We start from the raw sequence: 144,179 nt of genomic DNA, 5'->3' as shown, positions 1-144,179 counted from the left end.
TCACTGTAACATCTCTTTAACAACAAGAGACATAAAATTTAATAAAGTAGAAGCATTTTAATAAATGGAGGCATAATTTAAATAGAAGCTTTGGGGTTTTTTTGGAGGCCTGGGGCTTTTTTACATGTTACAGTAGAATCATAGTTCTTTCCTTTTAAGGGGATGGAGGAAAGCAAACACATTTTATACAATTCCTTTATGAACATTGAGGAAATATTTCCATGAAAATCCATACATTTGTATGCACAAAGATCCCTCGCTAACATTTAGTTCAACTTATTCTCCCAGAAAAGCAAGTACAGGCTTTGAATTCTCTATTACCATACACCTATCTTCATGACTGTCACCCTTCTCCATGTTCCCAACCTAACATTCCTCCAAATCTGGTCAGAGGGGAAGTCCAAAGGTGGGGCAAGGATCGTAGCTCCAACAGGACTCTTCTATCAGAGTTCTGAGCAAGCTTGCCACAATCATATCAAGTAACATCATTTTTCCAATTTTTCTATTTGAGTTATTGAGACTCAGAGTATTTGAGTTGCAGTGTTGTGAGATATATAAGTGACAGAGACAGGATTCACACACCTACACGAAAGTGCTTTGACCATACGGAGTTGGCCACAGCCTTGGGGTTGTACTCTCAGTACCACATAAGCATCATAAATTTTGTATTTTGATAAATCACTCTGGTTCTCAGTTTGTATCCCCCTGGAAAGCAGATTATGTTTAGAGACAAAGACTGTGATTATTTACAGAGAAAAAAATTACATACAGAAATGAAGACTATATACAAGTGCTGATCCTAGATCTGGGGCAGTAGATCCTAGACAGCAGGAGTAAGCAAGCATAGAGGCTAGGCAGGAAAAAAGAAAAATCACCATAAGGTGTGCTATCAAGGTCACTCATAGATTCTTCTAGAATGGATCCTGCATTCTGCCAAGCACTCGGAGAAGTCTATGGAATGCCTTCTAGAATTATCCAACAGACAATGAGAGGCCGGAGCATCCATGCACTAGTCTCACCCTACCCCATTTGGCTAAGTGTTATGCCTGGCCTTAACTCACTCACACTTCTCACTGCTTTTGTGCACTGCATGAGGAATTCCCCATGTTACTGAATCAGGTACTTTTTGCCCACTGCACAATATGCCAATCACCAAAGTGATGAGTTTTGCAAAAAAATAAAATTTATTCATGAAGTGGCCAAGCATGTGGAGTCAGGAGAGCAAGTCTCAAATCTGTTTCCCTGGGATAGAGTTTTTGGGTAATCCCAGTGGCTTGGGAGACTGAGGCAGGAGGATCACAAGTATAAAGCCAGCCTCAGCAAAAGTGAGGTGCTAAACAACTCCATGAGACCCTGTCTCTAAATAAAATACAAAATAGGGCTGGGGATGTGGGTCAGTGGTTGGATGCCCCTGAGTTCAATCCTTGGTACCCACCCACCCACCCCCCCCAAAAAAACAAGGTATTTTAAGGCATGGGGAAAAAAAAGAAATTGAAAGTAAAGAATAATGAAGCAATTGGTGGTCTTCACAAACATAATCATATGTAATGGCTCCTCATAGGATGCATGTTCAGAAAATTGCAACCTTAGCATGACCTGCGGGTATTTGGTCTTCTGATATTAAAAGGTCAACCCATCAGTCACCCACACAGGCTCAACTGAAAGGGTCAGTAGTTTCAACCATTTGAGCTAGACAAGACTACCTCCAAATTCCTGAAAAACAATCTAAATAACAATATCCACTGTGACCATACATCAGAGATGTTATCTACAGCAAAGCTGGTGGGGGGTCTAATACTTTATTGTTTAGGTAAGCAACTTCAAAATCAGTGATAACACCAGTAACTAGAAGAAACTGAAGCTAGAGTTTGTTCACACCCACATCTGACATGAATAGGACCTTGATTACAGCGATAGAGCATTACTGTCATGGCGCACACAATTGATGTGGCAATAGCTTCTCTGGAGCAGCAATCGCAGTCCTAGTATGGGCACTGAGGCTAACTTGCCGGGTTCTGCTCTTGCTTTTATCACTGGTAAATTTAAGTGCACAAGTCACAATATCTTTTAGTTTCTTCTTCTACAAAAGGGACCATAATAGGATCTACTTCATAGTTTGATGTTGAGTTAAGTGAGATAATGGTTGTAAAGCACTTAGTAGAGAGCCTAGACATAGTTAGTGTCCCAAGGGGTCAGTAGAACTTTATAAAATATTTTATAATTACCACATATCAATTTCCTTCTCTCATAGCAGGAGGTAAGTGCATCAAAAGCACTCCATGCCTTCCCCCTCATGGTTATAAGATGCTAAGTAAGGGAAGCAAAATAACTGCAAGTTCAGAAACCAAGCATCATGGTGACAGGCAATTTCAGCACCCAAATCCCAACGTTTTCTTGGCACTGTTTCATAATGATGAAAACTGTGTAGGGGCTTACCTCTCTCACACAAATGAGAAAGATTTTAAAAGGCTCATGTTTCCACTTGGTAAAAATCCTTTACTCTGACAGAATAACAGCTGGTTGGAGAGTGGGGAAAAACAACCAGCACAAGAGCTAAGTAGCTTTAGGTCTCCATGGTAACAGAGTGCCCTATTCTGACCTCTTTAATCACCTGATTCTCATAGGATACAAAAAGGAGCAAGGAAACAGAAACCCTCAGACAAAAAAATGTAGCCATTTGTGGAGCAAGTGATGACAAGACAGCAAATGTGGCCCAGAGGTGATTCTAATTACCTTTGGCTACCTGATAGTCCCTTAGAATTATCTTTTTCACCGTGATAGATTAATATTCATCAAGCAGAGCTTAGTTGAAATTACTCATTCCCCCCCACCCCACAAGCCACAGTACAAATGCAAGATGGCACCCTGGGGATGGTGGACAATTTGTAGCCAAGCCACAACCGGTAGCAAGACAATGGTGTGGAGTAGATAGTCTCTACAGGAATGAAATTTATGATATTTTTCTCCTTACCATGAGCCTTTGCTTGATTTATAGGAAAGATACTGAACATCTTTTGAAAGATCAGAGTAGTAGATCACAAAGCAAGGTCCTCAGAGCATCTGCACCAGAATCCATGGGGGTATTGTTAAAACACACTTTCCCAGGGTTGAACTTCAGAGATTCTAGCAGAACAAGCCTGGAGTGGAGCCAAGGAAGCTGTATATGCCAGGCAGCTCCAGGGGGTTCTTTTGTACCCTACAGTTCCAAACCACTTATTTAGAGCTTGGGTGTTACTTAAAAATCTAATTTTAACTAACTTTTCTCCACTTTAATTGTGCTGGCATTCAAAAGATCACTTGTCAATGTAAATGTGACAGATTCTACTCGTCCACAGATAACTAACAGGGATAATCCATTTTTTGAGACATAAAAATATAGGGAAGAATTCAAAACCACTAAAGTAGAAGAAAACAAAACTAGTTTGGAAAAATACATCTAAGCTAACAATGAAAAGGTAAACTTTGGCTTGAGTAACTTTATTTAATTCCTCATGTTGCCTCACCAGTTATAATAATATCTAATATTATAATAAGTGTCATTTACTTTTTATACAATTGAATTCTTCTGTTAAAAGAAAAATACCGAATGCTATGAATCACTATTTTATTTCATACCCCCCCAAAAGTTGTACAAGTTATATTTAGATGCTATTCAAGTTTTTCATACATTTATATATTCAAATGTTTACAAAGTACCTACTACATGAAAGTCAGTGCTCCAGTTTCTAGAAAAAGGGGAAAAGTGGCTTTATCTTGGAAAAAAAGGGAACAACATATGTTGAGATAGAAATCAGAGTTTATAGAGTTTATATTCTAGGAGGGAAGAAAGACAATAAACAACCAAGTGCAAGATATACCAAGTCTGGTGATTAAAAGTACTATAGAAAAATACAAAGCAAGTGCGTTGATTGCTGTTTTAAATAACGGAGGGCGGGAAGAGACCCCAAAAAAGAAGGTGATATTTGTAAAATCCTAAACATGATGAAGTAGCAACTCTTACAAATACCTTTTGCAAAAATGTTCAAGACAGAGGAAACATCAGGTGCAAAAGTTCAGAGGCAGAACATCTCAGAGGACAATGTGACATGAAGGCAATGAACAAGAGGAAGAGAAGTAGATAAGGTGAGACATAATTTTGGGAGAGATGAAACGTAACATGACCTTTGACATTTATTGCAGTGAGACCAGAAGAAACCAGGAGAGGGTTTCAAACAGAAAGTACAGGAACTGACTTACACTGAAAAGCATCACTTTGGCATCCTGAACTGAGAATAGACTGTAGACGAAACAAGGCATAGTAAGAGGGAGACCAGATGGAAGACATTCTAATACTTTGGGTATGGAACCATAGCAGTAGTGAGAAATGGGAAAATTCTGGAACTATGCCATAATATGGAAGACTGGGCAGTTAACAGTTTTGGGAAATTTGGTATTGTTGCCAGTAGTGTAAGGGTCATCTTGATAAATCCAAGGTGAGATTTCTCAGCAATTGTGACCTTACACGTTTAGGGAAAAATACAGTCAGATCAAAAAATCATATTTAGCCATTGTAAGAAGTTTTCTCCTTCACTGAATAAATTTTCACTTAGTTTTGTCAAAGACCAGTTTGAGTATTTCTCATCCTCCCTGGGAAGTGCAGTATCATGACTATTATCTCTGCCTGCTAGAGAATTTTGGAGGGTCGGTTGCTGAATCTACAGGTCTTTCACTTTATAAGAAAGTGAGGCATATTTTTCAAATACCTCACTCTTTCCAAACCCCATCCTCAATGGCTTAAAGATGTCTGTGGCATAATTTTGGCTGACACACTTTCTAAGTTTATTCCTACCAATAGTGTGCTAAATGCTAGTCACCAGAAATCATTCTCAATCATGAGTTTTTGAAGACTTGTTTATAACAAAGGCGGATATAAAAATTCTCAAAGCAGAAATAATTTTAGTGCAAAACCATACGGCATATTACACATATCATTTATTAATGATAAGAGAGATAATACTCAAATTAACCAAGAAAGGTTTTTAGAGCGCAAAAGGGATATATTATATGAATCCCAGGAACATTTACAGTCGGTCCTGCTTCTGAGTTCCTCACTTATCATGAGCTTTCATTCGCTGTTAACTACCATCCTGCTTCACATCTTTCTGCAGTTTCCATTCATCCATTGATCTCTGGGTAGTGATTTAACTGAGGTACAACCAGCATTTCGGAGGAAAACGAAGCTCATTGTGACTTCATAGACATCATCCATCTGCCATCACCAGAAATGACTTCTGTCTCGTGTTTTCCAGTTACACATCACAAGCCTATTTTCACCTTTTTTGAAAATTTAGAGTACCTTAAAGTTGGTAAGAGAGGGGAAGAACATTTTATCATGCCCACGTATGAGACTTAACTTATTTTTATTTTAAAATACCTTACAAGTTTATATTCAATGTATTTGCCTCTGTCTTATGGCATATATTGTCACATTTGTGATTGACTTGATAATGGATACTTGACACCAGAGCCCTGATTCTAACATGTCCCTATAAAAAACAAAATAGGATTTTCCTTATCACTTTGTTAATATGGTGTTAAGGGGACAAATAGATGAGGATAGTGGGAACATGAGGCTGAGAGAATAACTCTATAAAATGAGTCCACTATACTGACTCTCCAGACACTTTCATTGCCAAAAAGCAATCAATCTGCAGCTAGGTCACGCCTATGGGGACAGAAAATGTCACATTCCTCAATAAACTGAGGCAGGGGGCAGAAGGCCTAGCAGTAAGTGTAGGTAATAAATGATAGAGTTGAGAAGATGAGGACTAATTATCAACAAAGACAATGAGCTCTAACAAGTAATTTCCAGATTACACTTTCCCCCTCAACCCCTGGACCACTCAACCAGTGGCTAAAATCTCCAGGGGGATCAGGGATCCCACTTCTCAGCACAAGTGATTATCCCCTGTGCTGCTCCTGTCTCCCCTTAGGCACAAACATAGAGAAGAAAGAAAAGGTGGAGGAGGAGGGGATTCTGGGAGTCTATAAAAGATCAAGACATGCCCCTTTCCCATGGGCAACGAGGTCCTGATCCCACTTCCCTCCAGAGAAGTCTATCTCTCTACCTCTCTTAATAGAACTGGCTTTCCACGATTGCCTCAGTTTTTTGGATGTTGAATCTTCAACAAGGACCCATTTCTGATCTCTAAGACAGATATCAGTGTCATTTTAGGGACTGCCTGTGTCTCCTTTATTGATCCTTTTATTGATTAACTTGTTTGTCTACATGCTGTAACAATTAAAAAATATTCCAAGCATATACTAGTTTCAGGAGAAGTATTATTTCACATTTGCCTTTTAAGAATGCCTTCAAGTCATTCTTAATCAGTCACTGATTAATATAGCACTAAATTGTGTTTTTGCTATACTATGGATGTTCTGCATCATGATTTTGGGCTTGAGCTTTACATCATAAGTCTTTTCTATTGATGATCTATTTAGTTAGGAAGTGACTCAGATGATGGATAATGGACTATTCTCTAGAGTCAGATTATCCAGGTTTCTGTTGTGAGCTCATCCCTTGCTTCCTAGGTGATTTGGGGGAATTGACTTAAAACCTGTAAGTCTTTTCTGTAATGTGGACAATAAGAATAGTCCCTCTATCAGAATGACATTGTGAGCATAAAACACACTAACTCATGCAAGGAGATTAGCACACAATGCCTGGCAAACAAGAACATTTTCACTAAGGTTTGCTTTTACTACATTTTTATTAAATATTTTTTAAAACACCTTATTCTTTCCAAACCCCATCCTCAATGGCATAAAGATGTCTGTGGCATAATTTTGGCTGACTGCACAGTAGATGGGAAATATTTATTGATTCCCAATCCTTCCACTTACAAGTTATTTAGCCCTCTCTGACTCAGTTTTTCAGATTTTTTAAAAAAGAAATCATTCCATCTCAAGTGAGGGTTCACAAAGGCCTCTTAACAATTTTGTAGGTATTCATTAAAAGGTGGAATTAATTACCCTTTGTGAACATGCCAAAAACAAAATACCACAGACTGGGTGACTTGAAAGAACTAATTTTCTCTCAGTTCTGAAGACTAGAAGTCCAAGCCAACATGTCAGCAGGTCTGGTTTCTTCTGAGGCTTCTCTCCTTGACTTGATGACGGCTTCCTTCCCACTGTCCTCACAATGTCTTGTCCTAGTGCATATCCCTGGTGTCTCTCTGTTGTCCTAATCTCTCCTTAAGAGAGCATCAGTTAGATTGGACTCAAGTTCACCCTTACAGACTCATCCTCACTAATTATCTGTTAAATGCCCTATCTCCAAGCATAGTAACATTCTGAGATATTGGGAGTGTTTCAACATATGAATCTCGGGGTAGGACACACTTTGGCCAATATTGGGAGAGTTTCAACATATGAATGGAGGGGGAGACACACTTTGGCCAATAACACTATCTTCAGTTTTCCCAATCTTTCTCATCTCACATAACCCACCTACCTTGAAAGACACACCTAAAGAAACAGGGATTGAAAAGCTACAGACACCACAACTTGAAGAAATGGAGAAATCTGTCGATAATAACTTTCTTTTCCTTCAATCATTCCTTTATCCTGCTTCATGTGTAGTTACTGAAATTTTAGGTAGTGGTGGTTCTAAAAGTACAAACACTCTGATAAAATGTCATCGCTATAAATTGAATTCTAGAGCAAGTTATTTAAAAATATTTTACAGTGCAGATGAACAATGAGTTCTCGCAGCAATACAGTGAAGAAAATCAGAATATTCTGAACTGAGAGGAATTTTTAACATATGTAAGAAGAAAAAAAATCCTTTTACCAAAATTTATAACATTAACTTGCCAAAAACGACTTCAGAAAATATCATAGCTTGTCTATCCAACAGTCATTTGCTCTCCTTTTGTGTCAGTCCACTAAATTGTGTCTGTTTTTTTACAAGAAGTCATTAACCTCAGGGAGGCTCTCCAAGTTCTGTGGATAAATCAGGAATGGCCAATAAGTCAATCACAATAGTTCCATTTCCCCTTTGCCCTTTGACTTAAGTATAGGCCAATGACTCACAAGGAGAGTCCGCAAAGAACTTTAGAAAAAGAACATAGGAAAGATAACACTTTCTTTCAAATACTGTGAACATGAGGATATGATTCTTAGGGCTTCTGCAGCCATCTAGCCCCTAAAATACATCCCTGCCCCCTGCCCCCTGCCCCAAGATTAAGCACAAAATCATAGAATGAAGCATGGCAGAATATGCCCCTTCAAAATATGCTACTTGGGCATAAGGATTATCATGAGTTGTAGGTTCTTGGAAAACAGTAGATACAAAAGGACACTCTCTCCTTTTTTCTCTGTCCCAGCAGAAATGAAACATTCTTGTCACCAGACATGGGGAATTGAGGCAGAGAAAAGTCTGTGCTGATAGATCTTGATAAGACAATCCTTGTCTTCTTTAACCTCCTACACGTGATAGTTACTTTTCTCCAGTTGCCACCTTTTGTTCGACCTATGACTGTTGGTCAGCATTTGAGTTTTGTCACTTTTGGGGGTCATTTTCCGGTGGAGTCCTATGTACATGCAAAACCTGTTTTTCTGCTGTCAATCATCTTATGCCAGTTTGATCCTCAGGCCAGCAGAGATCCTAAGAGGGTAGAAATAAAGTTGTGCCTTCCCTGCACAAACAAACTCTCTAAAATCAGAGTCTAATTTTTACCAATATAGATATTAATTTAACAGAACTCTTAAAAGAGAAGGCAGCCTGAATCACTTTGACACTCAACTAGATGAAGATCCAGAAGAAAGTTCTGAGGGAAACTTCTAATTCCACACCAGGATGTTGAAGAATGGTAAAGAAAATGTTCAGGTCAGTGGGAAAGGCAACAAATTGCATTTAATTCTTCTAAACAGCATTAACTTTGAAAATTCTTTTTTAATGATTTTTTTATATTTAACAAATATACTGAATTGGACAAAAACCATTGCTTAAATAAAACATACTCAAGGAATGAGCTTTCTTCTATGATATCAGGCAAAATCTACGGAAGGAACAGAAAGCGCTCATTGTTGGCATTTGGCCTCACCTTTTGAGAATTAAGACTCCAGTTTTAAAATATTATGAAAAGATAGCAGTTATCAGAATGATAATCCCCTTTGGTCTGAATGAGTGATGCTGAAGTATTTTCAACATGTGAATCAATCTAAATTTTGTATAACCAAGAAAATCAACTTTTTTGTTTTTTGTACTGGAGATTGAACCCAGGGGTACTTACCCACTGAGCCACATCCCAGACCTTTAGTTTTTTATTTTTCATTTTGAGACAGGGTCTCACAAAATTTCCTAGGGCCTCACTAAGTTGTTCAAAGAGGCTTTGAACTTGGAATCCTCCTGCCTCAGCCTCCCAAACTACTAGAATTACAGGCGTGTACCACCACTCTGGTAAAAAAAACTCTTCACACTGCCTTCTCCCTTTCATTTTCAAGGTAACCATGATCATTTTTATACATAAATGAGGGGTGGAAGAGTTACACATTCTTATGGTTTAGGAGAGATTCCAAGTCACATGACACTACAAGGTACTTACCAACCATCCAGGACACTACGTTCAATAAGAATAGAGAGTGGTCAGGTCTGTTCGGCTCTGTCTTCACTGCCTAAGAACTCAGGAAATATTATTTTTATTACAATAATAATATTAATGATGCAAGGTAAAAGGTAGCCTCATACATTGCTGGTGGGACTACAAGTTGGGGTAACCACTCAGGAAAGCAGTATGGAGATATCTCAGAAAACTTGAAATGAAACTACCATTTGACCCAGTTATCCCACTCCTCGGCATATACCAAAAAGACTTAAAATCAGCATACTATATTGACATAGTCACATCAATATTTATAGCAGCTCAATTCACATCAGGTAAGCTATGGAACCAACCTAGGCGCCCTTCAACAGATGAATGGTTTAAAAAATATATGGTACATATACACAATGGAATATTACTCAGCTATAAAGAAGAATGAAATCATGGCATTGGCCAGTAAATGGATGGAACTTGAGACTATCATGCTAAGTGAAATAAGTCAATTTCCCAAAACCAAAGGCTGAATGTTTTCTCTGATATGTGGAGGCTAACACACAATAAGGCAGTAGGGTGGGAGAGAATAGAAGTTCATTGGAATAAGACAAAAAGGAATGAAGGGAAAGGAGGCAGGATTGGAGTAGGAAAGACGGTAGAATGAATCAGACATAACTTTCCTATGTTCATATATGAATATGCCATCAGTGTAACTCCACATCATGTACAACCACCAGAATGGGAAGTTATACTTCATATATATATATATATATATATATATATATATATATATATATATATATATATAATGTCAAATGCACTCTACTGTTATGTATCGCTAAAAAGAACAAATTTTAAAACTCCTTAAATATAAAAATAAAATATAATAATAAATAAATGGATGAATGAATGGGTACTAAAAAGAAATAAAAGCCATGACATGCATATCCTTTCCCTCACCCCACCACAATTACTACTTTTAACTATTTATTATCCTTCACTGAATAATGTGACTCTTGTCTAATCCAAAATATTCCCTCAGTAGTGATCATTAAATTCCCAATTCAAAATCTAGATTGGCCTTTGTGATCATTTTTTAACTTACCATTGTTTCAAGATTTTTCCTGTAACAGCCTTTGGTGACCTTACCTGTCTCTCTATGATCTGGCATCACTTCAAAACAGACCATTTTAACTGCATTCACTAAATAAAACTATTCTTCACAACTCCTAAGAAAGATGAACTTATCCACATTCTGTTTTCAACAAGCTAGGAACCAAAAATGTGACAAAGCAGGTCAGAAAAAAAATGATCACGTTGGCTGTGCACTGTAACCCAGTAATCACACAAACCAAAGTGGCAAGATGATCACAGACCTTTGGTGACAGGACTCATTATCCTAAAGAGCAATTTAGCAGGAGAGAACAGTTCATCTTGTTCACTAAATAGAAAATGTCGGAGTTTAATAGCCATCATTTTTATAGCATCTGTAGCTCAGCATCCAGGAAAAAAATATATCATGAAGTTTAAATTCAGGTGACAATTTATTTGTGGTAGACACATTATTATGTGAGTAAGCACTTAAGAGTTTAAACTGAATAAGTTAGTATTCTCCTCCAGGACCCTACCATCCCCCTTCACTTTTCAGGGAATGTGGTAAGAAGCAGCAAGGGAAGGGGCAGTTCCGTGATCACCAATTAACAACCATATTTACTTCCTACACTGATTCTTAAAAGCTCTTTTAAGAAGAGTCAGATTGTCTCTTGAAGCAAAGGAATTTGCCTTAAGAATATATACAATTATTCTTCATCTTGGCAAAAACAATTTTAGGGAGAGTAGGCTCTAAAGCAAAAGAAATACCCACTCTTTGCAGCAGCCTAGAATAATGATGCCTACCCTTCCAAATGTTCATTGAAACCCTCTTTGTTCAGTGAAAGGACAGGCAGGTGGAAATCCCTAGAAACAGCAGTAGAAAATCGGGAACTGTTAGATCTACATAGCAATTCAGTGTTGTTAATGTACTAACGTTCAATGTTCTCATTTTCAACTAAAAAAAAAAAAAGCCACTAATACTTTAGAGCAAGAATAAATAAATTATCATGATGAAATCAAGGTAATCCATATAGCATGAAAGAAAGCAGTACAAAATCTGGAATCAGACACATTTGAGTTCAAACCCACACCCCCTGTTTCTAACTGTGTCAACTGGGGAAGTGACTTAACTTCTCCAAGCCATTTTTTCGGGTGCTATGCATATCTCCTTCAGAGCATAGACTTAAAGGTTACATGAGATTATTTATGTAAAGTACTTCCCAGACTGCCTGCAATTACTAAGTGCTTGAGAAATATTATTTATTATTATGCTAGTAAAAATAATGATCTATATTCCCATCTCACAAATAAGCACTGTTAATGTTTTAGCATGCAGTCTATCACTCTGTTTTCTATATGTATGCTTGCACATATTTGAATGCAATAATGGTATCATACTATGCATAATGTCTGCGGCTTACTTTCTCAAAAAAAAAAAAACAATAGTATATTGTGACCATCTTTCCATGCCATTCACTAAATCTCTGTATTATAATTCACCATGGTGACATAATAGTCTCTTTCATATCTCCACAATAGTTTATTTTACTGATTACCCTATTACTGAACTTTTTAAATGGGCCCAAATTTTCTCTATAATAAACATAAGAAAATAACCTTGCACAGAAATACTTTGGTATAATCCTCATGGTGTTAAATTCCTAGACGAGAAATCATTGGGTCAAAGTATATATGCACTTTTCCAGTTTTCTTGACATACTTTGACAAATTCCCTTCCAGAAAACATAGAAATTTTAAGATTCTCTTTTACTTTATCCACACTGAGAACTGCAAATTCACCTTTTAAGAGACAAAGATATTACCAATATAATAGCAGTGAGAAGGTGTTTCACTGCTTTCTCTATAAAACAAAAGCACCTAAAAGCAAACTGAAATCTCCTAATTGCTATTTCCTCGCTAAAGTTTATTCTACAGCAAGAATCCACAAATCATGATCTGTTAAATTAAATTTGTAGAAGGCCATTTATTTGGACTAGGCTCCTACCCTGGGCCCATCACACCAAACAAATATGAAGTCATTCATGCCAAATAAAACTAAAAAATTTAGAAGTATATTCATCCAACAAATGGCTGAGCTTCCCTTATTTACAGCAGCTGAGCTTTAGTCACCCATAGGCAGACAGTAGATTCAAATGAGGTGAACGAATTAAGCACTTTTCCTCACCTTCTGTTTCTTTACCTCACTCTCACTTTCTGTCCATAACTATTGGCTGATCATGTTACACTCCCAAGGTTCTTTAAAGTTATTCTGATTCTGAGGCCTGCCTGATTCTGGATCTTTAAACTAAATTTTTTGTTAGATTAAAAGAAAAACTGAGAGTAGTTGAATATATCAAGGTTTACTTGAGAAAAAAGAAAAGGTTCTAGAACAGGACATCATTTTAGATTAAAGATGGTTCAGAATGCCCCCATCACCACCACATGTGGAGGTTCTAGGTATAGCCAGAGAAGAGGGAGTGACATGCAGAAGCAACCTATTGGCTGCATCAGCATTTGCCTTTATATAAGTATGGATGGCATCAAGAGGTTTTATCTTACTTGGATGTGATCACTTGGCAGCCTGTGATTAGCTGAAGCTTGACTGCTGTGATTGACTGAGACTCAGTTGCTTGGTTACTTTTAGGGTAAAAAATAGGTTAGATTTGCTGATCCATCAAACTCCATGTTTGGAGGCTTCTATAGGCCAAACTTTATCATCTAAGAACAGACAGGTTTGGGCTATCTTATTTTGGTTAAGTAGTAATTTTGTCTTTTGACAGGCCCATGAATCAAATCCCACCCACCATGTGTTTTTGTACATTTCACAAGAATTGTTTGTACAGATGAACATCTGCAATCAATTTGGTGATGGGGAATACTAAGTTGAACCCCAATTAAGCAAAATGTTATTTTTCAAAAATAGAATTTGGTTCTTCTCGTTAGCCAAGATGTAAAACTTTTACACAAGGATGATTATTATTATCATACTTTGCATTTTGCCAAAAGATGTTATGAGGATTTGGTTTCTCTCTTATTATAGAATATCTACATCTTATTCTGAGTTTCATATCTTGGCTCACAAAACCTAAAACATTTCCTACCTAAACTATTTACAGAAAAGTTGACCAACCCCTCTTCAAAGGTATCCATTACAAATTTGAAAATTTAAATATCTTTTTAAGTGCTTCAACTATTAAAGTGACAAATTTAACAAAGATAGCCCTGGATTCTGTTCATTAGTGATTCTTAAACCTGGAGTTCTCGAACTTTCCCTTGTGAGAAAAGTTAGAACAAGGAAAAGCCTAGGGATATCCACACTTCAACCACTTTTATAGTCTCTTTCTTCAAGTTTGGGTTTCAAAAAATGTTTATTTAGATAATTAATCTTACTGTTAGAGAGAGAGAGAGAAAGAGAGAGACTGTACAGGGTATCTCTTCAGCCAGAGGTCTCTTTTACATATCTTTATCCAGTTTATCCAGTGACTACTGACAATAGAGAGTTCACAACAGCCCCAAAGCCTGCCTGTTTTCAAATAAAACTGGTCCACTTTTTTTTGAATTTTATTTTTTATTCTAACTTGTTATGTGTGACAGCAGAATGCATTACAATTCCTATTACACATATAGAGCACAATTTTTCATATCTCTGGTTGTATACAAAGTACATTCACACCATTCATGTCTTCATACATGTACTTGGGGTAATGATGTCCATCTCATTCCACCACCTTTTTTATCCCCATGCCCCCTCCCTTCCCCTAACACCCCTCTGCCCTATCTAGAGTTTGTCCAATACTCCCCTTTTCCCCCTCCCTACCCCACTATAAATCAGCCTCCTTATATCAGAGAAAACATTCGGCATTTGGTTTGGGGGGACTAGCTAACTTTACTTAGCATTATATTTCCAACTCCATCCATTTTCCTGCAAATGCCATGATTTTATTCTCTTTTATTGCTGAGTAATATTCCATTGTGTATATATACCACATTTTCCTTATCCATTCATCTACTAAAGGGCATCTAGGTTGGTTCCACAGTTTAACTATTGTGAATTGTGCTGCTATAAACATTGATGTGACTATGCCCCTGTAGTATGCTGAGAGATTATAATTCCAATTGAAAAAACACAACTAATGACCAGTCCAAATAAATCTAAGTTGGTATCTGTAATTTTTCTCCTTTTGGGAGGAAACTAACCTTGATTTATACAAACTATTTCACATTTAAAACTATTGAGCAAGTATCCCTGCAGTAAGGGCAGAACAATTAAGAACAAATAAACATAGAACAGAAAATGTAGGCTAAACTTTCCTTGTTTTCTCAGAGCCTTTTGTTTAGGTTATGACAGCAAACTACACTGAAGCTAACCTTTCACTCACAGCAAAATGGAATGAAATGGTTCGGGGCAAAAATATAAAATAATTCACAGGAATAAGGACTGGGTTGTTTTGCCATTAACTGTGGCTTCCTTAATGAGTGTGCATTTCCAGAAGGTTTAACATAATTGCCTCTTCTCCCTTCCTGAAGCTCATTTAGTTACATCCTGACATATTCCCACACGCACAGCTCTTCTACCCTCAGGTTCAGTTTGGCACCGAAATTCAAACAAGCAACAGAGAAAATAGTCTGTTCTTTACTGCATATAGGCTATTAAAAATCAACCAAAAATGTATCAATTTCATGACAGAAACTTTAGACACTACAATTAAAATTTTTGTGAAAGGTTTATATCCAAGTAATCCTCTGGTGACATGTAAGTCAAGACAATTAGAATATAACCAATAAAACTATCAGAGTAACAATGATGCTAACAATAGATAATGTTTGGATGCTTAGTATGTAACAGGGCCAGTAAGTTCAGCTGACTTGTAATAGTAATAACAAACACTCACTTATGAGCCAGGCCCTGCTCTAAATCCATGGTGGATATGCATCGTTCCAAGTCAGTGGCACCTAGGAGGCAGGCAACATTTATATTAACATTTTACAGATGCCGTTTGGTAAATTGCCTTGCTCACAGAGTTAGTTCACTGTGGATCTGGGATTTGAGCCTAAGTCACTTGGCCTGAGAAACAACAAGCTTATCCACAGCTTTTTTTGTCTTCTCAAACATGCCTGATAAAGGAAAGTGGGGTAATAAGTGTTAGTCTCAACCATTACTGAAAGAGAGAACAAAAAAAGTTTTAAAAAGCAAACAATACAAATAAGCCAGGCACGGTGGCACACACCTGTAATCCCAGTGACTCAGGAAGCTGAGACAGGAGGATCACAAGTTCAAAGCCCATCTCAGCAAAAGCGGGGCACTAAACAATTCAGTGAGACCCTGTCTCTAAATAAAATACAAAATAGGGTTGAGGGTGGTTCAGTGGTCAAGTGGTCCCGAGTACCCAAAAATTAATTAATTAATTAATTAAAAATAAAAGTAAAAAATAAGAATAGAAACTGCTTAGAGGGAAAAGGGCAGTAATGGCTACAACAGGTGCATTTGATCTCTTCCTATTGTCTTCAAAAGCTATTAGAATAATAAGCAGAAAAATGAGCTCCATATCAATCCCAGTGCATGGACCAGAAGACGGAACAAGGGAACAGTCCTCAAATCTGGCCAACATAGAAGTGATAACCACTAAAGACCTAGCAGAGTTCCCAAATGGTGGCACAACCACTCAGCATCAGGAGGTACCAAGATAAAAGGGGGTAATGTTAAGAACTGCAAAAATTTAGTTAAAATAGTCCCCATTGTTCTAGATGATGCTAACAAGAAATTTTCATATAGGTGGAAGGAAAAAATCTATGTAATTTGATAATCTGGGGAGAAGATGGAGCAAAAAGAGTTATGTAGGTTGCTTTCTTACAGGACTTCTAGAGTTTTTGACATGCTTCAGTGGATCTTCATGAGAATAATGTAACATTAATATCTACCATTTCCTAAATGTATCTGAACACAGTATTCTTTTTTCTTAGAAAAAGATGTTAACATTTTGTAGATTATGCATTTTCCATGCAATGCCATTTAAATGAATTACTTAATCTTTACTGGTCCTCTGTGGTGAGAGTACATTGCTGGGAGAAGAATTTATACTATGTGTATGGGTGTTCACATCTATGTACACTTACATGCAAAATATCATAAACCAGAAAAAAACCCCTACTAAGTGGACTTCAAAGTGATCCATAAGAAGGATTACTAAAGTTTACTGGATTAGGTGCATTGGTGAAAGCAGAATTATAGACAAATGGATATAGATTTTTTTCTTGCTGTGATATGATGAGAGACAGTATTGTGTTCGTTAGATTCAAAGAATTCCAGGACCCAAAAAAGCTTAAGAACTAATTGAATTTATGCAGTAAAAATAACCTTGCAAAGGTGATATTAACACTGAATTTCAGAAAAAATCCAAGTCTCTCTGAAGCTTAGTTTCCTCATCTAAATTGTGAAAATAATAGTTGCATGTGCCATACAGAGTTAAAATGAATATAAAATTGTATAATAGATAAAGTTTTGATAAGCATAAAGTTCTTTGCAAATATTAGAATTATTATTATGGTAACATTAGATTATATTACTTCCAACAGAGGAAACATAAGAAAGAAAATAATATATAACATTTTGATTTTAGAAATGTGTATCTGAAAACCACTACAAAAAAATTGGAAGTAATCAACAAAGAACTAAAGCCAAGGCAAATCTCTCTGTCAGGCAAGCTCAAGATAAGTCACTTAAGGAATCTATCTGAATCTAGGCAGAAATCCTACAGCTTGTACATACCTGTGGTTTAGCACCACCATTTTAAGTGAAAATGTCATTCAGGTATATTAGTAATATTCTTGCTATACACATATATGTGCATTAAAAGGAAGTAAATCTAGAGCAATAAAAATAGCATCATTGTAAACTGTAGTTGAAAAGAACTCTGTAGTCTTATAAACCACAATGAATAAACTACTAATGGTTCCTAAGTGTCAGTCAAAGAATAGCAGGGGGGGTGGATATAAAACAATACAAACCAAGTGCCTACCACTTAACAGGTATGCTCCACGAAGAGTCACATTTAGCTGTATAAGGTGGGAAAATTTTTTTTTAACTTTTTAAATAGCTGTAGATAGACACAATACCTTTATTTTATTTATTTTTATGTGATGCAGAGGATTGAACCTAGTGCCTCACACATCCCAGGCAAACACTCTACCACTGAGCCACAATCCCAACTGGGAATTATTATCCTTATTTTACTGATAAGGAAACTAAGGTCCAAAGAGATGTAATCTAGTTCACACAGCAAGTAGTCACCAGAGGTAGAATTAAAAGTCTGGTCTCTGATTTCAAAACATTTTCTCCTTGAACACATCTATGGTTGTTTTAGTTTAAAGTAAACAAAGCTAAAAATAAATGTAGAAAAAATGTTTTGGGTGATCTAAAATCAAATCTATAACTTTAAATATCTGAAATGAAACTCATGGTAAAATTTTAATAAGAAAATATTTCTATAATTATCCAAGAGATTTATTTTCATAATTACATAGGTAAAAGAAATTTCAAAAGGAAAATTACTTTTAACAGATGTAATGCTAACTTAGTGTTATTTATAAGTGATAAATGAAAGGAATATTATAATTTAAAATTCCAGAAGCACTTCATGTTTAATCCTTATTGCCTGATTGTCCATATACCAGCACTAAAAAAATATAAAAGTGTTACATTTAATAAAATGTTCTCTGCTCAATATTACCTATTTTTATACTGATCTTGAAATAGCAATAGCAAGTTCTGTATTTTAAAACCAGGTTGAAGGATGATCTAGTTTCTTTGCCCCCTTTGAGTCCTTTTAAGAAAGTTTTTACCACCATAAGTTCTGTAAGGATGTGTCACAAATTATTAATTTCAGCTCTGATAAAGCTGAAGACACTTCCCATTCATAATTCATCAGCAGAAAAACACCATCTTCAAAAAATACATTTGCCTGATTATCAATCCACCATTTCTTCACTAAACAAATAAATAAAATGAGAGCCCAGACCAGAATCCCTGGGTAAAACTTCAAAAATTTTTCCAGGAAATCCTTTACACCAGTGACCCACACAACACAAATAGAAGCAGGATAGACCGTTAGGAAGTCTGTCTAGAAATCAGAGCTAGATGGCTTATGTGAGTATAAAGAACAATTATCTTCCTCCAAATCCATATCCAATTCCTCTGTGGAAGTGTGAGCTGGTTTAGCAGGTTCAAAGACACAGGGAAGCACACGAAGAAGAGAAAGTCACAGGAATCTGAACTGTTGTGTCAGCAAAAGGAAAAGTTTCTTTAGTGTCCTCGCCTAAGCAAGTTCCAGGGCAACCAGCATCAGCAACTGGATGTACAACAACAGGGAGCTGCACAGGGTCAGGTTCAGAGGCAGGGCCTGGGAAATCAAAGTAGATTTGATGGTGGCCTAAGCATCTCCTTTTCTCTCTCTCTATCCCTCTCCCCACCCTACCCCACCCCAATCCCTTGCCACTCACCTCTCACTTTTCCTTTTCTCTAGTAGAAGAGGTAAAACTCACACCACTTTCATTCTCTTAGGGTCCTGGCTAGCTTTGAGAATTAAATTGACATGAGAGAAAAACAGGAGAAATGCGTACACATTCACTCCATACTGAGTGAAAGAAAAGTGACCACAACACTCGGAGCGACCAAGAGATCTTTATTGCAGCAGTGCAACAGAGGAGAAAAGAGAGAGGGGGGGGGGGGGGAAGCATGTGCAAGAGAGAGACAGAGAAAGCAAGAGAGAGAGAGAGAGAGAGAGAGAGCAAGAGAGAGAGGGGCCCTGCAGGAGGGAGTTTTTATAGCCCCAAATCTAATAAGGTCTTTGGGTCTGCAAGCTGCCTTGTTGGCACAAGGGGGGTTAAGTGTTCGGGCTTGAACAGGGGGTTGAGTGTTCAGCCTTGAGCGGGGGTTTGGGCGTTTGGGCTTGAAGCAAATAGTTGATAAAGAACCAGACAGAGGGTTTGAGTGGCCAGGTCATCCTGCAGCTAACTTTGTTTGGCATGCCCTGCAGACAGCTTACTCAGCCTGTCCTGCACCTAACACTGAGTTTTATATGGCACAGGAAACTTATATAAGAAAAATGAAAACCCAAGCAGCTAAAGTGAGTCACTTATATACTGAACTGGATAAAGAGTAGCAAGTTGTGAAAAAAGGAACTAAATTATCTGGAGAGACTTAAAAGATAAGAGTTATTTTAAAAAGGTCTGTGCAGAGCTCTCTTGATTTTAACTTCTCATCCTTGATGACAAGAACGTGTTTCCTTCTGTTATAGGGCGGACATCTTTCACAAGGGAATTCAACTCCTGCTATTATGGAGCAGAACGAAGGTCTGATTGATCTTGTATCTGCTGTTGTTTTAAGTGCCTTCAATTCAAAATAGCCAACATGCCAGACCCATGAGTTTTGAGGGGGCCTGTTCTAAAACCCCTTTATTCTCTTCCTCTTGGGGATTGTAGTCAAGCTCCAATCTCACTGCCCTTCTCTCCACCACAGTCTGAATACGAAATGGCTCTCTTTCCTCACTTTGAGGCACCTCAAGCCCCAAAACTAACTCCAAAACTGAGTAGCACAGGCCTGAAATTGCTTCTTTCCCATTTTCCCTGAAATAATCAGATTCTCTCTTAACTGCCATTAAGGGAAGGATGCATAGCAATGAAGGAACTGTTGGACAGACTGTCTGTCTGGGCTTCCTCATAAAGTGTGGCATCTCAATGCCAATCAGGAGTAGTAACTGGGCATGATTCCCACTGGTGAAGAATGAGATAACATTCTTTCTTCTGATTTTCACAAAAGTAGGGAAAGCTCTTGGGGAAAAAGAAGTTTTAGCCTTCTTTTCCTTTGGGTTGAGATAGAGAGATTTCTAGGGACCAAGGAGGAGGAAAGCGTTCAGGGGCCAGAGTTGGTCATCAGAATTTGGATTGCAAAAGGGAACTCTGGGGACAGCTGAATTGGTTAGCTTGTTTTAATTGCTAGTATTTGAAAAGCCATCCAAGATGGTTTTCCCAACCAGGAGAAGTGATTGTTTCACGTACCAAGAAGTCCCAAGGAAAAGGGACTCCACGGAGGAGGCTTTTTAATTCACCTGCCAAGACAGTTATCATGGACCATCTTTCCTCTTTCTTCTCTTGCGTCCTCAGCACATCACTTTGTCCTCATGTCATGTCTTCTTAAGGTAGCTGCATTAGTTTGGTAGGCTGCCAAAACAAAGTACCATGACCTGGTGGCTTAAACAACAAAACTGATTGTCTTAGTTCTGGAGGCTAGACTTCCAAAATCAAGATATGCAGAGGATGGGTTCCTTCTTAAGGCTAAGAAGAAGAGACTCTGTCCCAAGCCTCTCTCCTAGCTTTTGTCTCATGCCTCTCTCCTAGCTTCTGATGGTATGCTGAGAACTGTGGTTGACATTTATTGACTTATAGACACCTCATCATGATATCTACACTCTTCTTACATAAGATTCTCCCTGTACCCAAATTTTTATTATAAATCCACCCTACTTCAGCATGACCTCATGTTATCTAATTATAACTGCAATGACTCAATTTCCAAATCAAGTTTGGGGCTGAATTTTCTCCCCCAAAAAAGATAGGTTGGAGTCCTAACATCTTCTAAATTGTAGTCCTAACACATTATTATTATTATTATTATTATTATTATTATTATTATTATTATTATTTTATTGCTGAGGGACAGGGAGAATCAATTTCAAACAGTAGCAAAACAGCTATTCCCCAAATCACATCTACACACAACGTTCAGAGGAAGGAGAGGATATATCATCCTTACTCCTTTCAGGTAACTCCCCAGTACATACCGGTCATGTCTCACACTGTCTCACATATTTGTGGTCACAGCTATGTCACATGCTTCCCTAAAACTAATCACTGGGGAGGGGTTGGGATTGCAGACATTTGGAGATAGAATGTTGTAGAGAATGAAGACGCTAACTTGACAGATAAAGGAAAGATTACACTAAGATTTTAAGAATGTCAGTTACCATGTTCCCCTAAATCTTTCAGACCTCTAAATTGTTGAGGTCTCCTTTCCCCATCCCTAATCACGTCTGTAATTCTTCTTTAGAATTCATGCTCATTGGAAAATTGAAAATTATTAAAACAAACAAATTTGGAATAATGACTGATTCGATATTCCATCAAGTAAGATTTCTATTTTCTTTCTTTGTTAAGGGTGAGGGCAGTAACCAGGGATTGAAATAAGGGGCACTCAACCACTGAGCCACATCCCCAGCCCTACTGTATATTATTTAGAGACAGGGTCTCACTAAGACTGGCTTTGAACTTGTGATCCTCCTGCCTCAGCCTCCCCAACTGCTGGGATTACAGGCATGCACCAATGCACCTGGCCTGAGATTTCACCTAATGCATTGATAAGCATATGTTTATTTAAAATTATTGAGAAAACACTAAAATTTTTTAAATAATCAACTTAAAATGATTTATAATCCCACAGAGATATGCCCTGGTAATGTATTAGATAATGTATTAAGTTCTTTTTCATCTGTATATTTTATACATTCATACATGTATAACAAAAGATGGTACTCTAGTATGTATGCTGCTGAGTAGCCTGCTTTCTTCAGCTCGTTAATTTTTAATTTATTTTTTATTGGTACATTATAATTTTCCCATATTGGTACAAGCACGTAACAATTAATATTAATTTAATTGTTTTTACTTTCATTCTCTTTGTAGTTGCACTAGTCATCATACTATTGCCAACAGCCTATTCCCAGTACGTATTTATACTCTACAGTTCTCTCTTGGCATCATTAATTGCAAGAGTTCCACCTTGAGTTAAGTCCAGCGTAAGTTTCTTTGTTCCACTGGAGAAAAGGAAAGGTGTGGCCAGAGAAGAATTAGCCATTATTCACTAAAACCAAGGTCAGAAGTGCTTGACCTCCTCTGGGAGATATTTCTGACTAACTCCCACTCCAACCGAAGGAGAATTACCCTGCATGCTCAATTATGATTTTTCTGTCTGTCTCCGTTCTCTATTCTCTATCATAACACCTATGAGCACAGTAGAGTTAGTATTTCACATGACATGGTATCCCTGAAAACAGAGATGAGCTCTGAGTCATCTTTGTACCCTCCAGGTTTAGCATCAGATCTTATATGTACATTTTATTGCACAAATGAATTTATTCATTCATTCACAGGTAAACAAGCTCAAAATTCTTTTTATCACTTCCTGTAGTTTTTTTCCTGCAATGATTCATCTTATTTTTAAAGGAAGTTTGAATGATTAATTTTTAAAGTATTATTTGCAAGAAAGTGAGTGCAATTATTCCAACACTAAACTAGATATTACACTTAAATATCAGTGAGGCAGGGGCCTAAAAAAAAAAAAACAAGTGTCTATAAAAATCAAGTAATAATTTAACAATCAGGTGATTGTTGCTAAGAAACTACATTTTTCTGTGAATACAGGTGTATAAAATATGGCCTAGATTCATATCCTACATTACGCATCTTCCTTGGAGTTATCTAAAAAGTCTGATTTTGCATGGCCTGTCAAAGCATATAAGTGAGTCCCTTAGTTATTCTGCTCCTGCTATTAAAAACCATATGGTTCTATACATAGAATATTATTTCAACACCATTATCTGTTTCTGAACCCCAGGTTGTTTAGATGACAGACTGAAGCTTCCTTTAGCTCCAAAACATTTCATGGCATCGAGTGTGACTCCCTCCTATAGGAACCACATAGAAAAAAAAAAACAAAACATCACTTCTACTTTTTTGGAGGGCGGGGGAGGGATGGGAATTGAACCCAAGGGCACTTAACCACTGAACCACATCCCCAAACATTTTTCATTTTTATTTTGGAACAGAGTCTCACCAAGTTGCTTAGGGCCTCATTAAGCTGCTGAGGCTGGCCTCAAACTTGCAATTCTTCATCACCCTCCAACGTCTCTTGAATTAAAAGCATATGCCACTGTGCCCACCTAAACCATCCTAGTACTGATGTATCAACTATGCTAAATCCAAAAATATCTGCAATGTTTCTATGTAATCCAAAGTGAAATAAAAATGAATTGGAAATTCTCTGGCGATTTTGAAAGACTTTTGCTCACCATTTCTGGAACATAATGACGATTTTGCTATACTCTGTCTGAAATAGAAGTTACCTCCAGAGCTTGACTGTGGAGATCTAAAACATGGTGAGGGACTGTGTTAAATTCAGGAGCTGGGAATTATTTTTGAAATAAATACTTTCAATATTTAACTGTTGCATTGGTTAGAAAATTCTTTAACTGCAAGCAAGACACTCAAATAGAATTAGCTAAAGTAAAAAGAAAAAAGACTTATGAGACATTACAATAACTTGGATAACTCACAATATTGAAGGAACTGCTGGAAAAAAAATGAAAGCAGTGGGGATGTCAGGAACTAAAACCATGGACAACTCAATGACTCCTTCTCTCCATGCCAGTCCCCACCCACATCATCTCCTTTTCTGTGAGCAACTGTCTCAATTCCTCAGGTTTCTTCTTGTGCCAGGGATGCAACCACCAGCACTCTGCAGTCATGCATGAAAGACAAGAACTTTGGCTCTCTATCTGCCTGAGGGACTCACCTAGCTTGTGGCCTAGAAGAGGATTAGGTGCAGAGGTTGATAATCCCTCCTGAGCCAACAAGGGTGGGCCCAGTCAGTTACCAAGGAGGAAGAGCAAAACTGTTACAAGAAGTAAAGATGAGCAAGGAAAATCAACAGAGATACTCCATGATGTACAATGATTTAATATGACTTTTACTAGTTTTGTCACCACAAATTCATAGGCCTGTTCAACTCCAACCTTATACAACTTCACTCCTAATACTCACTATTCTAAAATACTTTGAATATTTTTTTTTTTGCCTTAAACCTGTAAGGGATCACTAAGACAGAGTGGTTGGTCATTAGATCTCACATGCTTCCTTTTATAGAATGTTCATCCAATGAAATTCTATGGCTTAGTTTTCTTAAATTAAAAGAAATTTTATTTTTTTAAATCAAAACACACAAAAAAATAAAGATGGAGAAAAGAGAAAGATGCATATGAACTACCTTCCCCCATGGTTCCTTAGATTTCAAAAATTAATGTTTCCCAATTCATTAATAAACTCTTACCTAATTATAAGAGTAACAACATTAGGATTAACAAATATAATGGCTCCCAAGGGGAGAATTTCTTCTGTTTACAAGTGTTGGCTGTGAAAAATTGGAGCCTCTCAGCTCTATGACATAAGCTGCAGTCTCTTGTTTTCTCATTCTCTGTGCCTCTTATCAATTTGTAGTACATTTGGAGTGAGGAAATGTGACCCATAGACACACCTATGTGGGAAAATATGCATAAGCCTCTGTTTATTCAGTAAGCATTTGTAGAAATCAATTCACTCTTTGTCTCCTAGAAATCAGTTTTTATTTTAAAATAAGTGATGCTGATGCTTATGGATGTTGCCAGACAAATAGTTGGAATTGTTTGTTTTCAAAAGATTTTTACCTGCTAGAAGTATAAGCTCAATTTTGCTAGTCTCTCAAAAGATTGTGGATATTCTTCTCTGTTTGAAGTTTACTCACACAAAAATTTTTAACCTAATTCCATCCCATTTATCTAAGAAGATCTAATGCAAGATTTCTAATCATATTTCAGTTTTCACTTTTTGGTCATATGGTACCAACTCCATGCCCATATACCCACCCACTCTTGTATCTTACTTTATTCCCACCAAATTCATAGGCACCTCCTCTTTCAGGATAAGAAGATATTTACTGCTGATCAATCATAGTCACCTCAGGAAACAAAGGGCAACCTCAACTTAGGTAAAGCCAGTTTATTTATTTCCCAAAACAGCATATTATAAATATCTAAGTGGGATGTAGGGAAAACTCAAGTGTTGCTGCATGAACACTGAGTCAAAGACAACAGAGCTGTGACTATACCTAGGCCAAGGGACAAAAGAGCCTGATCACCAGAATCAAAGGACAGTCATCCACGATCTGGAGCTGGTCAGTAACTGTTGGGTGTGCTAGGTGCAGACACTGTGAGCTAGGTATGGAAATTTAAAGTAACCACTTATAAATGTCTATAATGATTTAATAGAAATTATGTCTAGTGTATCTAACAATGGAAATGGAGTTCAAATGTCCTATGTCTTCATTTTTAATTTTATTTCATTTTCTCTAGAAATTCCTGTGAATTCTATTCTCAAAGATACCAACCTGTGACAAACTAGAAATAAGAAACCCAAGCTGGGCCTTCACCACAGGAATATAAACTCTATTCTGGAAAAAAAAAACTTATTTTTTAATTCATGACATATGCATATATTTATGGGGTGACATTTCAATACACCTATAAAGTGCATAATGATCAGATCAGGTGATTGCTATGTACATCACCTCAAATATTAACATTTCTTTGTGTTGGGAACATTCAGAATTCTAATGGCTATGTTGAAATATTCAATTAATTATTATCAACCATAGTTACCCTTTTCTGCTACAGAATATTAGAGGTTATTCCTTATATCCAACTATGTCCCAATGGACCATCCTGTCTCCCTCCTCCCCGGTCTCCATCCTTCCCATGCTATGTTGATTTTTATTTTTTAATCAGGTTTTTAGATTCAACATATGAATGAGAATGTGTGGTATTTCTCTTTCCATGCCTAACTTATTTCACTTAGCATATTATCCTCTGATTCCATCTATATTGCAATAAATGACACGATTTCATTCTTTTTTATGGTGGAATAATATTCCTTTGTGTATATATGCTACATTTTCTTCATCCATTCATGCACCAACAGACATCTTGATTGATTCCATATCTTGGCTATTGTTCATAGTGCTGCAATATACATGCAAATGCAGATTTTTTTTCTCAACATAAAGATTTCATTTCCTTAGTGAGAGTGTTGGATCCTATGGAGGAGAAGCATTCTTCTTTTTTCTTCACATTTTCTTATTGGTGCATTACTGTTGTACGTAATGACGGGATTTGTCGTTACATTTCATACATGCACACAATATAACAATAAAATTTGGCCAATGTCACTCCCAGCACTTCCCTGCTCTCTCCTCACCTCTCACCCCTTGGTCCCTTTTCTCTACTGATCCCCCTTTGATTTTCATGAGATCTGCCCTACCTTTCTTTTCCTCTTTTCTTTTTTTTATTTTATTATATTTTTTTATTGTTGGTTGTTCAAAGCATTACATAGTTCTTGACATATCATATTTCACATTTTAATTCAAGTGGGTTATGAACTCCCATTTTTACCCCGTATACAGATTGCAGAATCACATCAGTTACACTTCCATTGATTTACATATTGCCATACTAGTGTCTGTTGTATTCTGCTGCCTTTCCTATCCTCTACTATCCCCCTCCCCTCTCCTCCCCTCCCCTCTTCTCTCTCTACCCCCTCTACTGTAATTCATTTCTCCCAATTGTATTATTTTTCCCTTTCCCCTCACTTCCTCTTGTATGTAATTTTGTATAACCATGAGGGTCTCCTTCCATTTCCATGCAATTTCCCTTCCCACTCACTTTCCCTCCCACCTCTTATCCCTGTTTAATATTAATCTTCTTCTCATGCTCTTCGTCCCTACTCTGTTCTTAGGTACTCTCCTTATATCAAAGAGGACATTTGGCATTTGTTTTTTAGGGATTGGCTGGCTTCACTTAGCATAATCTGCTCTAATGCCATCCATTTCCCTCCAAATTCTATGATTTTGTCACTTTTTGATGCAGAGTAATACTACATTGTGTATAGATGCCACATTTTTTTTTATCCATTCATCTATTGAAGGGCATCTAGGTTGGTTCCACAGTCTTGCTATTGTGAATTGAGCTGCTATGAACATCGATGTAGCAGTGTCCCTGTAGCATGCTCTTTTTAGGTCTTTAGGGAATAGACTGAGAAGGGGAATAGCTGGGTCAAATGGTGGTTCCATTCCCAGCTTTCCAAGAAATCTCCATACTGCTTTCCAAATTGGCTGCACCAATTTGCAGTCCCACCAACAATGAGCAAGTGTACCCTTTTCCCCACATCCTCGCCAGCACTTGTTGTTGTTTGACTTCCTAATGGCTGCCAATCTTACTGGAGTGAGATGGTATCTTAGGGTGGTTTTGATTTGCATTTCTCTGACTGCTAGCCATGCTGAGCATTTTTTCATGTGCTTGTTGATTGATAGTATGTCCTCCTCTGAGAATTGTCTGTTCAGGTCCTTGGCCCATCTGTTGATTGGGTTATTTGTTATCTTATTGTCTAATTTTTTGAGTTCTTTGTATACTCTGGATATTAGGGCTCTATCTGAAGTGTGAGGAGTAAAGATTTGTTCCCAGGACATAGGCTCCCTATTTACCTCTCTTATTGTTTCTTTTGCTGAGAAAAAACTTTTTAGTTTGAGTAAGTCCCATTTGTTGGTTCTAGTTATTAACTCTTGTGCTATGGGTGTCCTATTGAGGAATTTGGGGCCTGACCCCATAGTATGTAGGTCGTAGCCAAATTTTTCTTCTATCAGATGCTGTGTCTCTGATTTGATATCAAGCTCCTTGATCCATTTTGAGTTAACTTTTGTGCATGGCGAGAGAAAGGGATTCAGTTTCATTTTGATGCATATGGATTTCCAGTTTTCCCAGCACCATTTGTTGAAGATGCTATCCTTCCTCCATTGCACGCTTTTAGCCCCTTTATCAAATATAAGATAGTTGTAGTTTTGTGGATTGGTTTCTGTGTCCTCTATTCTGTACCATTGGTCCACCCGCCTGTTTTGGTACCAGTACCATGCTGTTTTTGTTACTATTGCTCTGTAGTATAGTTTGAAGTCTGGTATTGCTATACCGCCTGATTCACACTTCCTGCTTAGCATTGTTTTTGCTATTCTGGGTCTTTTGTTTTTCCATATGAATTTCATGATAGCTTTATCTATTTCTACAAGAAATGCCTTTGGAACTTTGATTGGCATTGCATTAAACCTATGGAGAACTTTTGGTACTATCGCCATTTTGATGATGTTAGTTCTGCCTATCCATGAACAGGGTATATTTTTCCATCTTCTAAGATCTTCTTCTATTTCTCTCTTTAGGGTTCTGTAGTTTTCATTGTATAAGTCTTTCACCTCTTTTGTTAGGTTGATTCCCAAGTACTTTATTGTTTTTGAGGATATTGTGAATGGAGTGGTTGTCCTCATTTCCATTTCAGAGGGTTTGTCACTGATATACAGGAATGCCTTTGATTTATGTGTGTTGATTTTATATCCTGCCACTTTGCTAAATTCATTTATTAGCTCTAATAGTTTCTTCATAGACCCTTTTGGGTCTGCTAGGTATAGAATTATGTCATCCGCAAATAGTGATAATTTAAGTTCTTCTTTTCCTATTTTTATGCCTTTAATTTCTTTCGTCTGTCTAATTGCTCTGGCCAGTGTTTCGAGAACTATGTTGAACAGAAGTGGTGAGAGAGGGCATCCCTGTCTTGTTCCAGATTTTAGAGGGAATGCCTTCAATTTTTCTCCATTCAGAATGATGCTAGCCTGAGGCTTAGCATAGATTGCTTTTACAATGTTGAGGTATGTTCCTGTTATCCCTATTTTTTCTAGAGTTTTGAACATAAAGGGATGCTGTACTTTGTCGAATGCTTTTTCCGGATCTATTGAGATGATCATATGGTTCTTAATTTTAAGTCTATTGATGTGGTGATTTATTGATTTATTGATTTCCGTATATTGAACCAGCCTTGCATCCCAGGGATGAATCCTACTTGATCATGATGCACAATTTTGTTGATATGTTTTTCAATCCGATTCGCCAGAATTTTATTGAGGATTTTTGCATCTAGGTTCATTAGAGATATTGGTCTGTAGTTTTCTTTCTTTGAAGTGTCTTTGTCTGGTTTAGGAATCAGGGTGATGTTGGCCTCGTAGAATGAATTTGGAAGTTCTCCCTCTTTTTCTATTTCCTGAAATAGCTTGAAAAGTATTGGTATTAGTTCCTTTTTAAAGGTTTTGTAAAACTCTGCTGTATACCCATCCGGTCCTGGGCTTTTCTTAGTTGGTAGTCTTTTGATGGTTTCTTCTATTTCTTCAATTGATATTGGTCTGTTTAGGTTGTCTATATCCTCCTGACTCAATCTGGGCAGATCATATGACTTAAGAAATTTATCGATGCCTTCACTATCTTCTATTTTATTGGAGTATAAGGATTCAAAATAATTTCTGATTATCTTCTGTATTTCTGAAGTGTCTGTTGTATATTGCCTTTTTCATCCTGTATGCTAGTAATTTGAGTTCTTTCTCTTCTTCTCTTTGTTAGCATGGCTAAGGGTCTGTCGATTTTATTTATTTTTTCAAAGAACCAACTTTTAGTTTTGTCAATTTTTTCAATTGTTTCTTTTGTTTCGATTTCATTAATTTCAGCTCTGATTTTAATTATTTCTTGCCTTCTACTTCTTTTGCTGTTATTTTGCTCTTCTTTTTCTAGGATTTTGAGATGAAGTATGAGATCATTTATTTGTTGTTTTTTTCTTTTTTTAAGGAATGAACTCCAAGCAATGAATTTTCCTCTTAGAACTGCTTTCAATGTGTCCCATAGATTCTGATATGTTGTGTCTGTGTTTTCATTTATCTCTAAGAATTTTTTAATTTCCTCCTTGATGTCCTCTATAACCCATTGATCATTCAGTAACCTATTGTTCATTCTCCAAGTGATGCATGATTTTTCCTTCCTTCTTTTATCGTTGATTTTCAGTTTCATTCCATTATGATCAGATAAGATGCATGGTATTATTTCTACTCCTTTATATTGTCTAAGAGTTGCCCTGTGACATAATATATGATCTACTTTTGAGAAGGATCCATGTGCTGCTGAGAAAAAAGTGTAACTTCTTGATGTTGGGTGGTATATTCTATATATGTCAATTAAGTCTAGGTTGTTAATTATGTTATTGAGTTCTATAGTTTCCTTATTCAACTTTTGTTTGGAAGATCTGTCCAGTGGTGAGAGAGGTGTGTTGAAGTCTCCCATGATTATTGTATGGTGGTCTATTAGACTCTTGAACTTGAGAAGAGTTTGCTTGATGAACATAGCTGCACCATTGTTTGGGGCATATATATTTATGATTGTTATGTCTTGTTGGTGTATGGTTCCCTTGAGCAGTATGTAGTGTCCCTCTTTATCCCTTTTGATTAACTTTGGCTTGAAATCTATTTTATTTGATATGAGTATGGACACTCCTGCTTGTTTCCAAAGTCCATATGAGTGATATGATTTTTCCCAACCTTTCACCTTCAGTCTATGTATATCTTTTCCTATCATATGCGTCTCCTGTAGGCAGCATATTGTTGGGTCTTGTTTTGTGATCCATTCTACTAGCCTGTGTCTCTTAATTGGTGAGTTTAAGCCATTAACATTTAGGGTTATTATTGAGATATGGTTTGTTCTTCCAGACATATTTGTTTATTTATGTTACTAAACATGGTTTGTTTTCCTCTTTGATTATTTCCCCCCCTTTACTGTCCTACCTCCCACTGTTGGTTTTCATTGTTGTTTTCCATTTCCTCTTCCTGTAATGTTTTGCCAAGGATGTTTTGAAGAGATGGTTTTCTAGCTGCAAATTCTTTTAATTTTTGTTTATCGTGGAAGGTTTTAAATTCATCTTCCATCCTGAAGCTTAATTTCGCTGGATACATGATTCTTGGTTGGAACCCATTTTCTTTCAGAGTTTGAAATATGTTATTCCAGGATCTTCTAGCTTTCAGAGTCTGTGTTGAAAGATCAGCTGTTATCCTGATTGGTTTACCCCTAAATGTAATCTGCTTCCTTTCTCTTGTAACTTTTAAAATTCTCTCCTTATTCTGTATGCTGGGCATCTTCATTATAATGTGTCTAGGTGTGGATCTCTTATGATTTTGCACATTCGGCGTCCTGTAGGCTTCTAGGATTTGGGATTCTGTCTCATTCTTCAAGTCTGGGAAGTTTTCTCATAATATTTCATTGAATAGATTGCTCATTCCTTTGGTTTGGACCTCTATACCTTCCTGTATCCCAATGACTCTTAAGTTTGGTCTCTTTATGTTGTCCCATATTTCTTGAATGTTCTGTTCATGGTTCCTTAACAGTCTTGCTGAGCTGTCTATGTTCTTTTCAAGTTGAAATACTTTGTCTTCATTGTCTGATGTTCTATCTTCTAAGTGTTCTACTCTGCTGGTAGTATTCTCAATTGAGTTTTTAAGTTGGTTTATTGCTTCCTGCCTTTCTAGGATTTCTGTTTGTTTGTTTTTTATTACCTCTATCTCCCTGTATAGTTGATCTTTTGCTTCTTGGATTTGTTTATGTAATTCATTGTCAAAGTGATCTTTCATTGACTGATTTTTCTGTCTAATGTCTTCCCTGAGACTCCAGATCATCTGAAGGGTGTATATCCTGAATTCTTTATCTGACATTCCATCTGCTGCAGATATTACCTCTTCTAAAGTTGAGTTGACCTGCATTGCTTGTGGTCCTTTCTTTCCTTGTCGTTTCATACTGCTCGCATTTCTTTCTGCTTGGTGAAACTGTTGTGTTTTTGAAATTTTCCCCCTGTATATTTATATTACTCTTGTATAGTTGAAAAGTCTCCCTTGCAGGGCGGGCAGCAGCTGTGCTCCTCCTCCAGTTGGTGTGATGTGTCTACCACGCCCGCGGACCCCTGGGGCTGTTCTACTGGTCGGTCGCAGGTCTGCCTACCTTGCAGGCGCGGGCGGCAGCTCTGCTCTGCCCTTACACCAATTGGTGTCACGTGTCTACCACGCCGGGGGGTCGCTGGGCTTGTTCCAGGCGCGGGCGGCGGCTCTGCTCTGCCCCTACTCCAATTGGTGTGACGGAACTACCATGCCGGCGGGCCACTGGGCCTGTTCAGGGTGCGGACAGCGGCTCTGCTCTGCCCCTACTCCAATTGGAGTGACGTGACTACCACGCCGGCGGGCCTCTGGGCCTGTCCCGGGCGCGGGCGTCGGCTCTCCTTTGCCCCTCCACCAATTGGTGTGACGTGTCTACCACGCCTGCGGACCACTGGGCCTGTTGTGCCGGTCGGTCGCAGGTCTGCCTACCTTGCGGGCGCGGGTGGCGGCTCTGCTCTGCCCCTTCTCCAATTGGGGTGACGTGATTACCACACCCGCGGGTCGTTGGGTCTGTTCCAGATGCAGGCAGCGGTTCTGCTCGGCCCCTACTGCAGTTGGGGTGAAGTGATACCACGACGGCGGGTCGCTAGGCCTGTTCCGGGCGCGGGCGGCGGCTCTGCTCTGCCCCTACTCCAATTGGTGTGACGTATCTACCACACCGGCAGGCCGCTGGGCCTGTTCCGCCGGTCGGTCGCAGGTCTGCCTATCTTGCGGGCTCGGGCAGCGGCTCTGCTCAGCCCCTACTGCAGTTGGGATGAAGTGATACCACGCCGGCGGGTCGCTAGGCCTGTTCCAGGTGCGGGCGGCAGCTCTGCTCTGCCCCTACTCCAATTGGTATGACGTGTCTACCACGCCAGCAGGCCGCTGGGCCTGTCCCGCTGGTTGGTCGCAGGTCTGCCTACCTTGCGGGCTCGGGCGGCAGCTCTGCTCGGCCCCCACTGCAGTTGGGGTGAAGCGATACCACGCCGGCAGGTCACTAGGCCCACTCCGGGCACGTGCAGCGGCCCTGCTCTGCCCCTACTCCCGTTGGTGTGACGTGTCTACCACGCCGGCAGGCCGCTGGGCCTGTTCCGCCAATCAGCCGGTGGTCTGCCTACCTTGCGGGCTCGGGCGGCAGCTCTGCTCGGCCCCCACTGCAGTTGGGGTGAAGTGATACCACGCCGGCGTGTCGCTGGGGCTGTTCCGGACGTGGGCTGCAGCTCTGCTCTGCCCCTCTGGCCCCCACAGCACTCAACAGGATCCGGACCGAGAAGCAGTCTCCACGGGTTCCTCAGCCCTGGGTCAGAGCAGCTCCGGGAGCCAGAACTCGGCCGCTCTGGGCTCCGTGCATGCGCTGATAGGAGCAGGCTCCAAGAAGCAGCCTCCGCGGGCTCCTTAGCCCTGGGCCAGAGCAGTTCCGGGAGCCAGAATTCGGCCGCCCCGGGCTCCGTGTATGTTCTGATAGGAGCAGGCCCCAAGAAGCAGTTTCCGCGGGTCCTTTAGCACTGCACCTGAGTAATTTGTCTGCGAGACGCAGGCGAATGGCAGCTTGAAATTACCTACTCTATGGTTGAATGAGCTGCGATCAGTCGAAAACAGGGATGATGACATCAACTCTCCAAGATGGTGGCCGCTGGCTTCCTCTGTGGTCTGACCGGTGGAGAACCGAACTGGACCGCTTCCTTCCCCCGTCTCAAACCCAGAATTCAGCACTGTGTACCGTGATTGCACAGCTGGCAGGAGCCCACAGAATCCGCAACGCTGTATCTTTGTGTTGCTATCTCTTGCTTCCCAGTGCGTGCCGCAGATTCTAGCCATAGGGCGATTTGCTGAATAAGTGGCGTGACCCTCCGTGAGGACAAATCGCTCGCGTTTGAGCCCCTGTAGCTGATCCTCGTGCGATGAAAATCCTTCCACTAGGTTTTGGAGCACCCCAGTTTTGCTAGAAATTCCTAACAAGATAGTTTTTAGCTGTTCTAACTCATCATTGTTCCGAACAGTGACGCGGTACATGGGAGTGATGCACTCCCTTCGCCACCATCTTAGGAAAAATGGAGTTCATTCCTTTACAGACCGTTCTGGATGGATTTCCCTTCTTTGCTGAGTTTCAAAGCTTCCAAGGTCTTGGCAGCTGGGAATGAAAGAGGGAAGGAGCGCGGGGCTGGAGCGCTGCCCGAGCGTGTGCCCACTGGGATGGCCTCCAGAGCTTCCTCTTTTCTTTCAAACTTTCTCATATGAGAGAAAACACATGTCCTTTAACCTTCTGAGTTTGACTTATTTCACTTAACATAATGGTCTCTAGTTCCATCCATTGACCTGCAAATGACATGATTTTATTTTCCTTCATAGCTGAATAAAGCAAGGCGAAGGTATTCTTAAGAAACCCAGGCAGCCCAAAGAGACCAGTAGGAAGACAGTCAAGGAAACTGACAGTCTGTCTTCATGCTCCATTCTTCCTGCAATCTCCTGTTGAAGTTCCCCATTGACTATGAGGTACATCAGTCTTGTCAGCCAAAAACAAGATACAGAAAGATAGAGAATGGAACTCTATTTAATACAGTTGAAAAGTTTGTGCCCTCATTGTGGGAAATGCACAGTCCCATCCCCATAAAGTAGTATTGTTTTGGTCACACTTCCTATACCGTTATTAAGTTACTGTCAATCAGCTTCATCTCAACTGCTCCACACAAGCTTTACCATAACAGACAGAATTCCTTTCAGCACCCGTCCTTCACAGTGAGCAAGCAGCACATGGGGCTTTTTCAGCCCAGGCATTTGAGGCATATTGCTGGAGGAAGGGACCCTCCTGCTATGTGCAGCTTCTGCGAGGGGCCAGCAGCTTAGGTGGGAAGACTCTGAACATGGTCTTCCCCAGCCATACACACAGAGCATATGGTCTCTCTGTCACTTCTCAGCTCCAGCGTGGCCTAGCATTAAAAATAGAACCCCCTTTCATAGGGTTATTATGAGTACTAATTTTTAAAGTGCATGTGTAATCAGTATGTTAACATGAAGCTCTCATGGTGTGAATAAACACTTTGATTTTACTCCTTGCTGTTCTTTTAAAACTGCTTGGGGGATAGGGACTGACTAGGCCTTCTCCTATATTTGGATGAAACTTGAAATGCCATCGGGACTGTTCCGACACAGGATTCTGGGGGGAACATAAAATCCTACGATCACTTTAAGTCATAAAAACAGCCTCAAGTCAATTATTGAAAGTGTCCATTACATCCATCTGTTTTGCAATCTTTATTCAAAAGTAAGACTTCTGTACCCCCTGTTTGCTAACTGTGGCTTCTGGCCCCTCCATTCTTAGATGGAGGAGAGAAAATTGGGGGTAGAAAATTTCTTATTTAGCAGGCTCAAAATATGGCTCCATAGCTAGAACTATGCTTTAAAATAGCCTTTCTCTTATTGGCACTTCCAGGATTCTTCAGAGGGACTCCTCTCCACTGATGTATTCTGGTTCTCCAATTCCCCTATTTGACATAGTCCTTGATTTTCTAGAAGTTCACTCCATGACCTCTGACATCAAGATGGTACCCCTCTTACACATGATTGTATATTGTTCCAAGCCAAATCTCTCACCTCCTGCTTGACTCATCCTAGACCAAGGGAATACTCATTTATCCTTGGTCCCAACAAACTGCAGGACAAGGTCCAGCCAAATGCAGCAGAAACTGTCCTCACTTCACCTCCAGAGCCCTGCCCTGGGCCTTTATTTCCTGAAACTGCAGGAGGTCCCCATGAAGTGTTCTGTGGGGCCCACTGATAGAACTTGCCTCAAAATAGAGAATGAGACATAGTTGGTTTGCCTTCTCAGCTTTTTAAGAGAAGGAAACATTTCCGATTTGAATTCTTAACTAAGAGATTTTAGTCTGTAATTCAATTTTCATCTTTATTCACATACTTTTCATTTTTGTCACAATTTTATCCATCTTTTTCTTACCTATGAGACATGATGAAACCATCCCTTTGGAATCATAATCATGGTCATAAATCCTGTATGTGGCCTTCCTCAGGTTTTACCACATATTGGACTATAAAGTGGTAAGGTGACACACACAATCACAACAGGCTCTATAGATCAAAATATGTAAGCGCTACCTGTTTACGTTTCTCCTTGGTATTCTTACTACATATACCCAAAGTAAATGAACTTGAGGTTTGTGAATAGCCCATTTAATTATCTATTATTTTTGCTTATTCTAAAAAAAATGAACTATCTAAAAAACTTGTCGTCTACAAAAAAACAGATAACAAAGAACATTTCAGACCTCACCTTTCTTATACTAAATATCGGTAATGCCCCATCTAGAGAAAAGGGAGAGAAAAAAATAAATAATTTCTAATATTGTCTGCTGATAGTAGTTAACTTCATAGTTCTGGATAAGAATCCAGTAATCTGAAGAGTTTTAAACACAAAGACCAAAGTCCACAGAAAAAGAGTTTTGTTTCAGTTCTCTTCAAATTTAGAGCATCCTGGGGGCGGGGGGAGGACAGAATTTCCTCAAGGCAAATAAATAACAGGCTGAGACCAAGAAACTATAAAGACAAGGGTATAAAAATGAAACTGATTGTCAGGTAAGACTGGTCAGATTGGCCAGCATTATTAAAATAGTCAAGAGTGACAAGGGATTGCTATGGAAAAAAAACCCAAAGTCAACAACTCCCTGGACGGGCTATAACCAAACCATCTTGAGTAAAGAGCTTCCCAAGCGAAACATGCAAACATGTCCAGAACTGAGAGATGGCCAACCACCCAAAATTCATTTTTTGCTTCTTCTTAGTAACAGAATCCTGATTTTCCTGGGGAAGAGTATACAGCCCAAAGCAACATTTTCTAACTTCTCTTGCAAGTTGGTACCTCTATGCGACCAATTCTGGTCAGAGGATGTATGTGGAGGTCGTTGGATCTAACTTATGAAAAAGTTCCTCACACGGGGACAAAGAGATGGGTGTGAACTTTTTTAGCCTTTCTGTCTATTCCTCGTTCCTGCTCTGCTGAACTTAGCTTTGAAGGCTGGACTCCTAGCAACCAGGTTAGAATACAAAGCAAGCTTGAAAGTGGGAGTCACAAGCTAAAGGCGACACAGCTGATGAATGGAAGGAAAGCTTGAGTTCCCGAGACCACAGTCATGCCAGCCCTACACGGTGCTTCCACATTTCTTTTATAGGAAAGAAAGAAAGGCTTATATGTTGAGGCACCTGTTTTTATACACCATCAAGTCCTAAACAGTGATGCTAACACTTTCCTCACCTTACCAGATTTCAATAAATAATTCTCACTTTCACAGTGCCACCTATCTGTCAGTGATTACAGCATGCCATTTGGAAATGTTAAAATATGGGGGAGGAGGGAAATGTGTGTCTTAGAAATAATGGAGCTGTATTTGGAGTTTTCCATTTGTCCAGTTGCTTTAGCTTACCTGAAATTCTGCCAGTAAAGTTACTGATTCTGGAGTCATATGGAAGTTAGAGATTTCCATACAGGGATCCAAATGGCCTTGACCAATGATGTGTGGTACATACCCAGCAAAGAGAAAAGCAACCTAACGCAGGTATTATGACCCACAGCTGTGTGGAATTCAAAGAAAAAGTGAGAAAACAGCTGTAGTAACATTGAGGTTAGAGTAACGACAAGGGTTAAGAATCTCTTGTTATATAATGGAGCTTATATAAACTCAAAAGGAGCCTAGAAATAATGGCAGGCTTCTGATTAAAAAATAAATAAGTAAAGGGGGACTAAAAGGAAGAGGATGCCAAACAGAGCAAGGAGGACATGCCCCAGGCATTGGCCATCAGTAATGAGCTATGTGGATGCCCTCATGCTAATTATCTCATAAACCCATGGTATTGTTTGGGCTTATTTCCACTGGTTCACTTTTTATAAATTTAAGTTCCTAGCTGAAGAAACTTTTATAAATGTGGTAAATCAGAAATACTCCATTCAGTCATACTAAGTGAAATAAGCCAGTCCCCCCCCCCCAAAAGCCAAAGGTCGAATGTTTTCGCTGATATGTGAAAGCTAGCCCATAATAAGGGGGGTAGGGGAAGCACAGATATTCAGTAGATTAGACAAAAGGGAATGAAGAGAAGTGAGAGTGGATAGGAAAAGGAAAGAGAGTGGAATGAATCAGAAATAATGCTCCTATGTACTTACATGAATACACCATAGCGAGTCCCACCATCACGTACATCCATAAGAATGGGGTACTAATTAGAATAAGATATATTCCATGCTTGTATAATTATATCAAAATGAATTCTACCATCATGTATAATTAAAAAGAATGAATAAAGATTGTTTCTTAAAAAATGCTCCATTCAACACCTAGAGTTCATTATAATCATACTATTCAAGGGCTAACCTAATACTAATCCTCAGTCAGAGTGAACCATATCATATATCAGCTTTCACATATCAGTAAAAACATTCAACCTTTGGCTTTTGGGGACTGGCTTATTTCACTTAGCATAACTGAATGGAGTCTTTCTGATTTACCACATTTATAACAACCATTATAATCTGTATGGGTAAATGAACAAAAATACTAAGTCCATAAAAAGAAATTAGAGGTAAGTAATGGAAGAGGGAAATGTGCTAGAGGCATTTGCTATATTATTATTCTTGGATACTTTCTGCTACATGAGAAAAAAATAGCAGATAGTTCATGAAGGCTAAGATTGAACCAGTTTGGACTTCTCCACTCTCTGGAATTATGTAACTCTGACCTTTGCCCAATGACTTTGCAGCACCCGCCACAACAGTGACGGAACAGGGTCACACCACAGCCTGAGGTCAAGGAGGGCAGAGGCCCCAGAATAGATCAGCTGACCCTCTATCAGCAGACCTGTAGCTTGAGTAGAGTAGCCTGCTGTGTTAGCCAGGGATTCTTCAGGTGGTTTGCCACATTATCGTGGTAACACAAGGTCTGATGCAGTACTCAATAAGTGCCCACTATTGGGTATTTCTAAAAGTTTAATGATGAAAATCAAAGTATATAACCCAATATATGACACACTGAAATATTTTTGGTTAGTCCTGGTAGCATCTTTAAAGTCTAAAAATTATAGGATATTCAACTGGTACATGTAAGGAATGTCTCAGTATAAGATATGTGGACTGACAGGGTTATGCCTTATTAAAATAAAGGTATCCAAGATAATATAAATGTAACCATGGCTTTCCATATCCTATCTTCTACATTCAACCACAGCTTCGGATAAGTTGCAATTTTCTTTTTGTCTTTTGATTCTTCACTGTCCTGTTTCCTCTGTTCTCATGGTTGAGGAAAATGGTCAAGACATGGAGAGAATAGAATACCCCAACCCGGGCATGGTGGCATATGCCTGTAATCCCAGTCTCTCAAGAGGCTGAGGCAGGAGGATCACAAGTTTAAAGCCAGTCTCAGCAACTTAGCGAGGCCCTGTGCAATTTAGTGAGATCCTATCTCAAAATTTTAAAAAGGATGATAGTCTGGGGACATGGCTCAATGGTAAGCACTTTTGGGTTCAATCCCCAGTACCAAAAGAAAAAATCCCAGACGATCCACCTACACAATCAAAGGTCATTAAACTACCCTATTTTAATATAATTTTGTATATGGAATGTTAAATAATATACAACCTATGTTTTAAAATGCCAAAGACCACTTATTAAGATAGAGAATAAAAAGCTGATAAAAATAGATTCTGTTTATTGAAATGAACAATGATAAATCTTTGTAGTGTTTATTTGCTAAATGCTTTTTTTTTAAATCACCATTTTCCTAGCTCTCTCCCCCCATAATATCAGATACATGGTAGTCACTCAAAAAAGATATGTATTAAATGAATAATGTAAGACACAGTATTTGGTTTCAAAGATGTTTACTATTTGGTCAAACAATAAATTTTTAAGTTGTCAATCATACAGTAAAATATACAATGGCATACATATTCACCAAATTTGCATTATTGCTATGTAAAAACAGGTTATGATCTGTAGAAAAATGCAATTCCTGAGATTATTATTGGCTTTTATCAATCATTTTCCTGACAACTTGTCTTTCCTTAAGTGACTTGGGAGTGTGAATTGTGGTTAGGAATGTTCAATTTTAGACTAAATTTTTATTATCTGTTAAATGAGCAAACAGACTCTCTTTTTCATAAAAGACAGAGCAAAGACCCATGGTGTGCTACCTTTTTCCCCAATGTATACCATATGGAAAAACACAGGCTGAACATAAAAGAAGTCTTTTCTAAATGACTCTCAATCACCCATGAGGAATGTATGTTTTCTAGTTAATCAGTCCTTGATGTACAGCAGTCCAGCTGTTGTTGTGCATTTATTAAAATATTCTCTGCTAAATAATTATGTTCATCTTTTAAAGTAAATGGCTTAAAATTCCATTCAATTTCTTTCTGCAAAAGAGCACATCCTCACCGTCACAACACAAAGGCATGATACACTGACACAGTTGTCACGAGCTTTATATACTCTTCTGTCATTTCTAAGAGGGGCAACCACAACATAAGTCATTAAAAAAAAAAAAAAGCTCTTCTGGCCTATGATGGAGTTCATTAGAGTTTATACTTAAAGATAAACCTCTAAGACCAAACATGATAGGGCTAGCAAGCCACTGTTGAGTTCCTGGTTTCTGTTTTGAAATGGTTTTCAAAACAATCCTACAAGTTTCTAACTGAAGCATAAAACAGCACAAATGCTCCAAGCAATCTTTCTTTCTTGGGTTCATTAAGGCCTTGGAATCATGTGTTTTATGTGTTTTGATTCTCTTACACATTTCAAGGTACCTTGCTCTTGAAAGCACTAGAACAAACTAATTGAAAGGAAACCACTCTGCAACTTTGATCCTACCAAATTTTAAAGCCTTACATGACCCATCTTGTAAGTCTGTCTCAGGGCTTAATGTGTCTACGTGATTATAGAATGCATGAGTCTTGCCTCATGATGATTTTCTAATATGCATAAAATATTGAAAAATAGGTATTTACCAAAATCCCCATAGACCAAACCTTTCAGACTGGAACCCCAAAACTCTTGAAGTCTTTTAACAACAAACAGTGGCCTATTTCACATACTTAGAACCAATAATTAGTATTCTTGACCTACAATTGAAAACAAAATGATCTTTATAACTAAACAGGATAAACATAAAAATCCCTTTGGAGATGTTTTTTTTATTTATGCAATGCCTTCATTAATGACACATCATCTTCCATTTCTTATTACTCCAATTCGATTTCTCCTGCAAACAAGGTAATCAGCAGAATAGCTGTGAATCCAGTTAACATTCCAGCATTCTGAATCATGAAAAAGGTGAAATCGGTTTTTCTTCCAGTTACCTTTTCTCTCAGCATATCATTCATCTCTGGAAACTAGAAAGAAGAAATATTGTTAGACAACGTTTGCCATCTAGTGGTCAAACATAAAATAATCACTTCCAGATTTCTGTGGGGAGGAAGATCATTTATTTCCTGATGATTAAACATTTTAGTACAGAGTGTATAATTGGAACATCTAGCACTTTCAGGCATTAAAAGTGTTCAGTGGTGTTGTTCCTCAAGTGAGTCAATCAGCAGGATGTGACCTACCTCGTTTTGTGCATTCTCTCTTTCTTAGGATCTCAAAGGCATTCTCCTTCAAAATCCATGTACTTGCTATAACCCTGACCTGAACGTTTCCAATTTTTCAAAGGACTATACACTTCAGATTTTACCTTAATTCCTACCTTCCTGAAACACTTCCCTCAGCCTTTCCTGATTTATACTAGATTCCCTTTTATCTTCTCCTGTCATATATACTGCTTTTCCTTTTATTTCATAGCATTTTAAAATTATTTGTAATTATTCATGATTTGTTTGTTCAATTTCTAGTTTCTCTCCTTCTAGATAAAAAGTCCCACAGATGCAGCAACTGTCCCTATTTTGCTCACTCCAGGGTCCCTAATGCCTCACAGACTTCCAGGCTTGGCCCAAGAACATAGCAATAGTAGCTGACTGAATAATTTAAAAAAAAAAACCTATAAATTTAACTCCTTATTTCTTCAATTTGTTTACTTTTGCTTGCTATAACCTCACAAAATTATAAGGGTTTTAAAGAAAGTATGCATTATTCTAGGATTAAAGACTACAACAATCTCATTGCAGTATAAAAACAATTAAAATCCCAAGTATTTTACTTAAAAATCTACTCTTTCTCAGCAATAACATCTACAGAAAAGTCTACATAAGGAGACTTGTAAATGTCAACTTTTCAAAACACATTCCAAAATGATTTGCTATATATGCTGTGGTGCATTGTACCAAAGCATCCGAGAGGTCTCCAGAGTCTACAGTTAATCTGTGGGCTTGACTTAAAAAGTTCTTTCTGGGAACGTGTACCATGGTACACAACTGAAATTCTAACAGTTCGGGAGGCTGAGGCAGGAGGATCACAAGTTCAAAGATAGCCTCAGCAAAATACAAAATAGGAGTGAGGATTTGGCTCAGTGATCGAGCGCCCCAGAGTTCAATCCCTGGTACCCCATCCCCCAAAGAAAAAATTCTTGCTAGAAAAAAATAATGGTAAGATGTGAGACCACTGGCCAAAAGGCAAAAATGATGAAAGTACATATGGCATCATTTACCAGTACACTTTTTTTTTTAAGAGAGAGAAAGAGAAGTTTTTAATATTTATTTTTTAGTTTTTGGTGGACACAACATCTTTATTTTATTTTTATGTGGTGCTGAGGATCGAACCCAGCGCCCTGTCCATGCCAGGTGAGTGCGTTACCGCTTGAGCCACATCCCCAGCCCAACTAGTACACTTTTTAAGCAACTCTAATAGATTCTGTTCTTATACCAGAGAAAGATGTGACCACCTAGAATAAAATAGTATGAAACATTAATTTTGCAAAGAAAAATGCAAATGCAGTGGGTTGATCTAAGAGATAAAAATCCTTGCTCTTAACAGGGTCTGCAGAGAACAATGAACAAGAGCTAGATGGTTTTAATTATGGAGCTAAGAATATAGATGAAGAAATGAAAATATTAAATTATATGTAATATATTCAGTTCCAAACACAAAAGAAATATACCTTGATTTTTATATCCTAGCACATTTTTATTTTCTAGAAAGCTGTCCATGACTCACTCAAAAATGTACAGGTTATTTTCTCTCTTAAACATACACAAATGGGCTAGAGTTGTGGTTCAGCGGTAGAGCACTCACCTAGTACATGTGAGGCCCTGAGTTCGATCCTCAGCACCACATAAAAATAAATAAATAAAATAAAGGTATTGTGTCCAACTACAACTAAAAAATAAATATTTTAAAAAACATACACACATAAAGACACACTCAAGTTGGCATACACACACACACACACACACACACACACACACACAGATAAAGCAAGACACAAACACCCATAGACATAAATATAGATAAAAATACACATTGACACAAATAAATACTATCAAATTTAATTTTACCAACTTCCATGTAGTAATTTTAGTTCAACCCAAAAAAACTTTCACTGTTTAGTGTCATTTCTTTTATCAAGTTATTCTTCTTCCAGATGTGACATCCTCATAAAAGAGGAGGAAAATGTTTCATGCATTAGAAGACAGTTTTTAATATACCACAAGGCAAAGAAGACTTGCAAAAATAATCCTACTTCAGCAAAAACAAATCATTTCACCCTCTATCAATAAGATCACAGATAAAAGAATCAATGAGAACCAGTTTCAAGTTACTATTAGTGCAAGCTACTCAAGAAGTGAGATGTGTTCAAACAGGAATGTTTAAAGGTACAACAGGCCTTGCACACTGAGAAAAGCAGAAAGTTGCTCTTAGTCAGCTCATCTGTGAATTTTAAATTACAACAAAATAAAATGTTAAATTTCTTACCATATCTGCCAGAGAAATGTAGAGAAACATGCCTCCAGCAAGTGCAAATATAATATTTGGAGCAAAGTTGTTGCCAACCAAAATGCCAAAAGCCAGCCCAAGGTAGCAGGAACAGGCAGAAAGGAAGTTGAACAGCAAGGCCTGTCGAGTGCTCATCCCTGCATTGAGCAGGATCACAAAGTCCCCTGGAAGAAGAAAAAACAAGTGAATTGGTGAATTGCTTTTTTTTCTTTTCTTTTTTCTTTTTGTATCAGGGATTGAACCCAGGGTCACTTAACCACTGAACCACACCCCCAGCCTATTTTATTTTTTTTATTTAGAGACAGGGTCTCACTGAGTTGCTTGGAGTCTCACTGAGTTGCTGAGGCTGGCTTTGAACATGAGATCCTCCTGCCTCAGCCTCCTCAACCTCTTGGATTACAGGCATACCCCTTAGAACCTACCTAAATTACTTTTTTCTACTTGGGGATGAGATCAAAGATAATCATCAATTGTATATCATCTCCTGAGAAGCGTCTGTTCAGTTCTTTAGCCCATTTATTGATTGGGTTATTTGGTTTTATTGATGTTAAGTTTTTTGAGTTATTTATATATCCTAGAAATTAGTGCTCTGATGTGTGTGTGGTAAAAATTTGCTCCCATTCTGTAGGCTCTCGCTTCACCTCACTAATTATTTCCTTTTGCTAAGAAGCTTTTCAGTTTGAATCCATCCCATTCATTGATTCCTGATTTTATTTTTTGCGCTATAGGAGTCTTGTTAAGGAAGTTGGGGCCTAACAATCAATCCACAAATATATGAAAAAGTGTTCAACATCTCTAGCAATTGGAGAAATGCAAATCAAAACTACTCTAAGATTTCATCTCACCCCAGTCCGAATGGCAGCTATTAAGAATACAAACAACAATAAGTGTCAGCAAGGATGTGGGGGAAAAGGCACACTCATACACTGCTGGTGGGAGTGCAAATTGGTGCAACCAACCTGGAAAGCAGTATGGAGATTCCTTGGAAAACTTGGAATGGAACCACCATTTGACCCAGATATCTCTCCTTGGTTTATACCCAAAGGAATTAAAAAACAGCATACTACAGGGACACAGCCACGTAAATGTTTATAGCAGCACAATTTACAATAGATAAATTGTGGAATGCCCTTCAATAGATGAATGGATAAAGAAACTGTGGTATATATACACAATGGAATATTACTTAGCAATAAAAGAAAATAAAAATCATGGCATTTTCAGGTAAATAGATGGAGTTGGAGAATATCATGCTAAGTGAAATAAGCCAATCCCCAAAAATCCAAAGGCCAAATGTTTTCTCTGACATGTGGATGCTGATCCATAATGAGTGTGGGGAGGGAGCATGGGAGAAATGGAGGAACTTTGCCCCTTTGGATAGGGCAAAGGGGAAGGGAGTGGGTATGGGGGTCAGAAAGATGGTGGAATGAGATGGACATCATTACCCTAAGTACATGTATGAAGACACAAATGGTGTGATTCTACTTTGTGAACAACCAAAGACATGAAAAATTGTGCTCTATGTGTGTACTATGAATTGAAATCTATTCTGCTGTCCTATATAACAAATTAGGACAAATAAATAAATTATTTTTTTTAAAGATCATCATTAATGTCTGACAAGGGCTCCTTCATTTTGGTACATCAGCAGGATTTAAAGAATGTATTATCTGAAATGTGTCACTGCATAAACCACCCTTTACTTTAAGAGTCAGACCCTCACCTAACTCATGAGGAAACTCCTCGCACAGGATGGCGATAGAAGTGCTGATGCCCTGAAGAAGAGACAAGGTGCAGGAAGCCCCGATCGCCAGGCCATCGATGAAATTGTGGAGGGCATCGCTGAGCGTTATCATCCAGGCAATCGTCCCTATTTCTGACAGTTTGGGCCCCTTCAAACAGGTACACGAACTGGACTCCCTTTTTCCATCCTGTAAAATAGTAGAAAAAAAATCGATCAACCTGATAACCGACATTTCTTAAACTTCTAAGCGGTACAAAGAAATAGAAGATGAGTTAGGTTATGTCTTGGGAGAGACAAATTGTTCAACTGAAAGCCCTGCACAGGGATGGGAAACCTTAATAATATCTAACAGAGAAAAAATAAAACTTACAGTAGGGAGGAAGAAAATAAATCAATTGATACATCTTGAGCAAGCCACTTACAGACATTTTACATTAGTTTCCCCCTAGATCAATCCCTCTGGCTTACATGAGCAAACTTACACCTTACTTCCTGCCATGTAGCAGATATTAACCTAAATATTTGATTTATGCATGTTTTAAATTAAGAAATTTGCTCAAAGACCACATTTAAAAACTTCTCCGTGTTACGACTTGAATGTGAAATCCTTAATTAAACATGATGACATCAAGGAACGTTTATTACAGTTCCTTCTGTAATTATCAGAGTCAGTTTCTTCCACTGTGAAATTACATGAATGTACAAAATGATACACTTATTTTTCAACAACTTTTTGAGTTTCCACTCCATTCCAGGTACTATGCCTCCTGTTTAGGCTATAAAAGTGTGGTCCCTACCAGCTCTAAATTTAGATTATTCTCTTAACAAATTTCATGAATTGTTATTAGAGCAGGATTGCCTTTGCTCTAACATGTCTTTCCATTTTGAAATAATAATAAAAATAGAAAATCCCATGACAAACCCTTGGTGGGAATTTAGAGTTCATAAAATTTGCAAAATGGTACAAAATCAAATGATAAATGCCAACTAAAGCATTGTACAGAAGTTGCAGGAAAATGCAAATTCATTTTCAAGCAGGAAAGCAATTTGTAATTAACTGGAGAACATTTTATTTCTAACTCTACTCCCCCCACCTCAACATAAGCAGTTAATCACCACATTTATTATTGAGCATCTGCAATTTGTAAAACACTGTGCTGAATGCTATGGGAAAAATATGGAAGTAAAAAACAGCTTCTGTCTTCATGAAGCATATCTACATTGAATAACCAAGACGTAGAGTATATGGCTGACCTTTTTCCTAATGCGCGACATGTATTCAACAGAGAGAGGCTTCTTTCAGAGCAATCATCTAAGAGGTTCTGCATTTACTCCAACATCACTTCATTGCTCAGTACACTTTGGGGACCAACACTTTCAAAAGTGACTTTAGATCTTACATCTTTTCACTGTTCACTGGAGGCAAATCTGCATCTTTGTGGGATGTGGTTTGTTTTCAGACACCACCAAAAGTCACTTGGAGCAAATAAAGTCTTAGATGAATATAGAAGGACTGGGAAAACAGCTGTCGTCCTCATTGTCATCATGGTCAGTGTTGTAGTGGAATTTGGAACAGCAAAGGCAGATAGCATCCATTATGTGCTAGGTGCCATTTTAAGCACCTCCATTCATTTAGACCAATTCTTTCAGGTAAGTACCATTGTTATTATCATTTTAGAGTGAAAAAATTAAAACACAGAAAGATTAGTGAATTTACCCACTGATAGAAAGGAAGTAAGTGGATTTTTTTTTTTTTGTAATAGTGTATTACCACTCCAAACTTATAAAGGGACAGAGGGTTCTTGTTTGTAATAGGATCTGAAGACAGTTCATGGGGAAAACTGCTCTTCCTGTCAAAAAGCTCTTCTAAACATTTGAAGCAACACTGAAATACAGTTTATAATCTCCTTGACTTTAAAAAGCCAAACTCTTGTGTATGAAAAGAATTTCTTTTTGTCTTTCCATGTGTTTTTTTTTTCCACTCTATAGCTTATCTTCGATGTACAACATAATGAACAATCATGATTCAGTCCACGTCCAGTGGGCAGCTTGGGTTAAAAAAAAAAAAAGTCCTGGAGCAGGAAGCAATGACCACAGAAGAAGTTGTGAAAAGCCTTAGGGAAAGTGACCCGGGCTTTGTAAAAACTTCCTAGCCAGATACACTTAATAAGACTGCTGTGAATTAAAACTATTATTTTCACCTTCCAACTTGGCTTACCTAATCATACATTTATAATTTCCTTATTTACTGGTGATGATTTAGGGAAAAGTCTAGCAGACCAAGTCATAGCTACCCGATATTACTCACACAGTGGGATACAAACACCTTTAATACAAAAAAGAAATTAAATTAATACATCAGGCATGATTTTCTTACCTCTAAATACAGATTGGATTGACTTTATTTATTTGCCTCATATTAGCTGTATGAGTTTAGGTCCCAAATGATACCACTGAGGTTATAAGTCTTACATTTTTCATAAGTTTGGAACATACCAAAATAGGCAAACATTTACAAAAAATTCATTTGTAACTCACCTGGAGCTAAATCACTGAGCAGAAAGAACACTAAATTCAGGTTTCTCTAATTAAATGAGTGTGGGCTCATTTCTTTCCTTTCTTTATTTTTGCTAGCTGCTGTGGCTGTTGTTTGCTTCCTTATTTGATTTTACTCTAAATATGAGGCTATTTCTATCCCTAGCCATGATGAGGCAGTTCAATCTAGTGAAAAGACGGTTAAGTCTAACATCCAAAATTGAGTTTCTAGGGCGGTTCTGACAAGAATTACTGCACCATCTCCAGCAGGGCTCTCAACACATCTCACTCACCTTAGTTATTAATGGAAACAAAAATCAAAGCACAGTGCAGTAGAATTGGAATAGGGAGAGGAAGCATATTGTGACCAAGGGTTTTTTTAAAAAAAGGAGGCACTAAGTAGAATCCAACACCAACTGGAGAGGAGGAAGCAAATTTAAAAAAAAAAAAAAAGTACTAAGAATTTAAAATGGAGAAAGCAAGTGGGTTCATTGTGGAAGAGTTTAAGCAAGGTGGAGGAAGTCGAGAGGGGAGGAGTAAAGGAGAGGGAGGAGTGGCCTGAGGAGAGGAGGAGGAACAGAGGGAAATGAGGAGGAGGAGGAGGAGGAGGAAAGGATGTAGAGGAGGAAGAAGGGAAGACAAGAACAAGGAGGAGGAGATGAGCAAGGATGAGTAAGAGCAGAAGCAGGAAGAGAAAGAGAAGGGACAGGAAGACAGAGAAGGACAAAGACAGGGAGCACAAAACAGAGGTGATGAAAAAGAAAGGAAGGAGAGTAATAGGAGGAGGAAGATGAGAAAAGAAAAAGAAACTCTTTGCTAGGTAAGTCAGACACTGATCATAGAAATACAGCAAACTCCTGTCAGGAAATACTCTGAAGATGGGGAATAGCTATTTTTTCCACATGTCCAAAATAAAATATTCAGATTTTTTAAAAGTATAATAAAACCACATACCTGCTGGACACCTATTTATAAAAATAATGTAATTTTTATTTAAAAAATAATGTAATAATGCAATGATATTCTAAGTGCAAATATGTTTGGCCACAATTCTTTTTTTCTTATTTCAGTGCTGGGAATCAAACCCAGGATCTCAGTCATGCCAGTCCAGTGCTTTACCATTGAGCTATATCCCCAGCACGGGTGGAAATATATTTGGAAAAATATATACAAAAATTTTTGTCCTGGTTCTACTTGAGAGAGAACATCGTGAATGATCTTAGTGATTTTATCCTTTTATTTCTTTATGGGTGTTCTGGCCACTTTTTCATACTCACGAATTTTAGTACTCAGAAAATAAAGGGAACCTAGGCTGGGGGTGGGGTATGGGGTGAGAAACACTAGGCGGGAACTGTGAATCTGCAGACTCTGACATTACCATCAACTAACCATGGGGAGCTGGTGAGCAGGCTGCCTGCAAGGTATGGCACAGACTGGAGAGAGGGTAGAGTGTTCCACTGAGGTGAATCATTTTTTGTCTGTTTAATGGCTCAAGAGATTATCATGGGCACAGTCAGACCTCATTCTGCACTGAGGGAGGCAACAGAGCCAAGAGGAATGGGCAAGTTTAAATTGCTTATTGTCTCCATGCTTTATTGGTAAGGAAGCAAAAGCAAACAACCATCAAGATGAATAGTTAAACTCCATATTCCACTTCCCATGGTGAAATTCTTTTTTCAGAGGAAGAGTTCTGATAAAAAGAAAATCAAGCCAAAAAGGAAAAGTAGCAACCCACCAAAAAAATACAGTGATGGCAAAATGAAATATAGATGACAACCAACAAAAGATGCAAGCTGTGTGTAAAGAAACACACAAAATCCATGCCTAGGAAGGAGAAAACATGGTAGTACAAGTGGGAATAATAAAATGCAGCTTTAAAAGACTTCAAGTAAAGTCGGGTGAGATTTAAGAAAAGCAACCTAGAATGCAAGCCAGTTTATTGATTAGCAGGCATGAATCTTGCCATTAAGCCAACCTGCATTTGAGGCCTAGCTCTGCACCCTTGGGAAAGAGACTTTCTTCTCTGAAACTCAGATTCCTTATCTACAGAATAGTGAGAATAATACTTCCAACTTAATGGTCCGACTTAATGGGACTGTTGTGATTAAGTGAGATGGTGTTTATCAACTAGTGAGTGCTCCCGAATGATTATTATTAGGTTCCAGAGCTGCATAGATGAACGTGGCTGGATGACAAGGCAGGAAAACTAAAACTGCCCAAGAATGTATAAAATAAAAGATTTATTGCTTAAAGATACTCAGGAGCTTATTAACCAAAATTATTGAGAAAAAAGAAAAGAAAGAAAAAATAGATATACAAAGAAAGTTTTACAAAAGTGAGTGGGTGAGAGACTCGTTGAAAGGAAAAGAGAAAAAAGTTTAACAAGGATGCATGAGCTTGGACATAATTATGCTCTTGAAGGAACCTCACTACTAAAGGTATATGAAAGAGTCAGGAGATTAATTAGGCAGAAAGTCAAACTCCCTGTGAAAAGTACAAAGTCTGAGTTAATAAGTTTATATGAATTGACAGCTGACTGTTACGGGAGGTATGAACTCAGAAACGTGTAAAGTGATAATATCTTACAGATACACAGCACTTCACAGCTTACAAAGCACTTCCAACTGCTCACTTCTTCATCTTCTCTTGACCTTTACATTTGTCCTCACAAGTGAAACAGGACAGATACTGGTATCATAATTTTAGAGATACAGAATAAGATAACCTATGTCTATAAATACTTGCTCAAAGTCACACAGGAGATATTGGAATAGACCACTTAATTATTCACTGAGCATCTATTTTATAGCAAGCAGAAACTGTGCTTAGAACTGAGGACAGAAATATAAATAAAAGAATCTTCACCTTGTTGAAATTCATAGCCCAGAAAGAAACATCCAGGATTCACACTTTAGGCCTGTGATAAATGGTTCCCATTTCCCCTTCCAGAATGGCTCCCCACCCTCTTTCTGCTCTCTCCAGAGGCTGTGCTGAGTCAACCAACTGGACATGCTCCTTTTTTTCCCCTAATTTCCATTTGAGATTGACCCATAGGAGGAGTTCAAGGGGGAGGACAGAGGAGAGGTCTGGGTATTCATTCCTCAGAGCCCCTTTATGGGCTCACCTCAGGGCATGACCCTCAAATGAAGGCCACAGCTCCTCCCAAGAAAACTCTTTCTAGGTTCTAAAACTGCTTCCTTCCCTCCATCTTTGGGCCTGGGGGTAGTAACACCTTTGCCATTATTGGTCCCTAGTTTACACTCTAGCCCTTGCAGATCTCTTAAGACATGCTCTCACCCCACTTCACACTTTCCTCAAATTATCCTAATTTGAGAATGCAATCTACTTCCTATTCAAACCCTAATTGATAATATCATTGGTGCTGGAAAGGGGCATAGGAAGCAAAATTCAAAACTAAGAAATTTTAATTGGGTTTTTCATAATTCAAAGCACAGAGCAAAGGAACATAAATTATGCACAAGGTGACAAATTACACCCAGGGCATGCATGGTCTCTGAAAAGTGTGTATTCCAAATTTCCCCACCACTTGGTTCTTATGACCCCCTGCAGAACCAATGGAATTGGAACAATCTGTGGCATTCAGAGATGCTATAAGGAACCCTAGACCCCTAGGATTTTAGTGTAAAATCATGTCCCCTCTTGCATTAACTAGTTTTTTCAGCAGTTCCTTATTTGTTCATGGGTACTGATCTCTGCCCATGGAACACTAAATAATGAACAACATGAATTGGATTTTATCTGATTCAGTAGACCATTAAATTGGATGTTCACATCACCATTCCACTATTAAATTGTACTTGGAAGAATAGGCTCACACTGTTCTTGAAGGCACAAGTGAATTGCCTCCAAACCATTTTTCATAGAATTCATAGATCCTATCACTCCTTCCCTCATAGAAACATCCAGATAGGTCTGTGGAATGCCCTGATTATGAATGCATACCTTATACCAGCAGCCAAATATATGGTTTCATTTCTGATACAGAGAACACACAATTCCAGGAATAGCTACAATTGTGCTGTAGAGAGTACACACCTTTGGCTCCAGGTATAGGGAAAGTAGCCCATCTTATTTTTACACCCAATAACTCATTTGGAGAATTATTGCTTCCTGTCCTCCAAACCTTAAACTTGGTGGGTTTGAAGAACCTAATGTTCAAGAGGGTGATGCTTCTAATTGGAAACATGGTTGTTTTCTCTGATCCTTTGGAAGCGATCTAATCCATGGCAATTTGAGGTTCTTTATGTCCTGAAGCCAACAGATAGATGAGGAGGCTTTAATTACTGACTAGGAAAATGGTGCCCAGCTGTCAGGAGCAACTGATTTTCTGCTATAGAATGAGGACAAGAATAGTGTTTAGAACTCCCTCCCTGATAGTCTTGGTCAAGGAATAACAGCAACAACCCAATAAAAAAATAAAATAAAATTTAAAAAGCCATCAGTTCTTACAGGACTCATTTCTTGCAGCAATGAAGGTTTGGGACACCAAAACTGGAAAAGGATGCAACCAGTCAAGATGAAGCCAGTCAGTGAGGTAAACACAGGGTGGATGTTGGAAGGACAGGTGTAATAACTAGCCTAGGCCTCATATCCAACAACAACAAAAAAGTAAGTAGCAGCTTTAATTTATTCCTCAACTACATCTTTTATCCCTCTCCTCTTCTCCCAGTACTTTATTGAAGAACACTGATTGTGGCCAATATTTTAAATTAGATTACAGTGTAAATAAAATGATCTCCCATACAAGGATGATATGGAAGTTGATGGTATTTTGTAAACCTCCCATGTTAGGTACCTGAATTTTTTACCTGCATGAAGGATAAAAGTAAAGGTTCAAAGGGGTTTAAAAAAAAAAGAGTGGAATGTTACCAATGTCATTCATTTACCCATCCAGATTCACTGTCTGTCTTTCTTTCCCCTAGTTGTCTCTCCCATGAGACTTGTATGTACTCCACCAAAAGGATCCTAAGCCTCTAGCTTTCAGTTGGTTTCATACAAAGGCCTTCAACATAAAATTAGAGGTAAAGGAAGAATTAGAGATGAGGATGTTTATTCTCCTGACTCACTCCTTGAGGAGTAATGTAGGCTGACTACCCTCAATTAAAGATCATGGTTCCATTTACAGTAGATTGCTGTGCAAGACCAGCTTGTTCCAGGTTCTAGTAACTTCTTCCTTCCCCTTGGCATGGGGCATATGTTGCTAACAGTTCTACTATTACTAGCCTCAGGTTACTGCATCTATGTATTTTTTTTATCCTTATTAGGATGTGCCATCTCTTTCTGGAAAGGACATGACTGATTTAAAGTCAAATGCTCATTCCACAAGACAACAGTCACACATTCTACATATAGTGTTACATATATTTTAATGGAACAAGTAATAAATAAGACTAAAGGAACATGAATGTATATGAAGAGTGAAAGACACTCTAACAAATGTAAAATTTTGATGGGCTTTGCTTTTATGACTAGATTTTCTAATGATTTCTGTGTTTGTGTTTTGTAAACTGGGGGTTCCTTGGTCCTTCCTTTAGCTTTGAAAAGGCAATCTCAGTTTGCTAAAACCATATGAAACAAGAAAGGAGAAATAAATTTTATCTTTATTGCATATAACCAAATATAATTCAAATGCACCAAATCTCCAGCCATTTGGTTTCAGGAAAATCTCAAAACTATAACCCAAACTCTCTTTGCTATAGAAAATAACCATTCACTAAAAAACAACAGTTTCCAAAAACCTTGAAAATTGTTTCCTTTCTTTCCAATCCTTCTGTGAAATTCAAGTAAAGTTGTTTGGTCCTTTGGAGTTGAAATAATTGTCTTTCATTTTCAGCTTGGGAGCATAGCATTTTACTGCCTTAAAAAAAAAAAAAATATATATATATATATATATATATATATATATATATATATATATATATATATTTATTTATTTCAGAGGAAACCTGAGGGATTTTCAAGAACTCTGCTACTATTTTGCCAATGGAACTTAAAGTATGTACTAATTACATATTTACAATTATCCTAATGGAGTATTTATCCACTCTAAAAGGTTGTCTACTGTTGCTACAGAGAATGGCATTAATGTTCTGGTACATTCGGGAAACCAGATCTCATTTCTTATAAAGAAAGATTGTATAATGTACTCCCCAGCCCACACAACTCTCATTGTTCCTGAGAATTCTTAACGGAACATTCAAGAAACACCAGAAATTGGTTAAGTTTTAATATGAGTTACAGAAATCAGTTGCTAGGATCCTGAAAAGTAGTGTTCCCAAAATGCAGGAAGATCTACACTGCCCCGCATCAAGGCTTCCAGAATAATGCAGATGAGGAAACAGGTGTAGGTGGGTACCATAGAGATACCACCCCAACCAGTAGCTGCCTCATGTACTTACTACTTGACGTGAATTATGTCAAGAAGGGAAATACAGAAAATCTCGCCCAATGTAATACAAATGATTGGTTGTCTGGCTCTGCAAAAAAAAAAAAAACGGGGGGAAGCACTTTCTGTTGACAGAGAAGATTAGAAACACAAGCCTCTTAAGGCAAGAAGCTTAGAAGATAAGAGGCAAGGAATGACAGATGAGAAAACGGAGCAGAGCCAGTGGTAACTGCAGACCCTGCGATGGGACAAGCAATTAGACCCTAGAGGAGTGTTGGAAAGAGGCAAGCTGCCAGCCAAGGAGACGTGAGCAATGTGGAGGCAGAAATAAAAATTAAAAAATTTTAAAAATCCCTTCTCTGTGACTGGGAACCAGCAACTGGCCAGTATTTAAAAATCAGAAAAACAGAGGCCATTTCTACTCTGTATGTGGAGAGTAAGGGGTGGGAGCCACAAAAGATAAGAGTACCAGGACTTGACAGGCTCTTCAATATGTCATTGCTTGCATGTGAAGATTTGCTGATCAGTTTAAGAATAGATATTTTCTAGTGATTGATAGATACAGGATATACCTCTAGAGCACTCAACAGTAACAATGCAATATTAATAATAACACAATCTCATAGAGCAATTTCACTTCTTATGTTCCTAGTATTGTTCTATGCATTTTACGTATATCAAGTCACTCCTCATACCAACACTTCATGGTTATCATTTTCATTTTACAAATGAGGAAACCAAAGCATAGTGAGGATGAATTAACTGACAAAATCATACATCTAGACAGGAAATGGGACAAGATCTGAACCCATACATCAAACAAGCTAAGCCTGAGATCTCTAGGAAATGTGGGTTTCTATTTTCTGTCTTATTTACCTGTTCTCCCAGTATCCAGTACTGTAGGTACTCAGTAGAACATTTATTGACTGAATAAAGGTGTAGTCATAGTAAAAGTACATCTTCTCTCATATGTTCATAAAACATTGTCCCATGAAGCATCTATTCAAATCTTTTCAAAGAGCAAACATGTGGACATTTACCCATTATATGCAAAGAACGTGCAATAAAAAAAAAGTTCATTAATCAATTTCATTTTGATTCATCTATATAATACAAGACTCATAAAGTACATAGGTTTTTTGCTGTTTGTTTGCCAATTCTTTATCTCCAAAAGTTGAGGAGCAAGATTTAAAAACTCTTGAAGGGTAAGAATTTTTTTTTTTTCTTATTTCAAGCCAGGAGTTTTTAACATTCAGTAGGTTCAATAAATGTACCTTTGAATTAAATAGGAAGAGGACTATTTTGCTAAGCTGAATGAAGTAGAACAGCAAAATCACAATACAGTTAACTATTTCAGAGGGCATCCCCCCACCCCCACCCCCACTCACTCCAGTGACCCAGCAGAAGACTGGTTGGCAGCCATCTTGCATCTAACTCTCTAGAACTTACAAATTTTCCGATACCTTGGGGGCAGGGATCAAAACAAGAATAGTAGTAACAAAGACAACTAACCTGTTAACCTGTTAAATATTTGTTTGCTAAATACTTTCCCAACTGCCTGAGAGTTGTTACTAGCTTCCTGACTCCAGATGAAGTCAATTAAAAATAATTACCAGTGAGGTCTTAACCAGAACCACACAGTTAGAAAACAGGAAAGTTAGGACTTGAACCCAGACTATTTGACTCATAAGCCAATGCAATAAAAAGCCAACAGACTACTCAAGAGAAATAAGTTTTTTCAGATAAGACATTTCTGAGTTCAGTAATTTATTACTGTGATAATGAATTGCTTTATTGCTCTTTGCTAGCCTCCATCCTGGAAGGCACTCGTGATTTAAGTGCCTCTGGTCTTGAGGAAGGAACACTCAGCTGATCCTCAGAGGTGTTCTGAGGTTTGCTAGCACTTTAAACATACTTAGAATGATACTCCAAATCATCCAGGAGAAACAAACATCATCCTTGAGCTGTCAGAGCTACTCTGTATAATCTGTTGTTTACAGAATGCAAGCATGGATAGAAAACTACAATTGTCTTTGTAGCTGGTCCTTCCTGAGTTTATCACATTTAATAAAAGGCAGTTTGGGAACCAAAGTCTTATTTTTAGATCAGCAACACTATTTAAGCATTCGAACACAGTAATGCTTGATTTCAAGAAGAATTTCTATCTAGAATTTTCTCCAATGTCATTTTACAGCATCCACTGTGCCACACCTACTCTGGCCATCTTTCTCTTCCTATAACCCACCAAAGGTGGGTTCCTGCCCCTGAGACTCTTTGTTGTTTCCTCGGCCATCACAAAGACAGCTCTTTCCTGTGATTCAGTTTTGAGTTTCAATGTATTGTCCTTACAGAAATCATCCCTGACCACCCAAACCATTGCAGTCACCCAGACATCATCACATCCCCACATTTTAATTCTCTGCACAGCATTTGTTACCCTATGATGTCCCAGTAGGAAAAAATCAGAATGCCAGCAAGTAGGAACATCTCCTGTCTCCTTTGCCACAGAATCTCCAGAGTATGGAACAGAACCTGGCATGAAGCAGGTGACCACTGGATACATAATTGAGTGAATGAGGGAATGAGTTTCTGAATACCGTGTTTCTCCCCATTCAGATGACCACTGATTTATCATGTCTGAACCAGGATGTCATGCAGAACATGAACTGTTACCAGAAAAGTAGCCTACTATATCTTAGAGGCTCAATTTAAGATGGCTTTTATTGTTTAATATAAAAATTTCATGACTCTGGAATTTTGGCCAAAGTCAAGAACACTATAAAAAATAGAGAGAAAATATGAACCATTTCTGCAAAAATGATGTCTACCCAATAAAGAGTTTTTATGATTCTACTTTCTAAATGCAAAACAAGCTCTAGATTTGTGGATTTGTTTTGCAGCCTAGAAAACTATTAATGATGACTGATCCCTCACTTCAGTTTTTCCAAAGTGTTTTATAACCTAGCAGTAAAGGAGGTAAACTAGAAAGCATCAAACCAGAGACTTAAACGGTTTACTAAACCTTCAAAGGTAATCTTTCTTGTTGCTTTCTTCAGTACTAAATGTTTCTGACTTTATCTGCCTTCACTGAAGGTTTAAAAAAGTCATGTTCATCAAGCTCTTTGATATTCCTAAGAAGATTGGTAAAATAAAATAAAGTCTGGGTTTTTTGTTTTGCTTGTTCTTTTTTGGATTTTGAGGGTGTTTTTTTTGTTGTTGTTGTTGTTATTTGTTTGTTTTACTTTTAATCTTCAGATACCTGCCAACCAAAATAAAAAGTAGTAGTACTTCAAAAAGAATTGGGCTCACACACAGGTCTCTCCTTCTACTAATTAGAACTCAAAACTAGTCATACTTCTGAATAAACTGAGGCATTGCTAAGAATGGTGAACAAACTTGAAGGCCAGAGAAAATCACCACTTAGTTAAAATAAATGAGAAGCTATTAACTTAATTGAATTGAGATCCTCAGAAAGGAACTGAAATTCTCTATCTAAAAGCAGCCATAGAATAAGATTAAATTTTACCACCCAATCAATTGTCTAATTCCAGCCTGAAGGTACATTTATTAAGAGTGAGCACTTAAATTGGTCTTCAAGCACCTTCGATTCTTGATTCTTTTTTATTCACCAAGGTTAACAATAAAGTATTAATAATTATAAAAGTATGATTCATTATCTGAACATTTGCCTCAGACATAGAACTGAATAGATATTACAAAGACAGACAAACATCTTTGTGTCAGTGGGGGTGGGGAGGGTGGGGGAGGTGGGGGGGTGGGGAAGGTAGGGGGTGGGGGGGGGTGGGGGTGTCTGCTAAGATTCTACTATGTAACAGTGATGTCAGACCCAAAATGCATTTTGGCTTCTCTTTCAGATGGTTTCATTTGTGATCCTTCTAATTTAGAATCTTTACTTTAAATATATAGAAAAATACAATGTAAAATAAATTCTGCCTCCTCAAGAACTTCTTCAAGGAATAAGAATTATATTCATGACAACCATAAAACCCTCTTGCTTTAGCAAACTTTCCCTCAAGTAATCCACTGAATAAAAGTTACTCACCAGGTCTTGGTTCAGTATTCCCAAACTGCAGAATGTAGCATGTAAAGAATAGAGCACAAAATAAATATTTTTGAAAGTGCAAACAGAATAATGCAAAGAAAAGAAAGTGGCCTATTTAACAAATCCAATAATTATGAAATAAACATTCTCAATAATGCAACCTTTAATAAATAAAAGACCTTGAAACACTGACATTAAAGACCCACCCATAATATAATGTGTATTTAAATATTCCTTTGCTTTGCTGATTTTCATCTGGGCTTTCTATAGAGTGGAATTAAGCAACTCTTTCTGATACCCAGAATAATTTGCTTGAACCTTTTACATTTTTTCCCTCATTATTTAAAGGGAAAATATGCTGGCTCTCATTCTCAATTTTTTAATCAATCAGCATGCATGACAGAGTAATACAGCAATTCTTCATTATACTAATGGGGAAAAAATTAACTTGACATCAAGCCTAATTGAGTAAAACCTCACTAATTCTTCTAAATAGGAATAAGTCCTGCTTGATTAGTGAAAGCAATTTAGTATAGAACATGTTTAGATAAATGCACTTATATTGCCTTCCATAAATGACACTAACAAACTGGGCTCCAATAGAAAACATACATGTGGTAAGACCCCTAAGAAAACCTGCCACAATGTATGGATAAGATTAATGCAACACACATAATAACAATTTTGTATTTCTTTAGATAGCTTGAAAATTTTAGGTATAATCTTGCAAAAAAAAAATATGTTTCAAAGGCAATTTTTAAAGACCTTGCCAAGAGAGTCCATAGTGCAGCCTATAAGCAAAAAGGAACAAACCATAATTTATCCACGATTGTGGAAAGGTGGTCAAAATTAATGAGGTTTCACTATGTAGGCATTAACTCTTGGAACTCAGAACTGATTAAAGCAATGTTCCCATTAGGAAGTTAGTAGTATGGATATGGAACAAACACAGGCTTGGGATGCAAAACCTCACGAGAGGGTCTCATTATAATGTTTCTATTTATTATCTGTGTAAACTTGAGTGAAATGCAGACTTAACTGAATCTTAATTTACTCATCTCTAGTAGGTTTAAATACCTGTATCTCAGGACTCCTATAGAAATTAAGCATAATAATTTTTTAATTTTCCTAAATTTTTTAAAATTAGAAAAAGACCACCAAATGTTTCAAAATAATAATTGGAAGTACCCTCTGCATCTAGGTTAGGGTTCTAGTCAATCTAATTAATCCAGGAACCTCTTACCTTCAAGGTTGGTACATGACTCATCATCTCAGGAAAAAATCCATGACCAACCACTTCACTTCCAACATTTCCCACCCAATGTGTGCCCCATCTTCCTCTGCACAGTGACTTGTGAATCTCTCTACTACAGTACCTACCACCCTACACAACAATTACGTGTTTACACGTTTATAACCACCTTTAAGGAGCACCAAGTACCTGATAGATGCTCAAAAAGTTCTTGTCACATAAGTAAGAATATTTTTCTTACAAAAAGGAATTTATACTTGTCTTTTATTTAAAACAGTCATTTTTCCAGGTGTGAGAGTGCACACCTGTACTCAGGAGGCTGAGATGGAAAAAAAATACCTTGATCTTAGGAGTTTAAGACCTGCCTAGGCAACACAGCAAGACCTTATCCAAAAAGGAATAAGTAAGATTCTTCAGACTCATGTCCAGGCTCCCTCTCCTGGGCTCAGGAAGACCAGGTTGCTTGGCTGTGCAGTTACTAGTAGATCTACAGGGAGAAGACTTGGCACCCTGAAAGCCAGGAAATGTCTATCAAATGAAAAAAAAAAAATCAGATTTGGATACCAGATAAATTTATTCTAAAGAAGTATTGCAGAAAGGAAGATAGCTGAGCAGATCTAGGCAGCAACCATCGACTCCCCCACAGCCAGAAACAAATCACTGAAAGAGCAGCTGGTCAGGGAGGCCATGACGGAGTACACACTCTAAAACCCAATGCTGGATCGCTTGAGACTTGGAGAAACAAATAATTTGGTTACAAGAACAGAAAATAAGGGCAGAATTCCTTGACCCTGAACCCTGACCAGGGTGAGGTCAAAGGGGAGGGGTCACAAAGAAAGAGGGAGGGGAAAAAGCCCATCAAGCCCACTTCCTTAACAAGAGTTGTGAAGAAAAACAGACCAGGTTAAACAGGACAGAAGCAGCAAAGACAGTGAAGGAGATGACATAGTTTGGCCCAAATTGTGGGCTGAAAACTGAGACTGGCAGCAGAGACATTTAATAGAGTTCATAGTCAGCCACCCTAGAAAAAAATTAAATCAATATAGCTTCTCCCTATGTTTTAAGAGTAACAAATAAAATCAGAAGGAATATCTCTGAAATGGGTTGTCCCAGTAGTCCCGCTAGAAAGAACTTTTTATAGAGGGATCACTGCTAGCTGAAAGTTACTGAAACCCCTTCCCCTCACTTTGGGCAAGGGGAGTTGTGTGGAGCTGACCCAAGAGTGCTGAACCTAACCCAGCACTCTCCGTAGCCTCTGCAGGAGCTCAGGTAAAAAAAAAAAAACAGGCCAACTGACATGCTACCTCAGTTATAGACAGTCTCTAGTGATCTACATCAGCCAGGGGGGAGGTTTCTAAGCCAAAGACCACTCACAGAGAGCCTGCATTCACAAGCTCTACTGTTGCAGATAGCCTGCAAACTGTATGTCTCTGGGGAGCAGGTATACGGTGTCCCACAGTAATCAGTGACAGCCCTGAGCCCTGCACCCTGCCCTCCTGTGCCTGAAAGAAACAACCAGCAAATACAGCACCCTCCAAGCTCACAGACTCAGGCCTCTGGGCTGGATTAATAAGCACTGATTGGGGAGAAAGCCATAATAACCAGGGAACTAGCTTCTGTGCACAAGCATCTCTAGGAAAGTCTACAACTGCAAGTTCCAAAGTTGCTGAATTGAGTTAATCACTCAATTCTCATTTAGACTCATGGACCCTAAAAAGTCAATTTCTGAAGATGATGCCAAGTCGCCAGCAAAGAACTTCACATATACACAACGGCTGTATACCCCACAAAGGGGTTTACAGAGAAGCAACCCAGAAACCCCAGCCAACACTCAGTGTACCCACACAAAACTCCAAAACCCTGCAACTTTTGCATTCCAGATGAGACAGCTATAATATTCCCTCTCCCCAGGCCACCCAGTGCCACATCAAACAGACTGCAATACCTCTACCTTAGAATACCACACTCTGCATACTCTGAAATATACATGGGGATTCCCACACTGGATCTGACAGTACTGGATACATGAAATTTTTTCTTCAGGAGGACACACAACACTGCATTCCCTAATAGGGAAAACTTGGCTTCTAAGTCACAAACAATTGGGGACCATTGCCTCTTATTCAATAGAAAGCTGGTAGATACCTGGATACACCAAAGATTTGTAAGGGCTTCCTAGAATTGTATCCAAAGTGAGCTGGTATAATCACCATCTCTACGCCAGGAAATTAGAGGCAAAGCAGAGGAGTAATGGGCATCTTCTAAAGGTCCAAAATCCAGATGAAATCCAAATCAGGAAGACAATTTAAAAATCTTCCCACCTTGGCATGGTTTAGAAGACATATTCTCAGGCCTCATAGATAAAGTATATAATCTTTAAAATAAAGTCCACAATAAACAAAAGATGTTATAAGACCACAACCAGAATATTCAAAATAATCTGAGAGAACATTAAGACCAAATATAAGAAGTATGGGCATAAAGGAAGGCACCAAAATACACACTAAAGGAATGGAAAACCTTTTCAATAAAATAGTATCAAAATTTTTTAAAGCCTTAGGAATGAGATAGAAATACAAGAGATATTTAGAAGCCCAAATAGGCAAGATCAAAAAAGATCCTCTCCAAAATACATTCCAATTAAAATGCCTAATATACACAATAAGGATAGAATTTTTTTAAAGTGACAAGAAAAATCAAAGGTCACATTTAGAGGTAAGCCAATTATAATTTCTACTTGTTTCTTAGGCTGGACCCTCCCTAGGAGTAGCTACTCTCATATCTAACAAAGTAGACTTTAAGCCAAAGTTATTCAGAAGAGACAAAGAAGGTCACTTCATACTAGTTAAGGAAATCATCAAACAAAAAGATATAATGATTATAAATACTTATGCCCCAAATGTCAGTGCACCTATATATGTAAAACAAACCCTACTCAAAATAAAGAATCAAATAGACACCAATATAATAATATGAGGTGATTTCAACATACCTCTCTCACCATTATATCATTCAGACATAAGTAATGTAAACACCCTTCAGAACTGAAAAATACTATTAAACAAATAGACCTAAATGTACCTATAAAATATTTTATCCTTAAGCAACCAAAGTTACTTTCCTTTCAGTGGCTCATGGAATCTTCTAGTACTTTAGGACAAAAAAAAAAAAAAAAGGTCTTATCAAATAAAATAAATAAAAAATTCTTTGCATCCTATCAGATCATATTGAAATGAAATTAGAAACCAATAACAAGATAAAAAACAGAAAACATCTTAACCTGGAAATTAAATAATACATTTCAATGAGGAATGGATCATAGAAGAAATCATGGGAGAAATACAAAAATTCTTAGAAACAAATAAGAACAGATATAAAACATATCCAAATCTCTGGGACAATATGAAGGCAGTTCTAAAAGGAAAATTTATAGCATTGAATGCCCACATTAAAAAAGAAAAAAAGATTCCAAATAATGTTACCACTTCAAGGCCCTGGAAAAGAAAGAACAAATTAATTCCAAAATAATAGAATACATGAAATAATTAAAATCAGAGCCTAAATTAATGAAATTGAGGATAAAAAAGCAAAACAAAAGATCAATGCAATAAAGAATTAGTTCTTTAAAAAGATAAACAAGACTGATAAACCCTTTGTCAAACTAACCAAAAGAAAGAAAGACCCAAATAAACAAAATGGAGATGAAAAAGGAGAAATTGCCACAGATACTTCTAAAGTCCAAAGTATCATTAGAAACTATTTTTAAAATTTATAATCCAATAAACTTGAAAATATACAATATATTGGCAAATTTCTCAACACATATGATCTACCCAAATTGAACCAAGAGAATGTAGAAAACATAAACAGACTAATATCAAGCTTTGACACTGAAGCAGCAATTAAAGTCTTCCAGAAGAGAAAAGCTCAGGACCAGAAGAATTCTCAGCCTAGTTCTACCACATCTTTTAAGAAAAACTAACATTAATCATCCTTAAATTTTATTCCATGAAATAGAAAGGATATAAAACACCAAATTCATTCTGTGGAGCCAGTTTCACCCTGATACAAAACCAGACAAAGGCACTTCAAGGAATGAAAACTTCAGACCAAAATCCTAATGTACACAGATGCAAAAATCCTTAATAAAATATTGGCAAATCACATTCAAAGACACATTAAGAAGATAATATACCACAACCAAGAAGGTTTCATCCCAAGGATGCAAGGTTGATTCAATATACACAAATCAATAAATGTAATTTACCACATAAGAAGAATTAAGTACAAGAATCACATGATCATCTCAATAGAGATAGTCTTTTCCTCTGTTTACTAGATTGAGCCTTTTTGTTTCTTATCATCCAACGCAGCATAAAAATTCCATCAAAACTAATAGAACCTGGGTTCAAAAATACCGAAAATTTATATATTTGTTGCCAAAGCCTTTGGAAAAACACCAGGGAAGGAGTTGTATAGGATGTGTAGACATGTGCACACACAGATACACACACCACAAAATTTCCTAAATACCCTCTATACCTCTCACTAGCCCACAGTTTCAGTCATCAAATACTGCATGATCTCACCTATGCCCAGAATCTAAAGAAGTTAACCTTATAAAAACAGAGAATAGAATAGAATGGAATGGAATGGAATGGAATAGAATAGTGTTTCCAGAGTCTGGGGTGGTATCAGAACCACTGTTCCACAGAGATGTGAGACACAAAGAACAGAAGTACATGTGGTTACAGTCCCATACTGTTGGGGAAAGGAAAGATTTTGGTCAAAAGGTACAAAGTTCCTGTTAGACAGGAGGTATAAATTTTGGAGTTCTGTTGCTCAGCATCACAATCAGAGTTAATAATAATGTATTTGCAATTCTTTGAATGTTCCTAGCACAATTCCTGTTGAAATTTAATCCCCATTGTGAGGTATTAGGAGAGGAAACCAAGTGGGCCTTTAAGAGATGATTGGGTAGAGGTGAATGAGGGGAGGGAAGGGGATGTGGGGATAGAAAAGATAGTAGGATGAAACAGACATTCTTACTTTACATATATATAACTACATGACCGATGTGCTTCTACGACATATCCAATCAGAAAAATGAGAAATTGTACCCCATCTATGCATAATAAAGTGCATAAACACATTCTACTGTCATATAACCAATTAAAACAAATATAAATAAATAAATAAAAGAATCAAATAAAAGAGATGATTGGGTCACGAGAACAGCCCTTGTGAATTGATTAATCCACTTATCAATTGATAAGTTAATGAATTCTCTCCAGAGGGCATCTGTCATAAAAGCCAGTTTGGTTCTGTCCTTGGTATGCATGTTCCTTTGCCAAATATGATGCCCTGTGCCACCTCAGGACTCTGCAATCCCCAGAAGAAATAAAGATCTCACCTAATATGACCCCTCAACCCTGGGCCTCCCAGCCTTCAGAACCATGTACCAAAATAAGACTCTTTCCTTTATAAATTACCTAGTTTTAGGTATTCTATTATAGAAACAAAAAACAAACTATGACACTACTAAATTGCTGAAAGACTATGACAGTTCAAAATTGCTAAAGAAGACTTAAAATGTTCTCACCACAAAAAAAAAAAAAAACTGAAACATAGATAAGGGGATAGATCAGTATTTTATATATATGTATTTATACACATACACATATGTATACATATATGAAACATTACACTATACCTCATAAGTGTATATAATTAGTACTTGTTCATTTAATTAGTTTTAAAAATTCAACTCAACCACCTTTATATCCTGTGTTTGAATGTGCTGTTTAGTGTTGTTCTCTGAGAAACTATCATAGAAGTCTTGTTCTACTTGTCTATTTTGGAAGAATAGAAGAGTCATATTCATCAATATAACTCTTGGCTATAAACTGTACCTGAACTCAAGTAAGTCGTCTATTTTTGAATTCTCAAAATGTACCCTATCTTGCCTTCACAGAAAACACGCTCATAGGTTGATAAGTGCTTATAAACCTGACATATGATCACACAACTTTGCACCAGATCATCTACTCTTTCAAGAGCTACTGGATATTCCACTACTGATAGAGAGTTTTGTGGTTGCAACCATGTATGAGTTATGGGTTTGTTTGAGCTATCACAAGGCAGGGGGGTTGCTTTCCTGAGAACTCCTGGTGTAAATCCACCAGTTGCAGATTGCTCAAATCAAAGCTGATGCCCTACCTTAGCTCCCAGCCCTAGGTTCAAATGCAGCACCCAGAGGTGGGTGTAGCCTCCCCAGCCCCAAACATCTTGTTTTTCATGTTTATGCTGTTTTCCTACACTACAAAAATATTTTATAAAATGTTTCATAAATAAGTGAAAACTAGTAAAAGGAGAAACTACACTAGAAGAATAGTCAATCAAAAGAAAAACTAATTCAGGGTAAAAACCAGAAATATATCAAAATGAAATGGAATAAAAATCATTTCTTAATAACAACATTGACTGTAAATGGCCTAAACCCATCAACCAAAAGACATAGACTAGCAAATTGGATTAGAAAGCAAGACCCAACAATATACTGTCTTCAAGAGACACACCTCATAGGCAAAGACATTCAAAGAATTAAGGTGAAAGGATGCGTAAAAACTATTTCACATGGATCTCATAAGCAAGCAGTGGTTTCTATCCTTATATCAGATAAAGTGGACTTCAAACAGATGTTAATCAGAAGGGACAGAAGGACATTTCATACTGCTTAAGAGAACTATGCATCAATAAGACATAACAATCATAAATATTTATGCCCAAAACAAAGGTGCATCTATGTGTATCAAACAAACCATTCTCAGTATCAAGAATCAAGTAGACCACAACACATAATACTGGGTAATTTTAACATGCCTCTGTCACCGCTGGATAAATCCTCCAAAGTAAAGAAACCATAGAATTAAAAAATACAATTGCTGATTTAGACTTTACAGACATATATATAATATTTTATCTATAATGGCTGAATACACTTTCTTTTCAGCAGCACATGGATCCTTCTCTAATATAGATCATGTTATGCAAGCTATTACATATATGGGCATGCAATTGTAATATTACCATAATAAACTTTTAGCATTTGTAGGGTTATTTTGTTAGCTCCCTTTCCACTGATATTAATTTTTGTGTTCTTGCTTTTTTCTTGATTAGATGTGTTTGATTTTTATCAACTTTTAACTGTATTACTTCTTCTCTATTTCATACATTTCTACTCCTACTCTTATTTTTTTCCTTCCTACTACCTAATTTGAAAATAATTTGATTGGTAATCTAGCCTCTTTCTGATGTAAGTACTTTAAGTTATAATGTTCATCTGTATATTGTTTTATCCCAGAAACATTCTGATATTTAAGCATTTATTATCACTTCATTAAAAGCACTTTTTATTTACTTTTCTTGTGCTTTCTTCCTTAACCTGTGAGATATTTATAAGTATGCCATTTAATTTTGAAGTAATTGACATGTGGAAGTGGGGTTCTATATACCTTACAGTGATTGATTTCTAATGAAATAAATCATGCAGGAAACACAGTCTGCATGATTTCAAAGTTTTAAAAAAAAAGTGATGAGGGCTGGGGATGTGGCTCAAGCAGTAGCGCGCTCGCCTGGCATGTGTGAGGCCCAGGTTGGATCCTCAGCACCACATACCAACAAAGATGTTGTGTCCGCCGAGAACTAAAAAATAAATAATTAAAAAAAATTATCTCTCTCTCTCTAAAAAAAAAAAAAGTGATGAAATTACTTTTTCATATTGATTGTGTTAGTTACATAAGTGTCAAGAACATGTCAAAACTGATCAAATTGCATACTTCAAATATGTGCATTTTATTATACTTCAATTTTATCTCAATAAAGATAAGTGGAAAAAAATAAAATCAGCATACTACATATCAATAATGATCAATTAGTAAATATAATAGGAAAAATATATCATTTATGAGACCGGTAAAGATACGGAGTATATCAACAGAACATTTTAAAAAATATTTAAAGAATGGATTATAAGACATATAAAATCTGAAATAGCATAAAGATGTCAGCTGTCCCTCAACTGAGTTCCAAGTTCAACACAACATCAATAAAAATCCCAAAAATCATATTGATATGGAAGAAAATGACAAAGAATTTCTCATTGATCAAGCTGAATTAAACTCCTCTGACCCTCTTCTCTAATTAGACCTCAATCTTGGGCTCCCAGTTGTAGCAAGAATCCTGCTGAATTAGTTCATCAAGAATTCCCCACCCTTGATATTTGATCACCCTCAATATCTGTAACATTCCTCGTTGCCCACAGATGATGTCTGATCACCCTGGCTTGCCCTCAGCAAGAATTCTAAGTTGGTTTGACAAAGCACTCCTCCCCTTGATGTCTCCTATTAGCAATTTTCCAACCACTGACCCCACACAAACACACGCACTCTGCTAATAAATAATAAATGCACGGCTGTCTTTGCTGTATTTGGAATTGAATCTAATCTCTCTCTCCTTTCACCAGAGTTGACCTCTATTGCAATAGCCTTTAATAAAGTCTTCCTTCACAGTTTTAACAAATGTTAGAATAAGTCTACTTTAACACAGATTACTAAGAAAAAAGACAGATCAACCAAAGATAAATAATACCGATGAACAGGAAACATAAAAGTAAACATGGCCAATCAGTACATTAAAAGATGCTCAACTTTACCAAAAATCAGAAATATTCAAAGAAAAATTGCAAAAGGATACTATTTCAAACTCATTAAATTGTCAAGAAAATTTTTTTTAACTCTGAAATTTCCAAGTCTTTCTAAAGATGTGGAGGAAATGTGACTTCCTTTTTTTTTTTTTTTTTTTGCTGATCAGGTCAATAAATGTAACAGTTTGAAGAATAATTTGTTATTACTCAGTGAAATTAAACGTGTTCATAGTCTGTGACCCATTTCTTACACATCTCACTATATACCCAACCTTTCTCACAGACGATTAAGCCCTAATGCCTTAAGTCGTTCACTACATTTAACAAATTAATGACTCATCTGTGCACACAAAGGACAGAAAACTCTGTCATAAATACCTAACTTCCTACAATAGATGGGATATTTTCATACTCAGAATTGTTCTGCCTCAAATACTATTATCACCCTAGCCTCAGTCCTAGACAAACTTTCACGCACAGGCACAAAAAGACATGTGTAAGTATCAAAGTATTTTTTAGTATCAAAATGTAAAATAACACAATATGTTGTTTATGGTTGTAGAGCTATATATAAAATATAAAAGCATGAATAGATATGGGAAGATTGAATTCATGAAAATAATATTAATGAAATATATGCACAATTGAATGCTATAAAGCAATGAAAATAAAACAACCATCCCAGGCAGTAGTAAAAATTAATTTTATATACATCATTAAAGAATGACCAATAAAAATAAATAAATATAATATTGAGCAATAGAAGGCAGATAAAAAGATTATATTCTCCATGAAAAACTATTCCATAATATTAGGTGTGAAAACAACAGGGCATAATGACCACAGAGGGGCTCAAGTGAGGCCTCTGAATTGCAGGTGATAATCTGTTTCATGGTCCAGCTGATGGTTATACAGGCAGATTCACTTTGTAACATTTAGAAAGCCCTACAATGATGGTGTGCGCATCTTCCTGTGAGTATACTTTGCCTCAATAAAAACATTTATCTGGAGAAAATTGTCTTTCCTCTTCTTCCTACCTCTCTAGGACTTTCTACCTGCTTCTCTCATTTCTGCTAATGACACCATAATTTTTTTTTCTGTAACCCAGGCTCATATACTCATTTTTGGTCTTTCAACCCCAGTAGACCAACTCTTGCCAAGAGCAATCACTACTAACTGGACATTATCCCGAGTTGGTCCAGTTTGTCCAGAATAGATCTTGTTCTCTCTCTCTTTTTCTGCATTTCATACATCGAGTTGGAAATCAAGAAGTATTTGGAGTCTTATCTTGATAATATGTACCAAAAGTTTCTGTCCATTTGAGTTATATTCTCCAAATGCGATTTATAGATTCTTAGGTTAAAATATATATATATATATATATATATATATATATATATATATATATAGAGAGAGAGAGAGAGAGAGAGAGAGAGAGAGAGAGAGAGAGAAGAAATTGGTCAAAGTTTCTCTGGAAATTTCTAGGGAAATAGGGAAGGCCTATCTAAGACTATCTTGTCTTTGAATAACTGTTCTTTCTTTTCTTTTTTATTTCAAGATATTCATTTATTCAACAAAAATCGTGTGTGTATGTGTGTGTGTGTGTGTGTGTGTCTGTGTGTGATGCTATATATAGAGGGAAAAGAAAAACTTAAGTTTCCAAGTTACATCCAGAACTCAAATTTTCACAACATTTTAGTTATGTTAGATCTGAATGCACATATCAATGAATTAAATAAGCTCCATAAAAATATTAACCATTTAAATGTTCATTGCATGATTAACTTAAACAGGAGCCAGAGGCGTGATTTCTGCCCACATCCTGCATGAGCAGAGAATGGGTAACTGTCAGAGGTGTGGGCTGGCTACAAAATAAAAGCTATGAAAGTAATACTAAGAAATAAGCAGGAAATTAATTGAAAAGGGGGCGCTTGGGAGGATAGACCTGAAGTGTCTGATCCTAACAAAGAAGAAAGCCCAGGAATTCTTTATCTATAGAGGTACACACCAAAGGGAATCAGTAAGGAGTTTCCTCAGAAAAACAGGCTGTTCAGTGCTTGGCAGGTTACACCCATCTCCAGGCAGCTGTGTTTGATCCTAGGGCTGTGAGCTACGGCAGAGGGCCAGTGTGATCTGGGCTTTCTCAACCAGGGAATTTCACCCAGGAGTTCCCAGAAAAACAACTTCCCTGCCTTCATGGCCCAAACAAAATCCATAGTTCATACATGGCTTCCAACATTTAACTAAAATGTTGCCTTTTCCCCAGGTAACAAAAGCAAGCCCTGACGGAGGCCTGTAAGCAACTCTCCATCCTTCATAGAGAAAAACCAGTACAGATTTGGAATCTTCCAAAGCACCTTCATACACACAATCTCATTTGATTATCCTAGCTGGCCTGTGAGTTGGTGGTACTAATGTTTTCTCCATGAACTTCACATGCATTGACATCTTCTGTATGAGGACAAGAATGGGGAGGTCCAAGCTGACCAAATAATTATCTGATGCAAGGAGTCACAGCAGACAGACTTCATTCCTCCTGACCCTGCTCTATCTCACCTTTCAACTACCATTTTTATATTTTGCACCATTAAATTTTTCATCTCTACAATTAAAGTGTTATAACATTTCTATACCCAGATTTTAAAAATCAACATTGCCAACTATAACCCTTAATTCAATTTTAAGAGATGTGATGTGCCCCAATTATTTCAACTATGTGACAAACATCTTTCATACATGATCAAGGCATTATTACTTCATGTTCTTTCAAATAAACTGAATGTGTCAGATTGTGACAGATATAACTGGACTTATTGGGTGCAGAGTTAGACAACTCTGTCAGAGAATCTGGTGCAAAGCCTGATAATATCATCATTCAAGTGGTAAATTAAATTAGACTTTGAAGTTCTGTTCCATTAAGTGAGAGTTAATGTTCCAAATTCCTTTAATATATCTGACAGATCAATGGCAGGCTGGCAAGCATCTATATTCAGATGGTTATCTTTATTAAATTAGCTACAAGTTTCAAAAATCACTTTACTTTCTAGGAAAAGTATTCAAATTGTAAGAAAGACAAATAACAGAGATGAGAAGACATGGAATTCTGTATATTTTTATCTTCTTGTTGTATTATTATATCTGAGAGGGAAAATATACAAACAGATTCAAACATCTGTAAGGTTTAGTACCAGAAGCCATCTTCAGAGGGTAATCTGTAGATACTCAACATTTAAAATTGAAGTTATTCCCAGAGGAGTGAAAGGTGAAGAGATAGGACTTGATGAGATGACTATGATAAAAACCAACAAAAGACAAAAAAAGTGAATGGAAGAAGCAGGAAGACATAAGTTTATCACATGTGTGCAATGTGTCCACACTGTGTTGCATGGTCAGCCCATAATAAACCATTTGATTTTCACAAAAATTGAGTAGTTAAGGATTTTTGCTCCTCACTTAACCAATAAGCAATCAAAGGCTCCGAGTTGTTAACTGTCCCCAAATCACACAATATAACATTGCTAAGATGTGAACACTGAGCTATGGAACTCCAAGGCCTCTAAGCTTCTTCTCGCATACCCAGCAGCTGCTCAAGAGCAAGGAGATTCAGAGAGAACACCAGGACAGTGATAGCCACAAGACAGTACTGGGTCACTGAGACATCTGGTGAGACTTCCCTGATGCAACAGGGAAGGAATGGGTTCCTGAAAAATTTGCCTTCCTATTCCAAGCATTTAGTCAGTAAGAAGTGCTCAAATATTGACGACAGGAATTGCTCAGAAAAAGAGGGGATGAAGGTTACAAATACAGAAGGCTGCCCAGATGAATCACTTGTATGCCAAAGAGAAAGTTCAGAGAATAGGCAATGAGTTTAAAAATTATACATGATTAAGCATTTGGGGAGATGAAGAGGAGGAGGAGGGAGCACATGAAAACTAGTCAGCAACAGACATAGATCAGGGGACAATGGTCAGCCACACACTGAGAATGCAGAATGTCTTGGTTTAAATCCTTTCTTTCTACCTTTATGCCCTTGGGTAAGTTACTTAACTTCTCTGGATGTCAGTTTCCACATCTATTACAATGGAAATAATCCAAGTTCCCAGAGATTACAAATAGGGATCTCGGGTCCTCAGTGAAGTAGGAACAGGGAAGAGTGAGAACTTTGTGGAGCATTTAAAAAATTAGACCAGTTTTTATTGAAGATGTGGGATGGTGTTAATAGAGATGAATAAAAGAATAGCTACCATCAGTGAAGTGTGTGCTCAATTTGGGGGGATCCAGGCACCATCTTCACGACTTTAGCACCACTTAGAGGAGAGGTGGATTAAATGGCCCGCAGAGGGCAAAGGAGCAACGAGGTGGACCTGGTGAGAACAGATTCCACCCACAAAGGGACCTGCCCAGAGTCCCTCCTGACTGTCCAGCTGTACCATCCACCACTGCAAGCACCCATCAAACAAGCTGTAAAAATCACTTCTTAAGTAAATTTGTATTTTTTTGTTGTTGGTTGATTATGGGGGAAGATGAAAAGAGAAGGATGAACTCTTTTCTTCACAGATGAAAAAAATCAACAAGAAGCAAAGCGATGCTGGCCCCAAAACCACAGAAAAGTTTAGTGATTGGAAGCACCAAGTACCGCTGAAGGTAGAGGCTAAAGAATGAAACTAAAAATAAGAGAATTGGTTGCAAGTTAATTTCAGAAGCAGTTAGAACCTCAGATCTTTCTTTTCCAGCCAAGGACTGCAAGGCAGGAATTGCAAGCGATTGAATGGAGATTTACCCTTTGGGGAAACTGAACCAGAGTAAGCGAGAACTCAAAGCAAGCTGAAGGCTGAAGTCAAGTTCAGTGCTGGAGACAGGGGTACACGGTCAAATACTGTTAGTGTCCCAACCCCCTTTTCCTTCCCACTTCCCAACACAAGCACCCAGGAAAGAATACTCCAGCTTTCTTACCACCAGGTAAAAATGAAGGAAAACCAAACCACTCAAAAGAATAGTAATCAAGACCCACATGTATATGCACAGAGGTTCCAATCAGTTTCAAATCAACCTCATACTTAAATATACATATATATATACATATGTGTATATGCATATACATTAAAATGTGTGTATATATGTGTGTGTTTATATACATATGCATTTTTTTTTTGCTTTTCTATGTAAAATATATCATATTTCTATTATCAAGGGCAGAAAGTTTGTTGATTCTGTCCCACTGATAGATTAACAGTACTTAGATCAGTGCCAAGTATATATCACATATTTGATAAATACTTGCTGGAGGAATTACTATGTGTTTAAACTGTTACACTCTCACAGAGACCCAAACACTTCAAAAATGTTCTTTTTACATTTGAAAAGTATTGCTTAATATGAGTTATTGACAAAGTAAGTCTCCCTAGCATCACCACACTTACCAACTAAATTCCACTTTACTGCACCTCAATTTTAAACATAAAATTCCCAATAGTCAACTTCTAAGAAATGGCTGAATTAATTTTTCTTTTGTTAGAAAAACAGGTGTATCATATCACATCCTTATCATCATCTATTCTTAAATGAAAGCACAAAAGATTTCATAAGGAAACTGATTACAGACTTCTGGAGGAGTAAGCTACACTGTCCCTCCCATAGCCCTGAAGAGCTAACACTTTCCTTCAAAGACCATATCAGTCCTGGAGGATCAGCACCTGATAAATACAGTCCATCAAAAACTGTGGAGCAAAGGGGAAAACCCCCACCTAATGGCATATGTACCACTGAAATGAATATTCCATGTGGCTATGTAGGAAAGTCAGAACGAAGAACAAAGCGACATAACAGGGTGTGATGTGACACATTATCTTGTGACAATAACTGAATAACTGGAGAAATAAAATCCTGTACTCCCCCTCATCCTTTTCTCCCCCGCACCTTTCCCCACAAACATGCCCCCTGGGTACCCTAGCACTGCACAGACACATGCACACACCACACAGACTGTGATACCTCTCATTTACATAGTCTGGAGCAGGGGTATTAAGAAATCTCATGTCATCTGTCTAAATAAGTTATAATCAAGCTGCAAAACTGTTAAATGCATCCATGAGAACAAATTTTTTAAATTGTGTAAAGCTATCATTTTTATATGACTAATCAAAGACAAAATACCAAAGACCACTAAATGTAACATTCTTGCATAAAGACTCTTCTGTGATGGGCCAAATTGTTTGGCTGAACAATAAAATAATGACATCCGTAAGTCATATATTTTATTTATTCTATAACATTTATTTTGTTCTTCCTACATTTCAGAAAAAACAAGAATCATACTGTTAAAATCTAGATTTACTACATAATTCATGTTCTATTTGTAGCGATGCCAAATTAGACTACTTTTCTTAAATATTTAAGTTGTTTCTTACTTTATTAAATTTGGAAAAAAAAAAACCTTCACCTTTAGTTGAAACAGTAGCAACTAAAATTGTCAACAAAATTTTTAAAGTTTCGCTTAGACTCCCATCACATAGGTTAAATTATTTTATCATACAAAAATATAAGAAACTATTTTAATTTTATTATTAAAATCACCATCATTTATATTATAAAACCTACTGTCTCTTGAAGCAATATCTAGAACTTTAATATACATTGTTCCTTGGATTCCACTCCTTTTCCTGTTTTATACAATCAAAAGAAAACAAAACAGTAGTATGTTGTTTAATTTGTAAAATCTTGCTTCCTTTAAGACTCTTCCTCCAATGAAATGTCCAGAAAACAGTTTTCTTAAGAACTGGTGTAGTCCAGGCACAGTGGCACACACCTATAATTCCAGCAACTACGGAGGCTGAGGCAGGAGGATCACAAGTCAAATCCATCCTCAGCAACTAAGCGAGGCCCTAAGCAACTTGGTGAGACCCTGTCCCAAAATTTAAAAAATTAAAAGGGCTGGGGATGTGGCCCAGTGGTTAAATGCCCTCTGGGTTCTTTCCCCAATCTTAACAAAAAAAAAAAAAGCTGGTCTCAGTATCACTTTTGCATCTCATCTCAAGGCCAGGGACACAGCTGCTATCCAAGCATGCACTGGATGTCTCTGCTTTCTTCAGTTGACCTCTTATTCCTGGAAGTATATTTCCAGAAGTCTAGTTCATTTTATTCTTTCAGTAGATTGGTAGTTTACATAGATTTACGATCCCACAGTTATTTTCATTCAATATATTGAAGGAATTGGGCAACTGGTTTGCAGTGTTGATATTGGGAAATCCCACATCATTCACCTGCCAGTTCTCTTGTAAGTGCCCTGTTTAATTTCTCCCAAAGTTTTTAGAACATTCTCTTCTCAGATACTTGTGTGACTAGTTCTTCCTCTTTATCCAATTCTCTGCTGACCACTTTAGGGATCTTTCCTGACCAGTCAATAAAAAGAAGCCCCCGCATACCACTCTCACATCACCATATTTGATTTCTGTCAAAATACTTATTACTGTCTGATATTTTCTTGATTTACTCTTTGCTATATGGTCTGTTTCCACCAAATAAACTGTGAGGTCTATGGGAATTCATTTGCTTCTGAGTCACCAGTGTTTGGGATAAGAGCAGATACTTTAAAATGCTTATTGAATAAATGAATGAAAATCCCGTTCACAGCACTACTGCCAGAAGTAGAGCAAAAATAGGCTTTTGATTGTATTCGTATGGTACCTAAAACAGGATCATGTCTAGGACCCACCTTTGTCAGAGTGCTTAGATTTAGTACAGACATGTCATCCAGCTTAGCTAGTCCTAAACCAGGAGACTGACAACTTTAACTACATTTGAACTTTTGAGCAGTTCAATTTATTTGTTAAAAAATATACATATTAACCTCTTAAGAAGCTAAAGCCTTTGGGAGATCCTCCTGTGCAAATAAAAATACTCCTTTCAGCTCACTCTGATACTTGAGGCACATTTGGCAGGTAACTCAGCATGGTAAGTTCCTGAGCAGGAATGGTTCTGACATCAGATTTTCCAGAGAGGTCACACTGAGGTTCTGCTATGGTTAAGGAGGTCCTCAGCCATCCAAATATTTAAAATCCACAGCCCTTTCTCTTCCATGCTTTGTGAAACAGGACTTGGGTATTCCAATGGAGAACCTGTTCAAGTCTGGACCAAGTTCAAGCTCTTTCTCCACAGAACTGTAGCCCTCCCTCAGAGTAAGAATTCAAGTTGGGCTCCAAATTTCATGGCAGAGTATCACCTCTGCCATCTAGTATCTGAAAGATTATTAATCATTGTTTAAACCAGCAAAATAACTGAATGACACTTCCTGAACCACCATCAGAGTTCAACCATGATTTCACTATGATCCAGTATTTGCCAAAAGTTTGTATAATGCAATACAATTAAGATATATAGTGCAAGGAAGGGGTTGTGATTTTCTGTTTTGGGTTTTGTTTTTGTTTGTTTTGTTATTGCTGCTGTTGTTTGGTTTTGGTACTAGGAACTGAACTCAGGATCATGTAACCACTATGCCACATCCCCAGCCCTTTTTAAAATTTTTTATTTTGAGATAGGGTCTCACTAAGTTGCTTAGGATCTTACGAAGTTGCTGAGGCTGGCTTTGAACTTGGTATCCTCCTGCCTCAGCCTTCCCAGCCACTAGGATTACAGGCATGCATCCCTATGCTAGGCACAAGGAAAAGTGTTAATTATCATTCTCTAAGTTCTGTCGGCTATGCCCTGCATTAAACTGTATCTTCAGAAAGCAATATCCTTGAGTCAAATTATCTTTTTCCCCCCTCCAAAAATAAATATTTATTAAGTTAAAAGTTAATGTGGTCATCTTGCTTCTAGTAGAGTTACATGAGGAAGGAAATCCATAGGTTTCAGAAGATAGCCTCAGTACTCACTCGCTTTGACACTGAGGGTTTGAAGCTGAGGGTTCTTGGATTTGTTATGTCATCTCTCTAAGCCAGTCTTCTAATGATAATGGACTTGTACCCTAGGCTATGAGGGACAAATGAGGCAATTCACCTAATGTTCCAGACATAGTCCTTGAGCTTTTAATAACTGTTGTTGCAATTATAAGAAATTATTTGAAATCCCAGAGACTCAGGAGGCTGAGGCAAGAGGATTGCAATTTCAAGATCAGCAGCAAATCAGTGAGTCCCTAATCAAAAACAAAAAATTTAAAAGCAAGGACTGGGTGTGTAGCTCAGTGGCTAAGTAACTATGGGTTAAATTCCTGGTACCAAAAAAAAAAAAAAGGGAAAGAAATTATTTCAACATTTTCATATTATTTGCAAAATTTTGGTTTAAAGCATCATTCATTACATTGCATAAAATATTTTTCTCTTTGGTTTGTAGTAACACAAAAGTGTCTCTTCAAACACACAGGTAGGGAGAATTACACAACCAACCATGTTTTCTTTCTAGAAGGAGACTCAGGTCATTTGTCACAATAACCTCTTTCAGGTATCTATTTTCTTCTATTTCCGCCTCTTAGTTGGCTATTCTTTTCATTTTTAACATACACCTTTATATTGTGTTTATCTTTGTATCTGGTAATCTACCATTTACTAGCTGAGTAAACCTGGAGAGGTTATTTAACACCTTAAGCTTCACTGTCTTCACCTGTCAAATGGGAATTTGGAACATACTTTGTAAAAACTTCATTGAAAGACTCGTGTATAGTTAAATAATCTTAGAGACCAGTGAAGCCCAGACCACTAAGTAATTCATAATCTCTTTTTTAAATCACTTTGTTTGGAACAAATACGTAGAAGGAAAGTGGGGAAAAGATGCAGACTCACATTCTACTTACCTCATATTTACAGGAAGAAGTCGGATACACCAAAATGTACAAAATGCTGGCGCTACGGTATTCACAGCAGTCTTTGCATAATAAAAAGCAAAGAGTACAGTAAAGGAAAAAATGAAATCAACACAACATACCTGGAGAGAGATTACACTGACATTATCAAAATGAATATGTCCATTAGGCTCTGTGACAGCAGGATTTGCATAGCACGTCACACCATTGATTGCAGGTAACGTTTTAGGTTGATGCACTTTTTCTTGAGGACCAAAGTTGTCATTTCCAAAGTGAGTATGATCATTCTACATAAAAAAAGGAGCATGAATAGGTTATAAGACGAAAAAAAAAAAAAGACAGCTCACACAGACAAGCAAATAGTTTACTGCTTTTCATTTAAAGACAACACTTTTTATTTCTGGTCTTATGTAATGCACACTTTTTAGATTTATAACATCTCTCTCTGTTTAAATGTATTCTCATTTATTAGATTCTGTCGCTTCTGTTTTTCATGTTAGGGTACATATACTTCTCTGTTTTGATGAATATGAATGGAATATAAATTATACACATCTGTTACTTGACATTAAATTGTTGGTACTTGTTCCAAATTCTACAATATGAATCAAGTATTTTCTTATACTTGTCAACACATTGACCTTTTCATTCTCCTCACATATAGGAGTCCAATAACATAATTCTAAGAACAAAATTCCTGCCCACATTAAGGAGTTTTAGAGGGTAACATATCACATGCTTTAAAGTCCATCTACCTGACCATATGTCTTTAATAACATCTTCAGTGTTCTTTCAAAAAAGAAAAATATGTAAAATCCACCAAACACAGCAACTGCTTTCTCAACATAGTTGTCAACTTTAGGATTAAATCCAAATGCCTGAGGGAAGAAAAAGGGCAAGTCAGGTAAAACTAAGTAATTTAACTTGGTTTCTAGAAAATAATACCATAATTTGTCAGTATACAATTTTCATCAAAGTTCTAAGTCCACCTTCACATCCAAGTAATATCAGGAACTCACCTGCCAAAATCACAAAACAAATATTCTGAAATTTGAGGAGCCAAACCCTATGGGATGGCAGAGAAATCTTACAACCAGAAGTCATCCCATTAAATAAAGCCACCAGATGATCTCACAGTTTCTTCCCTAGAACACCTAGGGCAATATGGTTTTGAAAAAGTCAATTTTTAGCAGTGAAGAAGCAGCACTGATTCTCATCTTTATGAGATAATAGTAGATCTAAGTAATGAAGACAAAGGAGATATTGACTACCCACTTTCTCTAAAAGTAGTACATTTTCCCATGATATCCAGAGTAAAGAGATCTCTCCCCCACTGCCCCACCACACACACATAGAGAAAGATGAGAATGAAATAATCCATTGTTGAGGACAAAAAGACAAGAGTTGGAGTTTAAAGTCACAAAGAGCCAAGGTGTCCCTAACACATGGAAACATTAACTTAAATAAAATAGGGGCAGAGAGTTAATATGTGAAAAGTAAAAAAAAAAAAAAAAAAAAAAAAAAATCTAAATTTGTGGTATTATTTTTTGGGGGGAGTGGAGTTGGGCTACTGGGGATTGAACTCAGGGACACTTAACCACTGAGCCACATTCCCAGCCCTATTTTGTATTTTATTTAGACACTAGGTCTCACTGATATTTTGTATTTTATTTAGAGACTAGGTCTCACTGAGTTGCTTAGTGCCTCACTCTTGCTGAGACTGGCTTTAAACCCATGATCCTCCTGCCTCAGCCTCCTGAGTGACTGGGATTACAGGCCCACACCACTGTACCCAGCTTGAGATATTTTTATAAATACAGATTTTGGGGGGCGGGGAGGTGGGAGATATCAGAAACTGAACCCATGGCCACTTAAACACTGAGCCACATCCCCAGAAGTTTTTTTTATAAATTTTTTGAGACAGGATCTTGTAAATCCTTAGGGCTTCACTAAATTGCTAAGGTTGTCTTTGAATTTGTGATCTTCCTGCCTCAGCCTCCCAAGCCCCTAGGATTACAGGCATGTGCCACTGTACCCAACCAGATTCTTTATACTAGAATATTTTCAATAAAATATAAAACCTTAAAATCATAGATGTAAAATCTCTAGTCTACATGTAATACTAGTTTTTTTTTAATTTGTGTGCGTATGTGTGTGTGTGTGCCTGTGCATGTGTATCTATGTATTTGGTGCTATGAACTGAATCCAGAGCCTTACACATGCTAGGCAAGTTCTCCACCACTGAGCTACCTCCCTGACCCATTTGTTTAATTTCATTGGACTTAAAAGCAAGAGAGACGATAAATACATATAGTATTGTGTTATATTAAATGTATAAAAATTATTTTTAGTCATAAAACCTGCACTGTCAACTTAGCTATATTACTAGTCAATTGTATGAGTATATCAAGTCATTTAATTCTCTTGGATTTTAATTTTCCTCTCTATAATTGAAGGTTTGAAGTAAATCCTCTCCTATGTTCTTCCTGTATCAAACAATAATAATAAAATCTATAACTCTAAGAAGTTGTAATCCCATTTCCATAGAGGATTATGAAAACTAAACAAGGTTTTAGTAATTTTCTAAAACTTCCTGAAATATTATTTTGTCTCTGTTTGCAGGTTCTCTCTCTCTCTCTCTCTCTCTCTCTCTCTCTCTCTCTCTCTCTCCCCCTCCTTCCCTCCCTCCCCATTATGTATAGAGAGATACAGTCTGTGTATGCACAGATTTCTCTAGTTCTCCTTTGTGACTTCCTCCTACAAATGTCTCTTTCTTTTTCTCTCCTCTTCAACATTTCCTTTCTTTTCTTCTCACTAATTTCCTTCTTCTATTACTTTTTCCTATATGGCCATTTTATATATATATATATATATATATGAAATAAAACATACATACCACTTGAATACCATCCATGAATAGTGCATGGTAATCAATATCAAGTCAATAGCACATTTTATCAAAGAAAAAAATAAGTCGCTATTTATTTATTGGCCCACAATTTATTTTTTTTCCTTCAATCGAAAAAGAAGGAAAAGGATTGTTAGCGATGCTCTCACTGATCCTCTGGTAGTAAATATAGGAGGGCCTTTTGTGGTATATCTTCAGTAAACCTGACATTGCATGCTCTTAAGGAAATAAATAAATAAATAATGAAACAGTGCCCAGAAAAATTAAATTCACCCAAATGCGAAGCACAATAAAGTGTTAACGGCCCTCAGAGGTGTCCCAGAGCTGTCTGAGCACGTCCTGGTGGCTGGCCTCCTAGAATATTAATTTTGTTTCTGACACTGACAGCCACTGCAGCTTCAGACAAGCTTTTACATTTGCTATGATTCAGCTTTCTCTTATCCAAAACACTATAAACCAGACTGTAAAATTCTGAGAGAATTATGGAGGTTAAAACTGTATAAAATGCTAATGCATTTAAGAGAAACAATTATTCATAGAAACCAACAGTCAACATCCTTACCTCTGGAATAAGTTGGAAAATTGCATTTGAAAAAAGGGTCCCAATAGCCAGTCCCACAAAATAGGTCAAAATTTTTGGGAAATAAGACTTCTTTATCAGTGGAGTCAAAATTAATCCAAGGAGAGATGCCAGGTTAATAATTGTCACTGACAGGAATCCATATCCCCAAACTGTGGGTCAGAGGGAAAAGGAAGTCACAATTAATCAGAGCCAAGGAGCCAAATGAAACCTTACTGTACATCACTTGGAAAAAACTTCTTTGAAAGCTTGAAATGGAAACCTTCTTTAAAACAAAATCTTTGCAATGAAAATTATACACAAAACTGAGAGCATATAACAGCATAATATTAAGAGAAATAGTGTCTGACCTTCAATCTGTCCTAAATCATCATTATGGGATCAAAGAGTTTTATAACTTGCAGGAACTTGGAAAATATCTGGAACAATGACCAAGAGCCTGAGGTCCACGGGCTCCACACCACTGAGTTTCATCTATGACTCAAAGCCTATTTCTATTCATGGAGCCTAGAATCTGGATCAAACCATGGTTTCTCCTAAAAAGAAGCTTTCAATTTTCAGCTTTTGTAGGAAGATAAAGGAAGTGTGAGTTTCAAGGAAAAGATATGGGATGACGTGCAAAGGGCAGTGGTAGAGGTGAGGTGGGGTGTGTTAGCCTCCAGGTGAACATCACTGCGGAAGCTGAGCTTGTCATAAGCATTTGTCTGCAGACTCCTGAATGCACCTCCTGGGAGAAGACAGAAGCACCTAAGTCCCCCACTCCCTGAGGCCTCCCAAGACCTAGTGCATGAGACACAGGAAGTGAGCACTTCCTGTGGGGCTGGAGGGAAGGTGGCTGCATTGCACAGTTCACCTGGCCAGGCCCAGATCAAGGCAGAGATTCTTGGGACAGATGGAAGTGGCGCATCTTTCATCTTTGGACACCCAGGGCCTGTTGGTCAACAGGTACTCAGTAATTGTTGCCTGGAATAAATGAACAAATGCCGTCCAAAGTTCTAGAGCTAAGGGTAGATGTGACCTATGACCACTGGGCCTCAATTTTCCCTCTTGGTTTAGAGAAATCAGTTTAAGGAGAAAATAGAAATGCAAGTGAAACATATGCAGTGCAGACTGAGACACAACATGCCACTGGAACCGTGCAACGTGTGGCTTTTCCGATGGCCCCACACACTGTACACAGAGAACAGTGTGAAAGAGGAGAAAGCTGCCTCTACTGCCATTTCTTTAAAATACATAGAAAATACTTTTAAATATTGGACCAATTTTCTCCTGGCACTCTCAGAGGAATTCACTGGTGACAGCTAAGGCTCAGTGGGCATTTGCCATGTGCCAGTACTGTGCTAAGCCATCAACAGGTATGAATTCATTTGCTCCTCACAGAGCCCTGTGAGATGAGCACCACTATTACTACCTCCTTCATACAGTTGAGGAACCAAAGCACAGAGGGTTCAAGTAAGCTGCCCCAGTCCCACAGAAAGGAAGCTGGCTTTCCAACCCAGATTGTCTGGCTCCTGAGCAACCATCTTTAGTCCCATGCTTCATTATTCCTGTAGAGGTCATCCATCTTTTAAAAAGGCCAAAGGATTCAACAAAACTGTAAAATCGTGTCCTGAATTATGCCTCATGAATACAAGATTACTCACCATTATTCTAGTCCAGTATCCATGAATAAAAACACTTAGCAAATATTCATGGAGCCTAGAATCTGAACCAAACCATGGTTTCTCCTAAAAAGAAGCTTTCAATTTTCAGTGTGGGGAGGTGGGAAATGTGTGTGCCCATGCACACGCACACAGGGCCATGTACCAAATGAAAAGGACAGAGAATAAATGGCAATATCTCACTACAAGAACCATCACACACTGACACAATGACTCTGTCTTCTCCAGACTCTCTCCTATCCGCTCCAGACCCTGGCCATGCCCTACAAAGTCTTCAACAACCCACCTCATTCCCATTTACTAACTTATCACCAAAAACAATACCGCGCACTCCCCTCAGACTCTCCGACACTATATATCCACTGGTAATTTCCCTTAACACAAATGGCCCTCAATCCTATCACCAGCCTTCACACATTTATTCATCAACAAACACTTCTAATCTTATTGGGTAGACAAGATGTCTACATGTTGAAAAATAAAAAGACATTTTTTTTAAACTACTCAGTAGAGGAAAAGTCACATACTTATCAAACTCATCAGCTTCCCCTGAGAAATCTTGTTCCAAATTCACTTAGTACCTCCATAAATAGAAGAAATACCAGGATCAATTTCAATTTGTCCATCTCCACTAGTCAATTCCATAGACAAATTGTGACAAAAGCCTATCAATTTTGCTTTAGATATCTCTAACTTTCAGCTTCTCATTCTTCGTGCTTGTGGGAGTACAGGTCCTGCCATCTCTCACTCCTTCACCTGATGCAATATGACAGCTTTCTGTCTGGACTCCCTCCCTTTGATTGACAAGGCCTTTAAATTATTATACCAAGACATAAAAATGATAACTCATGCCCCTATTCCAAACCACCCTTCCTATACCTTTCTCCTCAACATGGTCTCCTCTGGAAAGCCTGTTTTCTGTTTTCTTCCTCCCTGAGGCAACAGTCTCTTGCTCAACAAGATTCTCACAGCTATTTGTTTGAAGTCAGCTGGTCAAAAAAAAAAAAATCAATTCATCTCCTTATCCCATCTTTTTAATCTTCCTTGCCTTTGTGGACATTTATCAGAACTATTTGAGAAGCTGGGAATATAAGTCATCGCATGCTAGGGACATTGCATAGAGATGTCCCTTCATGTATTGGTAAGCCATAATTTGAAAAAATAAAAATCTATTTTTCCACTCAACTAAGAAACACCAAAGAAAGAACTGGTATGAACATTTTCCCTGTACTTCTCCATTTACACCTAGGACTTACTCTAAGGATCTGTTTCAGAGAGGATACTTTATATGAATTCTGAACCATTTTAATAGACTTCCAAGGAATATCAGTAACAATAGCTAACATTTACCGAATGCCACTGTGTGGGTCAAAGAATTTCACTCATTTTTAACTCATCTATTTATTACAGCTGTATGAGATAGCTAGCATTATTATCCCCACTTTGCAAATTAGGAAATATGATTTTATTATTATCCCCATCTTATAGGGGTTTTGTTGTTATTGTTTTTCATTGGTTGGCTGGTTTTGTTGGGAGGGGGGTTGGTTTGGGGTTTATTTTTTTGTTTTGTTTTGTTTAGTAGTGCTTAGAATCAAACCCAGGACCTGTCGTGTACTACACAAGCACTTGAACATAAAACTATTCTCCCAGCCCCCCCAACTTTACAGATTTATAAACAGTCTAAACTTCAATTTCTACCTGGCCCCACTCAAAGAGCAAGCAGCACAGATGGTGTTTAACAATGAAAACTCTGGAGGCAGGGGACTTATACTTAAAACCCAACTCTTCCCTTTACGACTATCGTAGGCTTGTCCTTGACTTCACTAAGCCTCTGTTATTTAAATTGCAGATAAAAACAGCTCCTATCTCAGAGTTTTTATAAGAATAAAATAAAATAAATGCTATTCTTGTAACATAGTAAGACTTCAATAAATGTTGTTTATTATTCTTTCCAAAAAATGTAGTAAATATATCATCATGTAAATTTTAATCGATTTAGATCATTGTTGTACAGCGAAAAAAAACAATAAACTTGGAGTTAGGTGCCCTGGTCTGTCTCCTACCTCTGGTTATTATGCCTATGGAAGCCACTAACTCAGGAATGTGGGCCTATGTCTTTGGTTTGAACAGAATAATCTTGAAATAAAATTCTATTATTCTTATTTATAATCTGAATTAAACAGTGGTCTGTGAACTCATAACAAAATGAGGCAATTTGAGGCCATGAAGTTATTGCTAAAATGTAGTTCATTTCTCTCCTAGAGATTTGAATTTACTATTAATCTCTTACACTCATCTATATAACTATATATATATATATATATATATATATATATATATATATGCATACACACACACACGTACATACATACATACATATATAGGACTTCAAAAAATCACACAATGTAAGATCTCCAAGAAATGAGGCTATTTTATCTTCCCAATGAAATATCAAAATAAACATACTGAAAAAAAATTCTTGTATCATGACCCCATTATTGCTTTTATTTTGATTTTTTATTCCCTTGGATGTACTAAAACTTGTCTCTCTAATAAATGAACTGGTATATCAAGATTTGGAATCTTCCAAAGCAACTTCATACACATTATCTCATCTGATTGTCCTAGCTAGCCTGTGAGTTGGTGGTGCAGTTAATCATTTTGAAAAACTTTTCCTTGTGGGAAAATAGCACTGGACAAGGGCGAGGGAATAGAGTGAAACTGAGTAGGCTTATATAAGAACAAAGACATAATTGTACTACTGTGCCCAGGGCACTTATATATATTAACTCATGATGCTCCCAACAATCTATAGGAGAAGTGCTCTTACATCCATTTTTCCAATGAGATGGCTGAGGCATAGAGACAACAAATAAGTTGCTTAAGATCATACAACTGCACTGAAATAAAACAATTGATTGTCACATCAAAAAGGAAATATATTGCCAAATTAAATAGATTAGTAGTGCCAAGTACTCTGTTCTTGATATTGGGTCCTCAATTCAAGTATTAGGTTCCTTTCCTGTCTTGTAATTAAGAATTATTGACTTTTCCCTTTATGACTTTACAATATTGACCCTAGAATTCCTGCTTCCGACTTCCCTGTTTTCACATTTTGGTTTCTGAACTGGAGTAACCTTTGAGCAGTTAAGGTTAAAATCACTTTTGCATATAGGTAATTACCTACGTGGAGTAGGAGGTTTCCTTTATCTGAAGTCTAGCTTCTTGTATTCAGAATTATCTCATGTTAGATATATTTTATTTTTTTTAAAAAAAGATATATTTTATTTAACAGAACTAATAGTATTTATGTGCCAGATAATATTCTAAGTACTTGTCAAACATTAAGTTATTTAATCCTTATAACAGCCCTATGAGAAAGGAACTGTTTTAGATGAGGAAACCGAGGCATCAAGAGATTAAAGTCATGTGCCCAACACAGCTGGATACTTACAAAGCTGGAATTTGAGCCCAGGTGAGCGGCCTTCACAGTCTGTGCTATTATTGTCTATACTACTAGCAAATGTTAGAATATTAAAGCATTTGCAAAATTCACTTTTGAGTGTAAAGTATAAACTGTATCGCTAAACAGGCTGTATCGAAATATAAGTGTTCTCTAGCAAAACATTTGCTTGAATAATTAGCAATTATTCACAATTGCTATTGGTTCAAAATTGAAATTATTTTTATTCACAAAACTGATAATTAAGTTGATAACCTATGCTTGATGATTTCTATTCTTCATATGTATTAATATAGAAGATAAATGAGAACATGGACAACTAGGGATGAATCTGGCTCTCCCAAACACAAGTTGGGTAACTTTCTTTGAGCAAAGGATTTCAAGTCCTTGTACCTCAGTTTTCTTGCCTATAAAAGCAAGTTTCTACATCATAAAGGTGTATATTAAATGAGTTAATGTATGTAAAGTATTTGGTATCTGTTAAATAGAAAATACCACAGAATTTGGCTATTGTTAGTCGTTATTATTGTTGTTCACATATAGAGGATTGACACATACATACAAAGCAATCCAAAAGTAGGTTAAATGATAGTTCTTGTTGAGTCTTCTCTTGTTTGCTCTATATTTACTCTCCTTGCAGTCTCTGTGTATACTCATGTTTGATGAACTTGCTCAGAGCAGCATCTTGAAATGCCACCTCTATGATAATAAATCTCCTATCTCGATCTTTCCTTTGAACTCAACTGTGTGCACACCATTACCTACTAGATACATAAGGCTGACTATGCCAAATATTCTTACTCCTCACCACTCCCTTTTGTCTACAATAAATGGCTCCTCCCTAGTCTTCATCCCTAGAAATGGATACAACCATGTATTCAGCTTCTCTGGCTCAAACCTCGACTCATGGAATTCAAGCTCTCGTTCGCCTGCTTCCGGCAGACAAACAGCTGTGACTCAGCACTAATCCATCCGGCTGAAACAACTGGTCAGCCCTTCTCATCCTACGGAGGTAAATGCCTACCGAGCCTTCATAAGTAGTGGCCACAGGTTTGAAACGGGGCTTGGGACAGACAGTAAGGACCCACCCGTTGCATTGGTCGCCCGGCAAAGGGAAACGAACTGTCGCCATTTGCAAGAGACACCACTATGGCAGAGAACTGACGTCATCAGACTGCGGCGGAGGAGATAACTTCATTGAAACCTGCGGCTACAGGTGTGTAATCCCCTAGCCTTCCCTCTCCACACATCGGGGAAACCTTAAGGGCCCCTCCCAGCTCTCCCGTAAGGGCCCCTCCCAGCTCTCCCGTGAGTGCTACAGCCAGCCCGAGGGAATCAGAGGTGGTGCGGGACCCGCGGCGCAGGACTACCGCTCCCACCAGGGCTGACTGCTGAGGTCTCTTGCACCAGCTACCGGGGGAGTGGCTACCGGAGGGCAAGTAAAATTCGCTGAGGATTCTCAGCCCCAAGCTCTACAAACTTAGGGTCTGAGGGAATGGCAAACTGGAAGAGTGTGCCCAGTCCTTCATGAAAACAGGGCTCCCGGGAGGAGCAGACCTGGCGTGTAGCCAGTATTGTGATGAGCGGCACCTGTAAGAGGGGCCTGGCTAGAGGAAAAGTGGGAAGTGACTAGACACAAGAGGAGGCCCTAGGCACTCAGGATTGGAGACTAGCCCAGTCTGGGAGGAGCTGCTGAACAGTGATTGGTTCCCGCGTATTGACAGGAGAAACTTGGCCTGGTGGGCACAGCGCCACCTACTGGAAGAGAAGTTAATCAAACTCTAAGACTGCATTTATTAGGTTTTTTTTTTCTTTTTTTCTTTTCTCTTTTTTTTTTTTTTTTTGATTTGGGTTTTTCTTTCATTTTCATTTTTCTTTCTTGTTGTTTTTTTAATTTTTTTACAAATTTTTTTAATTTTTTTCTTCTAATTTTAATTTTAATTTTTTTTAATTATTATTATTTTTTTAAATTTTTTTCTTTTTTTATTTCCTATTTTTTTCTTCTTTTGTCTTTTCATTTTTCTTATCCCTCCATCCTTGAATTCTACCTGCTTACTCTCATTCTCTTTAGTGACTTCTTCCCTTCCCTTCTAATACCTTTCCTCCCAAGCATCAAATAAATTTATAGGAGTAAACAAAAACTCAGCAGTCAAACAGAACAAGAAGTAACATGAGCAGCTTCAAAAAGCAAGGAAGAAAAGGAGTACAAACAATGCAGGACAGCCTAAATATTCAGCAGGACCTAGAGTCATCAGAAAAATGGTCATATAAAGAACTCAAGGAACACCTTAGACAGATGGAATGGAACCTTAAAGAGGATACAAGACAGCAAATTCAAGCAGCGAAAGAACACATTGAGAATGAATTACATAAACAGATAAAAGAAGAAGTTAAGCATCTTTATCAGGAGATAGAGATTATAAAAAATAATCAAACAATAATTCTAGAAATGAAGGAAACGATAAACCAAATTAAAAACTCAATTGAGAGTATCACTAACAGAGTGGAGCAAGTAGAAGCCAGAACGTCAGAGAATGAAGACAAAATATTTCATCTTGAAAACAGTCAAGCCAACTCAGAAAGGCTGGTAAAAAATCACGAGAAAAACATCCAAGAGTTATGGGATAACATAAAAAAACCAAACTTACGAGTCATCGGGATAGAAGAAGGTACAGAGATTCAAACCAAGGGAATGAGTAACCTGCTGAATGAAATAATTACAGAAAACTTTCCAGAAATAAAAAAGGAAACAGATATACAAATTGAAGATGCATACAGGACACCGAGCACACAAAATCACAGTAGACCAACGCCAAGACACATTGTTATGAAGATATCCAATATACAGAACAAAGAGAAAATATTAAAAGCTACAAGAGAAAGGAGACAGATTACATTCAGGGGTAAACCAATAAGGTTAACAACGGATTTTTCATCACAGACACTGAAAGCAAGAAGGTCATGGAACAATGTATTTCAAACACTGAAAGACAATGGATGCCAACCAAGAATTCTGTATCCAGCAAAATTAAGCTTCAGGTATGACAATGAAATAAAAATCTTTCATGATAACCAAAAGTTAAAAGAATTTGCAGCCAGAAAACCAGCATTGCAAAGCATTTTGAGCAAAACACTACACGAGGAAGAAATGAAAAACAATAACCAAAACCATCAGTGGGAAGTGCCTCAGTAAAGACAGAGGGCGAGGGGAAAGATAATCATGGAGAAACAAACTAAATTTTTTAAAAAAAGGATAAATAATCAAACATGGATGGAAGTACAAACCATATATCAATAGTAACTCTGAATGTTAATGGCTTAAACTCTCCAATAAAGCGACATAGGCTGGTATCATGGATTAAAAAAACAAATCCAACAATATGCTGCCTCCAGGAGACACATCTGATTGGAAAAGACATACACAGGCTGAAGGTGAAAGGATGGGAAAAAATATACCACGCACACGGTCCTCGTAAGCAAGCAGGGGTGGCCATCCTCATATCGAATAAAATCGACTTCAAGACTAAGTTAATCAAAAGGGATAAAGAAGGTCATTATATACTGTTAAAAGGAACCATTCACCAACAAGACATAACAATTATCAATATTTATGCACCATATAATGGTGCTGCGACATTCATAAAACAAATTCTCCTCAAGTTCAAGAATCAAATAGACCACAACACAATAATTATGGGTGACTTCAACACACCTCTCTCACCATTGGACAGATCCTCCAAACAAAAGTTGAATAAAGAAACTACAGAACTAAATATCACAATCAATAACCTAGACTTAACTGACATATATAGAATATATCAACCATCATCAAATGGATATACTTTCTTCTCAGCAGCACATGGATCCTTCTCAAAAATAGACCATATATTATGCCACAGGGCAACCTTCAGTAAATATAAAGGGGTGGAGATAATACCATGCATTTTATCTGATCATAATGGAATGAAACTGGAAATCAATGATAAAAGAAGGAAGGAAAAATCCTACATCACATGGAAAATGAACAATACATTACTGAATGATCAATGGGTTACAGAAGACATAAAGGAGGAAATCAAAAAATTCTTAGAGATAAATGAAAATACAGACACAACATATCGGAATCTATGGGACACAATGAAAGCAGTTTTAAGAGGAAAATTCATCACCTGGTGGTCATTCCTCAAAAAAAGAAAAAACCAACAAATAAATGAGCTCACACTTCATCTCAAAGCCCTAGAAAAGGAAGAGCAAAACAACAGCAAATGTAGCAGAAGGCAAGAAATAATTAAAATCAGAGCGGAAATCAATGAAATTGAAACAAAAGAAACTATTGAAAAAATTAACAAAACTAAAACTTGGTTCTTCGAAAAAATAAATAAGATCGACAGACCTTTAGCCATGCTAACGAAGAGAAGAAGAGAGAGAACTCAAATTACTAACATACGGGATGAAAAAGGCAATATCACAACAGATGCTACAGAAATACAGAAGACAACTAGAAATTATTTTGAAAACCTATATTCCAATAAAATAGAAGATAGTGAAGACATCGATAAATTTCTTAAGTCATATGATTTGCACAGACTGAGTCAGGAGGATACACACAATTTGAACAGACCAATATCAATGGATGAAATTGAGGAAGCCATCAAAAGACTACCAACCAAGAAAAGCCCAGGACCGGGTGGGTATACAGTGGAGTTTTACAAAACCTTTAAAGAAGAATTAATACCAATACTTTTCAAGTTATTTCAGGAAATAGAAAAAGAGGGAGCTCTTCCAAATTCATTCTATAAGGCCAACATCACCCTGATTCCGAAACCAGACAAAGACACCTCAAAGAAAGAAAACTACAGACCAATATCTCTAATGAACCTAGATGCAAAAATCCTCAATAAAATTCTGGCGAATCGAATACAAAAACACATCAAAAAAATTGTGCACCATGATCAAGTAGGATTCATCCCTGGGATGCAAGGATGGTTCAACATACGGAAATCAATAAATGTTATTCACCACATCAATAGACTTAAAGATAAGAACCATATGATCATTTCGATAGATGCAGAGAAAGCATTCGACAAAGTACAGCATCCCTTTATGTTCAAAACATTGGAAAAACTAGGGATAACAGGACTTACCTTGACATTGTAAAAGCTATCTATGCTAAGCCTCAGGCTAGCATCATTCTGAATGGACAAAAGTTGAAGGCATTCCCTCTAAAATCCAGAACAAGACAGGGATGCCCTCTATCACCACTTCTATTCAATATAGTTCTCGAAACACTGGCCAGAGCAATTAGACAGACGAAAGAAATTAAAGGCATAAAAATTGGAAAAGAAGAACTTAAATTATCACTATTTGCAGATGACATGATTCTATACCTAGAAGACCCAAAAGGGTCTACAAAGAAACTACTAGAACTAATAAATGAATTCAGCAAAGTGGCAGGATATAAAATCAACACGCATAAATCAAAGGCATTTCTGTATATCAGCGACAAAACTTCTGAAACCGAAATGAGGAAAAACACTCCATTCACAATATCCTCCAAAAAAATAAAATACTTGGGAATCAACCTAACAAAAGAGGTGAAAGATTTATACAATGAAAACTACAGAACCCTAAAGAGAGAAGTAGAAGAAGATCTTAGAAGATGGAAAAATATACCCTGTTCATGGATAGGCAGAACTAACATCATCAAAATGGCGATATTACCAAAAGTTCTCTATAGGTTTAATGCGATGCCAATCAAAATCCCAACAGCATTTCTTGTAGAAATAGATAAAGCAATCATGAAATTCATATGGAAAAATAAAAGACCCAGAATAGCAAAAGCAATTCTAAGCAGGAAGTGTGAATCAGGCGGTATAGCGATACCAGATTTCAAACTATATTACAGAGCAATAGTGACAAAAACAGCATGGTACTGGTACCAAAACAGGCGGGTGGACCAATGGTATAGAATAGAGGACACAGAGACTAATCCACAAAGTTACAACTATCTTATATTTGATAAAGGGGCTAAAAGCATGCAATGGAGGAAGGATAGCATCTTCAACAAATGGTGTTGGGAAAACTGGAAATCCATATGCAACAAAATGAAACTGAATCCCTTTCTCTCGCCATGCACAAAAGTTAACTCAAAATGGATCAAGGAGCTTGATATCAAATCAGAGACTCTGCGTCTGATAGAAGAAAAAGTTGGCTCCGATCTACATATTGTGGGGTCGGGCTCCAAATTCCTTAATAGGACACCCATAGCACAAGAGTTAATAACAAGAATCAACAAATGGGACTTAATTAAACTTAAAAGTTTTTTTCTCAGCAAGAGAAACAATAAGAGAGGTAAATAGGGAGCCTACATCCTGGGAACAAATTTTTACTCCTCACACTTCAGATAGAGCCCTAATATCCAGAGTATACAAAGAACTCAAAAAATTAGACAATAAGAAAACAAATAACCCAATCAACAAATGGGCCAAGGACCTGAACAGGCACTTCTCAGAGGAGGATATACAATCAATCAACAAGTACATGAAAAAATGCTCACCATCTCTAGCAGTCAGAGAAATGCAAATCAAAACCACCCTAAGATACCATCTCACTCCTGTAAGATTGGCAGCCACTATGAAGTCAAACAACAACAAGTGCTGGTGAGGGTGTGGAGAAAAGGGTACACTTGTACATTGCTGGTGGGACTGCAAATTGGTGCGGCCAATTTGGAAAGCAGTTTGGAGATTCCTGGGAAAGCTGGGAATGGAACCACCATTTGACCCTGCTATTGCCCTTCTCGGACTATTCCCTGAAGACCTTAAAAGAGCATGCTACAGGGATACTGCCACATCGATGTTCATAGCAGCACAATTCACAATAGCTAGACTGTGGAACCAACCCAGATGCCCTTCAATAGATGAATGGATAAAAAATATGTGGCACCTATACACAATGGAGTACTATGCAGCAATAAAAAATGACAAAATCATAGAATTTGCAGGGAAATGGATGGCACTAGAGCAGATTATGCTAAGTGAAGCTAGCCAATCCCTAAAAAACAAATACCAAATGTCTTCTTTGATATAATGAGAGCAACTATGAACAGAGCAGGGAGGAAGAGTAGGAAGAAAAGAGTAACATTAAACAGAGACATGAGATGGGAGGGAAAGGGAGAGAAAAGGGAAATTGCATGGAAATGAAGGGAGACCCTCATTGCTATACAAAATTACATATAAGAGGTTGTGAGGGGAATGGGAAAATAAACAAGGAGAGAAATGAATTACAGTAGATGGGGTAGAGAGAGAAGATGGGAGGGGAGGGGAGGGGGGATAGTAGGGGATAGGAAAGGTAGCAGAATACAACAATTACTAATAGGGCATTATGTAAAATTGTGGATGTGTAACCGACGTGATTCTGCAATCTGCATTTGGGGTAAAATTGGGGGTTCATAACCCACTTCAATCTAATGTATGAAATATGATATGTCAAGAGCTTTGTAATGTTGTGAACAACCAATAAAAAAATAAAATAAAATAAAAAAACAAAACACTAAACCTGTTCATACGTAACCATAAATATATACATAATATTTTAAAAATAAACATTATCTAACTATAAAAAAAAAACCCTCGACTCATCTTTCCCTTTCCCACATCTGGCCCAGAAGCAAACCATTTTATCACAGTCTCCAAAATCCACTCTGCATCTGACCCCTTCTCCCTATTTTTACTTTCTCTACCTTAGTCCAAGTTCCCATATCTTGAGCATCCACCCCTGGCAATAGCCTCCTGACCAATGCCCTTGCTTTTGCTCTTGCCCCATGACAATGCACTCTTCAAATTGAAAGTAGAATCCCCCCTTCAGGATTCAAATAAAACTGTGGCACTCCCAGTTTAGAACTCCATGTTGGCCTCACACTCTATTCACAACAAACTCCAATCAGTTAGACCACACCCTCACAGGCCTCTCCAATCTGGTGTCCTCTGCTTCCAGACAACACTTCCATCTATTTCTGTCCCCTCACTATGCAGACACACAGGCCTTCTTGCTGTTCCTTCCTCAGCCAAGCTCACTCCCAAGCTACGCTGTCTGCTCCCTCTACCAAGAAAGCTCTGCCCACAGAGGATCTGCAATGGCCCACTCCTCCTCAGCCAGGACTCTACTCAGTTGTAATCTCACCCCTTGAACGTCTAAAATCTCATCCACTCACACCACCTTCTCTGCCTTACCTATTTTATTTTCTTCTGGGGATGCAATGCTCTGAAACTACATTCTCTTATTTGTTTAAATGTGTATTATTTTTCTTCTCTACTATGGGATAAGCCCCAGGAAGGCAGGAAATTATTTTTCATATTCATTAATGAATCCTTAATGCCGAAAACACTTATTGCATGAATAAGCTAATTAAAAAATGAAAATTAAAATACCCAGGTGGAACAAGTAAACAATTTTGGGATATTGAGAAATTGCATATAACTGGGAAATAGAACCATTGAACAACTGGTTTATTTCACTGGTGAAAGTACTATTCCACGTGCTTAAGTATGTGAACTGTATATGAAGCAACAATTACTTTTCTTATATTTTAAAATCTATTCACAGCAGATTGTTCCTTAAAAATGGAGTACTTATGGCAATACTGTTACAGACCCTTGCAATCATTGCTGACATTTTCTTTCATCTAAGATTATTAAAAGATTAATAACTCCATCCCTTAAGCTTTAATCTAGTTCCCTTATCCCTTCACTGACAATAGCAGATACACTGGCAAGTTTTAGAATAATGTGATACAAAAATAAAAATAACATGGTAAGCAAAAGGTGATGGAAACTAATAATTAACTATAAGACAAATAATTGATATGCAATCCAATATGTATAGCATAGCATAAAGTATATATTGTTTAAAATCAAGGATTAAGGTTTACAAAGTCTTTAAGTGATACTCAGTATAATTCTGAGTCCACAAGTACAAGATCCTTACATGAATTTAATTCTAACTACTTTCAAAATATAAGTAGATTAACTAAAAGGAGAAAAAACAGGAAAAGAAGCATATTAGCATCATTTCATACTGATTCAAAGACATTTCAAATAAGGGAGAGAAAATGCTTCAATGTACCTTCTGAGAGGCTTGGTTTTGTTTTGTGCTTGGACCGATCTGTACAGGGGTGGAAGCTCAGCTGTTGTACAAGTGCTGGACAGATGGCCGAGAAGTTTGAGCTGGTTATCTGGGAGGCATTTGAAAATCCATGAAGGGAAAAGATCTCGGCAGCAGATAAACACTGAAACAGAATAAACCCAATAGAACAACATGTTAATACTATAAAAGCACATGAACAAAGAGACATAGAATAGTTCAGACAAAACCCACTACAGAAATGTACACACCCTTAAAATAAGAAAATAGTCCATACCTCTTTACACCTAGAAAAAAAATAGCACAAAGTCATCTTAATCAACAGCCTGCTGATACAAGATAAAAATGACAGATTGGCCTGGATGTGTGCAAAGACTTTTAAAAATAAATAAATAAAAAGTGGGGCTGGGGTTGTGGCTCAGCAGAAGAGCACTGGCCTAGGGCATGCAAGGCCCTGAGTTTGCTCCTCAATACCACATAAAAATAAGTAAATAAAAAAGGTATTAAAAATAATAATAAATAAATAAATAAATAAGTAAAAACTGTGCTGGGGTGGGCCTTAGTGGCGCTCTTGCCTAGCATGCACAAGGCACTGGGCTTGATCCCAGCACTGCAAAGCATAAATAAATAAATAGAAATAAATAAAAACATATCATCAGCATTCAAACAAAGGGTTTTGAGACAATTTCAAATTCTCAATATTCCCTCCCAGTTTCTTTATTTATTTGTTAGTTTGAATGGATTTTTATGGGAGCTATCAGAGTACCTATCGAATTTCTTACAGATAAACACCTGGTCCCCCACAGTTTCATAGTAAAGAAATTCATCCCTCCTCTACAGAGCAATAATAATCCTAACATATAAAATTATTTTAAAATGTGTCTCTAAAAGAAACGATTATCTCTAAAAAAAAAACTAAATATGCTTTATTCTCAATGATAGCTTTTCTATATCATATGAAGTATGATATAGAATATGAATGATATAGATATGAAGTATTTTTGAAATGTATTAATTCTTAATGAGGAATAGAATCTGCCTTAGAAAAAAAGGAGGACTGCAAATTCAAGGCCATTCTGGGCAACTTAGTGAGATGTGGTCTCAAAATAAAAAATAAAAAGGGCTGGAGGTGTGGCTCAGTGATAGAGAATGACTAGGTTCAATCCCCAGTACTCCAAAAAAAGAAAAAAAAAATCTGGAAAAAAATAACTTTTTATTCTCACGCACATTTTAACTCTAAACTATTTTCCATATACTTGCATTATAACAAAGAATATAAAACAAACCAAATACTAATACATGCTATAAGAACTATAGCATGTGAAAATAAACATTTACTCAAGTAGAAGTGTCTATTTTTTAATAAATAAAATTGGGAAAAGTTCTTTGCACATTCTAGCCAGTCCTGAAGCCCCACTAAAACCTTAACTATATTCTAAGGACTGAATTGCCCCCCCAAAACTCCTATGTTGCATCCCTAACCACCCAATGTGATCATATTTGAAGTGGGGACTTTGGTAGGTAATTAGGGTTAGATAAGCTCATGAGGGGCCTGATCTCATGGGATCTATGTTCTTATAGGAAGGGACACCAGACAGTTTGCTTGTTGGCTTTCTCTGCCATATGAGGTCATCAGGAGAGGGCACATTTGCAACCCGAAAGAGAGCCCTCTCCAAACAACACCTCCTTTGCATCTTGACTTCCAGTCTCTAGAACTGTGAGAAAATAAGTATCTGCTGGTGAAGCCACTTGGGCTATGGTATTATATTATGGCAGCTGAGCTGACTAGTACACTAGGAATGGTTTTGAGAACTCAAAAGTTGAGTTGTTTCACTAAGGTGCTGTAATTCCCTTCATAACAGAAACAATAAAAGTAAAAATGTCAGATTTTGATACAAAGAAACCACTATTGCTTATAAAGGAAAAATTGAAAAATACCAAATACAGCAAGATGCACACAATTGTCAAAGCCAAGATTGCAATTACCTTACAGAAAATTCACATTCTTTTTTATTGATTTTTTTTATTTTTTTAAATACACGACAACAGTGGAATGCATTACAATCTTTATTACACATATAGAGCACATTTTTTCATATCTTCTTTTTTTTAATGTCTAAGTATGCATCTAAAGTTGCTCTTTGTTCAACTTACTCTCTCCTTTGAGTTTAGGATGATAGCTGACCACTGGCCCTAGAAGAGTACACAGCAAACTGACTGCTCATTTAATAGTCTTTGCTCTATTAACACTCTTCCCTGGGGCTGATAATAGGGAATCCTAAGCTAATATATGGAGAAAATACGCAGATAGCCATTGCAGAAAAGAAAGTGGGTATAGTTTATTTCATCACCATGAAGACACCCAGGAGCATCATTGCTAGACTCAAAAATTACAGAGCCAGTGTGGCTCAGCTGGCCGATGCATGACTCCAGGAATTAACCAGTTGATAGACAGCAGACAGTGGGACCTTCAGCCTCCAACACAATTGTGTGAGCCAGTACCTCTCAATGAATCCCTCATTCACATGCTTGTGCGTTCACGCTTACACTCGCTCTCGCTCTCTCTCCCCCCTTCTCCATTTTTCTCCCTCTCTCTCATATATATATATATATATATATATATATATATATATATATATATGTGTATGTGTGTGTGTGTGTGTGTGTGTGTGTGTGTGTGTGTGTGTATCCTACTGTTTCTGTTTCTCTGGAGAACCCTAATACATACCTCATACATATCACATTATTTTCTGACTAAAATATGATTTCACTACTTTAAATGCTATCAGGCTCTGGTTTTCTTTAACAATATCAGGTATAACAGCCATAGAATTATACTACACTTTGCATTAATTATTTCCTTCTTTCTACAAGTATTTATTGAATCATTGAAGTCTGGGTATAGTATTGATGGGAGAAGAAGAGGGTGGGGAAGATAGAGGATGACAACCAGGAAAAAAAAAGAGTACAAATAAATAAGCAATATCACTCTCCCATCAAGAAGCCTAAATAACGGTGGTGGAAATGAAGTAAATATGCCAAGAACTATAAAACCAGAGTGAAGGAAATAAATCCAAGAAAGACACCACAATAAAGAACTACAAGTGTTAACATGAAGGAGAAATTATATACAGAGGAAAGAGTCAAAAACAACTATGAGGACAGGACTCTGGAAAAAGATAAAAAGGATGTGGCTCGGGGTCTGATTAAGGGACTTAGGAGGAGAAACACGTGGGGCAAGAGGGCGGCCAATTTAGTTTTAAGATATTTGAAGTTGCAGTGCCTGCAGGGCCTCAGATGGAGATGATCTGAAGCTTTCTCTGACAAAGGTAGATGCCTGGAAGAGAGATGAGGCTCTCTTCTGTGAAAAGATACCTGAGCAGGCAAGGAAAAGATGATCAGGAGAGAGAACACATAGAACAAAGAAAAGATCTTTTTTTATATAGAAAAAAGGCCTCAGGAATATATGTGCAATTTGTTCAAACACAGGAAAAAAAGAGCCAGAGAACAAGATGGAACAAGAGAATCCCATAACATAATAATCTAGAATAGCAAAATGTAGTGAATGCCCAGGACTTTGGCCTGCTTGGCATTCCTTATTCATGGGCCAGTCAGGACAAGCCACCTGACCGCCATGGGAGCCTTCTTTCACGTCATGTGAGTGGGGCTGAGCAGGGAACAAATGATCAAGATTTGTCTACTCTCTGATAAAAGTACTGATAGTACGGGCAGGAATGCTGTGAGTCTAACGACTCCTTCAGCCATTTTGCCACCATGTGAAAGAAAACTGATGACTCAGAGATTTTCAACATCATCATTATTTCCGTGGATACCACTGTGCCTGAAGCTAACATGCCCTTGACTCCTCAGTTACCTGGGTTAATAAATCCCCTTCTTGTCTTAGGTTAAATATAAGTCATAGTGGTTGTTTTTTTTTTCCTTTCACTCTTCAAATGAAAGATCTCTAATTATTTAAAAGTCATTTTCTAAAAACTAGTGAAGGAATGCTACATAGGTGAAAACAACAAGATATGTTTCCACTTTTTCTCTATTTCTTCTTCCTTTTCTCAGCACATGGACCATTTTCTCTACTTGGCTGTCTTGTCAAGTGGCACCCGTTAAATAATACAAATAATAGGACCATCTGATGCTATGACCATTATGCCAAGGCCTTTGCACCAAAATCTGAAATGAAAATCATCCCATTCAACTCAACCCAGAACTGGTTTCAGATTTTTTATCATGGACTGGAACTCTGTGGGAAGATAAGAAGTTGTCAGTCCCAATGAAGGACACTGCTAGGTGTGGCTTATACTCTCTGTGTGACTAAAGGTAGGGAGAAAGAGTAACCTGAGATGTATTTAAACTCACTGACTGTCAAAGTTAGAATAAAATATCAAGTCCGGGTAATTTTCCTAGGTGGTAAAGTAAGTGGGACACACGAACTTCAAATTCTATTACAAATCCCCAAAGGGAGTCAGAGAGTGAAGTTGAGTTAGGATCCAAGTCTGAAAGAACCCTAAGTTCATCGTCAGCAAGCACTACCATTACCTTATGGGATTCACCACATGCACAGCCATGAGCATTCATTTACTCATTAACAAAACAGGTTGATCACACCTTCTGTGGGCCAGAAGTTGGGCAGGGACTGAGATTAAGACATGGTTCCCGGAACATCTTCAATAAGGTCACCATTCATCAGAGAAAACAGACAGATGCAAAACTGGTAAATATAATGATATGAAGGAGGTATTGTGAGATACAAGGGAAGAAGCCAGGATGGCTTCCTGGAGGAGAAGACACACATACACAGTCTTCCGTATTATTTTGCTGCTTCTTAGGGCTGGGAAGATGAGACATTATTCACATAAAATAACAATCAGTAATGCAAATGAGTATGCCGTTAATTGACACGTATTTTCTATACAACAACTATCATAGGAGTTCTATAAAGGCTACAGATAATAGGAACTATAATATATGCTTAACATATTCAAACTCTTTCAACCAGCACATTAATTACTAATAGATTTCAGAAAAAAAATCTGGATGAAGAAATCATGTCTGATAGTAGAATGAATCAGAATTATTACCCTATGTACATATACAACTATATAACCAGTGTGATTCTACATCATGTAAAACCAGAAGAATGAGAAATTATACTCCATTATATATGATGTATCAAAGTGCATTCTATTCTCATGTATAACTAATTAAAACAAAAATTTTTTTTAAGTCAAACCTGTCCAACTTTATAAACGTTAATGACAAAATTCAAACAGGTTTTCTCACATTTTTCTGGCTTTTAAGCCAATACTGTGCTGCTATGTCTTGCTCAAACACTGAGAATAACTCAAAGGGGAAATGATTTTGATCCTGTCATGGAGTGCATTTCATTGCCCCTATTAGTGACTTGAGTCATAAAGTTAAATTGCCTTTCTACTCTTTAGAATCTACCCAGAGAGAGACCTCAACAACAATGCTAAAATTCAAACATCAACCAGGTATTCTCACCATGGTGTGAATTTAGAAGAAAATGAAAGATGGTTATGATAACTTGCCTCCCAGTAAGCCCACCAAGCTATCATTCAAACAGGAAAACTGGGTGTGGGGCAAAAGCTGAGCTCAAACAACAGATGGCCCAGAGCCTGGCACAGCAGGAATAGGCTGTGGCAATTGCTGGGAAGTGATCTTGCGGCAGGGTCACCGTACCTAGGCACCTCTGTGTTGATGCCATCTTAAATGCTTTGTTTCCCTAATACTATTTTAAACCCAATACCCTACTTTTGCAAGTCCAGCAGAGGAGCCAGCTTGTTGATTCATTCTCCTGGGCTACCATTATGTAACTACATGACTATGAAACTGATACAACTGGCCACAGGCTGTCAAGAATGTATTCAGAAGAAAAGGTGAAGATCCAAGATGATTATTTAATGAGACAGAAGCCTCTGGGATCCTTGAGCTCATATGACCGTAATATTTACTAATGCTAATAAGAACACTATGTGCCTGCCACAGGGAAGTGCTCAGTAACTCCATGTTGAAATGAATGAATGAATGAATGAATGAATGAATGAATGAGCGAGCTCCTCATGTGGTTTCATAGTATTCTTTAGAACCAAATGCAAAAAAAAGAAAACAGTAATAATGTAAATAAAATTATGAAAAAGTAAAAGAAATAAAAATCAGAAAGTAGAATACACTTAAGAATGTTTCATTAAGGTGACAAGCCAATATACCAAGAGAACAATTTAATAATCAGGAGGACATTTCTGACCCTAGAAACAAGTGAACAGTCCCATTAATTTATCCCTTTAGGGGTCACTGAACAAATGTCATGGAGTTGGTGATTTAAATGCTCCACACTCAAGGCAGGAACATTCAAAGCTGGAGTGACTGAGGAAATCTCTTCCAGATTTGGTATTGCTGCAATCTTAGAAATGTCTTACCTCAGTTTCAAGAAACTTGAGCCTCATTCCTCCTCGGTATTGCTCAATCTGGGTATAAGCTGAATCACTATCAACCTTCTCTTGAAGTTTTGCCCTTTTAAATGACTATTCAAAGTTTATGCCTTAGTATTTTATCAAGATAAAAGACCGGTTTTCCCAAGATTTGAACAAAGAACAGTCTAGAAAGATAATCCCTAAGTGTAAGAGATAGCTAATCAAGTGATCCCAACTCTGTTTCCCTGACATTAATTCTTCCATTTTTCCCTCGGTTTTTCCTTTTCTTTTTTTTTTTACCATCTCATATATTTATTTTTTTAATTTTTATTTGTTTTAATTAGTTATACATGACACTAGAGTGTACTTATATACTTTGATATATCATGCATAGATGGGTTATAATTTCTCATTTTTCTGAGTGTACATATTGTAGAATCACATTGGTCATACAGTCACATACATACATAAAGTAATCAGTCCTCCTCTTCCTCCTCCTCCTCCTTCTCTTCTTCTTTTCTTCTTCTCCTTCTTCTCCTTCTTCTCCTTCTTCTCCTTCTTCTTCTTCTTCTAATTAAGAACCATCTCTGCTATTCCAAAACATAGAAGAACAGACAGGGAGGAGCAAGGCACGGGGAAGTGTTCTGGGGAAAAGAGCCTCTGATGTCTCTCGAGGTGGAGGCAAAGAGACTCCTGGGTGGATCCAGATGTGCTGATTGATACCTGTGTGAAGCCTGAGCCAATTTGCACACCTCACACCTGCAGCTGTCTGAGTTCACACCTAACTGATGCCCACACTATGATGTCAGGATCTACAGGGCTCAGGGTCCCCTGGCTGTCCATCAGTTTTGTCTCTCTCAGCTCTCCATTTTCACAGGAGTCACTGTTTCCGAATCTTGTGTTTCTGCTCTCCTTTCATTGGAGACACACAGAAGCATGGTTTGCAACAACACAGCTGTCACCCCCTTCCAGCCTTTGCTTTTTTCATGGGTATGGGCTGTGGGTCCACCTGTGGAGGGCAGTTTTCTTCTGACCTAGACCTTAAGAGCACTTGCTGCTCTCTGATGTGTCTCATCTACTGATCCTCCAGGAATGAATATGGGCAACACAAGGTCATAATGGGAAACTATGCTGGGAGTGGGGGTCCTCATAGTGCAGGAAGCAGAGACCTTCCTTACCCTGGCTCAGCCATGGGTGCCCTGTGATTTGTGCTACTGTTGGCCTCTGTGTGGTGCCACAGTCAGTGTTTGATTGATGAGGCTTCCTGCTTCAGCAGAAATGTGTAGGTGGAATGTCGTAGATTTTTCAACTCTCATAATAAGAATAAGACTTTTTCAACTCTCATAATAAGAATAAGAAAGGATTCTGGAAGCTTTTTGCCTTAATGAAATATGAAGACTGACATTCACTTGTTGAGAAATTAAAATTTGCAGTAGATTTCGATGGTCTTTTCTTGAGTCTGAAAATCAGTAATAACTTTCTTTTCAATCTTTAGTTCAATTGGGGATTAAACTCAAGGATGCTTAACCACTGAGCTACACCCCCAGGCATTTTTAATATATATATATATATATATATATTTTTTTTTTTTTTTTTTTTTTTTTTTTGAGACAGGGTCTCACTAAGTTGGTGAGGGCCTCACTCAGTTGCTAAGGCTGGCCTGGAATTTGGGATTCTCCTGCCTTAGCCTCTAAAGTTGCTGGGTTTACAGGCATGCACCAGGAGGTCCAGCTATAATAACTTTCAACTTTTAAACCCCTCACTATAACTACACTCAAGGTATTCAATTTCTTTTTCTTCCAACTCGGAATGATTGATATCAAAGGGATGGTAGCACTTCACTCACATTGTGATACTATAACACAATGCTCTGTTCCCTAAGACCCTGTAAAGCACAATATTAACACCTATGGGGTTGAGAGAGAGCAAACATTCATCAGGTAGAAACCCTAGAACATAAAAGACATTGATATATTCAAAGTGATAAAGGACAAAATGTGGAAGCCAAGTATGCTAGAACCAGCAAAAGTGTCCTTCCCATAGCGGGGGAAATGGAGGTATTCCCAAATGCTTCTGTCACTTTGTGCTGCTATAACAAAATACCTTAGTCTGGGTAATTTATTAACAACAGAAATTGAATTGCCATGGTTCTGGAAACTGGCAAGTCCAAAGTCAAAGCACCTTGTTGCCATAGCCTCACATGATGGAAGGGGCAGAGGAATGAGTTCATCTCCTCAAGCTCTGTTTTTTTTTGTTTTGATTTTTTTTTCTTTTCTTTTTTGATGTACTGGCAGTTGAACAAGGGACCTCAGGCATATTACGAAAGTTTTCTATCACTGACGTACATCCCCAGCACTTTTTATTTTGAGACAGGGTGTCTCTAAGTTGCTTAGGCTGGGTTTGAATGTGAACCTCTGCCTCAGTGTCCCAAGTGATGGATATGTGTCATGCTCACATACACACATATGCATGCATACACACTCACACATACTCACCTACACACATCCATACACATCACATACACACTCACATAAGTGTACTCATACATACTGACAAACATGCACACACATATCCACACATTCACACACACACCTATACACACTCACATATATTCACATAAATACATTCACATACACACACTTGCAAACCTACTCACATACACTCACACACTCTCATTCTTAAAATTTCCTAAAAACAAGATGAAAAGTACTGAATATATTAATTCAAAGAGAAAGATGTCTTGTCTCACAATACATTGTTAAGGGGAAAAGATTTTTATAAAATAAATGTACAAAATAACACTAGTGCTAGAAATAAGGTTAAATATAATCTGCAGCTATCTGCTCCAAAATGTTGACAGTGCTTATTTCTGGGTGGTGAAATTATGGGGATTTTTATTTTTTCCTTTCTGCTTCTCTGTATCTGCCAAAGTTTTTATCACTGCACTTACATTCCTATTTCATTTAGAAAAATAAAATTAAATCGATGGGAATTTTTAAACTTTTTTCTCTAGATTGTCTCTCTCTCTCTCTCTCTCTCTCTCTCTCTCTCTCTCTCTCACACACACACACACACACACACACACACACACAAGATGAGCTAGAAGTCTAAGATATTACTAAAAATGAAGAGAAAAAAGAAATAGTAAAAGCTACAATACATTTTTTCAAAACAGTTCACACACAACAGAATATTACTCGGCAATAAAAGAGAATAAAATCATGGCATTTTCAGGTAAATAGACGGAGTTGGAGAATATAATGCTAAGTGAAGTTAGCCAATCACAAAAAAACAAATGCCAAATGTTTTCTTGGACATAAGGAGGCTGAGTCATAGTGGGGTAGGGAGGGGGAGTATGGGAGGAATAGATCAACCCTAGATAGGGCAGAAGGATGGGAGGGTAGGAGAGGGACAAGGGGGTAAAAAAAAGATGGTGGAATGAGATGGACATCACTACCCTAAATACATGAAGACACGAATGGTGTGAATATACTTTGTATAAAAGCAGAGATATGAAAAATTGTGCTCTATATATGTAATATGAATTGTAAGGCATTCTGCTATCATATATAACAAATTAGAATAAAAAAATTTAAAAAAACAAAAAACAGTTCACAAACTTTACTGACTTTATCATAGTAAACCAACAAGTCCTCCAGCCCTGTTCCATGCTACCTTCAGTTTCTCAAGCCCTCTTCACCTCTAAACTCCTGGTGTGGTGTTAGACAGAAACCGGATCTGGATTTCTGCCTCTCAACTCTGACCTGACCCTACTTCTCATCACCTAGAAGATGGCCCCACAGTCTTTCTCCCATCTGCTAGCAAGACCAAAAGGCCTTTTTGCCTTGCTGGTAACCAAGGGCTTCACTCAGTCCCTCTGGGGATAAAGGGTACAAGGCATGCCTCTTATACAAGTCAGAGCATGAAGAGACCATGAGGAATGAGCACATCCTTCAAAACCATATTATCTCTGTATGCAAGGACTGGCCTTGTCCATCACATAACCAATCACACAAAGAGACCTTTAGCACACTGATTCTCAAAGCATGATCCAAGGCCCCTGAGGGTTGCCCAGATCCTATCAGAACATACGCAAGTCAAAATTATTTTCATAATAATACTAAGTCTACATTTCTCTTTTTCACTCTCACTCTGTTATGAGTGAACAATGCAGTTTCCAGAGGCTACAGATGTCATAACAGATCAAATGCAAAATCTCATATGGGAATCCAACCCTCTGCTATTAAGCTAGGTATTAAATATTTGCAAAGCATAAAACAATGCCATTCTCTATTTTTATGGTTATGTAAAACACAGTTGTTTTTTCTTTTAACATAGAATGAATTCATCATTGTAATTTTTAACAAATTCAATAAATATTTCCAAGTTTTCTCAACTCTAATTTCTATAATGGTAAATATTAATAGATATGAATCACACATACTAAGGCTTTTTGATGTTCTCCATAATTTAAGAGTACAAGGAGATCCTTGGAACAAAAAGTTTGAGAACCTAGAACATAAGAAGGATGCACAGGAAGCTCCAGTGCCAAAATTTAAAAAAAGACACAGACAATGCCTTATATACCACGTAGCAGAGGAGTTAGAAGCTTTTAATACAATCCCATCTAATATACCTCTTATCCTATTTATCCCACTTCATAAGATTGTGTCCACTGAAGCGTCACCCTCAGTTTGCTCCTTTTCTACTCATCTTAAGGCCTAACACTTAAGGAACTCAATTATCTGTCTTTAATATTCCTCTCCCCCCTGACCATCCTCTACAAACATATGTGAACTCTCTATTCTAACCAAACAGTTCTAATAAGCCATGTATTCTACCTCCGTTGAGACATTGACCTTCATGGCCTAGAAGACTGATGCCCCCCCCCCTCCTCTCAAACTATCCAACTACAGTTTGTCCTGTGAAGCCCCTTTTGGAACCCACCTCCTCAGCTATGCTCAACCCTTCTTCTCCAGACTCCTACATCCATAGTGTTTATTTGTTTAGACTAACTGGTACTTCCTCATATGATTATCTGTTCACAGAAATGGTATCTCACCAGACACCGTGGCGCACACCTATAACCCAAGCCATTCAGGAGGCTGAGGCAGGAGAATCATGAGTTTGACGCCAGCTCAGCAACTTAATGAGACCCTGTCTCAAAATTAAAAATAAGAAGAAGAAGATCTGGGTAAATAGCTCAGTGGTAAAGTACCCCTGGGTTCATATCCACCATATCCTCCTCTCCAAAAAGGGGCATCTCTTCAGTAAGATCATAAACATCTAGAGAGGATACTTCTTCCTTATTTTGTCTTCCTCAAATCCTAACAAGGCTTTGGACATAAAAGACACCCCATGTATTAAAAACTCACTAATTTGATAGGTTAAGCAAAGAGGATGCATAAAAGGAGATTTAAAACTAGCTCAGGAGGCTGAAGCAGCAGGATCACAAGTTCAAAGCCAGCCTCGGCAATGGCAAGGCACTAAGCAACTCAGTGAGATCCTAAATAAAAATACAAGATACAAAAAATGCCTTGTCTCTAAATAAAAATACAAAAAAAAAAAAAAAAAGGCTGGGGATGTGCCCCAGTGGTTAAGTATCCCAGGGCTCTATCCCTGTACCAAAAAAAAAAAAAAAAAAAAAAAAAATTGGAACTCAATGTCTAAATATAGTTCTGGGAAATAAAGTCAATAACCCGAGAGTCGTTTACCAGGACCTCCGAAGAGCCAAATTTTACAGTCACAAGCTTTTCTGCTCATTCTATGAATCTCTCCCAGAATCAGTTCAGTGTGGCCCTGATACTACAAATAAGCAAATACTGACACTAGTGCTTTCAAGTTGACCTAGACATATAGCAATGGAGAACAACCAAGCCCAAATGAGGAGAACAGAATTCTGAAAAATTCAGAAATCAAGAGTCATACAAAATTTATTATCTTTATTATTTCCTTTTACTCAGACAACACATGGGTAAAATTTCAACTATTTCTTTTATACTACTTTTAAAATTTATTTATCTGCATCAAAGGAATTACTTTTTTACCTTGACTTAAACAAGTTTTTAATTTGATTAAACTAATTTAGAAAGTTGTGTTGTTACAAAGTATGGTTTAAAAGATTGAAATTATTTATCAAGCAAGTAAGTATTCAATTACTCAACAAATATTTCCTGAATTCCAACTATCTGCTAGACACTATGCAGTTAGGTGAAAACAGAAGGTGACAGAGACAAACACAGTCTCTCACTTCACAAATCTTACAGACTTTTAAAGGGTTCATGTAAAAACATAAATAATTATACCATGGCCTGCTACAAGTTAGGGTAGGATCCGTGAATGGCAAGAAGACTGTGTAATTAACTCATCCTCAGGTAACAGGATTGTCAAAGACTTTCTAGAGAAAACAACATCTAAACTGAGACATGAAGATGAAGTAGAAATAAGGTTGAAGATATATGGGAATGGGGGCAGATACCACAGGGTCCTAAAGGACAGTAGAATTCATTTTAACTGTACTGGGAAGTCTGGTGAAAATGAAGGCCTGCTCGGATTTGCATATTAATGATATAAGTTGGACAGAAATGTGGAGGATAGAGAGAGACGGGAGCAAGACTGGATGTAGAGGGCAGCAGCAGCCATGTGGGGGACTTCTGAGTACTCTCAGCATGCCAGGCACTGCGGAGAATGGCTGGATACAGAATGCGATTTCATCTCCACTACAATCCCACTAGATAGCTACATTTTGTTCATTACATGAAAGAGAACACTTGAGTTTAGGAATTAAATAGAAGATATTTAGAAACTGATGTAATAAGGCTTATGTGCATTTGACAAAGAAAGAAGAGAAGAAGCAGAAGAAGATGGAGGAGGAAGAGGAGAAAAGAAGGGAGGGAGGGAGGACAACATCTATTTTCTCAGCCTAATCCATGGAGTAGATGGTGATATGTATCTCTGAGATGGGCAAAACAGCATTACCAGGTTTTCGTGGAGAAAGAGATGGAGTTGCTGAGTTCTATTTGAGACAAGTTTAGACCTGATGATATGGGCAAGTTGGTAGAGTTAGAATCCATCCACCCTGGATGTCCAAAGTTCAAATCAAAAGAGAAATCTGAAAAGCAGCCATACAGAAAAACACAACCTTAAGAATGACTGGGGGATGGGGGCTGGGGCTGTATAGCTCAGTGGTAAAACACTTGCCTCACATGTGAGAGGCACCGGGTTCAAACCTCAACACCACATAAAAATAAATAAAGATACTGTGTGTTCATCTACAACTAAAAAAATATTTTAAAAAAATAAAGAGTGACTGAGGTTGGGCTGAGGTCGTGGCTCAGTGGTAGAGCACTTGCACATGTAAGGCACTGGGTTTGATTCTCAGCACCCCAAAAAAATAAAGGTATTGTGTCCATCTACAACCAAAAAAAAAAAAAAAAAAAAGAGTGACTTGAGATTGTATGTAAAGTCAATAGAAGACGGGCTTGTGATGGAACCCTGAGGAACACTAGTAATTAAAGAATGAGCAAAGGAAATCAAAATTGAAAAACAGCAGCCAGAGAGACAAGCAAAACAGCAAAGTTTCAGGCAAGTAAAGGATGTTTCATACTTGAATATAATCAGCACCATCAAAATTTACAGAGGTCAGACAAGGCGTGAGAAGCATTCGTTATGTTTAACAATAAAAGGAATAAAAGGTTCTGTGTGACCTTGTGTAGAATAATTTCAAGGAAGTGGTGGGAGAAGCTCAATCACAATGACATGGGGAGTGACTAGGGGATAAGGAAATAGGTATTCATACTTCCCCATCCAGTTACATGCAGAAAGTGAGGCACAAAAACCAGGGAATATTCAGGGGGTCATAGTACAGTGGCCTCACTAATACAGCATCAGCTTAAGCACAAGGGGAAAGAACTGAGGATTCAAAGTTGGAATATCTCATGTCCCAAACAAATTTGGGTACTTGGTCTGAACTTTATTTAAACAATTTACTTGTACCTCAGATTCCGGAGAAATTGATATGTAGTAGGTCTCATAAAACCGTTTGGCAAAGCAAATGTCCATAGCAGGAAATAACTTTGAAAGGTTAGAAAAACAGCTTGTAAAAGAATTAATATTGGATTTTAGAGTTAGCTGTTCATAATTATTGCAATTTGGTTAAACTAATTTAGAAAGTTGTGTTGTTACAAAGTAACAAGAGGGCAAAGAAAATAAATATTTTTTCCTTTTTATATTCAAAAAGACAATAACATCAGCAAAGAACACCCCCTGCCTCAAATGAGTGCACAGTTCACAGTAGTTTCAAGAAACTGACATCAGTTTCACCTTGACCTCCAGGCACTTTCAAGGTGAGCTAACCTCTCCATGGGACGGTATTCTTCCCATGAGAAGCAACCATGGAAAGGACACAGGGTCTGAAGTCAGTCACCCTAGAGTGGAATCCTCACTCTGCACCTGTGATCTATCTCATTTAGAGTCATCTAACTTATCTGAGGCTGTGTTTATTCCTGGTTAAAAAAAAAATGTCTTTTCCCCCAGGGATTAGAAATATTAGGATGTAAATAAGAAAGCACTAAGCACAATACCTGACACACAAGAACCTCTCCATAAATGTTAGCTATTATTCCTATTAGGAAAAGAGCAGCTTCCTCTGCTACCTGCGAAGGTACTACCCACGACATTTACATAAATAGCAATCATAACATTAGGAACAGAGCCAGTGGTTAACTTTTCATATTAATATATGTAGGTGAAGTAGCCAAAGAACATACCAAAGTTCTGAGACACTACTCCTAAAGAAACTGCAGTGCATCATGATTTCATATACAAACTCAACTACTGGATACCATCAATAGCATGCAATCCTCAACAAAATGGTCTGTGTGCTTTATAGCTCATATGACCAATACTGATGTAAAATGGACTCTGACACCCAACTCAAAATCAACCTACTGATTTTGCCAGCCCCCTCCATTTGAACTTCGGGCTTATTTTCTCTTTCCCTGCCCTTGAAAAGCCACATCTCTCCTGTTCTCCCGAGTGTTCTCCAATTAACAAGGTTCAGCTGAATAGGAAGGGGCCTGGATTCTTTGGCTTGCAAAATCCATATAGAGGTTTATATAGATTTAGAAGTCTATCTAAATTTAAAATCACAATTCTATCCTTCTAGAAATATAATATGGATCTTAACCACTCATATTTTAGTAGTAATGTAAGTTTTGGAAAGAAATAACATATAGCCTCAGAAGCTGTAGAAGAAAAGGAATCATTTCAATGTGTATTCAAATACTAAAACTATTTTATTTGTTTCCACACCTAGGGTAACATTCTCAGCAATGTATTACGAGTGTTTGATGAAAAAGAAGTAGAGACACTTAAAGCCTTTTTTAAGGTGAGAGTCATCATGGAAATGAAGCTACCAGACTGACTGACTTGTCACTGAATTTTTCCTGTCATTAATCCCTGCGGTTTTTCATAGCAATACTTTCTTCTATAAACTGTCTACCTCTAAGGTGCTCAGGTCCCCAATCAAGGACAATTTTGCTAGGGACAACACACCAAGTAATGTAGCATTATGATGAGAGTAACCATGTATTAAGCACATAATTTGAACCAGATATGATGCTAAGTATTTTATAAGCTTTGTCTTTTTTCTTATTTATTATATGCATACAAGTAGTGGAGGGCGGATCTTACACTTTTATTGTTAGTTCATGTAACACACTAAATATAGAAAAGCCATGGATGTTCTTATTGTTCTTATTTTTTCCTTCAAACAATCATTCTGTGAGTAAGGACCATTCATTTCACTCTCCAGATGTGAAAACTAAGAATTAAAGAGGTTAATTTGCTTGCATGTGACTCAAAATAAGCTAATAAGTGACAATTAAAATTTCAACCCATGTCTGTTGGACTCTAGAGGCCAAACTGTTAACCATTATCCTGTATTCTCAATATAGTCAGAGAGCTAAGAAACTCATTAAATAAAGCAATGACAAATCTAGATTATTTTGAACTAGATTCACAGAAGTTTTAAAGCCTTAAAAGCCTTTATCAATGCTTGCTTAATTTTTCCCTCTAACTATTCAGTATATTTTTAAAGAATTACAAAGCCAAGGTGTTAAATATTTGAAAGGCACAATACCACTTTTCAGGTAAATACCTTTGATCTAGATTCAGATATTTTTGTTTTTGTTCTCCTTAAACTTCAGGCCAAGAAAAACAAAAGAGGGGCTTTGGAAGGAGACAGAACCTGCATTAAACAAGGCTCCATTCTGAAGGTTTTCTATGTTCTCAAATCCCATCATCACAAAGGTAATCCAATGATAGCTTCACTTCTTTATAAAATAAATCTCAAGACCCAGCAAACCTATTCCATTACTGAAACAGACAAGGGGAAATTTTTGAGAATAAACTAATTCATTTCAATTACAAACAGCAATCTGTTAACTGGAGTTGAACATGGGGAAATCCTCTGAAAACTATATAGTTTCTAAGATTGTCCAAAGTTTAGTAACATTGATTTAAATGCTGCATTGGAAATGATTCCAATGTTAGCTGACTGTACTTGGTAAGTGTACATCCTTTGAGGAAAACATCACCTTTATACACATAACTCACAGAGTCATTATCAACCACCCAGCTGCCAGCTGCCTTCACTTGGGACTTTCCCCACCTCCCTCCAAAAATGTTGATCCTTCTCAGCCTCAGGCCTTTTTTTCTTTTCTTTCTTTTTTTAAATTTCTTTGGTGGTGGTGGTACTGGAGATTGATCCCAGGCCAAGCTCTGATGCCACTGAGCTAATTCCCAGCCCTTTTTATTTTATTTTGAACCAGGGTCTCATTAAGTCACCCATGATGTCCTTAAACTTAAAATCCTCTGGCCTCAGCCTCCCAAAGAGCTGGGATTACAAGCAGGTACCACTACACCCCACAGATTTTCCATTCATATTTATACTCTCATTTCTGTCCCCAACTCCTACTCCCCCAAAAGAAACTGATAACATAGAGGATTTCAAACTGTATTAAGTTTAAAGAAGATATGAGTTTTTATGATGAGGAAACTAAGTGCCTCCTCCTCAATATCTCCCAAGATGAATATAACTAGAAAACAGAAATACAGCATGAGCTATGGAAAGCCCAACATCTACAAGCCTCCTACCTATCAATTCTACTTCCAACATCCCCAGGGAGAAATAAAGATCTATCCCAGTTAAGGAAAGGAGTTTACCAGGCTGGAGATGTAGCTCAGTGGTACAACACTTGTCTTCCATGTGCAAAGTCCAGGGCTTGAAACCCCAGCACTGCCAATAAATAAGGAAAGGAATTTACCTCTCCTGGTAGTGAGAGAACTCAAACTCCCACCTGCAGCAAAGCTTCACTTAAGGTGGAGCCACTGATGCTACCAAAGAACTTGCTCATCAGCTCCCATTCCTTGCTTCAGCTCATTCCCCAGCACCAATGAACAATCATTTTCTCCAGTGCCATTACCACGGACCAGAGAAAGGAAGATTTCCACTGTCTGCTACCAGAAGTGCTCACTGACAGAACCCTTTCCAAGTCATATAGAAGAACTATTGTTGCTCAAAATACTGTCTAAAGGGGCTGGGGATGTGGCTCAAGCGGTAGCGCGCTCGCCTGGCATGCGTGCAGCCCGGGTTCGATCCTCAGCACCACATACCAACAAAGATGTTGTGTCCGCCGAGAACTAAAAAATAAATATTAAAAAAAAATTCTCTCTCTCTCTCTCTCTCTCTCTCCTCTCCTCTCTCACTCTCTCTTTAAAAAAAAAAAATACTGTCTAAAGAAAAATTCCACACATGAGAAAGCATAAAAGAAAATTTCATTCTCTACAAAAGAAAATGCATATAAACTCACAAGGAAATCCAATTTGTAATTAATGGTACAGACACACTTGGTAGAAGCAGAAGTTCAATTAGTACATACATTTTTTTAAAATGAAACCAGATAAGTAAAATTGATTGAGTTGTAACTCCTTAAAGGGTATTTCCAATGTATTTGGAGCCAGGGTCAAAAGGGTCCTTCAGGTCCATGCCCACAGATGTCCATTTGACAATCATGCATGGCCTTGTGATATGCCTCCTGTTTGCTACGGTGATTACTTAGATACTGCAGTTTTACCTTGTGCATTTACTTTTCACAAGTTTCCATCTTATTCCCTGGTTGTATGACAGGGCCTTGAAGACAAGAACTAATTGTCACTCTTGTGGCCCTTTTGATTCAATGTGACCAAGCAATGGAGCCACACAAGAAACTGATGCTTAGCAACTTCTGTCCATGGTTCAGAATCTGAGGTGATGATTGCTTGGGCTGGAGGAAGGATACTTTTCTAGATTATGGACCCCAAAAATACACCACAGCCTAGAGTTTAAGATTGCCTGAGGTTCCACCTCTTACTTTGTGACACTGGGTCACTGACACAGAAAATGTGTCCCCGTGCCACATTTTCCCTTTGTGCAAAGTGAAGATAATCATAGTACCTTTACCATAGGACTGATGTGAGTATAAAATGTGATAATACAAATAAGTGGGTTAAAAGAGTTATGTCACCTAGTAAAAGGTTGATAAATCCCAGCTACAATTATTTATGTTATGTACAAAACGGTCCATGTGATCCCCAGGATAGGGAATAAAGATGAAAGTTTAGGTGTTAGATGTGGAAAGAATGAAAAGCATTTTCCTAATCAGATCCCAATCACACCTGGAATCCAGGTAAACTAAGCTCTTGAAGCCACAGTCAAATGACTTTTGAGTGTTTCTCAAAAGTTTTCCCAAAAGCCTTGAAACACAACACACTGGGCACAACTTATGTAATAGTGATATAATAGGCAGAATAGGGCCATTGTCTTTGAGGACACTTGACAAGAGACCAACACAACTTCACCCTTCTGTGTCACCTTTCTGGTTTCTCACTGAACGAGCAGGTCGGAAGGCATTCCTAGCAGGTTTACTCCTGCTATGTCTCGGCACATAAAAGCCAAAAAAGAAAAGACAGATGATGTTCTTTATTTCTTCCATCCATAGTCAGTGCTGCCTGGAACCTTCCTCCCTCATATGTCTATCCTTGCCCCCACCCCCGGAAAAAAATGCAATAGACAACAATAAGCAATGCATAGAATATGTATGTAGTGACCACACACACACACACACACACACACACACACACACATACACACACATACGTGCACACGGGAACCTTCTGTATGCTACATACCACTATCCTCACCAGCCATTGATCTGAACCAGGACTCATCACTGTCTCTCCCCTTCTGGGATTATAATAAAGAGGGATAATGAAGGAATAGATCTAATAGTAAATGACCATTATAGACCAAAAACCTGAAGGTATATCTCTGTGTTAAAATGTTTGCTGGGCATGAACAAAGGCCAGGATTCAATCCCCAGCACCACAAAAATAAAAATAAAATGAAAAATTGTAGTTGTCAGTGTTTATCCTTGGGGCCTTTTGAATATGCTTCATCCATGCCTACTACCTGTCAACTACCTTCTGACTGTTTCCAACTGCAATGGTCATTATGCCTCATGCAACCCACCGTTCCTGCCCCCCTAGCTCCCATCTTGATGCACTACCTACATTCCACACTCCAAAGTTAGATTAATTTTTTGAAGACACAAGTCTGATCCAACCAGACATATCATTTTATGGTACATTATAGTTATGTGTGCATGTCTTATCTCCTCCAATTATCCGTAAAGTCATGTGTAAACCCAAATTATTTTACTCATCTTAAACTATCTTCACTCACTTATTCAAAAAATTTCTAATGAATACATCTTATGAACCAGGCACTACACCAACCCCTGGAGAGATGAGTCAGAATACACCTTTCAATTTGTTTATAATCTAGTGGGAGAGGAGAGAGGGGCATAGAGGGAGTACAGCCATGTAAAAAAACAAAAAACAAAAAAGTGACATAAAATCTGTCCATGTTATAATATAATTGCAATATTTATTATTAATATTATTATTATATTATAATAAATATTATTATGATTTCACAGGCATCGATTAATACAAGATCACATAAAAGAGATTCCTACTAAATGCTTTAGGCAGATCAAGAAAGGTCTCAGAAGAATTAATACCAGAGCATAAGCAGATATAAGTGGAACACTGAGCACTATAAACAGCCTGTTATGGGCTGGGATTGTGGCTCAGCGGTTGAGCCCTCGACTAGCGTGGGCGGGACCGAGGTTCGATTCTCAGCACCACATAAAAAAAAATAAAGGCATTGTGTTGTGACCAGCTACAAAAAAGATTCTCTCCTCTCTCTCCTCTCTCTTAAAAAAAAAAAAAAAAAAAAAAACAGCATGTTAAGATTGTAGCAGTGGGGGGCTGGAGATATAGCTCAGTTGGTAGAGTGCTTGCCTTGCATGCACAAGGCCCTGGGTTGGATCCCCATCACCCACACACCTGTAATCCCAGGGACTCAGAAGGCTAAAGAAGGAGTTCAAAACCAGCTTTAGCAGAAGTGAGATGATAAGCAATTTACTGAGACCCTGTCTCTAATAAAAAATACAATATAGGACTAGGAATGTGACTCAGTGGTCCAGTGCCCCTGAGTTCAATCCCCAGTACCCACCCCCCCCCAAAAAAAAAGATTACAGCTGTGGCCAGATACAGTGGCACATGCCTGTAATCCCAGCAATTTGGGAGGCTGAGGCAGGAGGATCACAAGTTCAGGGACAGCCATAGCAATTTATTGAGGCCCTAAGCAACTCAGCAAGACCCTGTCTCAAAATGAAAAATAAAAGTGGCTAGAGATGTATAACTCAATGGTGAAACACCCCTGAGTTTAATCCTCAGTTGTGGCTCAGTGGTAGAGTGCTTGCCTGGCACGTGTGAGGCACTGGGTTCGATCTTCAGCACCACGGAATACTTTTATACTTTTATAAATAAGTACTTTTATAAATAAATACATAAAAGTATTGTATCCATCTACAACTAAAAAAAAACCTTTTAAAAAAGGGAGGGGGGCTTTTATTGAAATGACTGAAGTTTAGGGGATGGGGTGGAGTTCAGCGGTAGAACACTGACCTAATTAGTACGAAGCCCTGAGGCCCTGAGGCCTGGGTTCCATCCCCAGCACTGCAAAAAATAAAACAGTGTTTGAAGTTTATCTTGAAAGGATTGAATTGTTTTAATAGGATGAGCGATAAGATCAGATCTGTACTTCAACCATTCTAAATTAGAGTGCAGGAGTCAGTCAAACTGTTTCTTGAATAGTTAATTGATACTAGCATGATAAAAATATTTCATGAACAGGGAAAACAAAAATCTGTGAATCAGTGTTGTTTGTGACGCTCGCTCAAAAAAATTTTTAAGGCAAAGTTTGACTGAACTTTGTAAAGCATAGATTTTGATTAAGTGATTCAAGGAAAAAAAGAATGGTCTAGTTGGAGGCAGGAAGGGTCCAAGGAAGAAAAAGAGCTAAGAAGAGATTGAGAAAAAGCTTACCAAATTGTTGAATTGAGTGGGTGCCGGGCCTGGAGAAGTAGGTTGACCCCAAAGGAGGAGGGCCTTCAATGCCAGCATCAAGAATTTCCCCAGTGAAAAGACAGATATGAGGGTTTTTGAAAGAAAGAATACTATACTCCTTCAGGAAGAGTTGATATAAATTCAAAGACATTAAAAATACAGTTCAGGCAATGGGATGATAGTAAAAATGTGAAAGAAAGAAAATTCATATATTTTGCAGGGGGCAGTCAAGTGTCAGGTACAAGAAAGTATGACACAAAGGTTGCTTCACACAGCAACCTGCCACCTCCTCTACCCTCGGGGCAACAGATTATTTGAATGGAGTCATTCCCAGCAGCTTAAGGTGATAATTGGGAAATGCAGATCTTCCCTTTCATGGGCTGTTTAGCCAGTGTCACACAAAAGAACTTGGAGATAAGGTGTTGAAGAAGAGGAAATGAAGAAAAAGAATGATAAAAGAACCTAAAGCTCCCAGGGAGGTTCAATCCCTAGTTAAAAAAAAAAAAAAAAAAACTCTGAACCAATAAAAGGTAGCAAATAGGCAATTCTAAAATCCCCAATATTCCTGACACTCCCCTACATGGACCAGACCTATGCTTGTGGTCATGGGGGCCACAGAGACTCACTTGCCTAAAAAGAGTTCACTCCCTCCACTCTGTTGTTTGGGCTGCTTCTTGTACCTAACTCTTTGTGCACTTAGTAACTATAAGAAGCAGAATAATGAACTCAATTGTTTTACTATCTCCAGTTTGAACTGAGGTCACTTGGGTTTCCCAAAGCGACAATGTAATAGTAGTTAGAGACACCAGGGGGAAAAAATCAGAAAAAATTCTAAAACCATTTAATAAATCTCCAGAATTCAGTAGTCTATAACTCGAGAGAAGCTAACCTAATACCACAGCCCACATCCAAAAGAACACTATCTTTTGATGATAGATCTTGTAGAAGATGCAATAAATTTCTGGCCCATGGAAACAAATTCTGTTTCCTCAGGATTTTTTAAAGTCAGAAAATTTAATTTTTTCACAATACAGTACAGTGTTCCCTGTGGCAGGTGAGGAAACTAAACTGCATTCTTTGAAATACAAAAATGTTAAAAGGCCTTAAAATGTTATTCTAAATTAGATGGTTTCAGACTGAAGTCCATAAGAATATGCCTTGGCGAGACTCCATTAGTTACCAGCAAATTAATGGATTCCTCTGAATTAACATTCCATTTGTCTTCTTTTAACCAATGAATTGTTGTTTTCATTAGGACTTCTTAGAACTTCAAATAGATGTTCCTTAGGCAGACCTGATTAAGTGGTGAATTTTCCTTGGCTTCCCTTTGTATACAAGTTAATTATGGGCTTTTTTCCTGTCTCTTTAGGATGCCCACAGAGGTCATAATGAGTTAAATATGCAAACTTGAGAATGAGAAACACAGTGTTAACATACATATTATTTCTCTACTTAAATATCCTATCTGCTAATAAAGCAAGAATCATATCACTAGTAAATTAAGTAATTGAGACATATTTTCCAGTATCTTAGCAAGAGTGATTAGGGGTCTTTGTCCCCCTTAAAATTCACCTTCAGACTCTGCGAGATAAGGATTTCACTTAAGTCAAAACAGTGTGTGGGCCACAGATATGCAAATTCAAGTCAAGTCTCTAAGCTTCTTTCCAAGCATAGGACCACACCTACTTGGAAATGCTGGTGTCCAGTTCTCCTTCTTGAAGAGGAGCTCAGAAAATACTTCAGAAGTTATTTTCTTTATTTTCTAAAATATCACATAGTATGTGAGCATTTCAGTCTTTCTAACATATCATTTCTCAAATATTAAGCCAAATATAATAACATGCAAGAACAGGAATAATAGGAAACTAAAAATATCCATAAGGGATCACAAAATCCTTCTGGATCAAAGACAGACTGCCTCTGAAACCCCATGGCATCAAAAATTTCTATCTCTTGAGAAATTTCTATTTCCATAAATTTTAATTGGGGTATGAAATCACTAACAAAAAAAAGAATACCAACCTATATATTTATCTGATTAAAGTTTCTCTAACTGTAATGTAAGGTCTAATTCATTGGGAAATGTTGTATTTCCAAGATTAGAATATAGTATACAGAATTGCCCAAACATCTTGAAACACAAAAACTTTGTAACAAACTATCATTGCCTAAAAGTGATATATATATATATATATATATATATATATATATATATATAGAGAGAGAGAGAGAGAGAGAGAGAGAGAGAGAGAGATAATACTGTGTTTATGAACTGAGAAATGTTATGTTTTTATTTTGAATGAATTTTGGAATCACTTAGCCTGACATGACAAGAAACAACCCCCTTCAAATCCAGTCTTGACACGAACTGAACCACCAGCTGTGATCCTGGACTCTTGGCATCCTCAGCTTCCCCATCTGTCCAACAGGTTCTTCAGCTCTAAATGTAATGCTCTCAGGAGTCAGAACTACGTTGTACATCATTTTTAAATGGAAATGCCCACACGACAACTGTTAATGAGGGTGGCATGTGACATATTCTTTCTGCTGACTTTGTGGAAAATTAAGTAAGCCGTTGTCTTTCTGGGAAGATTTAAATGCAATATTCCTATCTTTTTTTAAAAAAGAAGAAGAGGAGGAGGAGGAGGAGGAGGAGGAGGAGGAGGAGGAAGAAGAAGAAGAAACATTTCTTAAGGTGTCTTCCCTTCCTCAACTACTTCATAAACTTTTCTACAACATCTTAAAAGCACAAGCCTCTGATCTCTCAGTTTATCAGACAGAACTGCAACTTCTGGCTGAACTGTACTAGTCCTTTAAACCTGATTAACTTGCCAGATCTAGTGGAAATCAAGCGCCACCGATCAGTTGCGGTCCCATACCTGAAAAACCTAAGTTCTCTCTCCTGCACTTTCCCCACATGAAAACGGTTCCTATACAAATGGAAATCTACGGACACCCACGGGGCTTTAGGGCCGCTCTGGGCCCGCGATCCTACCTGGTTGAAGTGCAGCTGGCCCAAATCCAGGACGCCCTTGACTGGGGCAGCTCCCAGCTGCTCCAGCAAGAGCTCGAGCTTCGCCGCCGACAAACTCCGATTGGCGCCGAACAAGCTCAGCACATCCTCGCTGAAGGCGAGCCCGGGCCCTTCCGCTGCCCCTCCGAAGCCGGTGGCCGCCAGCAGCAGAAGCCCGGCCACTGCCCTGCCTGGAGCCATCCTGGCCCAAGCTGCCTTTCGAGACGCGCGGGTGCACTGGTGTCGCCAAGAGTGGCCGTGAGCCGATCAGGCGTCTCCGCCCGTCCGGGTTAGCGTGGCGCGCAGCGCTCCTGCTCCACCGCCGCCTTTGAAAGAGTAGCAGCCCACGACCTTCGGGACATTGAAGTGGCAGCTCTGCCCGGGGGGGAAGCGATAGACAGAGTGGGGCCCCTCGGGCCTCCTGGAAAGCCTGAGATAAAAGGGACAAAGGAGGACAGAGATAAAGGCCACCGAGCCACCGGCCGGCCAGCCCCAGGAGCTCTGTGTGGCCAGAGCCTCGAACGGCCCGGCTGGGCTTGAGGCCAACTGCCCGGGAGCCGGGTTTGCAGAGGCCCCAGGATTTGCGCACAGTTTGGTGACACATGCTCCTCCCGGATATAAAGCCCCAAACCGCGCCACTCCTAGGAAGAAGTCAAACCACACTGACTGTACAACCCCATCTCCTCTTCCTGTCTTTATGCTTTATTCCCTCCGCGGCTAACTTAGAAAGGTTGAAATGTGTAGTCAGTCCCCAGGGAGCTGCAGAAAACGGACCCTTCGGAGTCCCGGGGTTTGAGCGTCTACACAGAATCCTCCCTCCTGGAACCTCTGGACTTGGCAAGTTAAAAGGAAGGACTCGCTAGCCTCTCACCTCTCCTATCTGTCTCTTTCTCTGCGTCTTTCTCTTTCTGTGACTAGATCGGTGTCTGAGTCTCTCCTCTCTCTTTCTGTCTCTTTCTCTCTTCCCTTTTTCCTTTATCTCCTGTCCGCTGGGAAACTCTGGGATTGGGCCCTACGCCCTTTACAGATAAGTGGAGAGTCTAGTCCCCGCCTCTGTAGCACGTGGTGACACACTCCCCCAGGCTGAACTCCCGGGCGTGTCCACGCCGGGGCGCAGAGCTGCTCTTTCTCCAAGCGCTTCATTCCAGCTCAGCGGTGCCCTCTCACTACCCTGGCCTCTGAGGATTACCTGGATGCCATCTACAAACGGGATCCCTAGCCCTCTTTCTGTTCTCAGTGGTCCACCTCTTTGTTACCTTGATGAAAACAACTTCCTGGAATGGAGTCTAGGGCCCCTTACATTGTCTAAGAGATTAACAGGAATTGCTTTTTTGTCTCACTTCTTAAAATCAGAGGACAAAGAGGAAACCCAAACTGTAGAACCCAGGCGGGCTAGCTGAGCCAGCACTGCCCAAGCCAGCCCTTCCTGACGCCGCGAGGGATATCCGCCGATCAGAAGGAATGTTTATTTGTTCAGATGAGGTTCAAGAAAAGCTGAGGTTGGGTGTGAGGTCAACAAGTTTGTGTAAAGTGTATGTGGTGTTTGAGGACAAAGGTTGTGTCTGGTGGATACAACGGTCCGGAAATAAAGTGAGACCATGCTTCCCTCTTAGATGACAAAAAAGGAATTCGATGTGCTCTTCTTGCCTTTCATCGGGGCTGTGCATAGTATTCTAAAACAGTACATTTTAAATAAAGTCGGTAAATCCAGACAAGGACAAAGAAAGGGGAAGGAAAAAGGGTCTCTTATAAGGCATTCATATCCATGGAAGGAAGAGACCAGGGAGAGAATGAATATCCCAGGAGGATGGGGATCTTGGTGGACCCAACTGACGGACTGTCATATGGAAGGGTTTGAGTTATTTTGACCAACTCCAGAGGGCAAAAAGAGGCAGCAAGAAGGCACGGTTACCAAGTGGAATGTTTCTGCAAAAGCATGTCACAGCCTTAATGCAGAGATGGTGATTCGTGCATGACTGAAAGTGATTCAAATCAGCAGATCCTGAGTGACCACTTATAAGAATGGGCACAAAGATTCCTTCCTTGAAAGAAGATGAACTAAATGATCTTGAGGCTATGTTCCTTTAGTTGTAAAAGCTGTACATTTGTTCACATTAATTTACAGAATTATACTGAAGCTCAAAGGGCAAATATCTCACTTACAGGCCAGAATGAGTTGACCTCAGAGTTGAGCTCTTAAATCTTTAAGGCTTTAAGTGGATTTTAAAACAGAATTAGTTGCCTGTTTTTCCTTTTCACCTTCATGACCTAAGATGACTTTTGTAAATCAATGTTTTAAACAGCTCATCCATACCTAGCAAGTTGTTCATTTCCTGCTTCTCCACAACTAACTTTGTTGATAACAAAGTTACCTGTTGGTGATGGATTTTTCAATAGATGTACTGGGCTTTCAATAATACAAATTTCACAATGTGGATTTCTAAAAATTAGAATTTATTTATCAGTCATTCATATCTACATGTAGGCATTTTGCTAACCCATCAAACTTACAAGACAATAAACAGCAAAATAAATAACCATTAAAATGACTGGCAATTTTACCAAGTACAGTTAACATAATGTAAACATGCAATTAAGAGAAAGCATTTGGAAAAAGAGAGAGAAAGCATTTAGAAAATTACAAGCTACTAACTAAGGCTAATTTCTATATCTTTCACCCTATTAAATTATAACACAAACTACTGCCCAGTTAATGTTTTGAGGCCCCAAAATGGCATTTTATCATTCATATCATTACCAAACAAAAAGACTTCTAATTTAAAATACAAAGTATGATCCATAAAACATATTTTTCTTGTAAATTCGCCTCAAAGGCCAAATAGTTCTGAATGATAATAATGAGAGTAGCAAGCCAAGAACATTGGCCAGGGTTTTGAAAGATGTCTTTTTTATTTCTGACTTGGCCACCTGGGAAACCTGGGAAAGCCATTTAACCCAACCAGGATTTCAATCCTCTCATCTATAAAACAAGATAATTGGGTTAGGGATGTCAAGAATCCTTTCCAGCCTTTTTTATTTCTAAATGTCTAATTTAGAAATCACCTAACAGAACAAAATATGAAACACTTAGAAGAGAAATAAAAATTTAATTCTCCAGTTGAAAGGGTAGTTAACTTCACATCATACTTTCTTGTAAGAGCTTCAAATGTTTCTCAGTCCAAATCTTTTGTTACTATGGTAAATATAGAGCAAATTTACTTCTTTTAAGCTTTTTCACGTTTGCATTTCCTTGCGGAAGGACTAATAAGAAAATCTAAAAGAAAGCCCATACTTTCTCTGCTTTCCCTTCTCTTTCTTTGCCTTGTAGTTCTAGAGCCATTAGGTGGTACATAACACAATACTATCTGCATGGAGGGAACACACAGTGGCCAAAAGAGGGGTGTTGGAGCTTGAATAAGAGAAGAAGGTATCAATAAGAAGGAAACTTACAGTGGGCAGCTAGAGCCCAGACAGTATCATAAAGATATCCAGATTGGGAAAGGGACATGGCAAATCAGAGAAGTATCCCTAATGGGGTAAGGACATGTGCATGTATCCCAGCACAGTCTACTGCAGCTCAAGTGTGATGAGCTTTTCAGCATGGTTCATCCAGCCCCATCTGGAAGAGGAGGCTGTGCAACAGAGCAGTGGCCTGGTATGGTCTACCAGAACCTAAATAGAATGGAAGGCATCCATAGCTCAGTAGTACAGATAGAAAGGCAACCATCATAGAAACTCAGAGCCTGAGTAGGTAATGAAGGTGGCTTGATGGTGGCCATGCACAGAGTGTCAGTGTTGGAACAGGGAGAGCAGGATGACTCTGAAGAGCAATGGCATGAGATATCAGTTGGAACAGTTAGGAAGGGCAGCATGGCTGGGGCATCACAGTAATAGCAGTAATAGTATCAAGAACCTAGGGAGGATAAGGAAGGAATCAGGTGGAGGAAGAAAATGGCAGGAGAAAGAGATAAATTATACACAAGGGAATCGGTTAAGTAAGTAAGCATATTATAGGTTATAGAAGCAGAATTTCTCACTATCAGAGAAGAGAATTATAAATATGGAGAGAAAGAATGAATCTTATAATCAGGTTGAAATTGGCGATATCAGTGTCAATTAATGGTTTCTAGTATAGAAACAGAAACATACATAATAAGAATTCCTAGCCTTGTCCACGGACAAGGCCTGGAAACAGCACAGTAATAGCAATGAACGTAACTAGGGCACTGAGCTTGGCTTCTAAATACTGTTCTCCTCTAAACAGAATCAAGTCTCCTTAGAAAAAAGGCTGATTCCTGGAACAGGCAGGCAAAGAACAAATGAACCTGGAATATCTTGTTGTACTTGAAAGAAAGGAAATGGACCTGATCAAAAAGAATGTAGGAAATGAGAAAAGTGAGAAGTTCTTGCAACAAATGACACTGAAAGTAAAACTAAAATTTTGCTAAAACATGAATTTCAGTGAAATTAATTACCTCATTCATAAAATATTTTTATAATTTGCATCATGATCCATGCTTCCTGGAAATACAAGAGTGAAAAGACACACCTTATTTTATTTTGAAGAAGCGTGGGTTACAGATTAGAGAGAAATGAGATTTAATGGAGTTCTAATGGAGATTTTAAAGGTTATAGTGGAGATTAACATGCGAGGCCCTGGGTTCAATCCCCAGCATGGAAAATACATAAGGTTGCAGCACGAGGCCCTGGGTTCAATCCCCAGCATGGAAAATACATAAGGTTGCAGCACAGATAAAAATATTTTTATAATTTGCATCATGATCCATGCTTCCTGGAAATACAAGAGTGAAAAGACACACCTTATTTTATTTTGAAGAAGCGTGGGTTACAGATTAGAGAGAAATGAGATTTAATGGAGTTCTAATGGAGATTTTAAAGGTTATAGTGGAGATTAACATGCGAGGCCCTGGGTTCAATCCCCAGCATGGAAAATACATAAGGTTGCAGCACAGAGAGATAGGGGCAACTATGTCTGCAGATGATAGTGAGCAAATAATTCACAGAGCAGGTAACCCTTGAGCTTAAAGGGTAGGTAAAAGTTTGACAGAAAGACAAGAAGTAGATGCATATTCCAAGATAAAGAAATGGAAAATAAAAAGCCCTGAGCGAGCTAAGAACCTAAAAAAGAAAGAACTGCAAGAAATTTCTTGATTCTACAGAAACTGGAGCATTAAGGAAAGTTCTGACAGAATCAGGAAAGATATCTAGGGATGCACCAAAAAATAAAAATACCTTCAGTGAGTTTTAAACTTCCCTTTCCCTGTATTATCTGTACCAAATAATATGCATTCTTTAATTATAAATATACCACATCTAAAATTCTCAAATAAGAGCAAGATAATGAGTCCAGCTAGATCATATATATCTATTTCACCATCAATGCCAGAAACAATGTAAGTAAGAATTGGATTTCTGCAATGCCTCTCTGAATTTCTTAATCTATAAAATGGGGATTAAAATAATATCTGCTCAGTTCACATCTCTGAATAACTATGAAAACCAGGTGTGATAAGATATGCAAAAAACCCTTACCAACTGTAGTACAGATGCAGGCATTCTCATGAGCTATAATGGCAGGTAACACGACCTGGGTAATAGGCCTAGCAAACTGCTAATGAGAAAGGGCAAGAACCATCAAGAATATCTTAGAACAAAGACTGCTTTATGCCTACCAAGACTCTTGAGGGTTTTTTCCTAGGAAATTAAAGCATTAATCAGAAATAGTTAAGAATCATAGATAACATCAAGCCTAATCTGGTAGTTCCTTGGGTAAGGAAAAGAAAGCTCAAAAGAGTTAAGTGACACAGTAAAGGAACACATTTAGGCTGGAACACAACACCTACCCTGTCTTTTCCATTTGCCACCACAAAATAAACACCAGTCCACTTCTGACGGATAATACAGGTTGGGTATCCCTTTTCTGAAATGCTCAGGATCGGAAGTGTTTCAGATTTCAGATTTTTTTTCAGATTTTGGAATATCTACATGTGCATAATAAGGTATCATTGGGACAGGACCCAAGTCTGAACAGCAAATTCATTTATATTTCATATACAGTTAAACACATAGTCATAGGTAATTTTTACAATATTCATAATATCTTTGTTATCGAAACAAAGTTTCATGGTATGGAATTTTCCACTTGTGGTGCCATGCTGGTCCTCAAAAAATATTAGATTTGGAGCATTTTGCATCTCAGTTTATTGGATTAGGTAAGCTCAACCTGTATATATAGTTGTGATACAATTGTGAGTCAATTTGATTTGTGTGTGTGTGTGTGTGTGCATGTGTGACACCAAGTAACCTATGGGTGTTCTATCACTGAGCTACATCCACAGCCCCACAGCCCACCCCACACTTTTTTGTGTGTGTGATAGGGTCAAACTAAGTTTTCCAGGCTGGCCTTGTATTTGTGATCTCCCTGCCTCATCCTCCCAAGTAGCTGGGATTACAGGCTTGCACCACTATACCTGGCCCCCAATTTATTTTTTTAAAGACTGTTGTTACTTTTTTTATCTTTATTTTATTTATTTATTTTTATGTGATGCTGAGGATCGAACCCAGTGCCTCGCACATGCTAGGCGAGTGCTCTACCGCTGAGCCACTGAGCCACAGACCCACCCCCCCCAATTTAATTTTATTGAGTAAATGAAACTTCAAATTATACTAACCTCTGTTTCCCTAGCTCTTATTTATCCTGTTTTCTTTAATCCTTTGCTAATGAACCAATAGCTTTAGTGCTTTGTCTCCCATTCAGCTCAGCTTGCCCAATATTACTTCACTGTGGTTTCTGTGCTATTTTATAATTCTGTAAATTGTTTAAGATATTCTTGGAATTTGTAGAAATTTTGTTGAGTTCTATTCCAAGCACCATAAAAAATTAATATACATGTCTTACTCTTATAATTAAAGGAATAAAAAGTTATAGATGGTGGTTTTAAGTTTGAGTTGTCTCTAAATGGAGACAGGAAAATAAGAATCAATCAGTGAATGTGTTTATGTGGCTCTATGTGCACATTGAGGAAACTCCTGAGCAGTAGATAGAAACCCTCATGTTATGTGGCTGGCCTGCTTCTTTATCACAAAAAGCCAACAAAAATAGCATAGATTAGCTTTTTTTAAGACCTAAAAGGCATCCAACTCTTTCCCTTTATGAACCCTGAATAGCTATAGGTCTTTGATGAAGAATGAGGTAAACTGAATAATTGGTATAAATAATTCTGCATAGAAGAAGTACTTCCCACATCTCAATCTTCCAGGATCACAGTCCCAAAGCTTGATTGAAATTGAGCTACTGAAAAATGTAAACAGGTGAGAATAGTTAAAAATTTTTGTTTTCAAGACACAACTTAATACAAAGTCTAGCATTAGACATTTATGAAATGAAATTTCAACATAAAACAACTCTATTTTAAAGGAAATTTTAAAATAGTTTATTATGAGCCAAATATGAATGACTATAGCACAGGAACACACAGATTCAAATTATCTTAAATGGTGTGTTTTGTCATGGAGGAGGTTACATGATCTTTTATAGCCATAGAACAAAGGTCATAAATCAATACATTTACATAGGTAGGAGCATTAGGTAGGAGGGCAAAAAAAAAAAAAAAGGTGAAATCTTTTCTGTAAGCTTCAATTGTTACAGCATTCTTAGCTTTAGTGTTGGTAGATGTTAGAATGTGGCTAAGCTTGCCATACATTTGGAGTTTTACCTCATGTCCCGAGGCTATAAGGTCAAATACAGAGATTAAAAGTAAATGGCTATTAAAGGGACCAAGAAAGCCCAAGATAATTTTGGCCCTTGATCTGAAATATTCCATTTCTCCACAATCACAATGTTCTTGCTTGGCCAAGTTCAAATAGTTTGCAGGATCTTTAATACAGATGTAACTTCTTCAGCGAGCTTTGGCTCTACAGTTCCCCCTGTTGGCCAAGCACTGTGCTCTATGCATGCAGAGGCCAAATGTCTCATGTCCCACTGAGCTAGGAAGGTTCCTTACAAGGTTCGTTACTAGAATCTGTTGAGTATCTGGGCTGAGCGCAGTGGTGCACACCTATAAGTCCAGGATGGTAAGTTCAAGACTTGCCTGGGCAATTTATCAATTTATTATCTCAAAATAAAATAGAAGGGCTGGGGAATATGGCTCCATAGTAGAGTGCCCTGGACTCAACCACCAGTACTACCAAAAAAAAAAAAAAAAAAAAAAAAATCCTGAGTTAAATTAATGTTATTAGCTATCCTTATCAGGTCTGGGTTTTCCTTTTGCTGTTCTTTGTACCTGACATATGTAATATGTAATGTGTAGGAGGAGTATTATACCTAAAGTTATAATAACCAAGAACCTAGTATGGTCTAAAGTAGAGAAAGTAGCTGATGAGGGAACTAGGCATCCCAACCAATTAAAACGTCCTCTGCATATATCATTATACTCTTTGATCAGACTGCCATTATGTTTTCCCCTGTATCTGCAGTCTTATCTGTGATTTACGAAATTTGATGTTGGGATTAGTTTAAATTGTTTGTTATCTTCCAATTCTAATGTTTCTTCCGGCCAGTTTGATTCCATGGCTATAACCTTGTATGGAGAGGCTAGTCCTAATTCTAAAAAATCTTGGTCTTCAACTCTTATTCATTGCTAATAATTAGATTTGTCCTATTGCTGTGATACAACAGATTCTACTTTGGGAAAGTAAATGGTTAGAGACATTATAGAAGTCAGACAACACAGTATCACTTTAAATTCCTTCCCAACCAAATCATCCTTTCCCATGTACCAAATATTATTAATAATAGGAGTAGAGACCAAAAGCCAGGCTTGTGACAAATCAAGATTTCACAAATTTTTGTGGGCATCACCAAATCAGAGGCCTTAGTTTGCAGTCACAAAGGGAAACAGAACTCTAATCGATGTTGTTTTGAAAGTATTACTCATCTACTTCCCATTCGAATATTATAAACGCCATATTTTTTCTTGATTCCAAAGAATTCTGGGGCCAGGCAGTATCACAAAAAAAAAATCATCTTTTCCTCCTCCTGGCTTCCTAGCTGAAAGAGAATGCAACCCAACAAGCTGCATGTAGGAAATGAAATAACATTTGCCTTACCTTAAAAATTTAAACATGCTGGTCATAGTATGTATTTATTTTATTTATGCTACAGCTAGAACAGCCCTCAGGACACTCACATTGAAAGCCCAAGCAGACTAGACTCTTTTTTTTTCCTGTCATGGTGTATTGCCTGAGGATTCTAATTCAGCATGCAAGAAAACCAGTTTAGGAATACCAGATGTTCCTCAGAGAGGAAAATGTAAAGCCCAGTCTTCCTTAGTTAGAGTCCCCCACTTTTCCAAATATTTGCAAACCGAGGTGACATAACTACAAAATCTAAAACCCACTGGAGTACCAAATAGTAGTCTCTCCCCAAACTCCTCTTCCTTCCTTGAATTTCTGCTCCCCATTTTAGCAAAGGTGTCTCTGGTCTCCCAAGTTGCAATTTTCCGTGATAGCTGATGGGATTTGTGTTTTGGGTTGGTTTCTGTGTATCTTTCCCTGTCTCAGTCTGAGGTCTGTTCCTCCTGTTGTATGTTGGGTTTATCCTGCACCCTTTATGGAAGGTGAGGGGCTCCAGATACTGGATGATATAGGCTCTTTTGTGTGAGCTCCTGGATGAGCTAAAGAAGCTCCTTCTGACCCAGGAATGAGGGAAGCTATTTTGGGACTTTCCCTGTGAGGTCTTGCACATTCTTGGGAATTTCCTCTGATACCTTCAGGAGATAATTAGTTACCTAATTGTACCCTTTTAGGCTGGAAGGAAGGAATATCTCATTATCTTAAATGCCTTTAGGATCAGGTACTCATGGAATTTCTAAACTAAAGGTTGTGATAAAGAGGAGAAACACAAAAAAAGCAAAAGGCAAATTTATAGAATGGAGGAATAATGGGAGTAAAAGAGCAATTCTAGCAAAAAAAAATCTGGCAAATGATCTGAAACAATAGGATAGGCAAATACCAATATTTAATAACTAAAATTATTGTCAACCAAAGCAAAGGGAGGCCCAGATCCCAGGAACAACTTGCCAGTGTCCACCGGAGGAGAAGCCAAGGTCTGGGCATAAAGGGCCCAGGCCAGTACCTGGTACCAGCCAGGCAACTCCTCCAGAGAAACCAAATCAATTCTGGAGCCCATATTAAATACTAAAATTTGTGACATAAAATAACGATTCTACATTAAAGAAAACAGGAAAATTGTTTATTTTGAGGCAAATATGAGAGCCCATAGCCTGGGAACACATTATTGATTGAATCCATGTTCCTGTGGTCACTCATATTGGCTCGAATAGTTTTTTATTGTCATTAAATCAGAGTTATCATTTTATGTCAGCAGAATCAAGATCTCTTTTTCCCCATGGGTTCTCAGCCCCTTAGTACCTTTGGCCTACACCCTCTTCTCTTTTCTTGCCCTCTCTCCCAACAAGTCTTCCAAACCCAGTATCTCTTCACGCTAAAATATAAAAGATTAATAATTAAAAGTGATAATTGAAAAGTGACCTAGGCATTTTTCATGTTTTCCCCCAATGGTGCCAACTTATCTAATTTGCAAAGTACTCTTAACTTAAGTGAGACTCTTTAGAAAAGGCAGAGACCAAATATTCTCTCTGAAGCACCCCTAAGAAGAAGTTTCTTCTTGACCAGCATAATCATTTCTAGTCTTTTCCAGAGACTTATTCACAAGCACTTTTTTGGGTTTTCATTGTTGTGTTGTTGTTGTATTTGTTGTTGTTGTTGTTGTTGTTGTTGTTGTTGTTGTTTGGTACTAGGGATTGAGCCCACTACCACTAAGCCACACCCTCAGCCCTTTATTTTATTTTAAGACAGGGTCTCACCAAGTTGCAGAGGCTGGTGGTGAACTTGCCGTCCTCCTGCCTCAGACTCCTCACTCACTGGAATTACAGACAAGCTCCACTATACCTGGCTCATACCACATTTTGGCTGCAGAAAAACTTTATAAAATGATAGTATTTATTATTTTCATCTACAACTGATGGCAAAGTAATAAAACTCTGTTTGAAAGAGCTGTCTGTTCTCTAATGAACACATTACAAACCACTGTAACTCAAGGTCTCCTACATTGTAGAGGGGAGAAAACTATGAAATTAGAATTGGAAGACTTGACTTCTCATTCTAGCTGATACTATGTGGACAATCATGTGGCCTTTGTAGTTTGTCTGCCTTAGCTATTCTGTGTATCTCAGGAATTTGTTATGAAAGCTAACAATAGAACAAAGCATCTTATCACATACAAAGCTAAAGAAAACTAAAATCTCAAACTGGCTAAACCAGACCAAGAAGTCAATTTGAGCACAATTTGCAGGACTAGATACTACTGGTCTATCTGTACATACATAACAACATCAAACAAGCTAGATTCTTCTCTAGACTGGAAAATTACTTTCTTTTCAGATCCAGAAAACTTACTTCAGAAATTTCTGCTCTTTAACGCTTTGTTGATTTTGTAATTTTAACATAGAAACTTTAATAGTTTCTATTTTTATTTCTTGTTCTGATGGCTCTGTTTGGTATGCTTCACGAGAAACAAAATTGATTTTGACACATACAAATAAAAAAAAACAAAATATGGTACCTGATATTTTACAATTAAATATGACCCAATATTATATGAAAGTCTTAATGCAGATAAATGTACTGGAATATAATATGATTTACACAAAAATAAAGTAAAATCAGGATATATATTAAAGAGAAAGATAATGGTTGGTATACATAGGAAACTTAGAGTCAAAAATAACTTTTATATCCTAAAAGCTATGAACTATAAGGAAGTGTTCAATTTGTATTTATGACTGAAGAAATATTACTTGGACATAAAGTCTAATGCCTTGGAGACATGAGGGTTCACTAATACCCATTTGTTTTTGTGTTCCAGGAACCATCTCTAGAACACCTGCTCTGCTGCATAGTATCCCACTCCCATGATGGGGGTCTAACCCAGGGCCTCACATGCCAGGCAAGCACCCTCCCACTGGGCCACATCTCCAATTCTGCATGCATATTTCTTAAAGTCTGTGGACCACTGACATCTTTGTGCGTCTTCTAGGGACCTTACAGTCCATTTCTTAATTTAAGTATCCAAATCATGTTTATTCTCTTTCTCAAAGTAAAATATATACTTTTCACTTCATTTGGGAACTAAATTAGATAAGAAAAATTTGTTCATGTCAAAAGAAGTCCAAATATTTAATCAGACAAAAGCACCATAATTCTTTTTAAGGTTAATGACATGTAGTAACAAGTAGATGCTTTGTTCCAACGTTTCATCTGCCTGTGCCTTAGAGTCCTCTCACCTGAAAGAAAGATGAATTATTATCGTGGAGTTAGTAATTTGAAGTTAACTCTTTTTCAGTTTTCTGTCATTTGTGAGTTTCTGGGGAGGAGGAAGGAAGAAATAAGGAAGGTGATGTGTATTTTGTAATGTGTTTCTTTTACTTTATTAAGTTTTTATTTCCTTTGACACATCCCAATTGTTTTTTTAATTAAAAATGAAAATTTAAATCTAAATTGTAACTTCAAACTTTTATTTTCAAATTAACTTGAGGTTTTGTTATATAATTTGAACTCACCTTAGCACTGTAAGAATAAAATCTGAATCTGTAAACCCTATACGAAGGGGGGGAAATCCCGTTAGGCCAGAATTCTTATGCTCCATAAAACATTCCAACTGCAATTGCACCCTCCCACATGTAAAGGGAAAATTAAACTAAAACTTTAAAATCCAAACCAGTAAAATACATTAAGTAACTCAGTATGCTTTAGGCAGCTCCACTTTGTAGAAGTTTTATCTAAGTTATTATATAAGAATAGTAAATAATTTAGAGTTGTAATCTAAAATATCACTAAGTACTAAAATAGCTAAGAATAATCTAAATATTTAATCTAAAATAAAATCATCCAAAATATTTAATCTCAAGTATCTAAAATAAAAATATCTCCAAGATGTTTCTTCCTATTTAATCCACTGTAAGTCAGTACAAAACATGCTTTTGCCAACATCATATTCAATTTTTTTCAATTTTTAGGATGTAAAATTGTTACCTTTTTGGTTCCTTAATGATTTTGTGATTCTAGGATTTGAATTTTTTAAGAAAGACTCAGAAAAATCTTGGAACAAAGTTGGAGCTAGGAAAAAAAATATTGTCATCCAGAGAGTTCAGCACAGAAATCAGAAGCTGATGAGATTTCGAATCATTTCTGCTCTTTTTATCTTGAGAGAGGTATATAAGGTCTCCATCTTAGCCAAGGCTGGAGACTAAGATCTAAAAAATAAGTGGAATTAGAAAAGGAAGAGGCTTTATAGCCTCTTTGTAGCCTTTTAGTGTCATAATCTGTATACACTGCACCTGGCCCCTGAAGTAGGTATAGAACCAAAGGATGGGGTTGGGTGTCACAGCAGACTAGATATGGATTTTAGGATGATTAGAGAACATGTATATCACTGTTATTTTTTTTACTCACCTATGTCTCTGCTGACATTTAATAATTCGATATTTATAACTGTAAAACCAATGCCGTCAACAAAAATAATATCTATAATTATTCTCTTTAACCCACAGTATGATGACATAATCACCCTAGGGCAATTTGCTCTATGGGGCAGCTCTAGTCAAATCCTATGGTGAACAGTGTTATCACTATATCATCCAAATTAATGCATAGCTGGCTAAATGCCATAATTGGCTAACAGATGTTATTTTCCTCAAATAACCTTTGCTTGAATTATTATCTGGCATTTTAATTCTAGTATGTGAATATGTGGAAAATTGAATTATTCCCTTAACCAGACAAGAACACACTTTGTATATAGTCTGTATTTTTAAATATTAGGAGTGAACTTAAATCTAAGATAGACCTAATATAGGGAAAAGCATGTTTTTTAAAAAATATTGAGTCACTTCAAGGCCAAAAGTAAAAATCATAAGCAATGCATATTTCAAATTTGTAGTCTTTCTTTGATATAAATATTGAGAGAGATAGTAACAAATTGATCTACATTTGAGAAGCAAATAAACATTTAAAAAAATGCCTGCTAACTGGGCTTCTGGCCAAGAAGCCCAGGTTAAAGTACAAAGAGGTTGCAGTGTTTGATCAGCCCATGAAGTTTGTTATGATGAACCTTAGTGTGCTTTTTCACAGTGTATTTTTACCTTTGATTATTTAAGAACATTTAAACTAATTGTGCTTTTTGTCTTTTTATTGATCTGTAATCCATATCTCAAATATTTTAATTTTTTTTTTCAGCACTGGAGATAGAACCCAGGGCCTCCTCATACATACAAAGTCTTGTCCTGCTGATGAACAACAGCCCCAGCCAGCCCCCTGAAGAACTGAAACTCTATTCTTCTCAACTTTGAACTGGCTACATAAACACCTTCAAAGGACTGTATGTTCCTCGGTCTCTGGACTACTGTGTGAACATATAAAATTCTTATGTATTTTACCTGTATAAACAAAGAAGTTCTTTGCCAGGAAATACCATTGTCAAACACTGTGAGGCTTAAAATAGATAATACATATATAATGTCTAGCATAAAGGCACATAGTAACATAGTAGACAGTAAATGTAAAATGTACAAAAGTGTGTGTGTGTGTGTGTGTGTGTGTGTGTCTTAAGTGTTGTGCTGTAATCTCAGATAGTTCTTTTTTTTCTCAAAACATACCATGATTCCCTAAAATGGTAGTAATGATGATTATGACATTGATCTGAGTTTTTCAAATGAGAAACTTTTGTTTATTATTCACTGAGAAAATAGTTCCTTATTGGCACATCGGTGATTTGTCACTGTGTGAGCATCACAGAATGTACTTGCACAAACTAAAACTCCTTCCATGTCGTTAGGTGATATACTCTTCTGGTACCACTTTTGTACAAGCAGCCCATCATTGACTGAAATGTAGTTTTGCAGCACATGACTATGTAAATACTCGGAAAAGAAATTTCTCTTTTTGTCATTAAATATACAGCCCACCTTTATCTGAAATCTTAAATTCTGATTTCTCTATTATTACAGAAAATGGATTTTCTAAGTATTTTTTTATAAGGCCAGCCCTCCACTGGTACAACAAACCCCTTCTCTTGCCTACTCAAGTTCTTTTTCCTACAGTGATCTCTTTTCTCTTTTACTGTATCATCAGTTCTCACCTATGTACAGGATTATTCCCAAGAGCAGAAAATATTATTTCTTACCTCCTAGAAGTTCCTTTCATTCTTTATCCATATCAAGATACCACTGTATTTTTTATGGGTTAAATTGTGTCCCCCGAGAAGATATGTTGAAGTTCTAACATATAGTAACTCAGAATGGGACCTGGTTTGAAAATAGGATCATTGTAGATGGAATTAGTTAAGATGAAGTCATACTAGAGTAGGGTGGACCTTGATCCAGTGTGACTGGTATCATAAAAAGAGAGCCAGGTGGAGACATACAAAGACACACAGGGAGAACCATATGACAATAAATACAGAAATTGGAATAATGCAGCTTCACACTAAGGAATGCCAAAAAAATGCCAGCAAATCACTAGAAGCTAAGAAGAGACAAGCCAGAGTTCAGAGGAAGTGTGATCTTCCCAGAGCTTGATTCCAGGCTTCTAGCCTCCAAAACTGTGGGTTAGACAGAAATTTTCTGTATCCTCATCTACCCAGGTTATGGGACTTTGTTATACCAACCCTAGGAAACCAATAGACCTTCAGTTTTCCACTCCACACAAGATGATTTCCATTAATAGAAGATACATTACCTCTTATCTCTTGAAAGTCCCCTTAACCTAACATCTCTCTTAAGCTAATACCCTGTTTCTTTGCTTCCTTTTCCTTTGCTTCCACTTAAGAGTCATTTCTTTTTCTCCAGTACTGGGAATCAAACTCAGGGACTCCACACACTGAGGGACAACCCTAGCCTTTCAACTTTTATTTTGAGACAGAGTCTTGCCCTGGGCTGGCCTCAAACTTATGATCCTCCTGCTTCAGCCTCCTGAGGAGGCTGGGATCACAGGAGAGCACCCCCATGCCCAGTCTTGAGAACAGATTTCTTGAAAAAGTTGTTTACAATTGCTCTCATCATTTTCCCTTCCCCTTCTCTAATGCTTCTCACTTTAATCAAGGTCCCCACCCAACTCTCCTCAGAAGAAGCTATTTTTGTCAAAGTAATTAACTGTATTTTATTTTTCTCCATAAAAAAAATATTATATATTTGGGTTGAGGCTGTGGCTCAGTGGTAGAGCACTTGCCTAGCATGCATGAGGCACTGGGCTTGATCCCCAACACCACATAAAAATAAAAACTCATAAAGGTATTGTGTCCATCTACAACTAAAAAATAATAATTTAATATTATATGTGTATTTTTAATGTAGTTTTTGCCTTTCTTCCTTGCTAGAAGCTAAGTTCCAAAAAAAAAAAAAGAGGAAAATGGTGATTTTTCCATCAAACTGCAGGCCTAGCATTCATAGGGCCTCACTGAAAATGGATGAAATGCATTTGGTTTTAGATTTTTAACTGTTAGTAGTACATAAAATTTCCATTTGTATTTAAGCATTCTTTGTTTATGTGTGTCGAAAGTCTTTCAAGGATTTTGGTATAATTTTTCAGGAATTTAAAAGCTGCTAATATTTTCATGCTTGGTAATCATACATTATCTCTAATATTTTATCCTAAGTAAACCATGATGTCTTTAAATTTTGTTATGTTATACCTTCCATAGCTACTAGCAGATATTTATCTTCATATTCATCCTATATATTGGGGAAAGGAGGTATTTAACATCTGTCTTACAGTTGTCGCATCTAAGTGAATAAATGCAAAGTGAGATAAAAGCTTTTGACTATTCTATCAACTTAATTTCCACTAAAATCCTCTATAAGTATCTTAAGATTATTATATTAAATGAGAAAAAGCATCTTCCTGGATATTAATGTGATTTTAAAATACAAAATGGGAAATTAAAGATGTTACATAAATAAATGCAATAATTGAAGATGTTTGCTCAGTTTGTGCTCTGAAAGGCAGCAGAAATTGAATACAATAAACTGAGTAAAAGGAGAATATTAAGGAGCACTGTTAAACATATTCATAAAATGCATGTCTATAATATGAATGGTATTATAATCATATTAATCTATGATGTGATAGTTCACAGTAGTGAACCATCTGTATGCACATAAGCTTGTCTTTTCCACCTGCTCATTGCTTTATCAGTAGTAAACGGTAGCTTACTAGCAAGATAAGACAGCATATTATAGACGCTGAAACTTTGCTAACTCCAGGTATCAGAGACGATTTGTTCCACTTTCTAGCAAGGCTTCCATAGAAGAACAATATATGCTTTCTATATTTTTAGAAATGCAGTAATATAACAGCAGCACTGTGGTTCAGTACACAATTACATTTTGTTTTGTTTCCACTAACTCATCTTTGAAAAAAATCTTAACTTTACAAACAAAGCAGATTTAAAAAGTGTCAATGACAAAGATACATTGGATTTCACAACATACAAATTATTCATTTATTTTTGAGATAGGTTCTCACTCTGTTGCCCATACTGGTCCTAAACTCTTGGGTTCCTCTTACCTCAGCCTCCCAAGCAGCTGGAATTACAGGCATACACCACCATGGCCAGCTAGAAATTATTTTAAATATATTTCTTCATGCTTTCTTTTAATGAAATTATACTTCAACCCTTAGCTTCATTCACTATGACTTCTCTCTGCCCCCAAACTCGGCCCTCACCATTGCCCTTCTTCACATTCCAATCATGTTTTCCCATCATTTCCTCCTTTCAACCTAACCAAACAAATGAGGTGTCTCTACACCTGAGGCAAATTCTGTATCTCAGCTCTAGACCTTTCCTCTTCCTGAACCTCCAGCAATGTTCTCCTCTCCCTCCTGCACCCTTAACCTTTTTCTCTCCCATCAATGGCTTCTCCCCAACAGCACCCAACCCACACACCTCTCCACACTGCTCGGGAGCCACTGTCCTAGTTTCTGCCTCTCAGCCAAAGTGTCTACCTTCTTTTCAAAGATCAATCTCCTGGTTGTCTCCTCTACTAGGTCTCTTGGCAGATTTGACCTTGGCTGACCATCTGTCCTTGCTGGGGATTGAACTATGGGCCTCACAGGTGCAAGACAAGTGCTCTACCTGAGCTACTTCCCACCCCACCCCCAACTCCATTCCTCTTGAAACAGCCCTGACCTTGTCTTTACAAAGCTACATTTTCCTAGTTCTACTTTTTTTCTTACATTTCTGATCAGTTAAATAATAGTACTATTAAAGGTTTGAGTCCCTTCAAGCTCTGTTTTTCATCCTTTTTCCCTATTGTACACATGCTTCTTGACCAACCTGATCTAATTCCTTCATGTCAATTATTACCTATTTGGGCTCTGTTATATCCCTGACCCTCAAATTCATATGCTGAAGTCCTTACCCTGAGTCACAGAATGTGATTGCATTTGGAGATACAGCCTTTAAGAGGTAATTAAGGTAAAATTAGATCATTTGAGTAGGCACTAATACAATATGACTTGTGTCCTTATAAGAGGAGGAGATTGGTACACAGACTCAGAGGAAAGACCATGCAAAGACACAAGAAAATGACCCTCTCAGGAGAAGCAGAAAGACCTGAGCAGAAATCAATCTTGTTTATAGCCTCCAGAACTGTTAGACAAGAAATTTCTGTTGCTTAAGACACCCAGCCAGTGATACTGTTAAAGCAGTCCTAGCAAACGAATACACTACCTATGATTATGCCATAGCTCCTTAACTCATTCCTGTTATGTCAGCTCTGAATGCCAGATTATACTATGTACTGGACCTCACCAACTGGATACCTCAAAAACATTCCAAGATTTCAACATACGCTGGCTCATCCTATGACCCGAGCCAGAAACCTGATCATTTTAGTGGATCCTACATGTGCCCACTTTGACTCTCGTTTCACTTTAAGGTCTCAAATTTTCTGTCTCTGGGTTTCTCCAAGGTTTCTTCAAGAACTTGCTTAGCCATTCCCCAGTTTAAAGGAGCTTATGTGCCTGGAGGGAATCCTAAACCAAAGAGAGCCAAGAACAGGGAATAAAGGCCCAGTCTGACAGTTCTAAAGAGCTTTTAACATGGCTTCTCAGGGAATCCCCCACCAAAAGGTCCTGCCCTAGTACTTTGCGGCAATAGATGTTTTGTAATACTCCCTTTATGAACTTTCTCACTTCCCTGACTCACTCTCCCCATTACCTCACTCTTACTTCCTGAGATCATCTTCTACAGCCCAATTCTTGGCTGACTCACTCTTTCAAGAGGAACCTACAGAAATCCTGTCAATGGTGTTCTTTTATCTTCTCTATTTTCACTGGCCATCCATTATCAGATACTGGAAGTTCTACTGTGGCTTTCAAATTGGTCTGGTCTCTTCAAGTGTTCTGTCTTCATCACAGACTTGGCCACGGTCAGCTCTTACCTGGATCATCTACTATCTTCAAGCCCATCTCCCTGCCTTTCGAACTGCCCCTTACCAATTTGTTCTCCATAGAGAAACCAATGTGTTCTTTCTAAATGGACTGTCTGATTTTACTGAGTCATAAAAACCTTCAATTATTCCCCATTATCTTTTGTGTGATGGCCTTAGGATTATTTTCAAGATCTTTCCTAGTTAAAACCTAATCTTACCACCCGAGTCTCATGGCTCATCTTTCCCACCTCTTATTTGCTATACTAGTCATGTTGAGTTACTTTCAGGTCCCTGACCCACTATACAGCCTCTCAACCCAGGGCCTTTTCACATGTTGCTGCCTTTTCTTGAAATGCTCCTCTGCTCTCTCTTTCTAGTTTAAATGTCACTGCCTCTTAACTTTTGATTAGCTGTTCCTCTTATATCTTCTTTTTTTTTTTTTTTTTTTTTAGAGGAGAGGGAGAGAGAGAGAGAGAGAGAGAGAGAGAGAGAGAGAGAGAGAGAGAATTTTTAATATTTATTTTTTAGTTCTCGGCGGACACAACATCTTTGTTGGTATGTGGTGCTGAGGATCGAACCCGGGCCGCACGCATGCCAGGCGAGCGCGCTACCGCTTGAGCCACATCCCCAGCCCTCTCTTATATCTTCTTAATACATATTATGCGGTATTTTAATTATTTGTTTTTATGCATGTGTGTGTGATCCACCTGATAAATATTAAGGTTTTTCCTCCTATTATATTTACAAAACTTCATATATCTTAAATAGATATAAGTATATATTATTGCACACATTTATATACACATATACATATCTATACATATACATATATAGTACTTCATATATCTTAGATATATATTTCATATGAGTATTCCATAAATATTGGTATGATAATAAATTACTGAGTAAAAGAAAAATTATTAAATAATGCTACTAAATATGTTTAACAATAAAAAAAACTGGCAAGCAAGTTTTCAGATCATACAGAAAGAGTTAAAGCAAAACAGAAGAAACTTTAATAAATAGAAACTCTATAAAAATCTAGGACAAAAATGTCATCTTTGGAAATGAATCTTTGCTACTATTACCACCATCACCATGGATACACACCTACTCAGATTTTTAAAAATTTGTTACTTAGAATGTAATCTTTCAAGTTTATAATACAAAACAGACATTTTCAAATGGGAAAAATTAAGTCAACTCCATAAATTAATGAACACTTTAAATGACTTTTTAGCGAGATTGCTTTAATTTGTGACCTTACCCCTGGAACAATTGGGCGTAAACAGGACTAGCACCAAAAAAGCTGAGAAGTAAAATCTGTTTTAAGACTGTGACTTGGTGACTTCTCACTCTGACAATGCCCTTTATCCTCTGCCTATTTCCACCCCAGGTCCTCACTCTAAAATCTGAAGGCTCCTTCTGAATCCAGAGGTGTTTTAGCACCAAGTTACATCCCCAACCCTTTTTATTTGTTATTGTGAGACAGGGTCTCCCTAAGTTGAGTAGGGCCTTGTTAAGCTGCTGAGGCTAATCTTAAACTTGTCATCCTCCTGCCTCAGCCTTTTTAGTAGCTAGAATTACAGGCATGCACCACCATGCTGGTCGAAGTTTTTTTGAGTCTTCCTGCTACCTTGACTCTCACTAAATCTGAAATTCTCACTAATTTCCTGGCGATCTTCCCTTCCCACCTATCACCTACCTAAACAGCATTTTTTTTTTCTTTATCACTACCACTCCTCACCTTTCTACTTTGAGAGATACAAACAAATGCCAGCACTTGAGTGGATTCATGGGAACTTCAGTTCTGCTAAAATCAAGAGCTTGGTTTCCTAGGACATTTACAGGAAATACACGGAGGGCAAGCTGTTTTCTGTGAATGATTCTCACAAGATTGCCAGGAAATTATGTTTTAGCTGGGATCCTACCAATAGGGCATTGCTGCCACCAACTTGGAGTTGTTTTCAATCTAAGCCAGATAGTATTTCTTGGCTCAAGAGCATACTGAACTCACATAGCCTCCTAGCAACAGTGTGCCATTATTGAAAAACACTGTTTGCCACTATATAATCCATTTTTTGTTACTATAATGACATACTTGAGGCTGGGTACTTTATAAAGAAAATAATCTGACTTATTTAGTAACTCTTGCAGGGATTACTTGGGGTCCCACAAGAACTACATCACCCTTCCAGGGGAAGTGCCTCAAATGACCTAATTACTTCCCAGAATTGGAGTCCTTAGATGTTTCACCTCCTCTCACATTGACACCCTGAAGTTCAAGCTTCCAATACATAACCCTTGGTAGAAATACTCCACTATATTCAAACCACAGCACATGCCTTGTAAGATAGGTTAGTAGAGATATGTCATCACATACTGTATGAGAAAGCCAATATAGTAATCAGTCACTTAAATGTGTGTCTAAGACTGCACAGTTCTTTGGATCCTCTAGTTAGCAGGAAATAGCTTTCATCATAAGCAAGTTTTGGTTTGATTCTAAAAAGTAGCTAATGAAATTATACAAATTTCATAAATATAATAACATTCTTTTACTTAACAAACATTTTTGGAGTGTCTGCCAGATTCCCTTATATATACTAAAGGATTATTAATGAACAAAACATACTAAAATCCTTGCCTTCCTGGAGTTCATAGTAGGAGTAGAACGAAATAACATGCACAGCTCATTTTCAAAACAGTTACACAATGATTCACTCTGTGGTTATTAACTATCATGTTCTCAAAAACATTTAAATATGTGGAAATAGGTACATATAATGTTAAATGGGAAAAAAATAGGATAAAAAAACTATATATATAGTATGATACTGAAGTTTGTAAAAAAATAATAGAAGCACACAAACATAGTTATTATAGCTTCCAGGGATAGATATGAATTTGGGGGGAAAAAAGAGAGTATAGATATATACTAATGGTTCCTGATGTTATCTTTGGAATAAGATTGCCAATAATATTTATTTTGTATCTTGTATTTCCTAAACTTTTTAAAATTTCATAATGGATACACTACTAGTAGCTGTTATAGTTTGGATATGAGGTGTCTCCCAAAAGCTCATGGTGAGACAATGCAAGGTTTAGAGGAGAAATGATTGGGTTAGGAAAGCCTTAACCCAATCAGTGATTCAATCCCCCGATGGG

General features: G+C 37.7%; 1 protein-coding gene across 1 annotated transcript; it reads right to left on the bottom strand.

The window, feature by feature from the left end:
• Positions 1-40,200: 40,200 nt before the first annotated feature.
• SLC39A8 (solute carrier family 39 member 8) lies at positions 40,201-122,615 on the bottom strand. Its single transcript, XM_081304708.1, has 9 exons — positions 122,354-122,615; positions 121,465-121,912; positions 96,490-96,652; positions 82,228-82,397; positions 79,513-79,635; positions 78,880-79,044; positions 45,984-46,191; positions 44,240-44,424; positions 40,201-41,724 (listed from the first exon to the last, which is right to left on the bottom strand). The coding sequence occupies exons 2-9, from the start codon at positions 121,681-121,683 to the stop codon at positions 41,575-41,577; spliced, it is 1,383 nt and encodes a 460-aa protein (XP_081160834.1). The 5' UTR covers positions 121,684-121,912; positions 122,354-122,615; the 3' UTR covers positions 40,201-41,574.
• Positions 122,616-144,179: the final 21,564 nt, after the last annotated feature.

This window comes from Spermophilus citellus, assembly GCF_964194105.1.
Source record: "Spermophilus citellus genome assembly, chromosome: 8".
Lineage (NCBI taxonomy): Eukaryota > Metazoa > Chordata > Mammalia > Rodentia > Sciuridae > Spermophilus > Spermophilus citellus.
The sequence above is the reverse complement of the archived record's forward strand: the minus strand, read 5'-3'. Positions and strand labels throughout refer to the sequence as shown.

Coding starts and splice junctions, on each gene's coding strand:
- SLC39A8 (XM_081304708.1), bottom strand. CDS start 121,683: ATGGCTCCAGGCAGGGCAGTGGCCGGGCTTCTGCTGCTGGCGGCCACC. Junction 96,653..121,464: donor GCCAGCTGCACTTCAACCAG/GTAGGATCGCGG, acceptor ATTCTGTTTCAG/TGTTTATCTGCTGCCGAGAT. Junction 82,398..96,489: donor AAAACCAAGCCTCTCAGAAG/GTACATTGAAGC, acceptor TCTGACCCACAG/TTTGGGGATATGGATTCCTG.